This window comes from Podarcis bocagei (assembly GCF_964188305.1).
Source record: "Podarcis bocagei genome assembly, chromosome: 6".
Lineage (NCBI taxonomy): Eukaryota > Metazoa > Chordata > Lepidosauria > Squamata > Lacertidae > Podarcis > Podarcis bocagei.
The window spans coordinates 20,212,435-20,356,613 of NC_138130.1; the positions used below are offsets into that span (position 1 = coordinate 20,212,435).

Genomic DNA, 144,179 nt, shown 5'->3' on the forward strand with positions numbered 1-144,179 from the left:
GTTGAAAAGGCCCTGGCTCTGGTTGAAGCCAATCTAACTTCCTTAGGGCCTGGGACAACTAGGGTGTTGCTATTTATGAACCTTGAGGCTCTCCGTGGGACATACCGGGAGAGGTGGTCCCGTAGGTACGAGGGTCCTAGGCCGTCCATTATGCCCCATTATGTATCCAGACAGCCATTTGACCAGGGGTAGGCAATCTAAGGCCCGTGGGCTGGATGTGGCCCAATCGCCTTCTCCATCTGGCCTGCAGACGGTCCGGGAATCAGCATGTTTTTACATGAGTAGAATGTGTGCTTTTATTTAAAATGCATCTCTGGGTTATTTGTGGGGCATAGGAATTCGTTCATTTTTTTCTCCCAAAATATAGTCCAGCCCCCCACATGGTCTGAGGGACGGTGGACCGGCCCACAGCTGAAAAAGTTTGCTGACCCCTGCATTTGACCATAGATCCTATTACATATTTTACCATGTATATTGGAGAAATCTTCTCCCTTGATGGGATGCTAGAGACAATGAAGCTTCAAGGACATTGTTAGGAGGTGGGCCAGAGGATCCAAAACTCAGGTGTGTAGTGGATGGTCCCAGATTTCCTGCCCCTCCACCCCTTCTAAAACTTTCTTTAAAACAAAAACTTTGTCTACAGAGCATAGCTGTCAACTTACAGATTTGAAAATAAGGGACCTGCAGCCTCACCTGTTCCAGGCACTCCAGTCTTCCTGTCCTCCTGCAGTCTGGTCAAACTCATGCTGGTAGCTTCGAAAACACTGTTCAACCAACTTTGTAACCAGAGGTTCAACTGAATAGAATCTGAATCACATGCACCACAAGGCCTATGCAGCCTCAACTTAAGATGGCTCCCCGGCCTGGCTTTGCACTGCAAAGCTTGGAGCAGCACGTGCAACAAAATGGCGTCCAGCATTCAAAACCCCCCTCAGCTTGCATTAACTAGCCACACACAAGGCATGCAAGCTCCACCCCCCAGTCGTTCTTAGACTTCTTATTGGGTGAGCAACACAGCCAAGCAACACAGTTGGAGCCTCCCTCCTCCCTGGCCGGCAGGGAGGGAGGGAGAGGAGCTGCTTCCTTTGAAATTTAAGGGACATCATTTAAGGGACATCCATCAATAAGGGACAGCAGCGGGACATGGCGCTGGAATAAGGGACTGTCCCTTCAAATAAGGGACACTTGACAGCTATGCTACAGAGTTGCTAGGAGTACTGCAAAGTTCAGTACTGGTGAGTCCATCCATTATCTCAATTTCCCAGAATTATCATATGCAAATTTGTACCGTGGACCTATGCCCCAAGTCATCTAAGTACCTTGCAACATCCGTGCATAGCTGTCAACGTTTCCCTTTTTTTAAGGGAAATCCCCTTATTCCAAATAGGATTCCTTGCAAGAAAAGGGAAAAGTTGACAGCTATGCATCTGTGCTAAGATTATTTGGGGATGTAGCCTGACCATCTCTATATGGGCTCAATTTCTCAATGTTTTCTAGAAGCAATGCTTACAAGAGAAGGGGGGGTGAAACTTACGAGATACGTTTTTTAGGTGAGCATTAATGCTTCAAAGGCCTGTCTGGTATCGTCTCAAAGAGATTGTGTTTAACATTTATTTATTTTTTATCTAATGTAGTTACAAGAAGATGCAGTTGCTATGAACTTGTGTGCACATTCTGCATCTGTTTTGGAATCATGACATTCTGCGTCTGTTGCGAATATGAGTTTTATGCATTTTGTAATAGTCCTGTGTGAAAGAAAAAGTTCAGAAAATGGGAGGGCAAACCAGCAAATGTGAAGCATTTATTTTGGAAACCAACCCATGCCCAACAAAAGGCATTAAGATCAACAAACGGAACCTGATTACCGTAGTTTTGCCAATGGGTTGATGATTATCAGGTTGTAACACAGAGGCGGGCTTTTTCACCAGTAGCACCAGTCTTCCTGAATGCTCTCCCTGCGGAAATAGGTGAGGCTCCATTGGTACTGGTCTTCTGCTGGCTCTTCATGACACACTTGTTTAGACAAGTGTTCCCCTGCTCTTCCGACTCGCGCCTCCTGATCTAATTGTTTTAATTGCTGTTTTCACTGTTTTAATGGGCTTGTTTTATTGTATGTTTCAATTCTGGATGTTTTTAACGTTCTCTCTTTTAAAATGATGTGCCATTATATTTTTTACGATTGTCTTCACACTTGTCAAAAGCTTAGAAGTCATTTGGGCAAGTAAGCAGTATATAAATAAAAAAAATCAATCAAATAAGCAAATGTCTCCTTTATGTGCTCTACCAAATATGTGTTTCCCTTCTCTGTGCACCATTACTGCAACCTCTCCTGGTATGCCCCGCAAAGGACCTTAAGGTCCATGAATAATCATAGTTTAGAGGTCCCGGGCCCTAAGGAAGTCAGACTATCCTTCACCAGGGTCAGGGCCTTTTCAGTGATGGCTCCGATCTGGTGGAATGCTCTGTCCCATGAGACTAGGGCCCTTCAGGATTTAACCTCCTTCCGTCAGGCCTGTAAGACAGAGCTATTCCCGGCCTTTAATTTGAATTCAGCCTGATCTTTTATTTCCCTTCTCTTCCCTCTCCCTCCCCCTTTATGAAGATCACCCACTCTGAGACCCCACAGCTAATTCTCCCCTGGCCTCCTCGCTGGCCCAAGTAGGACCAATTGAGCCAGCTGGCCCTGGAGATTATCTAATGCTTATTTCCCCTAAATTGATTTTTGAATTTTATTGTTATTCATGTTTTTATACTGTATTTTATGCTGCTTTTATAATTAAGTGTCTTAAATTTGTTGTTAGCTGCCCTGAGCCCAGTTTTTGAACTGGGAAGGGCAGGGTATAAATAAAAATTTATTATTATTTATTAACCTATCCTTTCCTGCTGAATCAACTTTGGACTGACAGACATTTCTCAACTACAACTCCAATCAGTGCTATTTTTCTAGAAAAACAGAGGTGCCGGAATTCACCTGTTCTGTTAGAATGGCAATGGTGCCCACCTAGGAGGTGCCAGAATCCACCTGAGAGGTGATGGAACTGAGTTCCACCAAGATCTGGCTTTTAAAAAAGCCCTGACTACAATCATCCCTGGCCATTGGCCATGCTTGCCATCTTATAGCAACTTGCCTGGGAGTAAGCCCCCTTGAAACCAATAGAACTTGCTTCTCAGTAGATATGAACTGTATCACATGGGCAGTGTGGCAGTCAGAGGCTGGTGGTGAAATCCTGTTTCACTCAAAAACAAGCCTTACTGAAGTCAACATTACTTACTCCTGTGTAAGTAAATACAGAAATGCAGTCAGAATATAATTAGGAAAGGGCCATGGTTAGACCTCAAGCATTAAAAAAACCTAGTATTTTGATCTTGTCTGAGGGACATCAAACAGGTCCTTCTTTCTATGGTTCAGTACAGTCATATCAAATTTGTGTATCACATGGAAAATTAGTTTTGACCCTGTCAGCTTTAGCTCCAACCCTTTCAGATATGGATCATTAAATTCAATCCTTGATACTGCCGGCAAGAGGCTCTACAAAAGCAGTTGTCCATCTTTGCTCCTAGCATTATACAGCAGCCCCTTGCATTTCCAGAGAGAAATTTCTTGCATGTTTGGGGAACACATGATTATTAGCTCATTATTAGTTCATGCTCTAAGTTCTCAGAAAATGTGCAACTGCCACCTTCAGATTTGTGATCAACATTTTCCCTGAAACAATTAAATAGCTGTTACATATTTATCAATAAACAAGGACCTTTAAAGACCACCAAAAGCACCTGTAGCCTTGAGTAACCAAGTGACTTTAAAATTATTATTAACAGTTTATTTCAGTTCCCCCCTCCAAATCTTACAAAGACTCAACTGTGCAATTCCACCCAATTTTCCTTCTTTCCCATTCCACCCTCCCTCTTCTCCCACAACCCCCTTCATATTCCTGTGCACAGTAAATAAGGCATGCTTGCGTAAAACTAGGGGATGAAAAATAAATGATAAATGCAGGAGGGAAGAGAGGAGAAAGGGAGTAAGAGAAGAAAAAAGATGGGATAAAAGAAGAAAAGGAAGAACTTAGTTAGGCCTAGCCAGTTGTTTAATCTTTTCAAGATGAGCCAGCCATTATTCTGATGACTTTGTACTGTTTTTGAAATATACTCGGAGTCGAGTGTGGATTTCATGCTCTTTATTCAGCTCATAGTAGTGAGGAATGGAAGTTACCCCAAAATATCTGCTTTATATACATTATTTACACAATGGGTCGCACGTGATTGGCTAATTCTGGGATTCTCCTGTAGACCAATCAGGTTGCGGATTCACTTCCACCTGGAGCTGGATTGGGTGGCTCCTGCGGACCAATCATACTGCTGCATTGTTCTAGGACCAATCAGACTGCTGGATTCTGAAGCCTATTGTTCTAGGACCAATCAGACTGCTGCTTTTTGGATCCTATTCAACTCAGTACATAACAGTTTTTAATGGTATTTTATGCTTTATTGCATTTGTGTAGTTTCTTGAGCATCACATTGATATTTTATATGCATGGGCAGTCTTTAACTATTTTTAGAAATGCAATTAAATAAATACCTATGGACTGATTTAGAATGAAGCAGTGAATGAAACATGTTTTTCCTTGCCCATGTGACATAGCCAAAAGGGTTCTCTGGCTACTTTCCTCTTTAGTGATTAACTCATGTACATTCCACAGAACTATGATAGAAAACTATGTTTAAGCAACTTTAAGGACTGTTGTTCTCCTTTACTGTCATACAGCTATGTATGTTGGGGGACGGAGGTGGCATTGAGTTGAAATGCTCTGAAAATAATGGGTTTGTCTCCTCAGAAGATGTCTTGCAGTAGAAATTAATTGACACCAATTAAATATCTCCTCTCAACCCGTAACATTAATCTTCGACATTGTGAAGGTTTTAATAAGCTCATAAAGAGAGTTCGTTTATGACCATTTCCATTGCATTTATTGCCTTACTGGAGCCTCCTGCCCTGTGTATACATAGATCTTGTGTGAGAAAGTGGTGTAAAACGGTGTTTTCAGCTTACATGCCTTACATCAGTTTTCCACCCACATGTTACATGGCAAAAATTCAATCTGCCCATGCTACAGCACATTTTCCATTCATTTCAATGGAATTTGTATAACAACCTGGCTCAATTCCCTTTGAGTTGCAACAACAACCAAATACATGATCTACACTCCCTGAAAACATTCAGATCTAGGGGTGCATATACACAATTATTCCCATCCTGACCACTGATCTATCAGTGAAGGGAATCTTCCATCTTGCTGCCATTACGTGCCATGGAAGAAAGTAAACTTCTGCCTTCAGATTGGAGCAATACTAGGGTTGCCATATTTAAAACAGTGGAAATCCAGACAGAAAAGTTGTTGAGTTTTTCTTGGCAAAGTTTTTTGGGGGTAGCAAAGTTGTTGAGCTTTTTCAGGGGACCTTTCATAGTTCTGCCCAAAGTTGCGCTTTGGGGGCAAAATCTAAAAAAAAAACTATTTTGGTGGAAAATCTGATATTTTCCCGATTTTCACCCGGACACTTAAGGAAACAAGGGAAGTGGTTCAGCTCCAGAGGAGAAATGGGTGCATCCTCTTTCCTCAACTGGCTGGTACTATATTTAGAAAGACAAAGGCCAGAGAGGAGAGTTGAGTGATGTGAGCGAGACACTAGAAGCTAGAAATGGAAAGCAGCAGGCTGGGAAGTCAAAGAAAAAGCCATGCCCATTTTCTGCTTGCACCCAAGGCTGTGACTATGGGTGAAGCAAGACCTTTGGGGGTTGCTGATGCTGTGAACCCTCCATTGTAGGCTCAGATTGTATACAGTGGTACCTTGGTTCTCAAATGCCTTGGTACTCAAACAACTTGGAACCCAAACACTGCAAACCCGGAAGTAACTGTTCCGGTTTGTGAACTTTTTTCGGAAGCCGAACGTGCTCCGTTTTGAGTGTTTCGCTTCCATTTTGAATGCCACACTTCCAATTTGAGTGTCTGTTTCTGCTATATATTTTGTGTTTTTGTGGCTCCCTTGTTCTCTCACACAGTGATACCTTGGTTCTCAAATGCCTTGGTACTCAAACACTGCAAACCTGGAAGAAAGTGTTCCGGTTTGCGAACTTTTTTCAGAAGCCAAACGTGCACCATTTTGAGTCTTACGCTTCCGTTTTGAGTGTTACACTGCGGTCTGCCTGATTTTGCTATTTATTTTGCGTTTTTGTTTTTGCAGCTCTTTTTTGTTCTATTTTTGTGACTGTGTGGAACCCAGTTCAGCTACTGATTGATTGATTGATTGATTGGTTGTGTGACTGCAGTACATTGTTTATTGCTTTCATTTTATGGATTAATGGTCTCGTTAGATCGTAAAATTCATGTTAAATTGCTGTTTGGGGGGTTGTTTCTAAAAGTCTGGAATGGATTAATCCATTTTGCATTACTTTCTATGGGAAAGCTTGCCTTGGTTTTGGAACGCTTTGGTTTTGGAACGGACTTCCAGAATGGATTAAGTTTGAGAACCAAGGTACCACTCTATATCTTCCTCCTTCTCTTTGCAGCCAGCAAGGCACCCTTTTCCATGGGGAAGGGTTCAGACTCAGAGGCAGAGAGACTCTGCCTCCGTGTCCAAGCCCCCCACCCCAGAAAAAGGTGCCTTGCTCATTGGCTGCAGAGGGTGGAGATGAACTGCTTCTCTCTCAGAGACAGTGCTGCTGCCACCTGCCAGCTTTGCTCACTGATTTTGTAGGTGCCCAGTCCCCACTATTATGGTGAGTGACCAAGAACCCACAGCCCCCTAGAGTTGGCTCATATGATGAAATGTTAGTGTGACCTGGGGGGGTGCGGGGAAGAGAAAGGAGGAATTGACTTGCTCAGCTCCCTCGGTCCCCTTCCCTGCAGAATTTGTAGAATGATCAACTACCCATATTAAGTCAAGGGTAGTGTCACAGGAAAATAATTATCTTTAAAGAGAGCAACACCTCTTAACAAGTTTCAGCCTTGATTTCTGCTCCTCCCACTACAAGGGAGCCTTGAACTTTGTCATGTTTGACACCCATTTTTGCTCAGCGTATGGATTTGTGTGGTGTGTTGTTTATTTGCTTGCTTGCATCGCTGTTGTATTTTTTTATTTTTTATATTTTAAATGTAAATGTGAAATCAGCATGTGACCTTTGAAGGGACAAATGCTCGTCTCTCTTATACAGAAGAGCTGCTCTAGAGGCATGACTTTTCTTGTTGAAATACCTTTCTCCCTACACATGCACAAACATGAAATCAAAATTATTCAGGCACAAAGATTGTTGCCTGGCTGCCGCTGAAGACAGAGGGACACTGACAAACACGCAAGAGAGAGAGAAAGAGACAGAGGGAGGGAAAACATCATAGTGAAAGATGTACAGTATGGATACTCCATTGGGAATTGAATTGAGCCTACCTCAACGTATTTTGAATTACCCATTCAGTTAATAATCAGTTGTTCCAGAGTGGGTCACTGTCTAATGTCAGCTAGTAAATGGGTTTTTAAAAATAATAATAAAAAACCTCAGGCACTTTGTAGGCATTAGGTTTCGTTTGCATTCTACACAAGGTTGCCTTTGTTAGGAGGACTGAAAGTTACATGTATCCCTTCACATTTTGCTAATGGTCTCTTCTACATTACCGTTCCATTATCAGGCTATCCTGACACTTTAATAAAACCCCCACCGGGGTTGCAAAAGTTGCTAACATAGCTACTTTCGGGAGGGGCAGTGGAGGGGGGAAACAGACATCAAAGACTGCTTCAAGGAGAAGACAGAAAGAGAGATTTGTGATGTACACACACTATTACAAAACAAACAAGGTCACAACCCGGCGTGCAGAGAGAGCTGATTGCAGAAGAGAAATCCACTGCGTCTCTGTCCTCAGGTATCAGGCAGAGTGCATAGGAGAGCCCTGTTGGATCAAACCAGAGGCCTGCGTCAGGGGTGGGAAATCTATGGCCTATATTTGGCCCCCAAACAGTGCCAGATTTACGTATAAGCTAAACAAGCTATAGCTTAGGGCCCCACTCTCTTGGGGGCCCCCAAAAAAAATTAAAGAAAAAAAAACCTGGATGTGCATTTCCAAAATATAAGATGAAAAACAAATACAAACCTATGTACAGCAACAGTGGCAAATGGCTTTAGATACCTATTAGGTCCGGTGAGATCTGGACCATAAAGAAGGCTGATCGCCGAAGAATTGATGCTTTTGAATTATGGTGCTGGAGGAGACTCTTGAGAGTCCCATGGACTGCAAGAAGATCAAACCTATCCATTCTTAAGGAAATCAGCCCTGAGTGCTCACTGGAAGGACAGATCCTGAAGCTGAGGCTCCAATACTTTGGCCACCTCATGAGAAGAGAAGACTCCCTGGAAAAGACCCTGATGTTGGGAAAGATGGAGGGCACAAGGAGAAGGGGACGACAGAGGACGAGATGGTTGGACAGCGTTCTCGAAGCTACCAGCATGAGCAGGGACGCGGACTTATAAAAAATATTGGGGGGGCCCGGGAAAGCTCATGAATAATAAATAAGCTCATGAATATGCAAATAAAGTGGCTCCGGCCCTAAATAGGGCAAGCCACGCCCCCCAGCCAGCCGATTGGCTGGCTGGGAGGTGTGGCCAGTCGGGATTCCCCTGTTCTCGCGGGATTTCCGGCAGTGCCTTGGCAGTGGCGGTGGTGCTGCGAAGCAGCGAGGCAGGAGCCCCCGCCCCCGGGGATTCCCTAATCTCGCGGGGGACGGCCGGGGCTCTCCGATTAGGGCGCGCGGCTGGCTGGCTGGCTGGCGAAGGAGCAGGTGGGGAGGAAGCGGGGGACGACGGCGGCGCTCTGCTGGAAGGGCGCCCGAGATTATTGGGGGGGCTGAGCCCCCCAAAAAAAAATTTTGAGGGGGCTCGAGCCCCCTCAGGCCCCATGGAGTCGGCGCCTATGAGCATGAGTTTGACCAAACTGCGGGAGGCAGTGGAAGACAGGAGTGCCTGGCGTGCTCTGGTCCATGGGGTCACGAAGAGTCGGACACGACTAAACAACAACCTCAAAGCAGTTTACAAAAGATAAAGCAGTAAAACCAAGAAACAAACCACACCCACCTATCCAGGGGTGCCAACTTAAATAAAATATTAGGGGGGCAGGTAAGCCCCGCCCAGCACATGACGTGGCACACACAAACCATTTGAATAGCAATGTTCATCGACTTGGGGGAGGGGGCGAAGGAACCTCGGCCCCTAGGACTTAGCTCCTATGCATCTATCAATCGGCTGGTGTCATATGACATCAGGCATAGAGATCTATGATCTCTGACGTAAGCATGAAGTGCTAAGATCAGAGACGAGGGGTCTCTTATCTCCTGTCTTAGCACTAAGCACTGCAGCAATAAAGATGGAGATATGGCTTTGCTTGTTGTTTACCTGTAAACTGTCAGAGAGAACACCATCTCCAAATAGCGCTGGAGAGCAAAAAAAATAAATAATTGCAATTTTCCATTGTGTTTTTTTTCTTTTGTTATAACAGTTTAATTTCTGAGTTATTTATAGCGATTCACCCCCCCCCCCGGTGTGTAGATCCTCCCACCCTAGGTGTTAGGAGAGCTCCACTATCCTGACAAATTCAGTCAAATCTTGCTGTTTCCTTTGAACAAACTTTAGGTAAGCAACCCACCAGTGATTAGAGCACTTTTGAGCCTTTGAGATGGTGCCATATCAGGTTTTGGTGACCGCATAAGAAGCTTGATCTCCTGTTGTATTTCTAGCTTCTGCCACTTGTGAACACCAGGTGCATTGTGGGTATTCCATTTGCTATTGATTCACCAAAGTACTAGCCTGAGAATCTTCTGGAAGCACTGTACGACATACCTGGTTGGTCTGGACTTTTGGAGTTCAGAAGTAAGCCAGGGAAAGATGATGAATTTTCAATTACAGTGGTACCTCGGGTTACATACACTTCAGGTTACATACGCTTCAGGTTACAGACTCCGCTAACCCAGAAATAGTGCTTCAGGTTAAGAACTTTGCTTCAGGATGAGAACAGAAATTGTGTGGTGGCAGTGCGGTGGCAGCAGGAGGCCCCGTTAGCTAAAGTGGTGCTTCAGGTTAAGAACAGTTTCGGGTTAAGTATGGACCTCCGGAACGAATTAAGTACTCAACCCGAGGTACCACTGTAGTACTGTTTTGATGCAGGATCTTTCTTCTGTTGTCTACCTTAAGGCACACTATGTATCTAAATCAGGGCTTCCCTAAGTTGGGTCTCCAGTTGTTTTTGGATTACAATTCCCCTCATCCCTGACCATTAGTCCTGCTAGATGGTTCAAAAACAGCTGGCGATCCAAGTTTTTGGGAAACCCTGATCTAAATAAATAAAGGACATAATGAATTTTTAAAGCAATCTAAAATTCACCAAAATCAGTCAGTGGATTTCAAAAAGAAAAAGGAACATAAAACACCACCCCACCAGCTGGAAATAAATCGAGAACAATCGGTTTGTTGGATATTGAAAAACACTTCCCATTCACGATAAAAGAGCAGGCAGGCAGCCATAAGGTGTTAGGCAGACAAATGAAGTACATATTTGCAGGCATGCCTTGTGCCGAAAGCAATTGGGGGGGTCATGCATCTTATTTTAACGAGAAGGCGGGGAGATGAGAAAGCGGGGGAGAGAACCCAGAATGGATTTGGAATCACATTATGTTGCCTATAAAAAAAAATAAATGTTGAAACTTCTTGCCTTGTTAAAAAAAGAAAAAGGAATGGTGTACTTGCCCTGTGGGTAATGGAAGCTTTGTGGATTTGCAGACAATGGGGCAACAGACAGAGTCACCTGATCTACCTTTCAGACCTGGTGAGAACGAGAGAATAAAATAGGCTACAAAACACCTGAAACTGCTGGCATCGGGAACACTTCCTGTCGAATTTGGTCGGACAACAGACACAAAGCCTGCCCTGTAATTAAATCCCACCCTGATCTACATTTTGCAGTCATGTAATTAATACTTCCTCTCCGCAAAGCAGTGGAATAATTTAAAAAGCAGATTTCCCCCTCTCCCGAGGGTGGGGGTTCCTTTCCCCTTTCTTCCTCTCCCTTTCTCTCTAAACCGGAGCCTGTAAGAGAGTTTGGCATGTACCTTTTAGCTAGGGGGGGGGGGAGTGATTTGCCAGTTCCATTTGCTAACAGAAAGCTGCAATTAGATGCTCAGAGCTCTCTTTGTGCTGGGAGAAGCAAATGATACTTCCTTCCTGTTTAAAAGCTGTGAGTGGAGCAGGAGCCTGGGCTGGAGGAGGGGTGGAAAGGAGAAGGAGAGCTCTACCTATTCAGCAAGGTTTTATGGAATTTATAAATAGAGGGAGGACACAGAGTGTTGCCCCAGCAGAGTAAATATTGTCCTACAACTCAAAAGTCAAGGTGTATCCAATTATGGGAGCATGGCATGCTATTCTCTAGGGAGGTCTTTGTGTTGATTTCTCTCCTCAGCAGATGGAATTAGGATCAGAATAAACCTCAGTGTGCCCATCTTCTCTCACACCCCTCACTGATAGAAATCTTCAAAAAGAAGATTAGACAAATTCGTGGAGGATAAGGCTGTATCAGTGGCTGAGGTCCACAATAGTTAGTGAAAATATGTCATGGAGGATAAGTCTATCAATGGCTACCAGGCATGATGCCTTATGTTCCACCTCCACTGTCAGAGGAAGCATGCCATACCCTCCAACATTTCTCTGATGAAAATAGGGACATCCTATTCCAGAATAAATAATAATAATAATTTTATTATTTACACTCTGTCTATCTGACTGGATTGCCCCAGCCACTCTGGGAAGCTTCCAACATATAGTGGTACCTCGGGTTACATACACTGTAGGTTACATATGCTTCAGGTTACAGACTCCGCTAACCCAGAAATAGTACCTTGGGTTAAGAACTCTGCTTCAGGATGAGAAAAGAAATTGTGCTCCAGTGGTGCAGTGGCAGCATGAGGCTTCATTAGCAGGAGGCTTCATAACCTGAAGTGGTGCTTCAGGTTAAGAACAGTTTCAGGTTAAGAAAGGACCTCCGGAACGAATTAAGTACCTAACCCGAGGTACCACTGTATATAAAAATGTAATAAAACATTTTTTAAAAAAAACCCTTTCCTATACAGGGCTGCCTTCAGATGTCTTCTAAAGGTTGTATCGTTACTTATCTCCTTGGCTTGGGGGTCGCATAACTCCATACCCTCCAATATTTCTCAGATGAAAATAGGGACATTTCAGCATCAAATCCGAAACCAGGTTTGGCTTCTGTAAACCTAGAACTGTCCCTGGGAAAATAGGGAAACTTGGAAGGTCTGTATTCACTCTATAATGAAAGAAAGAAATGGCTGTTTTATTGATTAGCCAACACTGGATTCTGAGCCTGGGACCTAACTTATATACATTCATTCATGGTATATTTATTTTGCCTATGTGCTATTGCGCTTGTGCCATGGAAAAGCAGTTTGAGGAGGGCTTTCAATGAAGGAAGCAGAATGACATAGCACAAGCATTCTGCGGACTGCTATAAGTGCAAGAAGCAGCGGGGAAGAATGGGTGGAGAATCTTGAAGAACTAGGTGGCTTTTGAGCAACAGAGGGTGATGGAACCAGCATTATCAACTAAACACTTGGCATGTGGACCCTTTAAGCGAAAAAGCTATGAACCAGGATGCCAGCCCCACCGGAGACCTGACTCAAGTGTTGTGGCATGGTTAGAAGAATCAGCTGCTACTTTGTGCAGGCTTCATCAATAATAAAGTTTGATTTAGCACTAACTCGGCTTCTAGTTACAGAGCCAATGATCAAATTTGTATCTGCATCCAATTCCAATGAGCTTGGGACAGGATAAATGGGGTTTCTTCATGACAAAAGCTCCGTAAGGGAGGTTCATCACAACTGACCCAAAACCACCAGGTTAGGGGCAGATCTACACATGGTTTTTAATGTTGAGAAAGGGTTAAGGAAAGGTTTTGATAGATGGACACATGACGCCCTACTTTTTACGTTCATGGTGTATTTTTACATTGTCTTTTTTAGAGCTTATTTTTTAATTGTTTTATGCTGCTATATTTGTGAAGCTCTGCTCATATGGCCCTATGTAGCATTTTTACCCTTTTTCTTACGGCATTCAAACTCCAACCCCCCCCCCCAATGGTGCAGATAAGAAAAGGACACGGAAGGCAAGAGGAAGAATTAAAATGTGACACCAGAGGTTAGAGCAGAGCAACCAGCAATCAGCAGCAGGGGAAAAACAGAATTTTGGGGAATGGTGTGAGCGGGACATAGGTGCCGACTTCCTGGGGCCTTGGGTGCCAGAGCACCCACAAAAATCCCCATGAAGGGGCTGGGCATCCACAAATTTCAGTGCCAGGGTCATGCACGCTGCATGGCACCCATGGTTACAGGGCCAAGTTGGTACTCCTGAGCCAGGTATTACTTACATTTGATGGGGGGGGGGGACAAGGTAAAAAAAAAAAATGATGTAATTCACAAGTATGCCCTGTGATATTTTAGAATGGCATATGTAATCTCATTCTTATAGGGGGAAATGTTAAATAGGTTAGTGTAGATCCAGCCTAGGTTTTGCACTGCCTCATATTGGCTATCACTGCCAATATGAGAGGTGGGAAAAGCAACAGACAAGGCGACCGGAAAAAGCTGGTTTTGAGGCATAGCGATAGGGCATGAGAATTTGGCAAAGCAAGATAAAAATAAAAGAAGCCCCTCCCTCTCAAAGTGTTTCCTCTGTGTAGTGCAATCATAATAGGAAATAGAAGTTTATCCTAAGTGCTCTGTCAGTATTTTTCTCAGATCCTTTTCAGAATACACTCCTCCATCATGATTAATTCATTGAGAGGCAAGTGCACTGTTGTTTCATCAGCTCTGATATCTAGATTTTACAAGAGCTTGCCTTTAAGACAGTATTAATTAAGGCCAACATTCAGATTTCAGGGGCTCCCTGGACACGGGAGCGTCTGTGGGCTGCATTAACCATAAGGAACTCTAGTATAAGCACAAATGTATGCAACAGCAGCAGCCAGAACCTTGTATGCTCAGAACAGGAAAGAAGAGAAAACACCACTGAAAGAAGAATGGATTTAGGGATGGCCAACTCCCGAGGGACTGCGATCTACAGTGGACGCTCGGGTTGCGAACGTGATCCATGCAGGAGGCACGTTCGCAACCCACAGCGTTCACAACCCGCAGCGCTGCTTCTACGCACACGCGGGTTGTGATTCAGCGCTTCTGCGCATGTGCGACCGCCAAAATCTGGAAGCAACCCGTTCTGGTACTTCCAGGTTTTGGCCCATCTGTGACCCGAAAAACGCAACCTGAAGCGTCTGTAGCCCGAGGTATGACTGTACTTTCAGAATTAAAATCTGACAGTGATCTAGGGAGGGGAAATGCCCCGTTTTTTAGTGGTTCAGGTCAAAGTTGTTGAGCTTTTTCTTACTGGTGGGGATACCCCATTTTATGCCCATTTTGTTGGGGTTCCATTGGGGGGGACTTTTAAGGGGGAAGGGGATTAGTCGCTCACCAAAACAGCACTGTGAAAGCATTTTGCCTCACAGCAAAAACTCTGTCTTCCGTTACAGATATCAGGAGAAAATACAAGCAGGGGAGAGGGGCTCTTAGGCAAAAGCAAAGGAAAATGAGCCCGCGATCAACTGCAACCTCCTGGGGATCACCCAGTCGATCCCAGTCGACCTGTTGGACATCCCTGGTATGTGAAGCTGGTGAAACTAACAGCAAAAATGCAGAATGAACATGACGGACTCTTCACAGAATAGAAGCCCTTTTTGGAAAATCTAAAAATCTATATATATAATCAAACGAAATCGCGAGCAGGATTTGAAATATGAGCAAAGGTAGAAGATTGATGATATATGAAATAGAAAAAGATTTCTTGGGTGAAGTGTTTATTAGAATGCAGTATGTAAATGAATGGGATGGGGTTAAGAACAGCATGGAAGGAAAAGCGGGAAGTCAAAGTTTAAAGAGAAATGTAGATTTGTATTGTTAAAAATGAAAGTGGTCAAAGCATTGCAAGAGGTGTTGAAATTTGGGGGGGTTGGATAGTTACAAGGGAATGGTCTCGGTGGTGCGGTGCACAATTTTATTCTTATTTATTTATGATTATTACTTTGTCAAAAAAAATAAAGAAAAGAAAAATTGAAAAGAGAGAGAAGTGTAGTAAAAATTTGGAATCTGGAATATATATGTTAAGAATTTAAAGTTTAATAAAAATTTGACTACATTGGAAGTCCAAAAATAAATAAATAAATAAATAAATAAATAAATAAATAAATAAATAAATGCTCAGGTCCACTGTGCAAAGTAAAAGCAAAAGCTCTAACACATCCCTGAGCCAAACGTATTCCTTCACCTTTGGAGTAACTCTATTTACGGGGACAAATAACAGGAGAAAGGTTATCAAGGACTCATATACTTAATTGCTCAGTGCCAACTACTTTCAACAATATCCTGTTTATGTTTGCATAGGCCAAATGGAGTGTTCTCTATTAAAGTGTTCTCTATAGGCATAAGTCGGACATTAAAAACGCTGAGAAATTGGCAAAGGATTATTTCAGCTTCCTTGGATACTTTGATTGTGACCTCAGTGTCCTGCAAAACAAATCAAGGCATAATTAAGAGCTCATGCTACACCAGGCCATGGCCTTAGATGTTTAAGGCTCTCAGATCCAAGTTAATAGGGACTGTGGTGGGAAGGCAGGGACCTTCAATTCCCAAAACTGCCTCATTGGGGATAGACCTACCGGGAAGAGTTCCTGCGATCACTAGGCCTGAGCTGTTTTGGTTTCTTTGAATGAAGAGTTGACATCACTGATGCCAGGCTTTTTATTGCTGGCCTGACTCTGGCTCGTGACATAAAGCCACTGGAGTAGACCATCCCACAGCTGCAGCAGTAACCTCCCAACAGCAGAATCAGTGCCACTTACCAGAAGGGGAGAGACAAAGCAATGAGGTCCAGGCTACACAGGGACGCCAGCAGGATTGACTCTGCTAGCGTGTCCATGCAGCGCCTCGCCTCATCCTTCCCCATTCTGGTAAGTGGAAGGGACTATGCTGCAAGGAGGCTCTGCTCCACTACACAAGCTATTCCTGACATACTGCAAGTAATGACTTTGACTTTAAGATGTCAGTGTATTCTACCAGGATCGCTCATTAAAGATTTCCCCGACCCACTTCCGGTTACTGTAGGAGGATGAAATTGCACATGTATAATGATACATCTCTCCATAGGTAACATGGTAATTTGTACCTCTGAACTCGTAACAGTTTCTTTGCTATGGGTGCTAACATGGAGTAACATCTGATAATGGAACCAGTTGAAGCAGAGCAGTCATCAGGTTCCTGTACTTGAAAGGGTGCACACCACGGGAGATGTTCAATGAGATGAAAGGGACTTATGGGGAAGGTGCCCCACCATATGATGTAGGCAAGCACTAGCATCATCAGTTCAAGTGTGGTCGGACTTCGGTGGAATGGCTTCCATTCCTGGGCGACCACAGTCCATCATTGATGAAGACACCATCCAGCAGGTAGAGGCCACCATTTTGGAGGATTGCCACATAACCGTTTGCCAACTAGCTGCAGATGTCAAGATCAGTGTGGGCTCTGTAGAAAAAATCATCCATGACCATTTGCACATGGGAAAGGTGTCCGCATGGTGGGTTCCCCGGCTGCTGATGCCTTTCCAGAAGCAGGAACAAGTCACATGCTCACGGGCTCTTTTGGCCATGTGTTATGAAAACCATGATGACTTCTTTGCCAGACTAATTACTCAGGAGGAAACATGGGTCCATCATTATGACCCAGAGACTAAATCTCAGTCCAAACAATGGAAGCACTCTGCCTCACCACCTCCAAAGAAGGCACATGTCCAACCATCAGTGACCAAGGTCATGCTCATGGTCTTTTGGGACCAGTGTGGAGTAGTGATGATGGATTTCCTGGCAAAGGGTACCACAGTTACCAGGACATACTACACTTCACTGCTGTAGAAATTATGGAAGACCATCAAAATTGAGAGGCGTGGTATGCTGACCAAAGGTGCCTGCCTCCTGCAGGATAATGCCCCAATTTACAACTAACATGTTGCTCAGATGGAAGCACAGTCCTGTAGCTATGAAATCCTTCCTCACCCCCTTATTCTCCTGACCTCACACCATCTGACTTCCACCTCTTTCCAACCATGAAGTTATTTTTGAAGAGCAAGCTTTTTCCAGACAATAAAATGCTGATTTCTGAGGTCAAGTCGTGGCTTCTGACGCAACCTGCCAACTTCTACAGACGAGGTCTCCACAGCTGCATAAAGCGATGGGAGAAGTGTGTGACTCTTGCTGGTAGCTATGTAGAGATGGAATAATAACTGTGCCAAGTTTCATTTGTCTCAGTCCATGGGAAGTACATTAATGAATGCCCCTCGTACAGTATCAGAACATGGTGACATGGTGCTCTGTGTCAGCTTGCATTTCTTAGTGCAGAAAGTATTGATCTGATGTGTAGAGATCTTTCCTATTCCAGTGGCGTAGCGTGGGGGTGCAGGGGGGGGCCGGCCGCACCGGGCGCAACATCTGGGGGTTAGGGTTAGGGGGCACAGATCCACGGGTTAGGGGGCGCAAATTACTTGCCTTGCCCCGGGTGCTGACAACCCACGCTACGCCACTGTCCTATTCTAATTAATTCAAGAGGGTTCTGGAAGCTTCTCTGTGTGAAAGAAATAAGCAGAAGGTTCATGATGTTTGGGTTATTCCTTCAGAGAAGCTAAGTGCAGCTGGTTTAAACTGGTTCTCCTTTCTCTTTCTGTCAAGGTCACGCTGACTATAAAAGGAAGGCCAGAAGGAACCTGGGTTTCACTTTCTCCTTCTATCTCTCTTCCTTCTGGTGTGGTGTTCTGTATATAGTGTTAAGGTTTATACTTATTATAAGTTATTGCAAGTTGCAGTTGAGTCTGCTGCAACTGGATTTCTTATGGACAGTGCCAATCCTGAATGTATTGGATCTGTGACCATTATGCTCATTTGCTTTCAGTAGCAGTAAAGCTCTGGATGAAACATGAATTGTCTATTTTTTTGGGAAACAAGCAACATGTTTAAGTTTTTACTCTGCCAACTATATGGCGGAATCTGGTCTGGATCAATATTGAGTAGAATTCCATGACAGGAATTCCATGAAGGTGGTTTCATATGTTGCAGCTCACCTAAATATGAATGGAAGCTGGAGCTCCTAGTTAGGAGGGATCTGAGTAGTCCTCATGAACATAGCTTGCCTGCTTCTTAAATAAGAAGCTCACGTTGGTGTCAATCATTTCACAAGGCCTCATAGTGTGCTCCCTAATGCTTCTTCCGATTGTCCCTCAGCATGGGGACAAGAAAGAAACTCCTGACCCCATGCATCAAACATTTGCTGGACCTCCCAACCCACGAATTCCACATCTGTTGTGTATTCCAGAATGTTTTGGGGGGGGGGTTGCCCCTTTTTTGACACTTAAGAGCATTACAGTATCCAGTGATAAGTTAAAGATAGAATGTGAAAGTACCAGATGTCCCAATTTCCATGGGACTTTCCACCCAGAAATATAAAATTCCCATATCCTCTTGGCAGGAACAATTGACTGAAGACCTGCAGATGCAGCACCCTCCTAAGACGTGCCATGTGGGAGTGTCACACTCTCAGCTTCTGCACGGAGGGCGTCTCAGATTCCTGCAGCTGCATCGCATCTGATGAGGTCTCTGGGACAAGAGAGAGAAAGAAGCAACATATAAGTCAGAAACTAAACTGGGAATAGTGAAGACATCTGACTGGCTGAGGAAATCAAGATATATGAACAGCAAAGGACTTCTCCAGGAATGCTGAGGATATCTTAGGGTGTACAATAAGTGAGGGAGAAGGCAAAATGCAGCGGATTGCAAGACACATTAGAAGAGTGTTTTGTTTCCAGACTTGCTTCCAGATTTGTAATGCCAGCATTTACCTTTAGTTGGGTGAGTGTAAGGACGCAGGTGGCTCTGTGGTCTAAACCACTGAGCCTCTTGGGTTTGCCAGACAGAAGGTTGGCAGTTCAAATCCCTGCAATGGGGTGAGCTCCCATTGCTCTGTCTCAGGTCCTGCCAACCTAGGAGTTCGAAAGCATGCCAGTGCAAGTAGATAAATAGATACCACAGCAGCAGAAAGGTAAACAGTGTTTCCATATGCTCTGGTCTTCGTCACGGTGTTCCATTGTGCCAGAAGCAGTTTAGTCATGCTGGCCACATGACTCAGAAAGCTGTCTGTGGAGAAACGCCGGCTCTCTCGGCCTGAAAGCAAGATGAGCGCTGCAACCCCACAGTCGCCTTTCACTTCACTTAAACATCCAGGGGTCCTTTGCCTTACCTTTATCTTTAAATACATCCATTTTATTTAGCACCCTATTGTCAGGGAACTGCCATCGCAGTCAGGAGTGGAGGAAGGGCTCCCGAGCGATGCCGGAGAAGGTCCCAGCAGGAAAAGAGGGGACTCAGTGACCGGGGAAGGAAATCAGCGTTACACCAGGGAGAAAGGCGGGCGGAGGTGGGCTTCGGAGGGATGGCTCCAGGACTCTTCGCTGGAGACCAGCGGGGAGAGCATTAGTCCTCCACTGCCCACTCCCACCCTGCGCAGAAGACTTCCGCGCAGGGAGGCTAGGCGGAGACTATCCGTCCAGGAACTTTTATGTTGGAAGAAGTTCAGGAAACGCCCACTGACGGATTCTGCCAGTGACTGAGACAGACGTGGAATCAGGACTGTCCAGCCAGGGAAAGGTTTATCCAGGCAACCTCACCGAGAGTGGCGGCAACTTACGCACGAGCAACCCCCAATTCCCATTACACCTATGAAACCAGGTTGGCAAATATGTCTATGTTAGCAGCCGGCAATGTTTTTACGCAGATGAAGTTTGTAATTCCCTGGTTCAGAATGCAAAGTGGTCCGGCTTGTAATGCTCAGGTGCATTACAAGCTGTTCCCATCTGAAGTTCTCCTCTTCCATGGAATCAAAGAAGAGGAGCTGTGTGTGTTCGGTCAGTATTCAGGGTGACCAGACAACTGTATAGATACGCAAACCAACACTCCATAACATAGGCCTATCATTTTGCTGTGAATGTCACGAACAGATCAGCCCCTCTGGAAAAAAGAAAGAAAGATCAAACTTCTGTATGGGAAGTATCTTCTCTTTACCCAAGAGTAGCCCAGCTGGATTTGAACTAAGGCATTTCAACCACAACATCCTGTTTCCCACAGTGACCAATTAGATCCCTCAAGGAAACCCACAAACAGGAAATGAGGGCAACAGCCTTCTCCCACTGTGGCTACTACCTCTGATCTTGGTACACAGCCATCATCGCTAGGAGATAAACTAGGAGATAAACAATTTTATGACTTTCCGTAGACATCTGAAGGCAACCCTGTATCACGAAGTTTTTAATGTCTGGTGTTTTGCTGTGTTTTGTTATATGCTGTTGGAAGCCACCTAGAGCAGCAACCCAGTCAGATGGCCAAGGTACAAGTCATAAATTGTTGTTATTGTTAGCCATTGATGGCCTTTTTAACCCTGGATTTATTTACTACCCTTTTAAAGCTGTATAAGATCCCATCTACATTATACATTCAAAGCAGCATTATATCACTTTAAACAGTCGTGATGTCCCCCCAAAGACTCCTGGGAAATGTAGTTTGCTAAGGGTGCTGAGGGTTGCTCAGAGACCGTTATTTCACCCTCAGAGCTACCATTTCCGGGGTTCCCTGGAAACTGGGGTTGATGATTGAACCATTCTGGCAATGGGAACAAGGCAGAGGGCCTTCTCGGCAGCGGCGCCCTTCTTGTGAAACGCCCTCCCATCAAAGGTCAAGGAGATAAAGAAATACATAACTTTTAGAAGACATCTGAAGGCAGCCCTGTATCAGGAAGTTTTTTAATGTTTGATGTTTTATTGTGTTTTATACGTACTGGAAGCTGCCCAGAGCGGCTAGGGAAACCCAGCCAGATGGGCATGGTATAAATAATAAAATTGTTGTTGTCGTTTATTTGCAGAAGTTTTTTTTATGTGATAATCCTTACTTTGCAGAGGTGAGTAGCAAGCACCTGTCTTGAAATCTACATACAGTGGGGTTTGGTTTTCTACCTCTTTACATCCAAGCAACTTCTATGCACAAGCAAAGGCATCGCATGTCAACATCAAAATTTGGCAGCTGAATATATTTAAAAAGAGACGCGGGTGGCGATCAGAAGGTCGACTGTTTGAATCCCCGTGACAGGGAGAGCTCCTGTTGCTCGGTCCGTGCTCCTGCCAACCTAGCAGTTCAAAAGCACGTCAAAGTGCAAGCAGATAAATAGGTACCACTCCAGCGGGAAGGTAAACTGTGTTTCCGTGTGCTGCTCTGGTTTTGCCAGAAGCGGCTTAGTCATGCTGGCCACATGACCCAGAAGCTGTATGCCGGCTCCCTTGGCCAGTAAAGCGAGATGAGCGTCGCAACCCCAGAGTCGTCCATGACTGGACCTAATGGTCAGGGGTCCCTTTGCCTTTACCTATATTTCAAATACCTCCACTTCCTCTCAAAACACCGTGTTCTTTTATACACAGCCACAACTACAATTGGCCTCAAGAAGCAGAGTTGCATTGTAGCTGCAGAGAGAAGGCCCAGGGGCTTCCGAGAAAGATGAGCTTTCCAGCGGCACTTCACATTTCAGAAATGGCCATGAACTCCCAGAGCTGTCCCCACATTCAGGACAAACAGCTGCTCTTGGAACCGCTAAACAAGTCGTTTTCTTTCCAAACTATGTTGCGAGGGGAAACAGAGACAAGGAGCAAAGAAAGGGCAGCCAAAATCTTGTGGATAGGTACAGTAGATGCTCATAGGCCCAACAAACCACATTCAGGTCAGCGATGCTTAGTGTATAGCTCTTTGCTCATCCCATGGCAAGACCTGCCAATTTCCCAATATGTTATTGATCTTCCCTTTTATTTGTCATTCACAAACAATAATGCGGCCAGACCATGAGGCAGAGGCAAGGAACTCTTTTTCCAGACTGAGGCCAATCTCACGGACTCAAGAAACTTCCAGCTAACATTATCGGTGAGTAAGATATCAGTTCAGGAATCAAGGATTCTCTACAGCTGCTATAGTCCCTTCTAAAGCAGACATGCAAGAATTGTGACACATGGACAACCCCGCCAGAGAATAAGCATGTTTTTTTCTGGATCAAATACAAAAACAGACCTCATTTCCAGGACCGGTGCTTTTATTAGAGCAAGGCAGCTGATTATAGCGTACCTTGAAAGGGTAGTAAATTGTTAGGTGTTTAATTTAATTTATTATTACAGTGGTACCTCGGGTTAAGTACTTAATACATTCTGGAGGTCTGTTCTTAACCTGAAACTGTTCTTAACCTGAAGCACCACTTTAGCTAATGGGGCCTCCTGCTGCTGCCACACCGCCGGAGCACGATTTCTGTTCTCATCCTGAAGCAAAGTTCTTAACCCGAGGTACTGTTTCTGGGTTAGCGGAGTCTGTAACCTGAAGCATATGTAACCTGAAGTGTACGTAACCCGAGGTACCACTGTACTGTATTTTTTCTGCCAGGGAGGCTGAAGGTGCTTGAGAGGTTACCTGTCGCAGGTACCAAATAAATTGGCTGTGGTGCACCTTGCCTTGATGTATCTGATTGTTGCTGATACACCTCAGCCAGTGATTAGACCAGCAATTGCCCCCCAACTCTGCCACTGGGGGCCCCGTGTGGTTTGCATCATCATCATCATCATCATCATTAAATGTATATACCACTTATATGCCAAAATGGCTTCTAAGCCGTTTACGACAGTAAAATTTACACATAATCAAAATATGCAATAATAATTCCATTGGTACTAAAAAGAATCCTTAATTAAAATGTACAATGAAACAAGCAATTAAAAAGTATGCCACTTAAAAGAGTGGGAGGGGGGAGAGTTAAAACAATAAAATCAGAAGTTCAGTTCAGGGGAATGCGTGCCTAAACAGGTGTGTCTTCAGGAGTTGGCAGGATGTCAACACTGATGGAGCACCACATATTTCAGCAAGGAGAGAGTTCTAAACAATGGATAGCTCAGTTGGTTAGAGTATGGCACTGCTAACACCAAGGTTGCAGGTTCGATCCCCTTATGGGACAGCTGCATATTCCTGCCTTGCAGGGGGTTGGACTAAGTGATCCTTAGGGTCCCTTCCAACAATACAATTCTATGATCTTTGGTGCCACCAGAAAAAGCCCACCTCCACATTATCACAGCCTGCCTCATGGTTAGACACAGTACTGGATTGTTAACAATAAAGGTGTTACTGTGTAATTGTAGTAGGGGTGGAAATATATGAATTACAGTGGTACCTTGGGTTACCGACGCTTCAGGTTACAGATGCTTCAGGTTACAGACTCCGCTAACCCAGAAATAGTACCTCGGGTTTAGAACTTTGCTTCAGGATGAGAACAGAAATCGTGCTCCGGCGGAGTGCGGCGACAGCAGGAGGCCCCATTAGCTAAAGTGGTGCTTCAGGTTAAGAACAGTTTCGGGTTAAGAACAGACCTCCAGAATGAATTAAGTTCTTAACCTGAGGTACCACTGTATAATTATAGGAGGAAATGACAACAGGTGTGTTGTGTGATGCTTTGCTGCTTACGACAGCGAGTGTTTGTGCACACAAAAATCATTGCAATCCACAAAGCTGACTAGCTGATTGGCTGAGAAATAATAAAAAAAACTAAAATTGCTGGACGCAGACTCAAGTGGGCATGTGAAAAAGCCACACATATGAAAAAAGATACTCAGAGTTTAAGAACAGAGGGCAAACAATGGCTGAAAGAAATAATTTGAAACATATTAAATAAAACAGGGAGCTGATCTTAAAGCAAAATTATCCCAAGGGGAGAAGGGAGGGGAGACCCAGAATAATCTTTTTATTTACATGCTTGAAAAATATCCCGTTTGTTTCACGGTATCATTTTTTGAGGATTCACATCATATCATCATGATTATGTCACTATTTTGCTGATTCCCCTTGTCTTTCCATTTTCTTTTGACATTTTTGAATTTGAATTGCTGGGAGGGGGCTAAGCAGTCAAAACGTTCCCACTCTCCCTCACACAATTCTAAAAAGGTATGGATCTCAAATATCAAAATGTTCACACCTGAAGAGAGATCTTGCTATATCTAATCTGACAATGCTATCACTGTTACTAATAAGGAGAAGAGTTTAAAAAAAAACAAAACCAACCAACAGAAAATGATGCCTATGAGACAGTCATAGAGACTGCAGATGCAAACAAAAGCAAGCTGGCACAATAAAGGGTAAATTTGGGGTTGATCTTTTGGGAAATTCCCTTCACTCCCCTTTTCCTCCAGAAATGTTTGCTAGAGAACATTAATTTCAGCTCTAGATTCCATTTACCAAAATAATGCATTCAAAAAACAGCGGGGAACATCAAAGAATTACTTCATTTCCTTCGTATGTTTAGGGGTGGAGGGAAGTCTACCGTGTGAAGTCTATGTGTGAACTCATTGAAATCCATAAATATCCATAAGAGAGGCATAAAAATATTTATGACTAAACCAATAAACTGGGCGAGGGCTTTAAAGGGTGCTTATGGAATGTCGTATTTTGCAAGCAAAGGCTTGCACAGCCTTTTGGTGTCAAAACAAAGTCTGTGAAACATGATAAGATCTGTCACATTACAGCCAAATTAGGCAAATAAATGGAGAAAACAGGAATGTAATCTGAGGTGAATTCATATGAAGATGCATTACAGCTGGCTGCAAAAGGTGGTTTAAAAATTAATTTCTTTTTAAAAAAAGAATTACACTGAATCATGAAATAGGCAGATGTCTGAAAAAAAGGAAAAAATGTTTTATTTGCACAGTGGTCGATACATACAGAACAAAAGTCAAGAAGTGTTTGAAATTTCAGTTGGTTAGAATGATAGTTGCTGCCACAAACCTGGTCATTTTTACCCAGTTCTATGTAAATCGTGGTATATTAGCATATCCCACAAGAGTTTAAAATATTAACATACATGTTAAGACTGAAGACAAAAAGAATCAAGCCAACTCCTGCTTATTGAGGTGCCGTATTAAATTTTGTTTTTGGCATGTGATGATCACAGGAAGCCAGATTACACCTGGTCTAGTTTCCAAGACATTTTATTAGTTTTACAAATAAAAAGTACAAATAAACACACCTCAATAAAATCATACTGCATGTGGATATTCTCCGAATCTCGCGACTTCCCCCCATCCCATCCATGGAGTCTTATTTTAAACATCTACAACTGCATATTAGTCTATGCTCCAGTTTTAATACTGAACCATGTTATCCATAATGTTTCTTACACTACAAGTGAGTCAAAATCCTGCTCTTGTTTCCATCTGCTTACAGTGGCCTCCTACATAAGTTATAAACTTTTCCCATTCTTTTATAACAAAAAAAATTTGTCCTCTTTGTTTCTGAGTATTCCCGTCAGTTTGCAATCTCTGCATGCAGATTATACCAGGTCTAACCCATTTCTTTGGTTGTGGAATGTCAAGCAGATAGATATATGAGAGAGAGAGAGAGAGAGAGAGAGAGAGAGAGAGAGAGGGAGGGATATTTAGGGCAGTGTGGGTGTTCCCACCACATGGGGTACTGAGCTGAGGGGGTGCAAAATTGAGGAGGTTCATAATTGAGAAGATCCATTTGGGATGTACAAAGTTTTGGCCTTGCACTGGGCGCCATATTTTTATATTTCCCTCTCTCCAAGGAATTCTGGGAATTGTAGCTCTTAACCACTCCTGGCACCTTTTTCAAAAAGCCTACATCTCCCATGATTCTTTGGGCAAAGCCATAGTTGTTCAATACGATACTTCTTTAGTTTTATAGGGCAGATTGGGCACTAATACATAGATGCTTCAGTATCCTCCCACTGCAAGAGCTATCAAAGCAAAGGCCTTGCCTGATCTGAAACACATCAACTTTTCAAACCCTTTAAGGACTTTATTGAGGTAAACGTCTCCGCTCACTCTCAAAACGACCGCAAGGAGATGCAATATTTATTGCTTCTGAAATGGGTTTCCGAGTGTGGAGAGTTTATAGAAACCGGATGAGTTGTTCTTTTTACTAGGCTGTCTTTAAAAAAACACCACACACACACAGTTAAAATGTCCAAAGGCATTTTGAAATGCCAGTGAAGACAGTTTGCAAATTATTTAATTTGGTGTGCGTAGCGTTTGGGAACAGCTTGATTCTGTTTGGATACAAACTGGCTTAAGTATTGGTGGGGAGCTCAGTTAAAGTACCGTATTTTTTGCACCATAACACTCACTTTTTTCCTCCTAAAAAGTAAGGGGAAATGTCTGTGCGTGTTATGGAGGGAATGCCTACGGGTGGCATGCCTACAGATATTCCTCCTCTAAAAACTACGTGCGTGTTATGGTCGGGTGCGTGTTATAGAGCAAAAAATATGGTAAGTTCTCCACCCAGATCTGCATCCAAGGCACCCCAACCTTATCTGTTACCATGCCAATAAATACAAGAAGGCTGCTATAAATTGAATATGCAGATATTTTGCATCTCATCCCCTTCCCCACACACACTTCCCTCCAGCTTTACCTCAGAGCCATGTGAGAGAGAGAGTCACTGCATGAGAATTTATGTCCTCACAATTAAGGTTGAATACACCTTGTTGCGTAATAATCTGGGCTTCTGTAACACCAAACAATGAAAGCTAAAATATTTATGGATGAAGCCTGCTTGTTGTTGTCTTTTCTTTCAAATTCCCATCCTAATTTATTTGACGATAACATAGGCTCATGCTCCATCCCCTCTGGGCATTTTTAATTGCTTTGCCCTCTCACTTTTCTTACAGGATACAATTTCTTCCATTAATTGCATAAAAGGAGTAAACGTTATACCATCTTTGGGCTTTACTGCTTCCTGATATAAGCTGGTGATTTTTTTTTCTTAAAAAAAACCACAACACCCTTTTTTTCAAGAAAAAAAAACGGTGGATGGAAAAGAAGGCAAGGGTAAAAGAGGAAATTGCTTCCCTGGCTGGTGGCCATCCTTGAAGCTGAGAACGTCTTTTAGCAAAGAAAAAGCATCTCTGTGAATGCTTTGCTTTTTGAAAGGCTCAGAGACAGACAATCCTCACAGTCATTCAGTAGAGGCTGCTACTAAAGACTGAAATGGAAGAAACAGAGACAAACTTCCCATGTGTACTTCGGGCGGATTTCACATCTAAGCAGAGAGTGCTGCTTGCAGCCAATTAACATTCCGCCAATCAATATTTGTGATCTCTTAATTAAAAAGAAAAAAGAAAAAACTTATTAGGGAAGAAAAAACTCACCATGGGTTTGATATAGATATAGTTTCTGCATCTCTACCCTAAGTACCATTCATTTATATATATATGAATTTATGTCCATTTATCCTTTGGCGTGTATGCCATGAAATGCCAGCAGTGCCCTTCAGCTCTCTATATTGGACAAACAGGCCAAACCCTACGCCAAAGGATAAAAAGGTAAAGGTAAAGGGACCCCTGACCATTAGGTCCAGTCGTGACCGACTCTGGGGTTGCGGCGCTCATCTCGCTTTATTGGCCAAGGGAGCCAGCGTACAGCTTCCGGGTCATGTGGCCAGCATGACTAAGCCGCTTCTGGCGAACCAGAGCAATGCACGGAAATGCAATTTATCTTCCTGCCAGAGTGGTACCTATTTATCTACTTGCACTTTGACATGCTTTCGAACTGCTAGGTTGGCAGGAGCAGGGACCGAGCAACGGGAGCTCACCCCGTCACGGGGATTTGAACCGCCGACCTTCTGTTCGGCAAGTCCTAGGCTCTGTGGTTTAACCCACAGCGCCACCCGTGTCCCTACACCAAAGGATAAATGGACATAAATCTGACATCAGGAATCACAAAATGGAGAAGCCAGTAGGACAACACTTCAGTCTCCCAGGACATTCAATACAGGATCTCAAAGCAACTGTCTTATTACAAAAGAATTTCAGAAACAGACTTGAAAGAGAAGTTGCTGAATTACAACTTATCACTAAACTGAAAACTATGGAGAGACCTGGTCTTAATAGAGATATTGGATTCCTGTCTCATTACATATGCTAATCATCTGCATACTATCCCTTGCTTTTTCCTGTAGGACTAATTGCAGTCGTTAACAGTCGTCAACAGGTTTACCATACCCATTGAGTCAATCACCCATCTCCTACTACCCTCCTGAGAAAAACCCCACCCCACCCTCTTACTATATATAAGGGTCTGGTGACTTCTGTTGCAGTGTATCTGAAGAAGTGTGCATGCACACGAAAGCTTATACCAAGAACAAACTTAGTTGGTCTCTAAGGTGCTACTGGAATTTTTTAAAAAATTATTGTATATTTTGACTGTGTCAGACCAACACAGCTACCTAACTGAATCTGTAAGAAGGGATATTGTTATTCCTTTTTTATATTTGTTTAATTAAATAAAATATTGTAATATAATAAAAATGGAGTTAGGAAGCAATAACAGTGAAACTTTTTTTTTTAAGCCACACTTATAAATAGGGGAAAGGACTCTTTCTCTAATATCACATGCCTTTCAAAAATGCAGTTATTTTTAGCACAGAGGAGAAAAGGGCAAAGTAATTTCCTGTTTTTAAGCATCCCTGAGATCTATGGAAGAAGAAGAAGAAGAAGAAGAAGAAGAAGAAGAAGAAGAAGAAGAAGAAGAAGAAGAAGAAGAAGAAGAAGAAGAAGAAGAAGAAATTTGGCTGCTCTATACAGTCACACTTCATGTTTCGTCCACTTCAGGTTACGTATTTTCGTGTTACGTCCCGTGGCAACCCAGAAGTACCAGAACGGGTTACTTCCAGGTTTCGCCACATGTGTAGAAGTGCTAAATCGCGCCGTGCGCATGCGCAGATGCGGCGCTTTGGCTTACGTCAGTTCCGTGTTACGGACGGGCCTCTGGAATGGATCCCATCCACAACACGAGGTTCCACTGTACATCCTGATAGATGCATTAATACAGTGTGCCATCCTGATAGATACATTGCAGTGAAAATGTATTGGGGAAAACAGGCAACCTCTCATGCCTGAAGCCACTTAAAACCTGTTGCACAGGGATTGTAGCCATAGGAATAGGTGGTTATCTGTAACCTCTGGCCAAATATTACTACTGCTTTGAGATTGGTGGGAGGCAGGTCAGATACACATCTTCTGGCTTTGGGGCATGGGTGATGCAGAGATACGCCTCTCTGGGTAGATGACGCAGCAGCATTTTGGAATTAAGCTTCTGGTTTTATCTATAGATTAATTACACATAGTAGATGCGACATCTGCCGAGTCACTTGAAGTTGTGTCTGATTTGATTGTTAAAATATAACAGTCACAGGGGTGGCATTCACAAGAACTGTGGAGCATAGAGAATGGGGTTCAACCCTGTCCTTTCTGCCTACCACAGTCCCATGGAAATTCCTTCACCTTTGTGGCTGCTATGAACCCTGGGGAGGGGGAGATCTTATTAGAACTGAGGAGAGCTTCCCTCCTAGGGATAATATCAGATGCAAGGGAAAGGCATTTTCATTACAATTCATTTAGGAGACCACTGTAAGCAGATGAAAACATTAGCAGGATTTTGCTCCCACTTGCAATGTAACAAGTACTATGGACAATATGGATAGATACAAAATATAGACTATGAAATAATATGCAGTTGGAAAGGTTGACAACAGGACCCAAGAAGGGGATGGGGAAAGTCTCGAGACTCAGAGAAGTCTCATTTTACGGATATATATATTTGGTATTGTGACTAATTTACATTTGTAAAATCAAATAAAAATGATTTTTTATATATAAAAAAAAGATTATTTTTTTCATAGGGGAACAGTTAGGGCCAGAGACAACAGCTTGCAAGGACAATTGGGGGGATGTTGCACACGTGAGCATTGCACCTCCCTAAGTTGGGCAGAAGCTTCCCAGCCTTTGGAAAGGAGGCAGAGGGGAACATTTAGGGGACTAGCCTAGTCCCCCAGTCCTCTGACTGCATGCCACTGATTCCTTCCCTGTATGCTTATGAGCCTAATGAAAATAGCAGTGGCTATTGACTACTGTATTACAGTCCCATGGACTGCAAGATCAAACTTATCGATTCTTAAGGAAATCAGCCCTGAGTGCTCACTGGAAGGACAGATCCTGAAGCTGAGGCTCCAATACTTTGGCCACCTCATGAGAAGAGAAGACTCCCTGGAAAAGACCCTGATGTTGGGAAAGATGGAGGGCACAAGGAGAAGGGGACGACAGAGGACGAGATGGTTGGACAGTGTTCTGGAAGCTACCAGCATGAGTTTGACCAAACTGCGGGAGGCAGTGGAAGACAGGAGTGCCTGGCGTGCTCTGGTCCATGGGGTCACGAAGAGTCGGACATGACTAAACGACTCAACAACAACAAAATTACAGAATCAAAGATGCAACTTCTAGCAATGTTGTTTAGTATCATTTCTGGTTTCACTCTTGGTGACACTGTGACCCAACTGCACAGACAACTGAAAGCTGGATCAGTAATATTTTCAAGTATTGGCGAAGGAGCTTACCATCTCCAAGGGTTTCTTCACCTTACTACAGCATCTTCATGACTTCAAAAGGGATTTTGGCATGCTCTGCTTGGATAATGCAGTGAAATCTAATGGGGATGTGGCCAAACAGTTTGAACCTAGTCCTGACTCAAGAACATCGGAGCCAAAGTTCAAAAGGACACACGCACTTGAAATACAGCCGAAGCAACAGATAAGAGTCTTTCTCTGAGGGCTCCCTCTGTAACTTCAAACTCATAGCCATTCCAGATCTCAAGCGATTGCAAGGACAAACAGGAGCAGAATGGAAAACTATTCAGATGCTTGAAATACTGGAATATTGAGTTCATTTGCCAAATAGCTGGAACAAAACATTTTGACAGGCTTAGCCCCTTTGTCTGTACTTGGGATGGCAGTAAGATTTAGCAGCCTGGTAACGTAAGCAGAGAAACAGATTTATGCATAAGGGCCAAATGAGAGGTGATGTGATGTTGTTTATATGTATGTCACACTCTTGGGAACTTGGTAGCAATGGTGGGATCCTGAACAGTAAAATTTTGTGGAAGGGACAATAAATCCTTTCCCCTCTTGTGCTTTACATCTCAACATCTCAACCCCATGCAGTTCTATAGCGCTTAGGTGGTGGACTGCTGAGCAACAATTCCAGTGTTTTTCCCTTTATCCTGGAGCACGGAGGGGTGATAAATCTCTTTCTTGCTCTTCTGGAAAAAAACCAAAGAGTATCCGCAAGAAACTGTGTTGATCACCTATCTGTTGTTGTTTGGCACCATTCTTGAGTGAAATGTTGAAGTCTGCCCCCTATGGTCCCCTTAAGCAATTAAGTCCCATTAGCCATCTTAAGTCCCCCTTATGTCCCTTAAGTGGTCTAAGGTGACGTAAGGGGGCTAAAATGAATTTAAATGGGCTAATGTGGATGTAAGTAAGCTAAGTTTGCTAGGGGGACCTAAGTAGCCTAATGGGTCTTAAGTGGGCTAAAGGGACTTAAGTGGGCCAAGGGGACTTAAGTGGGCTAAGGGTTCGAAGCTCCAAGTTCGAATAGCTCCAAGTTTGAATTTTGAATGAGTTCAAAGTTCAAATTAGTTTGCAGCTCCAAGTTGAAATTAGTTCAAAGAAGTTCAAAGAAACCCTCCTCCTTTGGCTGGAATAGCTGATGTAGATGAAAGAGTGGCGATTGGAGAGTCCACAACCGGGGTGGTTTCTTCATCTTGCTTGAGAAAATGTGGCACTTGTTGGCCAGCTTGTGCGTTGTTTGGTGTCTGGCCGAGAGAATGAGAGAGAAGCAGGAGACAGAAATACATGTGTTCCACTAACTGTGAGTGAAGGGTTGGCACATGGCATATGCCGATATTTAGTTAAGGCTTTGAAATATCCTTAGCTTTCTGACTTGCTCTGTCACAAGCCTTTGGCTTCTACTTAATACACAATATCTAACTGTCATCTTCAAAGCTTCTTGGATATCAGAGTGTGGAAAGAACAAGGCAAATCAAAAGGCATCAATAGGGAGCCTATTCTGCTTTCTTTATTTCTAAACCTACAGATCCCTTACATAAATATGTCCACACCTCAATCTGTCCCATCTTGTTGATCTGTATATAAAATTCACACCCTGACATGTACAAATGTAAGTCAACCGTGAAACTAATTTGTTAATGAGTCATACAAGACTTACAAATGTTGATTTAATTCTGGAAATGTCCCATAGTACTTGGGCAATCTGAGGCTCATACATATCCCAACACCACACCAAATTTAGAATTTGTGGAATACTGTTTCAATAATAATAATATTAAAAAATCTTCTGTGGGGTATAATATTGTATGGGGTGGAGAAATAAGGCAATCTGTAGACTTCAGTTTAGGCTCAAACCTTGAATCAGGGAAGAGCAATTCAATCAATGAAGCAATTTTTAATTTTTAGCACTAGAATATATTTTGCGTATGTTTCAAGGTTATTTTGAATGTTACATAACTGTGATAAGGAATAAAAATGAAGAAAGACTTCCTTCCAAACAAATGACTGCTAATCTTTGTTTACTTTTATAAAGTCTCACGTGTACTTAATGAACTTATAAAAGCCCCTGGTTTAAGAATTAGGTAACACTCAAATATCTATAAATTTTGTATAGAGATTCACTGGCTGATTCATTAAGAGGCTGAAGATTGATCAATCTAAAAAACACTAAATCCGTCAACACTCCTAATCTCAAATAAATATTGAAAATCATTAAATTGCCTTCCATTGTGGTGATTACAAAGATGGCTCATAGCCATTCTAAACTCAAAATCTAAGAAGCACAGGAACACTGATCAGCCTATTTCATGTACAAACTTGCATTTACTATCTTCTGAATAGGAATTTCCCTTCCATCTTAAGTTGCCCATGCCTAGATAATATCATATCAGCCCTTCAAAGACCAAATTGTACCACAAATTTCAGGCCTTCTTTCCACCCATCAATATATTCATGGGTGGAAGAAAGGCCCACATTATGTAATGCATAACATATTCATTATGTAAAAAATTCTCTCTCTCTCTAATTTTTGACATAATGCATACACGTTGCTTACTCAAACTAAAAAACCTCTAAGTGGTTAACAAAAGACAACCTAAAAAAACCAGCAATAGTATCAATCAAAGCAAATGTAAAAAACAATAAAATTAACTTATGAAAAAGCAATTTTAAAACAAAGATGCCTGCTAAAATTGCACATTGAAATTTCACACTGAAATTATTTGCCTGCTAGCTGGAGCGCAACAGTTTTTAGCAGATGGCAAAAGTAGTATAACGAAGGTATCAGTCAAATATTAATGAGCAGGGCGTTCCAAAGGCTGGGTGCTGCCATGCTGAGGAATTGCTTTTTTTGCAAAAACAGGGCAGATATTATGTGGTACTTGTAGATGTCGACATATATGGTTTATGGGAAATCCAGTTATAGTACAACCGGCATGACCTGCCTGTTGGAGACCGTGGGCCTAGAATCATATGTTATGTGGCCACCTTGAACTATATGAGGAAAGGCAGGGTCTGAATATTTTATGTAATGCGTAATAGGCCAAATACTATTCCTGTTCAAAATCTGCACTTTGAGGATCATACCCTTCAAAATTCCTCCAATGAAACTAGGGACATCCTATTCAGTTGTTGTTGTTGTTGTTGTTGTTGTTGTTGTTGTTCCCCACCCATCTGATTGGATTGCCCCAGCCACTCTGGGCAGTTTTCAACATATCCAAAAACATCATAAAACAGTAAACATTTTGTTAAAACTTTCCTATACAGGGTTGCCTTCAGATGTCTCATAAAGGTTGTATAGTTACTCTTCTCCTTGGCTTGGAGTTTTCATAACTCCATACCCTCCAACATTTGTCTGATGAAAATAGGGACATCCTCCCATACCCCCAACATTTCTTCGATGAAAATAGGGATTCCTAAGGGAAATTGGGACATTCTAGGATCGAATCAGAAACCAAGACAGCTTCTGTAAATCTGTGACTGTCCCTGGAAAATAGGGACACTCAGAAGGTCTGGAGGATATATAGAATACATGTAACTGAGCCTGCCATCCTGCACACACTTACTTTGGAGGGAGCCCTATTGAACACAGGGAGCCTTAATGCTAGTTTGACATAGGGTTGCATTTGTGAATGTGTCACAATGGCTGTAGCACCTCTGATGTCAGTGACCCAGGCCTGCTCCTTGACTGATGTTTATCTGAGATTGTGAACCAAGTGCTGCTGCTCTCCTTGCCATGTTTATGAAGCCAATTTCAAGCATCCTTGTTTAAGCTAGGTCCATGTTCTTCAACCTTAGGTCTTCAAGTGTTGCTTGATTCCAACTCCCACCATCCCCAGCCAGCATGTGGTGAGGGGTGGTGGGAATCATAGTCCAGCAACTTCTGGGGATCCAAAATCAAAGACAGCAAAGCATCTGGGGTAGAGAACAAAGTAGCTTTGAAGACACGCCACACCAAGCATTCCTTTCTATTTATGAAATAGATTGCTTTGTGAGCATCAGTGCGAAGGACCTGAATCTGGCCAGATCAGCTCCCTTCCATGAAACTGATAAAGAAACCATTCTGGATGGAGGAGTACTCCCAGAACTAATTGTTGGACCAAGGCAAAAGTAGAGAAGACTCCAAATGCTCATTTTTGGAATACGTTCATGTCTAGCATCATACTAAATCACCATATGAACATTTGGGCTGTGGTTCCAGTTCTTGTTTCCCCTCATCAACTTCTCCCAAAGATGGATCTTTCCTTTTGGTTCCCAGTATTTCAACTCCCTGATAGGAAAAAGCCAAACACGCACTAATGATTTAAGTGTTGTCTTTGTGGTTCTTTTGAGAAAGCAACGATGAAAACAGAGACAAATGACTTGCCGTGAGTGGCCTTGTGTACTCAACTGCTTGGCACTTGAATGCGAAGCAATAAGTCTGGAATGTGAGAGAATTCTTAGAAACTTGGCCTCTTTAACCAAACATGGACAATGGAGAAAGTCTATTAGAGCAGTGTTTCCCAACCGGTGTTCCGCGGCACACGAGTGTGCCGTGAGACACCGGCTGGTGTGCCGCGAGATGCCTGGAGGGAGGCGGGCGAGTCGGGCGGCGAGAGGCGGGGCGGCGGCGGCGAGGAGAGGCCACGCCTCCTGCTGCTGCCTGGCGCTCCTCCTCGCAGCCGGCAGCGCTGCCTGGGCGCCTCCGCGCGACTCTGTCTCGCTGGGTTTGGTCTCCCAGCAGAGACGGGTCACACACGCCCCTCCCTCCCTCCCTCAGCCTGCGCGGAGGGAGAGCCAGAGAGAGGCATCGCTCCTGCGCTCCGAGGCGGATTGAGCGCAGCTGAGAGGAGCTGCCGAGGGAAAAAACGTTCACTTTTGTGCGTCCCTCCCGGCGTGACGCTGCGCGCTGACGTCACGGGGCGGGGCTTTAATGGTGGTGTGCCGCGAGATTTTTTTTTAGTACACAGGTGTGCCGTTGCCCAAAAACGTTTGGGAAACACTGTATTAGAGTACACTAACAATCTGTAAAAGGGGTGGGCTGAAACTTTTTTCTTTTCTTTTCTTTATAAAAAGATGCGAATCTAGACTTCTACAACTTCATGACTGGAAGAACGTTTGTACAGTCGTACCTCTACTTACGTATCCTTCTGGATATGGACTCTTCAGGTTATGGCCACAGCAAACCCAGAAGTGTATATTTCCGGGTTTCGCCACGCACGCATGTGCAGAAGCACTCAATCGTGCTGCACGCATGCGCAGAAGCGCTCAATCATGCCACACGTGTGTGCAGAGGTGCGCCTCTATTTACCTAATTTTCGGGGTGTGAACAGACCCCCGGAACGAATTAAGTTCATATCTGGAGGGTCCACTGTAATGTTATTCCCCCCCTATACTGTCTGCTATCAAATCAGCTCCCTGCCCCCATTTATGTATACAAATCCACTTTATGTCTACAGATAAAAGCCACTCACCTACATCCAGAAACAGTATAACAACCCAGACAGGTTCCCCACTTGGGTGAAAACTTGAAACCTGCTCTCTACCATTATCGCCACTGCACCACATAAAGGAAAACTGAATGGCTGCACAGTGTGGTCTGTGCTAATTCTTGTCTTCATAAAGACCAAATCTTCTGGTTAGCTAGTTGCAGTGTGGCTAAGTTCTACAATTTTTGAAACCTGTAACCTTGAGTGCACTGTTGAAAGGAAGTTCACCTGTACATGATAGCTTGTTGCCCGCTGTCTCTGATTCTCTAGAACCACTGAATGCAGAACTGGCAGTATGACTGTATTGCAATGTCTTTTGAGCCGTTCTGTCACACTCATTGGAGCCAAGTGCACCTCTTTGTTGCTTCCTGACACATCCTTCCTCTGTTTGTTTGATAACACACGAAAGTCTTCAAATGATTACTCTGGGAAAGAAGGGGTGTTTGAAAGAGCGGCCTTGCATTTGCAAGGAGCACAAACCTGGAAGGGGGGAGCAGGGTGAGAGAACCCTAGCTGAATAAAGCCATTTGTTTAAGTGCCCCATGCAGCTCTGATACCATGATCTGTTTTCTGCAATTTCACTCAGAGGACTTCGTGCCTACAGACAGCAGGCACATTGTTCTCGGGGCGTTTGCATCCAGTTACAGAGGAGACACACAGTCTGTACTCCCCTCATGGAAATTTGTTTTATTCTTTACCTTTGGGTTTAATGAAAAGCATACTGTCTATATTGTTGCCATTTCTGCAACATGCATGGCACTTAGCAACCTGAAAAGTCCTTCAGAGGACCACTGGATAAGTCCCTCTCGGACATTTTTTGGGGAAGGAAAGTGATACCACCCTATGTTTTCATCAGTAAAAAGGAAGGTCTCTCAGAAGTAACATTTCTGCTTCACTTTCCCCTCCAATGAGACTCAAAGCATCTTTATTTTCCTTATCTGAAGGTATTTCAATGAAGTTATAATTGAGTGTTATGCTTGTAAAGTGATGTTTAAAGAGGTCTAGAAGATCACTGACTTCAGAGGCTATAAAAAAATGGGATATAGGAAAATATCCCTTGACTTGGTTCTCTATCTTTGGTTTGTTTATTGCGCGCCAAGGCCCCTGACCCCTTCGCACCTGGTATAGTAAAATAACCAGATAGGATGAGTGTAAATGAAGAATGGGTCAAATAGGCCACAACTTTTTTGATTACAGCTGTGAAAGTTTCGGATTATAAAATTTTACCATTTTAGCTCTGTCTGCTGAGAGTGTATTCTAGGGTCAACCCAACCAGTGGGGGGAGGGTCTATGGCTTACATCAAATAGGGGTACCCCCGATGGGTCCCCGTTTGAGGAATGTGATGGCCCTAGGCCCCACCTGAACATCCAGACAGAAGCAGCTCCTCACGGACCCCTTTTCTGTGGAGGGGCAGGCAGAGGCTACAACCTCCCCTCCATCCAAGACTGGGTGAAGAGGCCTTCAATTGACTCCCTGAGCGTGGACCCAAGTGACGCCAGCTGGCACAGTTGGCCCCGTCCTTGAAGAGATCCTGCACAGCAGCCTGCCTGCAACTGGCCAATTTGCAGGCAGGCTATGATCCAGCCAGCCCCCAACACCCAGTGGATTGTGCAGGGGGCACAGTGCCATGCTGCAACACCGCCTGCCCAATAGTGGGCAAGCGTGTGGGAATGTTCAGGGAGGCAGAAGAGGATGTATTGTTTATTAATATCCTTCCTAACTTGCGCTAGCAAGTTCTATAACTTAGCAGAGTTTTACATTCCCCTTTTAAATGCACAGCTGATAGCTGGTTGCAGGCTTGTTTAAGCCTCTTATAATTAGATTCCTGGTAAGTTCCCTTTATATCCCTCTTAAAAGAATAAACACGCCACAATCTTGTGTAAAGTATATAAAATAAGTTTACTCACATCATCAGTTCACAGTTGGATCCCTGAAGGCAGACTTAGTTACAAAGTATAAACATTTGGATCTACCCCATATGGAGGGATAATCCCAGTGACTGCAGACAGGCAGTCACTGCAGTTCACACGACAAAAGGAAGATGGAGAGGAGTCGAAAAGAAGGTATAAAAGAAGGAAGTGTGCTGCGTGCCTTGCCCTTTTGTTACCTGGGCAGGTAAGGTTACGCCCACCTCTAGTCACATGCTAAAGGAAATATGTCTCAGCCTAGGAGGAAACAGGAAATTTCGACTGGCTGAACCAAACATTCCCCTGCATGTCCACTCTAGGAAAACAAGGAATGTTGTACTTGACTGCTACTTATGTTATCTCCCGCTTGGACTACTGCAATGCGCTCTACGTGGGGCTACCTTTGAAGGTGACCTGGAAACTACAGCTAATCCAGAATGCAGCAGCTAGACTGGTGACTGGGGGCGGCCGCCGAGACCACATAACACCGGTCTTGAAAGACCTACATTGGCTCCCAGTACGTTTCCGAGCACAATTCAAAGTGCTGGTGTTGACCTTTAAAACCCTAAATGGCCTCGGCCCAGTATACCCGAAGGAGCGTCTCCACCCCCATCGTTCTGCCCGGACGCTGAGGTCCAGCGCCGAGGGCCTCCTGGCGGTTCCCTCATTGCGAGAAGCAAAGCTACAGGGAACCAGGCAGAGGGCCTTTTCGGCAGTGGCGCCCGCCCTGTGGAACGCCCTCCCATCAGATGTCAAAACGATAAACAACTACTTGACATTCAGAAGACATCTTAAGGCAGCCCTGTTCAGGGAAGTTTTTAATGTATGATATTTTAGTGTTTTTTGGTTTCTATGGAAGCCGCCCAGAGTGGCTGGGGAAACCCAGCCAGATGGGCGGGGTACAAATAATAAAGTATTATTATTATTATTATTATTATTATTATTATTATTATTATTATTAATCACATCCCACAAAGCGGACTTAGAGAAGACATGTGGGTACTAGTGGGTTCAGTGCACAGCAACTGAGGAAGGGCCATAGCTAAGTGGCACAGTTCATGTTTTGCATGATGCAGAAAGTGCCACGTTCAACCGCCAGAGACGGCTGGGAAAGACTCTTGTCGAAACCTACTAGTCAATGTAGATCCTGCCTAGATGTGGCTGGGGGTTGGAATAAAAGTGTTCAGCCCTGCACAAGCCACTTGGACCTGATGTCATATGAGGAAGCATGAGGAGTGAAATTCCATTCCAGGGCTGCATGAACAGAGTTCTGCTTCTGCAACAGAATGTCTCCTTCCTTACCCCATGCATGCTCAAAATCTTCTCCAGAGGCCTCCCAACCTTCTGGAACAGATTTCAAGTGTGCTTGGGGGCTGCAGAGGAGAGGAAGGAGAAGTTCTATTGTTCAAGCAAAAGTCTGCTGAGCAAGCAAGACAGCATCATTGGAGATTGCATAGCATTCCTGGTTCTTTTGCAGCTGCATACCCTCCAACATTTCTCCAATGCAAATAGGGGTGTCCTAAGGGAAAGCGGGACATTCCGGGATCAAATCAGAAAACGGGATGGCTTCAGTAAAACTGGAACTGGTTGTGGAAAATGGTTCCTAGTGGGGACACTAGGAAGGACTGCAGCTGTATCCTGAATTTGGTGCTTTTGATTTCAAGCCACAGCCGCAGAGGAAATTTCCCCCCAGAGAGGAAATGAATGATGAGCATTGTTTTAGTCATAACTTGCGTTTAGCATATTGTCCGCAGATTTTTCATGTTCCAAGCTGGGGAAATGTCATTGGTTGTATTATTATTATTATTATTATTATTATTATTATTATTATTATTATTATTATTATTATTATTATTATTTGATACTTGAATTGCATTCAGGCCTGGCAGGGGCATGGAGATCTGGAAAAACCAAGCCTCAGCTGTTCACCAATTTAGACTGAGGACCAAGTTAAACACTACTGCCTGCCTGCAGTAGGGTTGCCATATTTCAAGAGGTAAAAATCCAGACACAAAAAGTTGTTTAGCTTTTCTAGGCCCCCTTCAGCATTTCTAAGCCAGATCCACCCACACCGGAACCAGAGCCAGAGCTAGAGCCCGGGTTACCTGCACACAAATTATTATTATTATTATTATTATTATTATTATTATTATTATTATTATTATTACCAAAATCCATTTGCTTTAAAATGTAAATTTTTCCCTGGATGGGCAGGTAGGACCCCCAGAAGAGGACATATCCAGGAATTCCCAGACGTATGGCAACCCTACCTCCCAAAGTCTCGTCCTCATGCCATGTGGCGTGGATTCACATTGAATTGCCCACACCACAAATACCTGTCTAAGCACATGGAGCATTCACATGCCAGCTTTGCACAGCCTGAGGCAGTTAGTTCTGGCATGAGAAATGCACTTGTTTAGGCCAGTGTGTGTGGTCACAGGATTGAAATGGGGATCCCAGGGAAGAGGTTTCAGCTTACAACATAGGTGGAGGGTATTATCTAAACTGGGCCTTGCCTTGTTTTATTACGCTGCCTCGTTTTATTATCTGGTTGAATGCTCAATAAATAGGTAATCTGGATGATCCCCTGATGTTGTTGACTACAACTCCCATCAGCCTTGACTACTGACCATTCTGACTAGCCTGATGAGAGCTTGAATCTAGCAATACCAGGAGGTTACAGGTTACCCATTCCTACTGAATACATGTAAGACAACTGTATTATGAGAGAAAGACGGTTCTGTACCCTGTGGACAGGGAGGATGCTATTATGAGTGGAAGTGCTTGTCCCGTGGCTAAAAAGTATGGGTCTAAGTGGCTTGTCCCTTCCCCCACTCCTTTCCTAGGGAAAACCTGCTATTTAGCTTTACATCAGAATATCTATGGAAAACCCAATTGCTGTTGGCTCTGACCAAGCACCAAAGAGAGGTTTTTTGGCACAACATGTGAACAAGCCTCAATATTTTATTCTTCTAACAAGGAAACATACACTATAAAAGGGTATCCCAGAGAATGCTCTGCTGCTTGGGGAACCAGGTCAAGACTACCAGGACTAGCCTCAGAAAGATGTTTGTTCCTCCTTCACTTGGGCTTTGTTCTATGATTTTCTCATGAGTTGAGGTAGACCGTGTGAAACCATCTGGTATTCTTTTCAGCTAATGAGACTCACACGTGTATTTCACAACCTTGGAAAGCCCTACAACACTCTAAACAACCATGGCATCAAGGCTGCCCCAGCCTGTTCTTGATATGAAACCAAACCCAACCATACCTCAATCTTACTACATATTAGTTTTTCTCAACACTGTTTTGCAACGGAGGATGTACATCAATACAAACAGAATAATTTGAAACTGATGACTGGCTGTTTAGGTAATTGCTGTTATGGGCCAAATCCAGAAGTCATACAACAAAGAATGAGAGCACACCCCTGTCTGGAAAAAATCAACAAAACCCACTCCTAATTCCTCCCCTCCCTGTCAGTGAGATGAAAGCCACTCTGAAAATACTGTGTCATAACACACCACGTAAGATAAACGAGGCATGTTTTCTTGGCACTTAAGACCAAACTACACATTACACTGGGAACTCATGAGTTTAGCTCCCAGAGGTGTTTCTCCTTAAGGAAAATAAGTGCAGGCACAGTGGCTGCCAATTTGATAGGGGAGGCAACCTCTTAATACCAATTGCTGAGAATCACTAATGAGAAGAGTGGTGTAGAACTCAGGTTCGGCTCGTGGACATCCCAATGGGCACTTGGTTCACCAGAATGAAGCTAGAGGGATGTGGGTGGCGCTGTGGTCTAAACCACTGAGCCTCTTGGGGTTCCTGAACAGAAGGTCAGTGGTTCGAATCCTCACAACAGGGTGAGCTCCTGTTGCTCTATCCCAGCTTCGGCCAACCTAGCACTTCGAAAGCACACCAGTGCAAGTAGGTAAATAGGTACCGCTGTTGTGGGAAGGTAAACAGCGTTTCCGTGCACTCTGGTTTCCATCACGGTATTCTGTTGTGCCAGAAGTGGTTTAGTCATGCTGGCCACATGACCCAGAAAGCTGTCTGTGGACAAACGCCGGCTCCCTCGGCCTGAAAGCAAAATGAGCACCACAACCCCCTTTGATTTTACTTTTTTATACCTTTTTACCTATGGTAGATGCTAGACTAGATGTTCAGATCCCCCAAGGCTCTTCTTATGTACAAGGGCTTCTAAAAACAATTAAGGCAACTCTCTGAAAGACACCAAAAAGCAGTCGCATACTCCCAAAGTGAGTATTTTAAGGTTGGCCAGGAACAGGACTTTCAGTCATCAAATGCCCAGCCAAATGGAATGCTTTTAAATATCTCCTAAAAGTTAATAATGAGAGAGACTGATACCCTTCACTGAGGAGGCTGTGTTATGAGTCATTTAGGGATTTGGATGCTGGTACCATAGGAGCCAACTCCTAAGGGCCATGAGGGCCCCCCCATAAAAGATTTGAGAGGGTCGGAGCCCCACAAAGTTGATGGGCATTCCCATTCAAATAGTGTGTTGCACTGCATCATGTGATCAATTATGTAGGGCGGAGCTTATCTGGGCCACCACAATATTTTATTCAAGTTGGCACCCTTGAGTGGTACTAATACCTTGAATTGGACCTTCTAGTTCACAGGCAGCCAATGCGATTCTCTAAGGACTAGTGACACATAGTTCCACCCGGCTGCAACACTGGGGAGTAGCTGATATTGTTCCATTTTTGTTTTTATTATGTATTTTGTGTTTTTATCTTTTATATTGTCCTTTTATGCTGTGTACCTCCCTGAGAGATTTGGATGAAGGGTGGTACAGAAATTTAAGAATTAATAATAGCAACAGCAACAACAGCCTAGCTACCACATTCTGCACTAACTGCAACCTCTGGACTTCTTCAAGGACAGCTCCAGGTAGAGCACATTTCAGGAGTCCAGGCATCCAAAGGGTTAATCCAGCTGTGAAATGAGACCTGGAAGACAGGGAACATGTGGGGAGAAACCACATAGTGCCTCTTGGTGGTCAGAATTTGGATAAACAGCACATCATGGCCTGCTGTGCTCAGTGAGTGAAGAATCATGGTATCTGGAGGAGCAGGAGGAATAATATATGTCTATGTACATTTGAGATATTTTTCTATATACAGTGGTACCTCGGGTTACAGACACTTCAGGTTACAGATGCTTCAGGTTACAGACTCCGCTAGCCCAGATAAAGTACCTCAGGTTAAGAACTTTGCTTCAGGATGAGAATAGAAATCGCGCAGAGGCGGTGCAGCCGCAGCAGGAGGCCCCATTAGCTAAAGTGGTACCTCGGGTTAAGAACAGTTTAAGGTTAAGAATGGACCTCCAGAACGAATTAAGTTCTTAACCCGAGGTACCACTGTATTGGCTTTTGATTGGAGTGTGTCTTTTAGCTGCATTTTATATCCAATTTCCTTTGTACACTGGAGAGAGCTTTTTTGGATAAGTGGTTTTCAACCACTGTGCCATGGCACCATAGCTGTCAACGTTTCCCTTTTTTAAAGGGAAGTTCCCTTATTTTGAATAGGATTCCTCGCAAGAAAAGGGAAAAGTTGACAGCTATGCATGGCACCCTGTGGTGCTTTGAATGATGGTCAGGGGTGCTGTGGGCAACACTGGTCTGTGTCCCTCTTTCCTTCCCTCCCTCATCTGACGTCCTCTTGCGTCTCAGCCTCCCGTGGGGCAGTGTGAGGAAGCACCTGTCTTTGGGGGCAGCTCAGAGACCAGGGGCAGCAGCAGTGGCTGCCCAGAGGGCTCTCAAGGAGAGAGGAGAGGAGGCTGAGGGAACACTCCACAAGGGAGGGTATTTGAGAAAGGGTGAGAGGCTGCCAGCTTGGCAAGCAAGGGGTGGCATAACTGAGCTCCTGAGCCCCACGGGGGGGGGGCACAGAAAGAATGTAGTTGGTCAAGGGAGCCGTGCAGGGACGCCGACTTATAAAAAATATTGGGGGAGCCCGCGAAAGGTCATGAATAATAAATAAGCTCATGAATATGCAGATAAAGTGGTGCCGCCTCCTCGTGAGCGAATAGGGGAGAGCGTGCTGCGCCTATTAATCAGCTCCGAAGGAAATTGGGTGGAGCTTTTGCTCGGGAGGGAGGGCAGGAGGCATGCAGCCCGCCCCTGTGCATTTTGGGCTGGGGGAGGGGCGGCGGTGGCGCTCTGCTGGAGGGGCGCCCGAGATTATTGGGGGGGCGGAGCCCCCCCAAACGAATTTTTGAGGGGGCTCGGGCCCCCTCAGGTCCCATGGAGTCGGCGCCTATGGAGCCGTGGACTCAAAAAGGTAGAAAACCTCTGATCTAAATGAATGAATGGATGATGAAGAGGAAGAAAAACAAGAAAGGCTGCAAACTGCAGTCTGCAATTTGAAAACATTCCAGTTCTCTTGCAATGGAAACTCTTAATCCGTGGGCCTGAAATCTTTGTTACGCGGGCTGGGGGGGGGGTTAAAGAAAACGCACTTTATAAATCCAGCTTTGCTAGAGGAGCCAAGAATACATAACTTCCATGTTAAGTGAAAACATTTCCTGAGACCCGCTGTAATTCTGCCGTGCTTAGTAGAGATAATAAGGGAAGGCTGTAATTTTAATTGGTCCTATAAAGCCAGCTCTTATTAAGGTAAATGAATGTCAAAGGTAGATCAAAGGCAGCCTGCACAACCAGCCTGTTGGCGGTATCATTGAAATGGAATTAGCAGCTTTGCCGCACAGTGGTTAATGTTGGAACAGAGCATTGCAGCGCATGCGGCGATCCTCACTCAGAGCTTTTCTCCCCACCACTCCCCACCTCATTTATATATTTTTAAAGAGCTTCGGAGGCAAAGGGTCACTGATATTTAATTCTGCTTGACGAAGAAGAAGCTAAGGACTGCTTCTGTTTATAAGTGGGACGGGGATCCAGGCAGTCGAAAGCCCATTTTTGTGGGTTCCCCCTTCATTGCAGCCTCCTGTCCTGCCTCTCATACTGTTGCAGAGACAGGGACTTTGCAGGGGGTGGCCTAGAATGGGTGGGGGGCCAAGCCCTGGGTCTTTTTCACTCTTGTCCCCTAGCCCCCCTTTTAACACTGCAATTTTTTTGTTTACAGTCATACCTCGGGTTGAATGTGCTTTGGGATTAGCACGTTCGAGTTGCGCTCTGCAGCAACCCGGAAGTAATGGGTTTCGCCGCTTGTGCATGTGCAGACACTCAAAATGACGTCACGCGCATGGGCAAAAGCGCCAAAAAGCGCCGCATGCGTGCACAGACATGCCATCGCTAGTTACGTTTGCTTCTAGATGCGAACGGGGCTCCGGAACGGATCCCATTTGCATCTAGAGGTACCACTGTACTTTGCTTACAGCAGTGGTTCCCAGTTAGGGGGCCGGGGACCCCTGGGGTCCACAGAACACATCCAGTGGGTCCGCAGCATCATCCCCTGCCAGGGAACTCACTTATCTTGGTAACTGCACAGTGAATTAAATTTGTCTCTCCCCCCCCCCCGCCAAAAAAATTCCTTTGCCTATTGGGGCCTGCCCCACATTTTCTTCAGAAGAATTGCTTTGCACAGGTAACTAGCATTTTCAAAAGTAGGGGGCCCATGGCTTGGCTTTTGAAAAATAGGGGGTCCTCAGTGTCAGGGCTGGCTCAGATGCAGGTCAGCACTCAAAGGCAGAGACGATTAGGAAGCTTAATTCTTCATTCAAGAAAACAGCAAACAACACAGAGTAACTTCAAGGCAGGACCAGCTTCCATAGCACAATTGCCAGGAGTGACAGTTCCTGCTTCCCTCTTCCCCCTAAGACCCCTCTAGAGGTTGCCCACATAGATGTAAACTATGTCGGGAGAGAACTCTTGCTCACATGCATAGCTCTCCATGTCCTTGGAGCTGAGGAGGGAGGGGACGCTAACCAGGGGTTCCAACTTGACTAAAATATTGGGGGGCGAGATAAATACTGCCCCACACAATCAATCACATTACGTGGTGCGCACACACCATTTGAATGGCAATACCTATCAACTTTGTGGGGCTTGGTCTCCTTGAATATTTCAGGGGGGGCTGAAGGGACCTTGACCCTTAGGAGTTGGCTCCTAAGAACCTAACAGGGAAGCTTCATGTTCTGAGTCTGAACTGCTTTCTGTCCTTCGCTCTTCCCTCTCACTCATGCCTGTTGCTTCTTCAGTGGCCCACCATTCCTACTCCCTCAGTGCCCCACCGCCATCCCCTGTGCTCTGAACCTTCTTCCTTAGAAGATTCTCTAGGGACTTCAGAGACTGGTGCCTCCCACCTCTCCTTGCCATCTGGCCAGTCCCTGACACCAGCCCCTTCTGGGCCTGTCCCCATCTTCCTCCTACTGAGCAAGTAGTTCTTATTTCTTTCTATCTGGTTGTGAGGTTGGGACCTGTGTCAGTGTGCCGAGCTGGAAAGGCTTGAGGTACTTTAGAAGTGGGGAATCTTCTTTAGTCAGGAGGTTGCATCCTCTTCTGGGCAACCAGTGGTAGGTGGAGCCGAAAACAGAGGTGGGTGGAGCAAAGAGGTGGGTGGAGCCAAGGTGGGTGGAGCCGTTCTTATTTTGAGGCTGTTCTCTCCTCCTTCCATTTCGGTGCAAAGAGAATCATAAATACCACTGAGCAGTGCTTTTTTATGGGGGGACACAGGGTTACACATACCCCTAAACATTTTGTGAATCTAATGGGAGAAGAAACTAAATTTTTTTAAAAAAATTGTTTCTTCTCTAGTGGTGAATCATCAGTTCCACTGCTACCCCTGATGTCCATTTACTGTATTTTTTCCCCCTGATTTGCACTATAAATTGGTGGTTTTCTTGAGTCAAAAAGAGAGTACCCCTAAACATTTTTGGGGGGTGGGGGAAGCAGTGCCATTGAGGCTTCTATCAGGATTTCACTGTCTAGTATCCCCAGCAGGAAGGATCCTGGCCTCTTGGGAAAAGTCAATTTTAATAAAAATCTTTTTTATTTTATTTTATTTTTTAAAATTTCTCTTTATTGATTTTTATTACACACAAATACACACAAAACAAATTCATCACAAATAAAAATAAAACACACAACAAAACTATCAAGAGAAAGGGGAAAAAAACAGAAGACCAAAACAACATATAACTAAATTCTTAATCTCATTATATTCATGTTCCAGAAGGCCTTTGCCTTCCTTCAAATCTGCCAATTCTGATAAAATGACCCCTCAAAGTCCAAAACTTGTTTGATATGTTTTGTACATTTGAGTTAGCTTCTTTTGGGTTAAATGCCATCTATGTATTATACAGTAAGGTAGTTTTAACACACACACACTCCCACCCCTCTCTGCCCCCCTTCAAGGCAACCAGGGGACATTGATTGAGTTCCAGGACACATTCCAGCCAGGTAACAACACTAAAGGAGGATATAAGGTAAAGGTGGGGAGGGGTGTGGCCTGGGGAGGATGGGTGTGGCCTAGGATGTATCCCAAAGACCAGTGAGAGAGACTAGGAGGGCTGCATTTATAGCCATGGTCATCCCTGAGGGTAATTTGTATTGTGGCATGGAGAACATCTGTCCAGCATTGATTTCTTCTTTGAATAATGTGTAGGCTCTCTATATAATCTAGCCCAAGGGTGAGGAGAATTGTACTACCCTTCTACATCTTGTAAAAAAAATCGGGGGGGGGCTGCAGAGGGATGTAACACTCTCCTTACCACTTGGCAAGATGATAAGGATTATCAGCTTACCAAGTGATTCCAGGCACGCTGCAGAAAGTTATCACTCAGTAAACAGTTGTCTACATTCAGCTACAGTTTCGTGCAATATTTCTGAAGAAAGTCTACATATATGGACTCCATTGGATGTGCTTACATTATTCCCATTTATTTTATTTTGCAGATGGCTAGGAAATGTTAATCTCTCAAGTTGAAAAGCTGATATTGCCCCTTTGCCAGCAAACCTGGTGAGCATAATGCTCGGCTAAAACATGTGTCTCTTGCAAAAGAAAGCTCACTTTGACACACCCATGAAAACAGAGAACAATAAAAGACTAGCAGAACTATCATGTGAAGGACTAATCAGGGCTTTTATAAAAATCAGATTGGGAAATAAACCCAATAAACCTCTGATAGTAATAATATTCTGCTTGGCAGGTTATGGTGAAACTTGACATGTTAACATTTGTCAGGTGGATCAGGATCAAGAAACCGAAAGATAGCTTGAGCTATGTGGATTCCCTTAGAAGATTTTGGTATGGATTGCACCTGACTGCTGTTAACAGGGTATGTAAACATCCAAAGGGAAATTCATAAGTACAGAGTTTGATTTTCACCAAGTGCAATGCTTTGCAGCTTTGATCTGATAAGTGAAACGGTGGCACCACCTTGATGCTTTGAAGAAGCAAATACAAAAAAAAAAAGCCCAAACAGCCACATGTACAAATCAAACCAAACAATTTTTTTATTTTACTTTCTGCAGAGGCAATGCCACATGGTTAGTGCAGGTGAATATATGCCGTGAATAAAAATAAAGTGTTGCCATGGGCTCCCAGAAGTTTCTATTAGGACTGCTTGCAAAATTCTCCCAATCTGAATTTTTCAGTCCCATCCAGAAGTAAGCTGTATTGACTTCAGTTGGGTTCCCTTCCAGCAGTGATGGCCAAACTTGGCACTCCAGCTGTTTTGGGACTACAATTCCCATCATCCCTGACCACTGGTCCTGTTTGGCCATCACTGCTTCCAGGTAATTGTGTATAGGCTTGCAGACTGAAGTATGGCCTGTTTTCAGAATGGGCGCTGATACAATCAATCTGCTACGCTTCATTTTTTGATTTCCAGACTTTATACAGATTGGAATACAACTTGTATGGACAGGGGAAGCATGTAATTAAATCAGAGGAAATTTGCAGAATGTAACTGTTCCTCTCTAAACATTTAAATTTTGCAGAAACACACCCAGCATGAAGTCAGATATGGCTTTCAACCATGTAGTTAACATAGGGGCATAAATATGGCATGAGCGGTGACAGGTGGAATTTCCAACCTTTGATTTGCAGCAGAGATAAGGAATATATTTATTCTGATTCACAGCTCACTGGATGCAAAGAAAGTCAATAAGTGAAGTGGGGAGGAATTGTGATCTGGGGATTGAGGACGCCTGAATTGGCGAGAACTGTTAACCAAAGAACTACTGTAGCACCCTGCTTGTGGTTAACGCTTAGCTGGAATGAAATATTCAACGCAGCAACAGAGAAATTAAAATAATAATTTATTTGTCAGACAAATAAATGAGAGGCACAGTGGTATATGGTTACCAAGCTCTGGCCTGGCTCCTGCCATTATGGCCAGCCCTTATATTCCCTTAATCCAGCCCCCTTTGCTCCTCCTGTGGCTGCCTCTGTCCAATCAGCCTAGTTGGATTTCCTATTGGCTGATTGCTATATCCAATCCTAAAAGATACACCCACATCCTCCTGTCCTTATATGGAACACAAACAGCTATATATTGTTACATCTATAAATGACAAATAAGTAGTAATATATCTTACATGTGTCTCAACAAGGAATCTTAATTACCAGCTCACCTCTTGCCCTCCCTGCCCTATTGCCTTTTAAAACAAATGGTTAATCTTAAATTTTTATCTTAAACATATGTCAAGGATCTTGAGTTTCACATCAACATTGAAAGATATCCTTCATTTGAAGGTTTCTAAACAAATGTCTGACAGCCATATATCAGGACAGCATTTGATGGCGTCTTCTTGTCTGGCAAGAGGCTGGGCTCAATGGCTGACTTAATTTCAAGATAAATACAACTCTTCTAGCATTTGTTAAATCCTTTGCATAATTACATTTAAGCCAACATATTTAATACACAACACAGATAGCCTCTTAAAAGGAATAAGGCCTTTTTAAAGTAGAGAGAGAAAGAAAAAAAAAAGAAGAACTCAGTTTAAAACAGTTTCAGAAGAAGGCTCTTCAGTTTACATCCCCCCCCTTCAGCAAGCTGCTTTTCCCATTATCTGTTTAAGGAAGAAACAGCTTTAAAAAGACTTCCTAGCTAGATGCTTTAAAAAGACTTCCCAAAAAGCCTCTCTTTCTGCCAGCTAGATGTTTTTTCTCCCATTTGCCTCTGGCCTTAGAAAATACAGCTCAAGGTTTTAAGAGAGGCCCATGGTATCATTTTACTATTTGCCCATTCCTAATTATATTTATCTCTGCCTTTGTTATCTTCTGTAACATGTAGGGTCAATGTCCTGCTCTTAGTCTGTATTTTCAGCTTTTACGACTTTGAGAATTGTTTTCTGCTATCATTCAAAAGGGGCCCCTTGTCTTAGGAGAATGGCCAAGGTTTTCTCTGCCTGGCATGAAACGTTTGAAAATTAAGCCCTCTTTAATATACAAGTCCTGATCAAACATTAATAAAATGCAGGCTTATGCCTGATGCCTCATTCCCCCCTTTCAAGCTCAAGGACCTTCGTCCCAAGTGTCCTTGATAGCTTGACCTTCATCATGTTCCTGAGGTAAAGCTCTGTATAGGGCCATGATATGAGGTAGAGTTTCATTTGAAACCATCTTGCTAATTGTACTTCTAAAACATGAAATGATACATGGCATCATACATAAAACCATTACCACTACTGTCAAGAAAAACAAGCAAGACAATAGTATCCCTTTGAGTCCTGTGACATTAGGTAACCAATTGGTGAGCCATCCCATATCCCATCCTTCCCATGTTTGTACTGGGACATGTGCTATATTCTCCATCTTTGTGGCCAACACACGGATTGCCTCACCATTATCTGAAATGTTAAAGCAACAGGCATTCCCTGTCAAGTTCAAGACTCCACATAGGCCTCCCTGCTTGGCAAGTACATAATCCATTCCCATTTTCAGCTGCAAAATGGCGGCTCTACTTTCATCCAACTGTTGTGCAATAAGTCTCAAACTCTTGGCCGTTGCATTGGTTACAAGTTCCACTACTGCTTGCAATCGAATTATTCTGTTTAGATTATAAATAGGATCCCGTGCCCCTTGTATGAGCTCACCAGGATTCCAGGAGGCAGGATCATAATAGGCTATAATGCGCTCTGGTGGCCAATCATCAGTACCGCTCCAACTTTGGGTACTTCCTCCTGCTATATGAGAAATATCAGCGTTTCTTCGTGTACGCTTGGGCAAATTAGTGGGCATAATCCACATTGGTGGCAATACCCATCCCAGGAAACAAGTCCCACTCCATTTGGAGGGGAGTTTCTTGTATGCCCATTCTCCACATATCCACCACAACCATCGTGTCTGAGGTCTTTGGTACGTGGAGTACAGAAGGCGGAATAGCAAAAGAGGTAGAGAGTTCACAGTGCAGTATGTTAGATTGCCTTTTTCTGTCACAGTTATGTTCCATACCACTTTCCATGCATGAATAAAAGGAGGTGCACAGGGCAAGGCATCCCGAGTTCGATAGGTAGTATCGTGTGCCCAGGTATTCTTAATATTATCCCATGTATAGTGACAATGAGAAGAGCCTATCATGGTAGAATCAGCTGCATCTGATGATCTATGTACACAGAATTCCCCTTGTACAGGTATAACTCGTAATGGTTTAGTTGAGTTCCATCCGGGGAAATTCTGTACTTCTGTTTGGTGTGGTATTTCGCTTACCATACCAATGGCATCTAATGGTATCGGTAATAAGGGCATACCTCCCTCTGAATCATCTGGCCCGAGAGAGCAAACAAGGCAATTGGTCCTATTTGCAACATTGGCTACCATTTCAGCTAAACCTACCCACATATTGTGGTCATGGTGGAATCCATATTTAGTCAATTTGGCCAGATTCAAGGACCCTTCCCCTTCCCAAGGGATCAGGATTAATAATAGAATCATGTTGATGTCTAGCATATGCATTCCTTCCACAAAAGATTACCTTATAGTGATAGCAAATAAATATTAGTCCCAATATAATTCCCCCAGTGACAGAAATGGGGAACCACCAAGACCAAAACATATATCCCGAGGATCCCCAATGAGTAATATCTCTGATAATTGTTCCACAAGGGGGGGGCAGTCAATCAATTGTGGGGCAGTCAATCAATTGTATAAGAGAATCTTTCCTTTCACAATCGCTGGTTCAGATGCTCCTCAAGCTTCAGGCGTGCGCAGGTCAGCCAGCTTCCAGGTTGTGGCTGCAGCAGGCCGGTCGTCAAATGTTGCCCGTGACCTAGCCCGTTCCCGGTAGGGCTAGATACAGGGGTTTTTGGAGAGAGTCAGTTTAAGAGGATTAGAGGGGTCACCTTTGCACGTCCAACTGCCTTCGGACTTCTTCAAACGGGAGTGATGAATCCAGGGGGTCACCTCAGCTACCTTCACCGCTGTTGGAGTAGAGAGCAAGACGGTGTAAGGTCCACGCCACTTAGGTGCAAGTGGATCACGTTTCCACTCTTTCACCCATACGCTATCGCCAGCCTGGAACTGATGAATCGGCTCGGCAATGCTGCACGGCGTGCGCTCGAGGGCCCACCTGTTAAGAGAAACAAAAACACGGGAGAGAGATTGCACTTGTCCCTGTGTCACATGGTCTCCTATTTGTTTAAGATCAGCTGAAATATCCTGAACAAAGGAGGGCGGTCTCCCATACAGGAGCTCAAAAGGTGACAACTTAAGTCTTTTTGTGGGTGTGCACCGAACACGAAACAGTGTGTTATGGGTAACACATCACTGCTGTGGCTAGCATCACCATCTTTTCCTTCTGCCACTTCTTCTTCTCTTGTTTCTCAGCCTCATCCCTATTCCGATAAACTCGGCGTGCAATGGCCATAATTTGGCTCATCAGCATCCCTTCCCATCCTTCGGATTTCTGAATTTTCTTACGAATGTCAGAAGCGCACTGGGCCACAAATGTAGCAGTAATCATTCTGCTGTTTTCAGGGGCTTCAGGGTCAAAAGGAGTCCATATACGATAGGCTTCTTGCAGCCTCTCTAAAAAGTCTCCTGGACTCTCATTTGGTTTCTGTTCTACTTCTGAGACTTTAGACATATTAGTGGGCTTCTGGCATGCCCTGCGGATACCTTGCACAAGCGTCTGGCGGTAGGTGGTAAGTCTGGCCAGGTGAATTACATTGTTTGGATCCCAATTAGGATCTTCCAAGGGAAAGTTGTCTTGGAGATGACGGTCAATATTATAAATATTTCCCACTCTGGCCTGCTCACGCAAATATATCTGTGCCTTTTCAATTATGTCTCTCCTTTCCTCAGTGGTGAACAGAGTATTCAGGAGCTGGCGGCAATCTGTCCAAGTAGGACTATGAGTATTTATTATTGAAGTCACCAAGTCCATCATAGCCTGAGGTTTTTCTGCAAAAGATGGGGTGTGTGTTTTCCAATTCATCAGATCCGTAGTTGTGAATGGAATGTACTGGAGGGTCGAAGTTCGAGGTGGCCGTGGTCCGAGTTGCCCGTTAACCAGCACAGGCTCCTCAAGTGCATCAAATACTCTTCTGAGAGGGGCTACTACGTGATCTTTCTCTTCGCCTTGCTCTAGGGGCCTCAAATCATAGGGGATGGTATTTGTCCCAAGGCGTTCTTTTAGCAGCTTTATACGCCTGGCTGTATTGCTTGCTGACCGATTAAGGTCTCCCTGTAACTTCTGTAATAATTCTCTAGGATTTGGATGTACAGGAGTTTGGGGTAGGCAATCAGTTGTTTCACTAAAAGAGACTGTAGATGGAGTTCTACTGGGACTCACAGATGGAATAACCACTTCTGCTTGGGCTTTATTATAGGCCTCCAATGCCTCCTGAAGATATTTATCATAATCTATCAAGGAATCAAGTTCTGTGACTCCAGCCCCATTATTCATTCCACTTTCTTGCCTTGGGGTTACAACTGGTGGAGGGTTTGGATTAGGCTCCCTTCGATGTGGAGCATAAGGTGGAGGTGGAAGCAGCTCTTCCTCTGGTCCCTCAAAAATGGGTTTGAGTTTATTTGGCAAGATTCCTTTCCTAGCTTCGGCTTTTACAGCCAATAATTTGCATCGTTGGACTTTGCATTCCCTTATCCATGGAGGATTTTTATTTAATGTGCTCAGCCAGGAATCTATATATGAAAATTGTTCTGGGCACCCTCCAATTTCTTTGGCGATGTTAGACCAAAGTTTGCTTACTAAATTTATATCAAAGGTTCCTTGAGATGGCCATTCAGTATTTTGCTTCGGCCACTCTAATTCACATAACGTTCTCAGGCGCTCTGGCGTCATTTTGACTCCATACGCCCCTGAGAAGGCTTTCTTAAAATTATTTAACATACATTCAAGAGGTGTATTTTCCCCTTTTGAACCCCCAACTCCCATTGTATGGCCCTGTGAAGTATCCACTCAGTCACTCACACACACGCTTCGTGGGTTTCCTTGCCCAGATGGAGTCGCCTCACTGGGAACCGAAGTACTGCCCACTCCACACTCAGGTCAGCTACAGATTGCTCTGTACTTTCTCACACATACAATGCGTTAGATACTTCACCACACACTACCTCCCATTCTTCCCTTTTCCCCCACCAGATCACCATCTGATGTATCCAACCACCTAGCGTACTCAGTTCCCACTTACTGAGACGCAGAAGTTTGATCAAGACTTCTCTTCCTCCCAATTAATTGGAGGGCCAAAAATCCCTTTGTGCACTTACCCCTGGTTGGTTCCCTGTTTATTTCTCTGGTCCCCCCCGGTCCGCCGCCGCCAGTGAGCAGGGTATCAGACAGACGAGACTGCTGCGTTCCCCTGGAAAAAATTTTTCCAGTGCGCGCTGGGTAGGCACAGTTGTCCTCTCTCTTGTACCCCGTCCAGTGAGGCGAAGGCGCTGCGTTCCAGCAGACCACTTATCCGAGTCGCAGGCACCATAAAATGTAGCACCCTGCTTGTGGTTAACGCTTAGCTGGAATGAAATATTCAACGCAGCAACAGAGAAATTAAAATAATAATTTATTTGTCAGACAAATAAATGAGAGGCACAGTGGTATATGGTTACCAAGCTCTGGCCTGGCTCCTGCCATTATGGCCAGCCCTTATATTCCCTTAATCCAGCCCCCTTTGCTCCTCCTGTGGCTGCCTCTGTCCAATCAGCCTAGTTGGATTTCCTATTGGCTGATTGCTATATCCAATCCTAAAAGATACACCCACATCCTCCTGTCCTTATATGGAACACAAACAGCTATATATTGTTACATCTATAAATGACAAATAAGTAGTAATATATCTTACATGTGTCTCAACAAGGAATCTTAATTACCAGCTCACCTCTTGCCCTCCCTGCCCTATTGCCTTTTAAAACAAATGGTTAATCTTAAATTTTTATCTTAAACATATGTCAAGGATCTTGAGTTTCACATCAACATTGAAAGATATCCTTCATTTGAAGGTTTCTAAACAAATGTCTGACAGCCATATATCAGGACAGCATTTGATGGCGTCTTCTTGTCTGGCAAGAGGCTGGGCTCAATGGCTGACTTAATTTCAAGATAAATACAACTCTTCTAGCATTTGTTAAATCCTTTGCATAATTACATTTAAGCCAACATATTTAATACACAACACAGATAGCCTCTTAAAAGGAATAAGGCCTTTTTAAAGTAGAGAGAGAAAGAAAAAAAAAAGAAGAACTCAGTTTAAAACAGTTTCAGAAGAAGGCTCTTCAGTTTACATCCCCCCCCTTCAGCAAGCTGCTTTTCCCATTATCTGTTTAAGGAAGAAACAGCTTTAAAAAGACTTCCTAGCTAGATGCTTTAAAAAGACTTCCCAAAAAGCCTCTCTTTCTGCCAGCTAGATGTTTTTTCTCCCATTTGCCTCTGGCCTTAGAAAATACAGCTCAAGGTTTTAAGAGAGGCCCATGGTATCATTTTACTATTTGCCCATTCCTAATTATATTTATCTCTGCCTTTGTTATCTTCTGTAACATGTAGGGTCAATGTCCTGCTCTTAGTCTGTATTTTCAGCTTTTACGACTTTGAGAATTGTTTTCTGCTATCATTCAAAAGGGGCCCCTTGTCTTAGGAGAATGGCCAAGGTTTTCTCTGCCTGGCATGAAACGTTTGAAAATTAAGCCCTCTTTAATATACAAGTCCTGATCAAACATTAATAAAATGCAGGCTTATGCCTGATGCCTCACTACCATGTATGTGAAATCATTTCTGGAGAAATGTGACAATCAGAATAAGATGCAGAACCTGGCAGGATATAAGTGCAGTGTGTGTGCAAGAGCTCTTGACATATATAATCAAGTTATCTCCCACTTGGACTACTGCAATGCGCTCTACATGGGGCTACCTTTGAAGGTGACTCGGAAACTGCAATTAATCCAGAATGCGGCAGCTAGACTGGAGATTAGGAGTGGCTGCCGAGACCACATAACACTGGTCCTGAAAGATCCTCATTGGCTCCCAGTATGTTTCCGAGCACAATTCAGAGTGTTGGTGCTGACCTTTAAAGCCCTAAACGGCCTCGGCCCAATATACCTGAAGAAGCGTCTCCACCCCCATCATCCAGCCCAGACACTGAGGTCCAGCATCAAGGGCCTTCTGGCAGTTCCCTCGCTGTGAGAAGTGAGTTTACAGGGAACCAGGCAGAGGGCCTTCTCAGTAGTGGCGCCCACCCTGTGGAATGCCCTCCCAACAGATGTCAAGGCAATAAACAACTATTTTACTTTTAAAAGACAACTGAAGGCGGTCCTGTTTAGGGAAGTTTTTAATGTCTGGTGCTGTATGGTTTTTAATATTTGGTTGGAAGGAGCCCTGAGTGGCTGGGGAAGCCCAGCCAGATGGGCAGGGTATAAATAATAAATTTATTATTATTATTATTATTATTATTATTATTATTATTATTATTATTATTATTATTATTATTAAGACAGCATCATAAAAAGCAGAGACATCACATTGCCAACAAAGGTCCATATAGTTAAAGCTATGGTTTTCCCAGTAGTGATGTATGGAAGTGAGAGCTGGACCATATAGAAGGCTGATCGCCGAAGAATTGATGCTTTTGAATTCTGGTGCTGGAGGAGACTCTTGAGAGTCCCATGGACTGCAAGATCAAACCTATCCATTCTTAAGGAAATCAGCCCTGAGTGCTCACTGGAAGGACAGATCCTGAAGCTGAGGCTCCAATACTTTGGCCACCTTATGAGAAGAGAAGACTCCCTGGAAAAGACCCTAATGTTGGGAAAGATGGAGGGCACAAGGAGAAGGGGACGACAGAGGACGAGATGGTTGGACAGTGTTCTCAAAGCTACCAGCATGAGTTTGACCAAACTGCGGGAGGCAGTGGAAGACGTGCTGTGGCGTGCTCTGGTCCATGGGGTCACGAAGAGTCGGACACGACTAAATGACTAAACAACAAATTGCTCAATTTACTCAGGGAGACAGAGAGTCATGCTTAGGAAATGAGAAAGCCGGCATCTTCATCTATACATATGAAGGACACTTAGGCTTTAGTCCTATGCACACGTACCCAAGAGTAAGCCCCACTGAATATCTTACTTCTGAGTATAATCATAGGATTATATTGTTAGACTGCAACTTTGTATCAGGGCTCTTTTGCCTACCCCCATGTAGGCCCGGGGCCCACCAATGTCTGAAAAGCATGGAGGACTTCTCCTCCTGTCTCAGGGGGAAAGGAGGGTCGAAGCAGCCATCCACTGGTGGTGGCAGCAAGAGGAGATGGAGGAAGAGCCATAAAGAAGGCTGACCGCCGAATAATTGATGCTTTTGAATTATGGTGCCAGAGCCCCGATGGCTAGCCAAAAAGGACGCAGGGCAAAGCACTGCTTCTGCGCATGCGCCCAGAGGTTTGTGCTTCTGCGCATGTGCGAGCAGCAAACCCAGAAGTAACCCATTCCAGTACTTCCGGGTTTACTGTGGATGTTCACCGGAATGGACGCAAGACAAGGCAGATGTTCGTGGAGGTATTACTGGATCCATTCTGGAGGCCCGTTCGTAACATGAAAAGCCCGCAACCTGAAGTGCCTTATCTGCGCAGGTGCGCAGCATGATTTGGTCTTGTGCGCATGTGCAAGGTGTGATTTAGCACTACTGCACATGCGCGAGCAGCGAAACCCGGAAGTAACCCTTTCCGGTACTTCCGGGTTGCCACAGGATGCGACCTGAAAAAACGTAACATGAAGCAAACGTAACATGAGGTATGACTGTATAGTGATATATCACGATGTCTGAAATAACACTGAAAAGGCTGAAAAAGTGGCTGGGCTGTGAAGGGAGGGAGGACTGGCCAGGAGGGAGAAAAGGAGGCTGCCCGCTTGCTTACACCAAGCAGCTCCTGCCCACTCCCTCCCTCCGCAGCCCAGCCCCAGTCTTGGTAGAAGGAGCCTGAGAAGGTGCCTTTTTCCTCCTGGTCGGTCAATTCTCCTGCAACCGACCAGGAGGAGAAAGGAAAAAGGCAACCCAACCCACTTGCTCAGGTGAAGGCAAACACACAGGCAGGCAGGCAGATGGGAGAGAAATGGACTATGGTGGTGGTGGCCAGAAGGTCCCAAAATCTCCAGATAGGGTTGGAAAACTCCTGCTTTAAACCCTGGAGAGCCTCTGTCAGTCAGTGTGGACAATACTGAGGTAGATGGACCAATGTCAGACTCAGTATAGAGCAGCTTCCTATGTTCCTATGTAGCATCTGTACATCTCTAGAACGTAGCATCTCTAGAACATTTTGCCTCTAATATTTCTAATATTAATGATTATGACTGGCTTCCTGGTTTCCCACAGGTATCTGGTTGGCCACTGTAAGAATAGGATTCTGGACTAGGTAAACCATTAGCCTGATCCAGTATACTCTTCTTATGTTCATATAATTGAAAAGGCTTAGTGAGCACACGTACTATCACAGAAACAGTAACACAAAGCATTGCACAGGTGGTGCGGGGAGGAACCTTTGCCCCTTAGAAGGTTAAATAGTTTTGCAAAAACTGGGCATCCACCACTTATGTACTCTGGAAAAAGATTGGGAACAATTTTATGGTAGCGTGAGGCCCTCATTTCCCTTCATTCTGAAAAATCATAGCCATGTGGACTTCTTATTCCAGTATCCTTAAAACAATATTTTCAGAATGATTCCATATAGAACATATTTGTTTACCTGAATTTCAGCCAGAAAGTCTACATTGATTTGCCAAAAAATGGGAAATTATCTTCACAGTCCACTTATGATGGAAACCATTTCTGACAGCGCATATAAATCCTAACTAAGGACTTCAGGTGATTCCACTTAGTACGAAGGGGCTGTTTTCCTGTTTGCTAAATTCATTTAAAGGAATATGCAAAGACACTTTTTCTGATCTAGGCATCTCTGTTTGTTCTGAGTCTCTGAACTTCCCAAATAGTAATACAATTTCTAGCCTCACACTTATCTTATCTTGTGACTTGTTTTCCTTGGAAAACAAAAAATGGACCATAATTACTTAGATGAGTTTGTTCCTTAGTTGGTTAAGATCCGTTACCTTACTGAGAACTCATCAGTCATGTGAAGACTATTTGGTGAATGGTGAAAACTCAACCACAAATGCTGTGGAAAGCTTTCACCAGGATGTACTCATCTGGACATGTGATCACACAAGCAGCTTTTAGGACTGTCCGTTCTCTGCTTGTTATCTGCTTTTAATTGTTGCTGCTTTTTTAACAGTTGCCTTTGTTTCCATCGTTGTTGCTGTTGCATTAGGTCTGAGATGGAAACAGGCACACGACTGGGGGTTGAGATGAGAGAGGAGATTGGTACCATGGTGTCAGGGAACTGCCATCAGTGCCGGAGGGAGAGAGCAAGCTCCCGAGGGATCCCAGAGAGCGTCCCGGGATTGGGAGAGACAGCCCATCTTCTGGGGAAGGGAATCAGCGTAGCTCCAGTGGAGATGGGGGAATCAGCGAGGCGGACACATGACTCCTTGCCGGGAACCAGCGGGGAGAGGATGGGTCCTCCGCTGCCTACGCCCTCCTTGCGCAGAAGGCTTCCGCGCAGGGAGAGTAGGGGGAGACTGGGCGTCAAAGAGCTTCTTTGCTGGAAGAAGTTTAAGAAACGCCCACTGATGGATTCTGCCAGCGATTGAGACAGCCATGGGTGAGTGGCTGTCCGGACAGGAAAGGTTCACTCAGGCAACCCAGCCAGGTGTTGGCACAGGCTTACGCACGAGCAACCCCTAGAACCATTACACATGGCTTCAGATGTACATCTTTGCCATGAATTTTCTTCGCTGGGAAAATGGCGCGTGGATTCTAAAATATAAATAGGGGGGGAAAGACTCCTTCCCCTTTAACAAAACCAGCTCTATACCTAAGTGTTGTCATGTGCTTCGATTTCAAGTGGCATTCGCGTTATTTTGCTTGGAGGCAACGAGAACGCCGAATCCTACCCCATACCTCACTGCACATCCAAAGTTATTTTCCTACACATCCGAACCAATCAGGAGATGTTTTCTCTAAATGCTGCAAAGATTTCCTCTTGTTGTTTCAGGATATTTCTAAAACGTGCCTCTGAGCTGAGGGCTTGGGTTTGATTAATGCGTCGTTTCCTCTTCCAAATTAGAAACAGGAATCATGAGTGATGGTTAATAATTTTTTGTTTGCTCGTCTGCGCTTTGCCAGGCAGCCTTAATTGCAGCCTCCTTCGCAGGCCTGATTAGGAAGATTGTACATCTGACTGCAGTTTAAGACAGTGCTTCAAGGCAGGAACTTAGACTCTTTATTTCCAGTAAATGGGAACAATCTGGGTATAGACTAGGAGAGATACTTACCTGCTCTTCCTTTTTCTTTTCGACTCATTAGAGAAATTGGACAGGAATAGACAATATTAGGAGCTAAGTATACATTACAAGCGTAAACACATATAACAAAGTCCTGATGCTGTTTTTTAAAAAAGAAAAGGAAAACCAAGTAAGAGGCTTTGGGAAGCGAAATAAAGACCAAAGAACTGAAGAGGATATTCTCCCTACCTACTCCTGTCTGCTATTTACCTCCGATGATAAAGGATTCCATCTGTAGTCCCCTCTGCGCATTTAAAGCAGTATCACACCACTGTCAACAGTCCTGGCTTTCGCCAAAGAATCCTCCAAACTGTAATTTGTTAAAGGCTCTGTGAGTTGTTCAGAGACCCCTATTCCCTTTACAGAGCCACAATTCCCAGAGTTCCCTGGGATGAGATATTGACAGTTGAACCACTCCAGGAATTGTAGCTCTGGCACTGTGGGTTAAACCACTGAGCCTAGGACTTGCCGATCAGAAGGTCGGCAGTTTTAATCCCCGTTACGGGGTGAGCTCCCGTTGCTCGGTCCCAGCTCCTGCCAACCTAGCTGTTTGAAAGCACATCAAAGTACAAGTAGATAAATAGGTACTGCTCCAGCAGGAAGGTAAACGGTGTTTCTGTGCGCTGCTCTGGTTCGCCAGAAGTGGCTTAGTCATGCTGGCCACATGACCCGGAAGCTGTACGCCAGCTCCCTTGGCCAATAAAGCGAGATGAGCGCCGCAACCCCAGAGTTGGCCACGACTGGACCTAATGGTCAGGGGTCCCTTTACTTTTTAAGCTTAGTTCCCAGGAATCCTTGGAATAAAACATGACAGTTTAAAGTGGTGTGATAGTGCTTTAAATGTATAGTGCATATGGGGCCAAATTCTGTATAAAGTACTAGCAAGTAACCTCCAAATAGGGCTCTATCATTAGAATCAGAGTCTGGCATCTTATTTCCTATGCCACTGGTACTACGTTCTGACTTGAAGCCTGGAAGATTGAGCTTTGGGATTAAACAATGAATGAATGTATCCATTTCAGTTTCTCTCTGTTTCTCAGTTTTCATCTCCTAAATTCAGTTTTCCAAATTTCCACATCAGTTTGCGATTTCTGGGGGAAAACAGGTTGTGGTGACAATCCAGCAGCATTTTAATGTGGGTTTTTGCACGCAATTTTGCCAGCGATTTTGCCTAATATACTTCCCTCACCAAACCATTTTAGTTTTCATAATGCATTTTTAAATCTTATTGTCACTCTTCGGTGCATTTTATGCATACTTTACCAAGCATGTGTGTTTCCGCTCCACATTACTTGGCTGAGAACTACGTTGCAAAATTCGAAGGACTGTGACTTTCAAAAGATGGCTGTGTTTCAGTTGGAACATTACTCCTAAAATTGAAGATTAGGTAGGTTCACTGACAAATGCGAACTGAATCAAATTTCTCCCTTATCTCAAGCCTCAATACCAGATCTCAAGGGCTCATCCCAGCATGTAAAATAAAAAAAGCGTGGATGACAACACTGGTTCCGCCATCTTAGTGGTTTATCTATACAGTGGTACCTCGGGTTAAGTACTTAATTTGTTCCAGAGGTCCGTTCTTAACCTGAAACTGTTCTTAACCTGAAGCACCACTTTAGCTAATGGGGCCTCCTGCTGCTGCCGTGCCGCCAGAGCACGATTTCTGTTCTTATCCTGAAACAAAGTTCTTAACCTGAAGCACTATTTCTGGGTTAACGGAGTCTGTAACCTGAAGCATATGTAACTTGAAGCGTATGTACCCTGAGGTACCACTGTACAGTGGTACCTCGGGTTACAAACACTTTGGGTTACAGACTCGGCTACCCAGAGGTAGTACCTCAGGTGAAGAACTTTGCCCCAGGATGAGAACAGAAATCGTGCGCTAGCCGCACACCAGCAGCGGGAGGCCCCATTAGCTAAAGTGGTACCTCAGGTTAAGAATGGTTTCGGGTTAAGAACGGACCTCCGGAACAAATTAAATTCATAACCAGAGGTACCACTGTACTGTCCAGACTCTGTCTAGCTTGCATTCCTTGCTTTTTCTTGTGTACACTTAGGCTCAAGCTACACAATATGTTAAGAATGCTTTTTTTTCAAAAAAGAAAAGAAACAATAATGTGTAGCACTGACTATTTTCTTTCCTGGGTGGGGAAAAGCAGTTCCGTGTAGCTCTGATCTCAGCTGAGACCATGGCACATGGAAGGGATTACTGTTTCCTCCCAGGGCAATTTTCTCAATGAAAATCACCCTCCGCCCCATTGCTGCTTGTAATAAAAAGCAACTTCTGTGGAAATGGTAGTAAAAAGGGGAGGTGTTTTCAACAAGAAAATTGCTTGGGGATAAAAGGGCAAACCTCTTTGGTCTGCACCATGGTCCTGATGTGGAGTTGGGCTGGGGGTTTTTCCTCAGCAAAGAAAACGGCCAACTTTAAACATGCCTCTTTTAAAAAAAATTGTGTGTGTGTTTGTTCACCCTTGGGTTCTCACCATAGCAGCACAATCCTACAAATGTCTACTCAGAAGTGTGTCCCATTGAGTTCTATAGTTCTTACTCCCAGGTTATTAAAGCAACAGCTTCAGTCAGGTACTCCTGGGTATAGGGCGGTATATAATAATAATAATAATAATAATAATAATAATAATAATAATAATAATACAGTGGTACCTCAGGTTACATACGCTTCTGGTTACATACGCTTCAGGTTACAGACCCCGCTAACCCAGAAATAGTGCTTCAGGTTAAGAACTTTGCTTCAGGATGAGAACAGAAATCGTGCTCTGGCGGCGCGGCAGCAGCAGGAGGCCCCCATTAGCTAAAGTGGTGCTTCAGGTTAAGCACAGTTTCAGGTTAAGTACGGACCTCCGGAACGAATTAAGTACTTAACCTGAGGTACCACTGTAATAATAATAATAATAATAATAATAGAATTCAAGCAGTTCTCAATTCAGTTCCACAAATGAGTTGTGGAATTGGCTATGGGGGGAAATGAAGATACAGGCAGTTGACATACCAATCTCTCGTGCATTAAATTGCAATGTACAATAGAGCAATTATTTAATTTTGTACATGCTTCCAAGCAAAGTCTCTAGGAGACGGGTGGCGGGAAACATACGTTTTCAGACTGCTCTTCCCCATACTCTGTTTTTAGCTGTTAAAGAAAGACTAGTTTACCCTGCCAAAGAGTCTTTATTTGGTAAAAGGGAAATAAATAAAATAAATCGGAATAAAGCAGATGGGAGCAGATGGGAGAGTTGGTGGTGATTCACTTCTTTCTCATCTTGGAACTGGGGGATGGCTGAAAAAGCTGTTGTTATCATTTTGGAAGACTCTGTGACACAGTAATAAATTGTGTTGTTGTCTACAGGACCCGTATTGGCTGTCTAATCATCTAAGCGGTTTTCAGACTTAAACAGTTTGAAGCACATTCATAGAAAATAAACTGTCTGGCTTTCTGATGACTTGAACACAAGATGCTTATTAACAGGGGTCGATACATCCTGTCGGGCATGGTTCCTTGTCTTTCTTCCTAGACAGTAGGAGTGTCTATCATGTCTCACGTTTGGGTATTTATTTTGGATTCTATTCCCAGATTCTCACAGCTGCTTCCCTGTTATCCAGATCCATGCTGCTCTAGGCATATCTGTTAGAAGTCAGGGTAGCAACTTCAATAAAGCCATGCATGCAATGCACAAGCTACTAAGCATTAGTCAAAGGTAAAGGGACCCCTGACCATTAGGTCCAGTCGTGGCCGACTCTGGGGTTGCAGCGCTCATCTCGCTTTATTGGCCGAGGGAGCCGGCATACAGCTTCCGGGTCATGTGGCCAGCATGACTAAGCCGCTTCTGGTGAACCAGAGCAGCGCACAGAAACGCCGTTTACCTTCCCGCCGGAGCGGTACCTATTTATCTACTTGCACTTTGACGTGCTTTCGAACTGCTAGGTTGGCAGGAGCAGGGACCGAGCAATGGGAGCTCACCCCATCGTGGTGAATCGAACCACTGATCTTCTGATCGACAAGTCCTAGGCTCTGTGGTTTAACCCACATTGCCCTCCTTTAAATCAGATAATCAGGAGTGGGGCTAAAAATCTATAAGGCATTGTATTTGGAATGTGGAAGTTTCTGACACAGGCTGCCTGAGCTGGTAGGCACAGAAAATGTAGATGCAGCATGTTCACAAACAGACTTAACTGATCGAGGAACAAAGCAGTCAGTATCTGTGAGGGAAGGGAAACTGACATTTTGGCTGCAATGGAAACCTTACAAGCATTTTAGAAAAGCATTTTAGAAAAGGGGTAAAGCCTAAGGAACACTGGGGCAAATGGTTTGTAGTGCTTTCAGAGTGACTTCGGTTGTTTCATTGTACGTAACAGAACTTCAGCATCATTCGCTTGAAACGGAACAAAACTTGTGTTTTCAGTGTTCCTAAATGTTTAGCATTGGAGCATACATAACAAATCCTCATCCCATGTACCTTCTGCAGAATAGGGCTGGCTGGGCAATATCTGGTTTTCAACATCGTGATATATTACCAGCTAAACATCTCAATATATATCACAATGTATGAAATAAGGATGGAGCTATGTAGAGGCATTGGCTGGCTTCACAGTTTTTGCCGCATCACGATTTTTGCATAGCACACACACATCACGATTCGCAATATATTGCCAGGTCAACAATTATGAAACTGGTATCACAATATGGACTTCAAACCGGTTTTGGACAATATATTGATATATCACCCAGCCCTACTCCAGAATGATTCTAGGAGCCAGTCTTCCATGGCTGACTCACCTCCTTTCACTCTAATTTGCTACAGTCAACACAAAGAGTCTAAAAAACTCTCCTTTCATGCTGATCAGGTGACTATAGAACAGGGGTCAGCAAACTTTTTCAGCAGGGCACTGGTCCACTGTCCCTCAGACCTTGTGGGGAGCCAGACTATATGGGGGGGGATGAACAAATTCCTCTGCTCCACAAATAACCCAGAGATGCATTTTAAATAAAAGGACACATTTTACTCATGTAAAAACACACTGATTCCCAGACTGTCCGCGGGCCGGATTGAGAAGGCAATTGGGCCGGATCCGGCCCCCAGACCTTAGTTTGCAAACCCATGCTATAGAATGCTGGGGACAGGGACCTCGTTAGGACCCTGTGGCAAGAATAGTAATGGGTATTTGACCTGCCTTCCCAACCCTGCACCTCTGAATATTGCAGTCTGAGAGTTGTTGTTTTTTTAAGTTAGCTTTCAGTTTAGAGAGACAGTATTTTCAAGCAGGGTTGAACTCCAGCTACATCTGGAGGGGAAAATGTTTCCCTGTCCTTTGTATAACAACAACAACAACAACAACAACAACAACAACAACAACAACAACAACAACAACAACAACAACAACAACAATTTATTATTATTATTATTATTATTATTATTATTATTATTATTATTATTATACAAAGGACAGGAAAACATTACCCCGCCCATCTGGCTGGGCTTCCCCAGCCACTCTGGGTGGCTTCCAACAAAATATTAAAATACCGTAATACATCAAACATTAAAAGCTTCCCTAAACAGGGCTGCCTTCAGATGTCTTCTAAAAGTCTGGTAGTTGTTTTACTCTTTGACATCTGGTGGGAGGGCGTTCCACAGGGCGGGCGCCACTACCGAGAAGACCCTCTGCCTGGTTCCCTGTAACTTGGCTTCTCGCAGCGAGGGAACCACCAGAAGGCCCTCGGCGCTGGACCTCAGTGTCCGGGTAGAACGATGGGGGTGGAGACGCTCCTTCAGATATACTGGACTGAGGCCGTTTAGGGCTTTAAAGGTCAGCACCAACACTTTGAATTGTGCTCGGAAACGTACTGGGAGCCAATGCAGGTCTTTCAAGACCGGTGTTATGTGGTCTCGGCGGCCGCTCCCAGTCACCAATCTAGCTGCCGCATTCTGGATTAGTTGTAGTTTCCCGGTCACCTTCAAAGGTAGCCCCACGTAGAGCGCATTGCAGTAGTCCAAGCGGGAGATAACCAGAGCATCCACTCTGGCAAGGCAGTATGTGGGCAGGTAGGGTCTCAGCCTGCATACCAGATGGAGTATAAAAGATGAGGGACATTGGTTCACTCATACATGAGATCCAGGTGAAGAACTCTTTAACCTCTCTTCCCTGTGTGAACAGTAACTGAGCTTTTGGCAGAGCTCAGCTGCTCATTCCTGTAAACAAGTAAGGAATGAGCACCTGGGGTTTGTTACGAATGGATAGCTCCTGTTGTCCAACCTACAGGGCTTTTGCTAAGTTATTTGCCTGTCTGTTTCTTTGACAGGAAAAGGCCTCTGAGGTGCATTGCAGGATGGGGCTTTCTCCTCCCACCCCCATGATCCAGATTCAGCCCCCAGACTACCATTTAGCTTTCCCTGATCTGTAAAATTTTTTGTCTTCCTTTTACAACATAGTTACGCGCTTGCTTTCAAACTTGCTGCAGGACTTATCTCCCTCGGGCCCAAGGAGAACGTAGGTGCCAAATTTCAGTCTAGAACGAACTTTTATAGCTAAGTTATAAATCCCAGAAAATGGGAGGATATCGTGGAAATGCTGACTGTGATATCATAAATAAACGTCTGCCTCAGAAGAATTTCCAAGATTCCCAGTTCATTAAAAGTTTAATATTTCAATTGAGACTTACATCAAACTTCAAACGAGCTCCACACAACAAATGATAGGGGAGGTTATATAATTTCTTCTTCTTTTTAAAAAGAAATTTGCTCATGTCATGAAGCATTTGTAATTTATGCATTATACCAGAGAATGAAAGCGTCCCACTGAGAAATGGGGGGATACCCCCATGCCTTGGTGCCTCCATGTCCTTCCAGAAGGATTTACTGCATTTGGAGCTCTATCAACCTGTTTCTCTTCATGGCAGGTATTTTCCATTATTAAAATAAATAATGCGATTTACGAGTGCATTGGTCTACAACTATGTAGACCAAGGATGGATATTCCCTGGCCCACAGACTAAATCAGAGACCCCAAACAGAGTTTTCTGCCCACCCCTTGCCCCCAGGACCCCACCAATTTTGACAGTCTCAGGGAAAGGAAAGGAAAATATTTAAACCTCTCTGATGGGGATGTACCTCATGCCCTACCTGGTCAACAGATATCATTCTATCAGGCGGTCCATTCCATGCAATGCCAGAATTGGGCCTTCAGTGTGGCAACACCTAACTTTTGGAGTATCAGGCAGGCGCCATCTCTCTTATCTTTCCAATGCTTGCTAAAGACATTCCTCTTTCAACAAACCTAAAATCTTTATCCTGGTTGGTATCTGTCGTGGATTTGAACTGATTTCATGCATGTGTTGTTTTTTCAAACTTTATAATTGTTTTTTAGACTGTATATGCAATTGTTTTAACACACACACCCCACATGGGAAATGATTCATAAATGGGATGATGATGATGATGATAGATGGATGGATGGATGGATGGATGGATGGATGGATGGTTTAATGAACATGGCAAGGGAACTGTCCCCTCTCCTTAGCTGATCTGCATAACTGAGTTGAGGAGGGGCTTGTGTGTGTCCTGTGTGGCACTGCTTTTGTGCAAGGGTGTTCACATTTGGATACACTTGGCAAGCAGACATATAAACACAGTGGGTTGGCCAAGGGTGAATGTGGCCCTCAGACCCAAAAAGGCTTATCCTTTGGTGCTGAGAACCATCCATGGTTTCTTCAGAGACCTGAAGGTAGTGTGATATTAGAATTGTGATTCTCTGATGGGGGTAGGGAACCTGCAACTCCTTAAATTCCGAAGTGGTAGCACTCCAACTATCATTGGAGAGCCAGTGTGCTGTAGTGGTTAAGAGCGGTAGACTCATAATCTGGTGAACCGGGTTCACGTCTCTGCTCCTCCACCTGCAGCTGCTGGGTGACCTTGGTCTAGTCACACTTCTTTGAAGTCTCTCAGCCCTACTCACCTCGCAGAGTGTTTGTTGTGGGGGAGGAAGGGAAAGGAGACTATTAGCCGCTTTGAGACTCCTTCGGGTAGTGATAAAGCAGGATATCAAATCCAAACTCTTCTTCTCTCCTTCTTCATTGCCCGGTCAATGGTCAAGGATGAAGGAAGTTGGAATCCAGAAACATCTGAAGAGCATATTTTTAAAGGTGAGGGGGAGGGAATATGGCACCATAGATTCCCCACTCGTTTTCCATGGTGTTTGGCTCTGGGTGCATTCAGATACAGGCAGTGGTTTTCAGCCAGTGTGCCGTGGTACCCTGGGGTGGCTTAAATGATGGTCAGGTGTGTTGTGGGCAATACTGGCTTCTGTCCCTCTTTCCTCCCCTCCCTCCTCTGATGCCCTCTTGCATCTCTGCCTCCCAAAGGCTTGCGCAGCTGTTTGTTGCAGCAGTCCTGGCTACAACTCCCCAGGTCAGTGGTGCCTCTGGGGCTAGCCAGGGGGTGCTGGTTGCCAGGAGCTGAGATGGCCTTGGAGTAAGCAAGCAAGCGGGTGAGGGAGCCCAGCCAGCCGGTCCACCAGCCCTTGCTGTTGGGAATGGACAAAGGTGTTCGGAAAAGGGTGAGACGCTGCCAGCTCTGCAAGCAAGAGGTGACATAATTGGGCTCCTGAGCACTACAGAACTGCTGCAGAAAGAATGGAGTTGGTCAAGGGAGCCGTTGAAAGGTTGAAAACCTCTGAGATACAGGGATTGTGGCATTAGTTTCACTGGTTACAATGCTGACACTTCTCTCCTGATTTCTAATGCCCCTTCTACAGTGCATTATATGTTGTGTTATGGAACGGTGGCTTTCTGATCAAGTTACCACCATGTTACGCTAAATTCTTTTCACACCAGTGGGCATGATGTGACACAACAGTGGGTGTCATTGGACATGTTGCCACCCTTTATGGGCATGAGTGCCCCTCTTTCTCCCATGCTTCGCCCATGAAACATGTAGAAAAGAACTGTATGCTGAAAGGTCGCTCCAAATTTCATCACATGGTGTGATCCATGAAGATGGCAGGAAAATTACAGAGCAAAAACTCTTGCAAATTTCTAAGCTAATTGAGTTACACTGGAGGTTGTTTTGGTTTTTTTTCATGGACGCAATTATAACAGAAATGAGTGCTAAGCTTTCGCTAAAATCCACTGTTTTTTTCCAGAAGCGTCTTTCACTTCATTTGAAAGATCACATAAAATATGGAAACTATCAGGTAAGGAAGCATAAGGAAAATGAAATAAAGTAATTTCCCAATGCAGCCTCTGATATATAGTTCATTTTTTCCCTTCAAAAACCTTAACAACATGTGAACAGAGACAACGCAGGGATGTCTACAAATCTTCAACTCTTTTCAAAGAACAATAATCTGTCTCAATGATTTGTTTAGCACTTTCTTCCCCTGGGATGTTGCCTGAAACTATCAATATATTCCTCGGGGGTAATTTAATCACTGTGAAAGTTGGTAGGAGGTATGGAGTCGTGAGTTTCCTGAGCTCTAACACTCTGTCATACTGGAATGTGACCAGGAAACATAAGCCAGGGAGACCCATTTGGAGACGGAGGAAGTCAATACTTTCCTAAAGAGCACCTTAAAAACAACAAGAGGTATTGTGGGGGAGCGGACACACCAGCAAAGGGTGTGACATCAAACCAGTGGCATAGTGTGAATGGGGCCACAGGGGCAGTTGTCCCAGGCACAAAATTGTTAAGGACACAAAATTTCAACACCCGGTGCTGCCTCAATACAGCTGTGCGCTTCCGTCACTGGGCTCCGTTGAAAACTGCTTCTCCATGCGAACCAGGAAGTGACCTCTCCAGACAACAGAACGACTCTTCTTTTCTTACCTCTGCAGCTGCAATCACGCGGGTGACACAGATGCCATTAGGCAGTTGAATACACATGCATATTCCATCTGTTTCCATATTTCCCACCTCTTCTGCACAGCCCCGGCCACTGGCAACCCATGCTGCACCACTGCATCAGACAAGAGTTGAGCTGCAAACAGTGCATGGTGGGATTTCAAGAGGTCCCCCTTTCACAGGGAGCATAGGGCAGCAGCTTTGGAACATAGGAAGTTGCCTTATACCGTTTCAGACCTGTTGGTCCATGTAGCTCAGCTTTGTCTACACAAATTGACAGAGGCTCTCCAGGGTTTCTGACAGGGGGAAATTCCCAGCCCTACCTGGAGATGCCAGGGTGGAACCAGAGATCTGCAAGCAAAGCAAATATTCTACCGCCGAGCTACTGTCCTGTCATCCTTCATAACATTTCTTAGAACTCGCCTTGTGGTCCCAGGTACGTGCTGCAGAATAAGTTCCCAATTTCAGGCAAGAGCAGCCAAAGCTGTGCAGCAGGGCAGAGGAAGTGGTAATTGTAATCATGCCAGGACATGCTGTAGCTTCTATTTCACATTATTGAGTAGAGAGGGGGGTGTCTACTTGTGGGCACCATCATATATGCCAAGTTACTGGGGCCCTGGGGGTCTGAGCACCCACAAAATTCCCCATGAAGGGGCCAGGCACCCAAAAATTTTGGTGCCAGGGCCATGCATGTTGCTTGCACCCATGGCCCCAGGCACCCTCAGTCGTGGGCCAACTTGGCCTGGGCGCCATTTTCCAGGTCTTCCATGTATTCTTTACAGCATATATGTGTGTGTATGTGTGTTCCAAATGTTTCCATGAACTCCGGACCATAATTTTAAAAATGTGAGGTGATCCTAGTAACATTTTTTTGCACCAAACAAAGAAATCAACAAAGATTAACTACGCCCCCCTAAACATTGCTAGAACAAATGACAAATACTTATTTGGCTGGCTTGCCACCTATGGCCATTCCTGGACAGGATTCCCCTTGCCGCACAATGATGCATACCATTGTAGCCTCCTAGATAGACTACTGTAATGCGGGGCTGCCCTTGAAGGTGGTCCAGTTTCTGCAACTTGTGTAAAATGCAGGCAGCCATTTACTGAGGGACCATGAGACACTGGTCCTGGAGGAGTTGCCCTGGCAGTCTGTTTCCTACCAGGCCAAATTCAAAGTGCTTCTGTTAGTTAGGGTTGCCGTATTTCAAAAAGTGAGAATCCAGACACAATTTTTCTCAGTTGTTGAGAAAAATTGCCCCCCCCCCAAAAAAATATATATATATATATCAAAATCAACACTTCCGATATGGGTTGCAATGAATCCTGCCTATGTCTGGGGAACTCCAGAAGTATGGCAGCCCTACTGCTTTTGTCTAAACCTCCAAACAACTTGGAAGTAAAATACTTACAAGAACCGCTGCTTCCCATAGCAACCTTCCTGTGAGCGAAGATGTTTGGTAGAGGCCCTCAAAGTTGTCCTCATGTTGCATGCAATCTACTTCATCACAACCCATAAGAGGGTATTCTTGATAGTGCCACCCCATTTTAGATAGCCCCTCTCCTCTATGGTATGGTTGGTGCTGACGTAGTTTTAGGACCAACAGCAGACATCTCTACTTGTGCAGGATTTTGCCAATGAGGCTTTCAAGTATTTGATTTGTTTGTTTGATTTACTTCTCTTAATTTGGTTTTTTTAAAAAAAAAAATATTCTGCTTAAATTTGTCAAAATGTTTTATCGCATTCTAGTGTACACTGCCCTGGCATCATTTATTCAATGAAGGGCAGGTCTGAAATAATTATAAATAAATTAATGATCAACCACATTGACTCTTACTATGTGATGAAAGCTAAATGTAGGGTTTAAAGAGTATTAGATAGTCCTGGGCTTTCTATTCTCCCTTCCTCCCTCCCTCCTTCTCTCCCTCTGTTCCCTGTGCCATTTATAGAGCAAGACTGGTTCAGCTTAGCTCTACTTAGAATTATTTACATTAAGGATATTCTTAGTTTTATTCTAAATTAGGGCATATGTTGGTGATAAAACAGAATGAGAGCTTTCCTCCATAAACTTAAACATAGAAAAGCAAAAGTTCATCCTCATAATGATCATAGATTTGTTTTTTCCCTTGGCTGGTCTTTTTCTGCTAAGCTGAGCTAATGTTTAGGTTTTGAGAACAGGACTTATTAGCAACCCTAATTTTTTTTAACACACACACACAGAAAGGCAGGATATTTTTCGACAACAGGCTCCCTTTTGCCAAACATCCCAACATTTGTCTCCAAGAGCTTTCAAAAGCAAGGAAAGAATGAAGAACGGAAACCATAAAGCATGCATTACTGCTATCATCTAATTACTGAATGAATAGAACAGTTGTTTTGTCTGACTGCACTAAGCCAGTTATCCACTGCTAGCTTCATTGGGGGAAAAAGGGAATCCGCACAAATTATAGGGAAATTCAAGCACCAAAGGAATGTTTTGGTTCAGGGGTTTGCAGTGACTATTGCCTTTGCTTCCTGGCCAAGTTTGCCTCTCTGCCATATGAACTCTGCTGCGTTGGGTCAGCCTGACGCTTTCCAAAAAAGCCTGAGAAGAGGACAGACTTCCATGACATCTGTGTCCCATAAATAAATTAAAGTGATGTTCTCCAGTGCGAATTTGTTTCTTGGCAAGCTAGCCTGCAATCAGAGAAAGAAAAGCCTTTCATTCGTGGACTCCAGCAAGAGGAAGAAAGCCTTTGTATGTGGATTCACCGGAGACCAAAATATTAAGAAGTGGAAGAGGAAAACCATATGCTGAAACTCCCCTTAGATATCCAGATCGGGCCCATCACGAGGGCACTTCTGGGTCTGGTAGAGTTTTATCCCTGTGATCTGGATTCTCTTTGGTCTCTTTTTGTTCAAAACAATGCTTGTAGTCCTCATGAAAGTAGAGAAGAACCTGTAAAATGGAAAAGCATCAAGCACCATGCAAACTTCCTCCAGATTCCTTTTGTTGTTGTTTAGTCGTTTAGTCATGTCCGACTCTTTGTGACCCCATGGACCAGAGCACACCAGGCACTCCTGTCTTCCACTGCCTCCCGCAGTTTCGTCAAACTCATGCTGGTAGCTTCGAAGACACTATCCAACCATCTCGTCCTCTGTCGTCCCCTTCTCCTTGTGCCCGCCATCTTTCCCAACATCAGAGTCTTTTCCAGGGAGTCTTCTCTTCTCATGAGGTGGCCAAAGTATTGGAGCCTCAGCTTCAGGATCTGTTCTTCCAGTGAGGACTCAGGGCTGATTTCCTTCAGAATGGATAGGTTTGATCTTCTTGCAGTCCATGGGACTCTCTAGAGTCTCCTCCAGCACCATAATTCAAAAGCATCAATTCTTCGGCGATCAGCCTTCTTTATGGTCCAGCTCTCACTTCCATACATCACTACTGGGAAACCCATAGCTTTAACTATACGAACCTTTGTTGGCAAGGTGATGTCTCTACTTTTAGGGTTCAGTTAATTTCTAAAATAGCATATACCTTGATGTGATTAACAAAACATGGGTTTTCTTTTTGCGGCAAAATGTTTAGGTTTCGGCCTTCGTTAGCTGCTCTTTTAAAAATAAAAGGGTCTCTTGCCTAAGTGGCAATTATAGAGCTTTAAGGACAGAATGTTTTGAAGAACTTTATTTACCTTTACCGAAGCTAAGTGATGCTGGTCCTATCCTCCAGGTAGAGTCCATGCAGTGTTAAATTCTCTCTCTTTGCTAACATAGCAGTGTCAGTTGCCATTATTGATATGTCTGACAGGCTGTGGTTCTCAGAATTAAAATGTTTAGCAGCTGGCTGCAGTTAGTAGCACTGCTGTGACAGCAGCGGTGTCTGACTCTGCCTAATGGTAAGGGGGTGGCAGAAAAAGATGGCAAGAGCTCCAATCATAGGACTCCCATATCACACCTAGTTTAGCTCTTACCAGTAGGCAGCATACACACCACACATTTAAAGCACATGATGTCTCCCCAAGAGCCCCAGGACCTGCAGTTTACCCCCTCATAGAGCTCCCATTCCCAGCACTCTTAAGCTACAGTTCCCAGAATCCTTTGGGTATGTATGCTAAGTAAAGGTAAAGGTACCCCTGACCGTTAGGTCCAGTCGCAGACGACTCTGGGGTTCTGCACTCATCTCGCTCATAGGCCAAGGGAGCTGGCGTTTGTCCACAGACAACTTCCAGGTCATGTGGCCAGTGTGTCTAAGCTGCTTCTGGCGAACCAGAGCAGCGCACGGAAACACCATTTACCTTCCCGCCAGAGTGGTACCTATTTATCTACTTCAACTTTGACGTGCTTTTGAACTGCTAGGTGGGCAGGATCTGGGACCAAGCAACAGGAGCTCACCCCATGGCGGGGATTCGAACTGCCAACCTTCCAATTGGCAAGCCCTAGGCTCTGTGGTTTAGACACTACGCCACCCGCGTCCCTGTGTGTATGCTAGGGCTGCCATATTTCAAGAGGTAACAATCTGGACACAAAAAGTTGGTGAGCTTTTTTAGGCCAATCGCCTGATAGCCCCTCCACTGCCACTGAGCCAGAGCTTCCCATACCAGAGTTTGGGTCACCTGCACCAGACCCTGATCCGGAGCTGTCCACACACAGAGAGAAATTTTTTTAACCCAAAACCCAGGACATTTGCCTTAAAATGTAAAATTCCCCCCGGATGGGCATGTTGGACCTCCAAAAGAGGACATGTCCGGGAATTTCTGGATGTCTGGCAACCCGAGGCAGCCTGATTCACTGGGCCAGCCCTACCTTTAGACAGGATGAAGCAGCCCAATCGAATGATAGCTGTTGAGATATTAAATGGTTTTAAAAATGGTTCATGATTTTGCCTCTTTTGGTAACACTTCAGGTACCGCAATGTCTTGAGCCCTCTCTGCTTACACAGCCTTGGGTAGTGTAAGAATGAAGCATATGCCTATTTTTAATTGGGGGGCGGGAAGAGAGCAGGGATTCAGGTGGGACCAAAGTTAGTGCACTTTTGTGGTGGACCTGTGAAAAAATCAACAGCTTCTGGAACATAGTATATGACCAGCTTAAAAAAATGTTTAAGTATAACTTTATGACAAACACAGAAGCTTTTCTACTAGGGATAACGGACACAGGTAGAGCAAAAGAAGATCAGAAAATATTCCTCTATGCCACAGGAGCCGCAAGGATCCTAATTGCTAAAGACTGGAAAAAAGAAACTGTGCCAACAAAAAAGGAATGGCAAGACAAACTGTTAGAGTATATTGAATTGGCTAGATAACAGGGGCAATTAGAGATCACACTAGACAAAAGTTTCAAAAAGCATGGGGGAAATGCAGAGAATACTTCACAAAACAGTGCCCTAAAACAGTGTTTCCCAACCTTTTTTGGGCAAAGGCACACTTGTTTGATGAAAAAAATCTCGAGGCACACCACCATTACAGCCCCGTGACGTCAGCGCGCAGCGTCACGCCGGGAGGGACGCACGAAAGTGTAAGTTTCAATTTTTTTCCCTCCCCCTTGCCGGGGAACCTCCAAGCTTTGGGGGTGGGGGGGAGGAGGCAGCAAAGCGAGGCAGGAAGGAGAGCGCGGCTTGGCTGGGTGAGCTTTGGCAGGGGCAGGGAATGAGAGCCGCGAGGCGGGCGCTGCGGACGGAGGCGCTGCCCGCCGAGCTCGCAAGCAGCCAGGCAGGCAGACGGCGAGAGCCCCGCCGCCGCCCTGCCTCTCGCCGCCCGACTCGCCCGCCTCCCTCCAGGCAACATCTCGCGGCACACCAGGCAACATCTCGCGGCACACTAGTGTGCCGCGGAACAGTGGTTGGGAAACACTGCCCTAAAAGACATACCTGGACTTAATGTCTGCAGGAGACTTTGTGGATATTTAAGTTATAATTAGAAAAATCTTAATAATTACTCATAAAGGAAACAGCTTATAAGAAGTAAATAAGGAGGCCAGATACAGGATAAAGGAAGTCTTTTATTTGGTTGTTTGTATTGTTGAATGTTATGTTTATTGTACGTTATGTTCACGTTTAATGAGGGTGGATTTTTGTATGGGGGGTTATGTTATGTTGTAAATAAAATATCCAACCAATAAAAATTTATAAATAATAAAAAAACAAAGTTAGTGCACCTTTGCATCTAAGTGCAGGTTTTTAAAAATGCAAATAGCATCAACTGTGGAGACATCTGACAGGCTAACAGCTGGAATGGAGAGAGAACTTACCCTTTTTCTCTCCCCTGCTGTGATCCTGAAGGAAAGTCTTCTCCTGAAATTGACCTGCTTTGCCTTTAAATCCTCCACTGGCACCAATGGAGAATTTCCTCCCAACAGAAATAGTAGCTTCAGAGGAGATATGTTTTCCAACTGCTTAGGACTGAATCAGGAGAGGAAGTGGTTAAATTCCTTCCCCATGCCAGCTCTGATCCCCTTATATAGCAAACCTTCCCCTTCAGATGATGCTGTTTGCATTACTTATAAATCTGCATGCTAAATGCAAATAAGGAATTAACACATCTAGGTTGGCCCTTACGTTTATATGTCCTAAGAGTGAACTTTTTTGTTTTGTTTTTTTAAACAATATTTATTACTTTTAAACCTCACAAAAAGGAGAAAAGAAAAGAAAAAAGAAGAAAAAGGAAGAAAAAGGAAAAGGAAAAACAACACAATACAATATATAAACAATACGCAACACAACATTAACACATTAAACAAAACGAAAGCAAAAACAATTCAAAAAACACACATCATACCATCTCAATATCCTCTCTTTCATTCCCTTGTTTCATCGACCTCCTCTCACCTCCCTTTTTGTATTCCATTTCTATTAATTATTTCAGCAAATCCTTTCCATCTTTATTTTCTGTCATATGATTATCTTAACATATTTTAACCTTATTTTCCATTAATACTATAATACTTATTTATGCTTAATTCCTTAAAACATTTCTACTAAAGCCGTATAATTCCCTTCCAACATTTTTCTAACACTCATTAATTTTACATTATTTCCATATATAGATTTTAAACTTTTTCCAATATTCTTCCACCGTCTCTTCTCCCTGGTCTCGGATTCTGCCAGTCATTTCCGTCAATTCCATATAGTCCATCAACCTGGTGATCTTCTGTCCGAGGCTCTTAACTCTTTTCCAAGTCCCTTCTGCAGGTCTTCTTCATATTTATACATGCACTTTACTTTTTCTTCTCCTGATCTTGTTCTTATTTTCCTTCCTTTGATGCTGAAAAGTAGATCTCGGGGAAATTCCCACCTAGCAATGTTTTTATTCCTTTTCGACAAGTCAGCCAAATCTCCATAGTTAAAACTAAAATTCAAAAGATATTTCCAGGCATATTTCAAAGTTCCTCCAAGTCTGGCGGGCCCCACAACTCCAGTCTCCTCCTGACCCAAGTCCAGGTCCCAAAGGTCAATAAATCCCTGCATGAAGGGATCTATCCAACTTTCCTTCTCCAGTCCAAGCGGGGCTCCAATCCTCAAAGTCTGACTTTCTCTAAATTCAGTCATAAAAGGCATCAACTTATAGTCATCAAATTGCATCTGTGAGGCTGGAGCTTGTGCTACTTTAGGTTCCACAACAACAACAACTTTCTCCCCCGCCTTCTCCTCAATTTGCCATGTCAAAGTAGATCCCTGTATCGATTCCTGAATAGTTTCTGTATTAATATTCACTTTTTGTCCCAAATTAGGCACTTTTTGTTCCAAATTATCAATTTTTATAATCATCACATCCATCTTCTTATGGAGCTGTTCCAGTGAGTCATTAATCTTACATAATGCAACCACTAAGGCTTCTTCTGTCAACATTCTTAACGGTCCAAGGTCAATCACAGATTTTCACAGTCTTATCTTGCAGCTGGAAATTCCCCCAGCTCAGCTCATGTAACAATTTCAAAGGCTTCCTCTAGGGGAAAACAATTTCTATTTGTATCAAAAGTTAGTTTCAATTTTCAATTACTTTTACTCCTTTTTAAATGCAGAAGGAGACAATGGAAACAATGTATTTCTCTTCTTTAACTTACTGTCCACAAACGATCTATTCACAGTCAATGAGCATATCCAAAACTTCAGTCTTACTAGCAGGCCGTTTCCAGGTTCAGAACGGTAGTAATTTGACTTTCTTTCACTCTCTCCTGCAGGCTTACGCGGTCTAAAATTTCCCCCCTCTTCTCCTGCTTCCAAGGGGGGGTTGATGATTTTAGCCGATGGAAGTTTAATCCTTTATGAAAAGCTTTCCAAGACTTTACCTTGCAGCCTCTTTGCTTCAGTCTATTTACAAAAGGGGAAAGCGGACTTCCTGTTTGAAACCTCCCCCATTTCGGTGCCAAATTAAGATGTTTAAAAATCCAATTTTCCCTTCTACTCACGGGTAGTTGTTTTAAGATCAAATTGTCCACAGGAAAAAGTCAGCGCTCTCCGGCAACAGCAATGCGGCTTCACTCCGTGAAAGAAGCAGTCAATTCGAAGCACCGCGCCACTCACCCCACGTCGCTCCGGATCCCCGAAATTGGGTTTCCCCGTGAGTAGGGGAGGCGCAAAAGGTGCCAGCCGAATTCCACGTTCACAGGCTTCTCCCACCTGTGATTTTTTGTGGTTCCCCGACTTCGCCGTGGCGGCCAGACCCTAATTTCCACGAAGCAAATTCCTCCCGATCAGAGGAATTCAGCCATTACCGGAGGCGCTAACCCGGAAGTCTGCCCTAGAGTGAAGCTTTTGGATGCAAAAGTGAAATTGTGCCTGGAATCTTAATTTGGGGGGGGGGGAGGAGCATGTCTCAGACTCAACCATCAGAAAGTTGGAGGAAGCACTGCCATAAAGTATACAAGAAAGAGGACCAGCTATAAAAGTGAGCAGTCAAGCAATGAATCAACACTATTATTCTATCGCCTCGTTTTAAAGGGGCTGCGACATGTAAATGCATTTAGTTAAAGGTGAAGAAAATTTAAGAGCTGGGCATTCAGTGAAGTAATCACAGCCAACCCTCCAAAAAAAATAAAATTAAGTCATTTTAGTAAATCCTGCACAGGGAAATTACTCAGGTCAGAGAGGTGCTCATGAGATACACAATCTTTCACCTCTAGATTACTATTAAAGGTCTAGATCAGCTGGGTTTGACATCACCTGCAGTTCGATAGACAACAGGTAATATTTACTGGGAGAGAATGACTTTTGCAGCTGTTGTTAAAGTTGCAAAAGAACGAAGCACAAGATGGAGGGACTGAGAAATTTCTGGAACAAAAATGGGATGTCAGCTCTGCCCAAGGCATGACAGATAACAGCAACAACCGGGGGAAAGAAAGACTTAACATCTTACAAGGACAGGAAGAAACACCACAGACAGAATAATTGCCACACACAGGAAGAACAAGGATATAGTTTGAATTCCTCACTTGTAGTTTTATCAATCATTTGATGTGTCAACACAAATAGAAGTTACTAATATTGCTGTTGTTGTATAAAGGAATACAGTGGTGCCTCAGGTTAAGTACTTAATTCGTTCCGGAGGTCCGTTCTTAACCTGAAACTGTTCTTAACCTGAAGCACCACTTTAGCTAATGGGGCTTCCTGCAGCTGTCACACCGCCGGAGCACTATTTCTGTTCTCATCCTGCAGCAAAGTTCTTAACCTGAGGTACTATTTCTGGGTTAGCGGAGTCTGTAACCTGAAGCATATGTAACCCGAGGTACCACTGTATGATTGAAACTAATAAGATTTTAGAACGCAGAAATAAAGAAAATCCTTAGTCAAATCTAGCACGCGGGGGGCCACTTTATCTAAATTACATAATTTGGTATTTGAACGATTGGTATTCATAATTGTATTATAAATTGGTCTTGTTATAATGAGGCTATTATTGGACTGTAATTGAAAACTAATAAAAAAAAATATTAAAAAAGAAAAAAGATGAGCTGGGTTTGAAGATCTTTCTTTCCACTTGACAGAGGCAAAACCAGGCTATCTTTCAACTCGGTCAGACTCAGGTCAACACACACATCCCACCTTTGTGCTTGCATACACATCATACACACACACACATACACACACAACCCCGCTCAACACATTTGTTCTTAAAGGGCATAAAAAAGTAGGCAGAGAGCAAAAGATTGTTTGAGGGATCCTAAGAAGTATTATGACTGACTGTATGACCAAAGGGAAAATGAGCATCCCTTCCAGTAAAAGGATGTTGTGTGTCAAAAGTAGAACTTCCCTGTGCAGCAATTCTCTATCTGAGGTCGAGGTTTGACTTGGATTTGTTTGGTTAAAGGATCATAAAAAGGTTGCATTTCCATAAGATCAGCCAAGTCTATCAGGTCTCAGGTTTCTTTTTGAGGCTTTTTTCTTCTTCTTCTTTTCAACCCATCTTCTTGTTTCTCTGCAAATCTTTTCAAGGAGTTTTGATAGGTAAATTGAAGCTTCCTTCAATGGGGTTCCATTCCATTCTATTTTTGTTTCAAGAAATGATACTTTTGTAGACATTTTAGGTTCCATGTGAGGGGGCAGGGGATGGACACAATTCTCACACTTGAATGGCAATACAGAAAAGCCACTGGGAGAACGTGCCCTGAAGATGGCCATCTTTGAGGAAAGGAACTTCAAAGGAAGGCTGCAAAATGAAACTGCCGAATTACAATGCATCAAGAAGTTCAGTGCTACAACTTGTGGATTGCAATGACACAACAGATTTTTATCACAGTGCATATGTTAATTGATTTATCAATGCCAGGATGCTTGTGTTATCAGCTACTTTTATTGTTTGCTTTTATGCGTAATTATCACGGCTCTACCTTACTGCATTTCATTTCCTTCTTACCTCACTGTTTACAATTTCCACCACCACCAGTCATGTACACCTGTATCTATTACTCAGAATAATCCATTATTATTATTATTATTATTATTATTATTATTATTATTATTATTATTATTATTATTACTTATCAACCATAATGTCTCAGGATAAGTTAACAACAATGCAAAAATAAAGAAGTCCAGGGTCCAGGGAGATCTTGAGATGGAGATGGAGATCGAGGAAGCATGAAAAACAGGAGACAATCTTTCTTCTTTGGCGATCACTCGTAGCCAAGTAAGATTGTCTTCCATAAAAATGGTCTTAACAGTGAGTCCATAAGTGACTCTCACATAGACTGGCTACCAGTTGTGGCAAACAGGTAAAATTTAAAATAAAAAAATTCCTTCCAGTAGCAGCTGCTGAATTCATAGAATCATAGAATCATAGAGTCAAGGAGAATGTTAGCCGCTTTGAGACTCCTTCGGGTAGTGATAAAGCGGGATATCAAATCCAAAGCTGCTGAATTGCAACTCATTACCAAACTTAAAACCATGGATAGACCTGGTCTGAACAGAGACATTGGATTCTTATCTCATTATACATGATTAAGCCATTTCTCACCTTCTCACCCCTTGCCTTTTCCTGTAAGACCTATTACAGTCGTTAAGAGTCGTCAACAGGCTCATCTCAGCTATCTGCCAATCTCCCATTCCCACCACCCTTCTGAGTAATACCCCTCCCCACCTTCTCACTATATAGAAGGATCTGGCAACTTCTGTTTCAGTGTATCTGAAGAAGTGTGCATGCACACGAAAGCTCATACCAAGAACTAACTTAGTTGGTCTTTAAGGTGCTACTGGAAGGAATTTTTTTATTTTGACTATGGCAGACCAACACGGCTACCTATCTGTAACTAGGTAAAATTTAAAGATATATGAAATGAACAGTTGGTGTTGGAACCAACCAGAGGGGTAGCAGTACTGGACTTAATCTTGAGTATGGCCCAGGACCCAGTGAGAGGTGCAAATGTGGTTAGGTGTAAATGGGCGAATGCCCCCCTCCCAATTCCAACATTTGATTTCCAAAGAGGAAACTTGCCCAAAATGAGGAGACTGGTAAAAAGGATGTTGAAAGGCACAGGGCCAAATCAATGTTGGGTTTCCACAGGCATTTGATTGGCCACTGTGTGAATAGGATGCTATATGAGCCATTGGCCAAATTCAGAGGCTTTTCTCATGCTCTTATGTTCTAAAAGAATAGGATCCTGGGAAAAATCTGGGGAAGTGATTCGCCAAAGGTCTATAATATATTTAGGGATGCGGGTGGCGCTGTGGTCTAAACCACTGAGCCTCTTGGGCTTGCCGATCAGAAGGTTGGCAGTTTGAATCCCTGCAATGGGGTGAGCTCCCGTTGCTCTGTCCCAGCTCCTGCCAACCTAGCAGTTTGAAAGCACACCAATGCAAGTAGATAAATAGGTACCGCTGTGGCAGGAAGGTAAACAGTGTTTCTATGTGCTTTGGCTTACGTCACGGTGTCCTGTTGTGCCAGAAGCGGTTTAGTCATGCTGGCCACATGACCAGGAAACCTGTCTGTGGACAAATGCTGGCTCCCTTGCCTGAAAGCCTTTGACTGGACTTAATCATCCAGGGGTCCTTTACCTTTTTATAATATATTTATTGGTCTTTGAAGTTCCATAATATTCTTTGCTGGTTTGCTGCAAATGGCAGCAAATGCTCTGGCAATGCTCACTTTTGTGTGAGTTTCCTGAAAGCACAGCTGATGATGATGATGTGACAGAAAGCAGGGAAAATTCTAGTCTCCCAGGGCTCCCAGCATTTTTTTACCAGTCCTCAAAGTCACAAAGTCACAAGCTACTGATCTATCCTATGATCAGCGTTAGAATGGCATTCTTATAACCCTAGTTGTATTCTCCATGCGAACATACCACACCACCGAAAGAAGGTTGTATAATCAAGGATTACTTCAGCAAGTGAGAAGCAACTGGACTGGAAAGTCAGCATGGAATCTCTTCAGAGATTTTGCCACTGCCAAACAAGGGTGAAGAAAGGAGTAGAGAGATACTGGAAATGAACCAGTAGATGATCTGATAGAAGAGACAGGAGGGTTTTGAATTCACAGATCAGTAGAACGCTTTCTGCAAGAAGAGCCAAGTATTTGGATTAGGCTGTCTCCACTTAAGCAGAGAGGTTGCCAACCTTTGAGGTTTGAGAACTGGGAAAGCCTGTTAGGCAGGGCTTTTAAAGCTGGGAGGAAGGGAAGTGGAGAACTTTCAATTACTTAAATAATCTGTTATGCTCTTCCAACACTTAAATTAAGACAGAAGCTAAAGTCGTTCGGAAGCCGACAGATGATGATGATTTTATTTTATTTTATTTTATTAAAAAGCAAAATCCATTGTATTCTACAACAAGTGGAAATAGCATTAAACAAATACATTTAGGATTATAAATAAAAGATTAAAAAAGTCCAGTATCCCTTAGAGACCAACTAAGTTTGTTCGGGGTACACAAATGCTTATACCCAGAAGAAACTTAGTCTCTAAGGTGCTACTGAACAATTTATTTATTTATTTTGACTGCGTCAGACCAACACGGCTACCTACATGAATTTAGGATTATAGCCACCATAAATAAAGTTCATTATTATATATAAAAGGGAAAGTGATGCTTAGTGGAATGACACTTAAAAGCAAAAAAATGAAATGAAATGAATGGCTTTATTCCAAATGAAAAGGAAATTTAGAAAGAAAACATTTTGGATGGTGGTGTTTATCCGAAACGTGGAAGAGAAAGCAATTTTTGGTGCGGAACAATCAGTTGCAGAAGATCTCATTTTATTCCAGATTAATTAATCTAGAATAGATACTCCTTATGTTATCTCAGCTCAGGGGATTGTGGAATAGGCAGATCTCCAAATACATCTGGGCTCAGCTGAGGCTATGGCAGCAGAAATCTCTCATCCTGTAATAGACATCAGATTATGCAACAGAAATTCCTGATCCTCTCTCTTGCAGCCTCCCATCACCACCCTCAAAAACTGCTCCAGATGGTTTGGGGAACATCTGCAGATGATTTGCAGGGCACACAGGAAGAGGAGAGGAAGAGGGTGTACTGTTGTGTAAGTGGAACAAAACTCCTGCAGGCATTGGATATAACCCAGTCTCATTATGTTTAGATAATGCCTGCATGTGGGGGGAAACCCAACTATTTATTTACACTTCCAAAGGAACCTTCTTATACATTTTAGAGAGTTTGTTAGGTGCTAAATACCATCTATACATCATTTCCATGGGTAAGTATAGTGATGTACCATGTGGAATTGGCAAAGCTCTCAGCAAAAATAAGAGAACCTAACCATGATTGTTTTGTGGACAAATTGAAGTCCTTTTCAGAATATTTAAAGAAATATTATAGTATGATGAATTCACAATCAGGATTTGAACTATGAGCAACAGGATGAATTAGAGATTATGGTATGGTGGTGATGATTTAAGAGAGGGAAGGCAGGGTGAAGCAAGGGGTAGAAATTAAAAACACCATGGAAAATGGAAGGGGAAGTTGATCAAACCAAAGAAAAAAATATTATGTTTTGATGTGTATATGTGGAATTTTTGAAAATTTTATAAAATATAAACTGGAAAAAAGGTAACTCCACGTGTGTCGCACAACAGAGAGCATCTTTTATGTGTGTAAGAGAAAAAACAAGGATTCTTCTAAGTGCCCTGCCATGAGACATTATGGGACATGGCAGAGAGCTCCAAGTGAGCAGCTTGCTTGCACTGAAAAAATAAACCATCTGGAGATGAACAGAAGGCTTATGAACCTTCAGTCCACCAAGAATGGAAATGGAGATGCTTAAAGGCCTAGTGATGAGGGCTCCTTCTCAGCTTCTCACTTGGTACACTGGATGTACCATTGGAAATGGCTTGGTAGCATGGAAGACACTTGGCCCCCTGAGCTCAGGGGAATCAGAGTTCATGGAGATCCTTGGCTCCAGTTCAGAAGAATCTGTTTCAATGGGCTCCAGCTCAGTGTCTTGAGACTGGTGCATCCCATCATCTGGCAGAACAGCAGGCTCCAGCTCAGCTGAGCCAGCTCATCCTCTGACTCTGAGCTGACAGGCTGGGCCACGACACTAAACTGCCGCTCACTATCCTTAACAGATTGGAGAACTGGGCGCAAGCTAACAAACTGAATTTCAATAGGGATAAATGTCAGGTTCTGCATTTAGGAAAGAGGAACCAGACGCATGAATATAAGATGGTGGACACCTGGCTTATTAGCAGCACATGTGAAAAGGATCTAGGGATCTTGGTGGACCACAATATGATCATGAGTCAATAGTGTGATGCAGCAGAGAAAAAAGCTAATGCTATTCTAGGCTGCATCAACAGAAGCCTAGTGCCCCAGTCAAGGGAAGTAATAGTACCACTCTATTCTGCCTTAGTCAGACAACACCTGGAATACTGTGTCCAATTCTGGGCACCCCAGTTTAAGAAGGATGTTGACAAGCTGGAATGTGTGCAGCCAAGGGCAACCAAGATCATCAGGGGTCTGGAAACTAAGCCTTGTGAGGAACAGTTGAAGGAGTCGGATGAATTTAGCCTGGAAAAGAGGGGACTGAGAGGAGATATGATAGCCATCTTCAAATATCTCAAGGGCTGTCACCATGTATGTAGCCAGGATTCATGTTTCGGGGGACAGGGGGGTGAAGCTTAGTTAGTTAAGTATTTTGTATTGATTTACTTGATTTAGGGGGGGCAGCTGCCACTCACTGCCCCCCTTTAGTTACGCCCATGGCTGTCACATGGAAGAGTTAAGAGGCTTGTTTTCTCCTGCTCTGGAGGGTAGGACTCGAACCAATGGTTTCAAGAAAGGAGATTCCACTAAACTTCAGGAAATACTTTCTGACAGTAAAAGCTGCTCAACAGCGGAATGGCCTCCCTCAGGAGGTTGTAGACTCTCCTTCCTTGGAGATTTTTAAGCGGAGGTTAGATGGCCATATAGTGCTTATATTAAAAAGAAAAAGGAAAGGAACATTTTAAAGAATCTGCTGCCTGTTTAATTGGGTGCCCTTCATTTTCTACACCCCACCCCAGAGATGCACACCACCAGCAAGAGTCTAGGGGCTGGGGACACCAAAAGACAGAATGTGCAGCCCAGATATTTGCAACTGTCGAAGTCAACATAATCAAAAGGGATTGTGAAAAGTAGCCTAGCAGCAAGTTCCCATAGACGCTTAACTTGAATAGTATAGACAGAAGGGATTTTCTTTTTTTCTTTTGTTCCTTTAAAAAAAAACCAAAAAACTGTGCGTCTTTACTAACAATTCAGCACTGGCAAGAAGATGAGCAAAAGGTACCCACAAGGCATTTCCACTAATCTCTATGATCAAAGAGACGTAATGGGAGACTATCCCTCTAATTGCTTTCAGGAGTTTCAGGCTGCAGAGGATGTTATGTAGATTTCAGCTGTCCATCAAAGGAGAGCATTTGGAAGAGGGTTTTTATAGTAGGAAGGAAGGAAGGAAAGGAGGACATTATTTAGGAAAGCCTTATCACCTTTTATGGCTCTGTGCTGAGAATACATTCATGGCAGAATGGCAGCTGCAAATAGCATAGATAGGGGGTGGGCAATCTTTGTCCTTCCAGATGTTTCTGGAACACCCCTCATCCTTCTCTGACCATTGGCCATGCTGACTACAGCTGATGGGAGACCAACAACATCATTGGGGGGGGGGGAACAGGTGACATAGATTAACTCTCCCTCTCTGACTTTAAGATGCTACAATGACTAAAGGTAAAGGGACCCCTGACCATTAGGTCCAGTTGTGGCTGACTCTGGGGTTGTGGTGCTCATCTCGCTTTATTGGCCAACGGAGCCGGTGTACAGCTTCCGGGTCATGTGTCCAGCATGACTAAGCCGCTTCTGGAGAACCTGCGCAGCGCACGGAAACACCGTTTACCTTCCCGCCAGAGCGGTACCTATTTATCTACTTGCACTTTGACGTGCTTTCGAACTGCTAGGTTGGCAGGAGCAGGGACCGAGCAACGGGAGCTCACCCCGTCGCGGGGACTCGAACCGTCGACCTTCTGATCGGCAAGTCCTAGGCTCTGTGGTTTAACCCACAGCGCCACCCGCGTCCCATTCCCCCCAAAAAACAAAATGACTGCTCCCAAAAAAACCAAAAGTCTTGCAGACTAACTTCAGCACTTTCATACTAGGGTTTTCCCCTGGAGTAGCCCATATTGTGTCCATTTGCTTTAGTTTTATGTCGGCATGACGCCATCATCCACAGGAAATCTGACATTTTAAAAGAGCAGGACAGCAGCTTCGATGTCCTTAGCATAGCAAGACACTTCCAAAATTTTCATGACTCTTCTTGGCCGTTTCCATCGCTGCTTCATAACTGCACATTTTGCCTGGCTTGCCCCTAGCTTTGTGCATCCATTTCAGAGGAAAGTGAGGATGGAATTTGCGTTACCGTGCTATTGCATGACTCTAGTCCTGTATAGGATATCTGTTGGCACAGATCATGCGCAAATCACTGAAGAACAAGGCTGCAATCCTGCCTCTGGGGCAGAGGTGCAGGTTTCCAAGATAAGTTCAACCTGGAAATGTTTCCTGCGCAACGGAGGGTGATTTGCATAGAGTGATTAAATCAGAAAATGTGTATTGGGGAATTTTATGATGCCCTTGAGAGCGATCTAATTTATCACGTTTGCTATACTAGCATTTGGTACACAAAGCTAAAAATGCTGAAACTGCTAAGCTTGCCCAAGACTGATTTTCCATGGACATTCTTTCATGGCTACGTAAGAAATGGATTTTTTTTTACTCCATATCACTGCTCTTGGTTCGCCAGAGGGTATACCACAAACAACTCCTATCTGCATAAGGTGGCGGCTGAATCTTCATTGCACCTCTATGGGGTTGTGGCTTTCATGCTAGATTAGAGCAGGGGTGGGAAGCTGATATCGGCCACATGGACTAGAAGCAGTTCTCCAGGGTTATCAGATGGGGGCATCTATCCCAGATTGAAGCTGGGTCAAAGCATCATCATTTTCACTTGCACTTCCAACTAGGATTGCCAACTCTCTCTTTTTTTAACAAGGTCCTATACCCTTGTGTGAGACGCAGGTGGTGCTGTGGGTTAAACCACAGAGCCTAGGACTTGCTGATTAGAAGGTCAGCGGTTCGAATCCCCACAACGGGGTGAGCTCCCGTTGCTTGGTCCCTGCTCCTGCCAACCTAGCAGTTCGAAAGCACATCAAAGTGCAAATAGATAAATAAGTACCGCTCTGGCAGGAAGGTAAACGGTGTTTCCGTGCGCTGCTCTGGTTCGCCAGAAGTGGCTTAGTTATGCTGGCCACATGACCTGGAAGCTGTATGCCGGCTCCCTCGGCCAATAAAGCGAGATGGGCGCCACAACCCCAGAGTCGGCCATGACTGGACCAAATGGTCATGGGTCCCTTTACCTTTTATACCCTTGTGCAAATTAATTGAAACAAAGCATGTTTTCTATCTTACTTGTAATCCTGTACTCAAAACAAACACGAAAAGTCAGAAGATCATTACGGTGTCGGAAGCCTGCAACCAATAGAAGGAATGGTGCGCTCGCCACAATATATTGAGGTTCTATGAAAGAGAGTTATTCCAGAGATGGAAAAGAGGTATCCTTATGGTACTGGGATATTGCAGCAGGACCTAGCCCCCTGTCACACATCAAATGTGGTGGAGAAATTCATGACAGAGCAGCAAATACAGGTACTTGATTGGCCAAGGAATTCACCAGAAGTAAATCCCATTGAGAATTTGTGGGCTATAAGTCGTCTCCCTGCTCTAGACCAGTGTTTCCCAAACTTTTTTGGGCAACGGCACACCTGTTTACTGAAAAAAAATCTCGCGGCACACCACCATTAAAGCCCCGCCCCGTGACGTCAGCGCGCAGCGTCACGCCGGGAGGGACGCACAAAAGTGAAAGTTTTTCCCCTCCCCCTTGCCGGGGAACCTCCAAGCTTTGGGGGTGGGAGGAGGCAGCAGAGCGAGGGCAGCTGAGGCGGCGGCGGCTGTTGTGGTGGTGGCGGCGATAGCGGGCGGAGGAGGGGGCGGCGGCGGGAGTTGCTGCTGCTGTTGTTGCTGCTGCTGCCCGGACATGCCGGCCTCCTCCTCCTCCGCTGTCTCGCGCTCCTTCCTTTTGCACGCGCTGCCCCGCCGCTCGGCACCACCACCGTGGAGCCGCCCCCGGCTCGACGCGGATCCTCGCCGCCGCCGCCTCTCACCGCCCGACTCGCCCGCCTCCCTCCCACGGCACACCAGCCGATGTCTCACGGCACACTAGTGTGCCGCGGAACACCGGTTGGGAAACACTGCTCTAGACTGTATGACTATGGAGAAGCTCATTCAGGTGCTGATTCAAGCATGATAGAGGGATCTGAAAATCAACAGTAACTGTTCAAAACTGGTAGACTCCATGCCAAACTGTGTTCAAATGCTGCTTAAAAATAGCGGAGGTCATATCTGTTACTAATGCATGTATATGTGAGTTTAGTACAGATATATGTGAGTTTTGTACAATAAACTACATTATTTGTTTCAATTAATTTGCACAAGAGTGTATTCCTGCTGCTTTGATGATAGCAAGCAGCCCAATAATAATAAATTAAGGAGTCAATTATTTTCCTGCCATGAAGAGAAAATGAGGAGGAATTTGTCACTTTCTGCATTTCAGCATGTCAGGTCACTTTTAAGGGCGCAGGAGCATGGCCAGTTAAAAAAGGTGGCAACCTGTCTTTTAACAAATTTCTCAAAGTCAAATAAACTAACAACCTTGTGGCTGGCACTTATTAAATCACTGTTTAAGGACTGCAGCCTGCAACCCAGTTAAAGAAATTGTCCTGTGGATTGTCCAGATGAGTCTTTATCAATGAAATCTGAATAAATTTGCATTGGGCTGAAACAATCCCTTTGAAAGGGGGGAGAGACTTTCTTTGTGCTTAGATGGTTTGTGTATATATCACAGGCACCAGTAGCAACTTAGAAGAGGCACTCCCTGGCCTGTTAAACTAGACAATGTACATTCTTTTGTAAACCAAGAAAATACTTTTTTAAAAAATTATATATAAGCGGGGAATACCTCTTCTGAGATTTTGCCTCCCATCTACAGTTTTTTTAAGTATTCATATATTTTATATTAAAAAATGTTTTGCCTGATTGCTCAGGTTTGGCTTTAAGGCAGTTGAAAGGAGGTCACATTGTTTAACTTAACCACTTAATTGATTAAAAGTTTCAATATTTAAAGGGACAGCCATTTCCTCTTTGGGATACAGTATCAATCCTACTGGGATACAAGGTTTCTCTGGCTAGCTGTTACCATCAAGCCAGCAGGGGGAGTACAGCACACTCATTTTTTGGTGGGTTCTCAAACTAAAGGAGATATTTCTCATTGGTGGCCTTTGTCCCCCTTCCAGACTGTAAGCTCAATGTCTGCATGAACCGTGGGCAAGAGAACTTCTTCCAGTCCCCATAAATCTAAATAGCAAAATTAGTTTTATGCAACTGCTAGCGCACTAAGATCCAACGACTTACACAAACAGCAGATTAACAGTATCCAGTGTTCACTGGCTTTTTCTGGTCCCTATATCTCCACTAACAATCATTCCTCCCAATGCAACAGAAAAGGAAGGCTAGAGATTCAGGCAATGCGAAGGGTACAGAGGAAGATTAGGAAGTCTTTCTCATCCCTGAAATCTTTGTGGCTGGGAACTATGTGCAATGCCTGCAACCTGTGCCATCACCTAGCACTGAATATATTGAATTATAGAATCATAAAACCTTTTGATGAGGGTGAGAGAGTGCAAAATATGATCTGAAGCTCAACATCAAAAAAACTAAGATCATGGCCACTGGTCCCATCATCTCCTGGCAAATAGAAGGGGAAGAAATTGAGGCAGTGAGAGATTTTACTTTCTTGGGCTCATGATCACAGCAGTCACGAAATTAAAAGATGTCTGCTTCTTGGGAGAAAAGCAATGACAAACCTAGACAGCATCTTAAAAAGCAGAGACATCACCTTGCCAACAAAGGTCCGTTTAGTTAAAGCTATGGTTTTCACAGTGCTGATATATAGGAGAGCTAGACCATAAAGAAGGCTGATCACTGAAGAATTGATACTTTTGAATTATGGTGCTGGAGGAGACTCTTGAGAGTTCCATGGACTGCAAGAAGATCAAACCTATCCATTCTGAAGGAAATCAGCCCTGAGTGCTCACTGGAAGGACAGATCATGAAGCTGAGGCTCCAATACTTTGGCCACCTCATGAGAAGAGAGGACTCCCTGGAAAAGACTCTGATGTTGGGAAAGATTGAGGGCACAAGGAGAAGGGGACGACAGAGCACGAGATGGTTGGACAATGTTCTCAAAGCTACCAGCATGAGTTTGACCAAACTGCGGGAGGCAGTGGAAGACAGGAGTGCCTGGCGTGCTCTGGCCCATGGGGTCACGGAGAGTTGGACACAACTAAATGACTCAACAACAAAGAGTTGGAAGGGACCCCAAGGGTCATCTAGTCCAACCCCCTGCAATGCATCCATATGACATAACTGATCATTCATTCTAATTCTTCTAATGAAGATGGTCTAGCATGGACAGTCCTGGGGTTTGACCAAGGAGATGGGGGTCTCAAATCTCCAAATCTAAGTCGTCTTCTTTCTTCTTCTTTGGCAATCACTTGTAGCTGAGTAAGATTGTCTTCCATAAACACGGTTTTAAAAGTGAGTCCGTAAGTGACTGTGGAGGCCAATTCTGGATCCACACGTCCTTACACAGTGGGGACATAGGGAGTTGATAACGGTGAGGGTTTGCCAAGCGTGCCTTCCTCCTAGCACATTTCTCCCTTGCGTCCTGAGTTCAAGTGTCTTCAAAGCCCATGCCACCTTTGGTAAAGGCTGTTCTCCAACTGGAGCGCTCGCAGGCCAGTGTTTCCCAGTTGTCAGTGTTTATACTACATTTTTTAAGATTTGCCTTGAGACAGTCTTTAAACCTCTTTTGTTGACCACCAACATTACGCTTTCCATTTTTAAGTTCAGAATAGAGTAGTTGCTTTGGAAAACAATCATCAGGCATCCGCACAACATGACCAGTCCAACAAAGTTGATGTTGAAGAATCATTGCTTCAACACTGATGATCTTTGCTTCTTCTGGTACACTGGTATTAGTTCGCCTGTCTTCCCAAGTGATGTGTAAAATCTAAGTAGCACTATCTCTCTGCCTAGCAGGGCTGTTGTGAGAGCAAAATGGAACAACTTCATTTGTGACTTCTGAACACTATTTCTTTTTCTGTCTTAAGAAGCGGGGGTCTGTCCTTTACTGGATGACAAATAAAATCTCTGATACTGTATCATGGGATGGAGAACCATAATTCCTCTGGGTGATACTGTCCTAAGGCCATCCAGTGAGCTACAGGGCTGAAACAGGATTTGAAGAACCCAGATCTCCTTGGTCATATGCCAACACTCTTTCCACTGTTCTGCCTTCTCTAGAAGAGGCCTTTGCCCCAAGCTTGATTCTGCTCAAGGTTTAGATTATTTACCTGACTTTGAGACCATGACAAATCATTGACCTTCTGACTGCTAGCACAGTTTGAGTCCTAAGTACCTGCCAACTTCCACACTTGAGGATTAAATTAGCTTTCACTTAACTTGGTAGGTAATGCTAATTTACAGTGCATTTCTTTCCCCTTTATTGAGAAACTGCCATATAGAACTATAAACAGCAAACAGTTCAACAGCAAAGTATCTTTGCATCATTTTTTAAAGTGCATTTTTAAATTTTTTAATGAAGAGTTTTTGACATTCCTTTGTTGCTGACAAATCATAATGCTTTTACTACAAGTACCGATCTATATATTAACCTCACCCTTCATTATTTCTATTTGTAACTAATAAAAGATTTGTATTATCAGCTGTCAGTCAGTCCTTCTGCATTCTGTCCCATATTGGCAATACAGTGGTACCTCCGTTAAGAACTTAATTCATTCCGGAGGTCCGTTCTTAACTTGAAACTGTTCTTAACCTGAAGCACCACTTTAGCTAATGGGACCTCCCGCTGCCGCTGTACCGCTGCCATGTGATTTCTGTTCTCATCCTGAAGCAAAGTTCTTAACCCGAGGTACTATTTCTGGGTTAGCGGAGTCTGTATCCTGAAGCGTCTGTAACCCGAGGTACCACTGTATTTATATGTGGCAAACACTTTCATGTTAAATGGACACTTGGAGGGTCCAGAACACACATGGCATGGGAGATCAGTAATCTAGTTTCGCAACTGCTTTTTTATTACAGTTTAAGCACGCCAGAAAGGATCCTGTTTGGATTGGAGCTGAAAAACTGGGGGAGAATGGTTAGACCTTTCTCCCCCACCCTCCGACCGTCAGTGTTATTTCCCTATGCTAAATCATCCTGCTCCCCAACCCCCTATTAGCCAAGTGATAGAGGAAGCAGATACTTTTGAATTCTGGTGCTGGAGGAGACTCTTGAGATTCCCATGGACTGCAAAAAGATCAAACCTATCCATTCTGAAGGAAATCAACCCTGAGTGCTCACTGGAACCACAGATCCTGAAGCTGAGGCTCCAATACTTTGGCCACCTCATGAGAAGAGAAGACTCCCTGGAAACGACCCTGATGTTAGGAAAGATTGAGGGCACAAGGAGAAGGGGACGACAGAGGACAAGATGGTTGGACAGTGTTCTTGAAGCTACCAGCATGAGTTTGACCAAACTGCGGGAGGCAGTGGAAGACAGGAGTGCCTGGCATGCTCTGGTCCATGGAGTCACGAAGAGTCGGACACGACTAAACGACTAAACAACAAGAAGAGGAAGCAGATACAAAATGTGTCTGTTATGTTCTGAACTGCATAATAACAATGTCATCCATGACATTTTTGCAGAGAAGTTGGTAAAATGTGGACTTGACAAGATTACTGTTAGGTGGATTTGTAGCTGGTTGACTGACCTGGGGGGAAAGCGATGTGAGTTGCTTTGGGGTTCTGTTCTGGGCCCATTGTTGTTCAACGTCTTCATAAATGTCATGGACTAAGGATTTGACGAGATGCTTACCAAATTTTCAGACGACGCCAAACTGGGATGGGTAGCCAATGCCGCTGAAGACAGAATTGGGATTCAAGGTGGCCTTAAGGAGCGTCTCCACCCCCATCATTCTACCCGGAAACTGAGGTCCAGCACCGAGGGCCTTCTGGCGGTTCCCTCACTGCGAGAAGCCAAGTTACACCCTCCCACCAGATGTCAAAGAGAACAACAACTACCAGGCTTTTAGAAGACATCTGAAGGCAGCCCTGTTTCGGGAAGCTTTTAATGTTTGATGTATTATAGTATTTTAATATTCTTTTGGAAGCCGCCCAGAGTGGCTGGGGAGGCCCAGCCAGATGGGCGGGGTATAAATAATAAATTATTATTATTATTATTATTATTATTATTAACAGATTGGAGAACAGGGACAAATAGGGAGAAATGTCAGGTTCTACACTTAGGCGGGAATAACCAGCTGCACAAATATAAGATGGGGCACACCTGGCTTGCCAGTAGTACATATGAAAAGGATTGAGAGGTCTTAGTAGACCACAAGCTTAACACAAGTCAACAGTATGATGCAGCAGCAAAAAAAGCTATTGCTATTCTAGACTGCATCAACAGAATTATAGTGTCCAGATCAAAGGAAGTAATAGCACTGCTCTGTTCTGTCTTGGTCAGACAACAGCTGGATTACTGTGTCCAGTTCTGGGCACCACAATTGAAGGAGGATATTGACAAGCTGGATGGTGTGTAGAGGACAACCAACATGCAGTTATTACAACAGCCAGTGTAGCATAATAATTTTTATTTTTATTTTTACCCCACCCTCCCCGGCCAGGGCTGGGCTCAGGGCGGCTAACACCAAATATAAATTACAGTAAAATGTAATAGAAAAAACAACAAAAAAGAAACAAACTGTTAATTAAAATACGGCTTAAAATACAGCTTAAAATGCAGCCTCATTTTAGAAGTAGCCCATAAATCAAGACCATAAAGGGAGGAAACATCAGATATTCACCCAAGCTAGCTATCCATGCTGGTCCTACATGGGCCAGCAAAAAGGCCAAGGGAAAATTTATATACCAAATCCCATATAAGGGGTCAGAGTGAGTCTAAGCCGAAGGCCAGGTGGAACAGCTCCATCTTGCAGGCCCTGCGGAAAGATGTCAAATCCCACAGGGCCCTAGTTTCTTGTGACAGAGCGTTCCACCAAGTTGGGGGCAGTACTGAAAAAGCCCTGGCCCTAGTTGAGACCAATGTAACCTCCTTGAGGCTCGGGACCTCCAAAGTGTTGTTATTTATGGACCTTAAGGTCCTCCGCGGGGCATACCAGGAGAGGCGGTCTCAGATTGCTGAACGGTGACTAAGGAGATCCAAGCTGAGTTCCTCACTCATCCATCAAGTGTTCTGGCTGACGCAGGGACCTAGGAAGCTACCTTATAGTGAGTCAGGCCATTGGGCTATCTCCAATCTATCAGAAGACATTTCCAGCCTTACCTGTAGATACCAAGGGTTGAATCCAGGACCTTCTGCATGCGAAGTAGCTGCTCTACCACTGAGCTATGTCCCTTCCCCAAATGATCTCAAGGAGAGCTAGAAAAGTCCTGAACCTGAGATCTTGGAGAGCCACTGCCAGTATTGGGCTAGATGTTCTGACACAGTACAACATGCTCCATAAAGTAGGTTTCAACAGCCCCTGGCAAGTGAACAGAAGGTTGGCAGGACCGTGTGGCAGCCTATTCCCCATAGGCAGACCCAGCAATTTCTGTTGGGTGGAGAGGTCTTTCACACCCGCCATGCTGGCCGATCTATCTACTGCATAATAGCCTGAACAATGCAAGCCTGCAGAACTCCACAAATGCCTCTTTTATGGGCTCTTAAATCAACGGACCAGACAAGTTCAACTCCTCTTTGGGGAATATGTGATCCCTCCAAAACAGGGAACTGTGGTCAATTTTCTTTGCAAACTACTCAGTGCACTTCCTGCGCTGTGTGGGAGACAGGAGATGAATTATGGACAACGCAGCGGCAGCAGCAAACGCAGACGTGAAGGAAGGCAGTAGATAAAAAGTCAGAGAAGGGGAAGCTGACCAGGACTAAAACATTTGAGAGAGAGCAAGAGGGAGAGAGATGTTCAGCGGCTAAATCACCCAAACTGTTTTGCCAAACTATGACATGCCTGGTTTCCTGTGCTTAATTTTTTTAAGACTTCTTAAAAAAAAATAGGGAGGGGGATAACCAGCTGTTCTTTGTATAGTCCAGGAAACAAGCTTGATTTATTGCTCGAAGGCTAGTTTCGAAGGGAGAGGGGGGCTTGCCTGTGGCAGCTACGGTACCAGAGAAGTCACTCGGGCCTGTCCACTTTGAAGGGCTCCAAACCGCTTCCTAAACAGCCTCCTTCTACACTCATCACCTCTGACAGCTATTATTGACAACGGTTTGACTGGGGCCTGGGAGTATTTTAAAGCAGCAGGGGTCCGGCCGGAACAATCTAGCTGTCAATTACCTTTTCCCCTGTTGTGAAAAGGAGGCCCAGGACAATGCCGGAAAGCTCAGCGGGTGGGTGTGCTGTTCGAAGTATGTGACCCACTCTGCATTCAAAATTGACTAAATGGCGGTGCCTGCCTTCTCTCCCCCCCCCGCCCCGCCCGCCACCCCCAAACTGCCTGCTCCGATGAGGATGGCTGGAGCAGAAGGTGGAGGTGTCGCTATGGAAAGGTTCAGAAGTTCTGCTCAGGCAGAACTGGCATGGCCTTTTATTAACAACTTGCTGCTGCTCCCTTCCTTTCTTATGTTAGAGAGGGTGGGGGTAGGGATTATTTCCTCCCGTCTCTCCTTGCTCAAGCAGCCCTGACCACAGAGAACGCCCAAGCCGCAGTACCTATATTGTGTGTCTTTTAAAAAAAAAACTTCCTGTGAACACTGATGACTTGCTGAGCGGCCTGTCCATCATACAGGCCCCTTTGTCCATCAGTCACTTCCCATTTGAATTTGACTGACTGAGGAACCCGGAGTTATTTGTAAAGAACAACAAGGCTTTTCATTCATAATTTCAGGAAGGGGGGTAGGGTGGGGAAACCGGGGTGCTAATGACCGGCCTTGAATAACCGGGGGAATGTGGTTTATTCAAGGCAGGAAGATGCCCAACTGGCAAACCAAATGGTTCAGAGGAGATGGGAGAGAGAAGCAAGAGCAAACAATGGAATCGGGTTCACATCCCTATAGGAATCATTTTTTTAAAAGTGTTTAAAGACGAGGTGGAAACAAGTGGAAGCAGGGCGAGGTGGCAAGCAGGGGGGATAATCTAACTTGTTATATTGAGTTGTGTTGAATTGTTTTCTTACATTTATGACCCTTCTTCCTCCCTAGAACTGATGGCAGGGTAAATGTAATTCCAAAGCAGTCATGCATCCAGGGCATTGACCAGACTCATACCTGCTTTTCTTTAGGTAGCGTAAAGTGGCCTCATGGTCTCAGTGTGTCTTTGGACATCAAGCTTCAGCAAAAGGATTGCCCTATATGAAGTCATAGAATCATGGAATCATAGAGTTGGAAGAGACCACAAGGGCCATTGAGTCCAACCCCCTGCCAAGCAGGAAACACCATCAGAGCACTCCTGACATATGGTTGTCAAGCCTCTGCTTAAAGACCTCCAAAGAAGGAGACTCCACCACACTCCTTGGCAGCAAATTCCACTGTCAAACAGCTCTTACTGTCAGGAAGTTCTTCCTAATGTTTAGGTGGAATCTTCTTTCTTGTAGTTTGGATCCATTGCTCTGTGTCCGCTTCTCTGGAGCAGCAGAAAACAACCTTTCTCCCTCCTCTATGTGACATCCTTTTATATATTTGAACATGGCTATCATATCACCCCTTAACCTCCTCTTCTCCAGGCTAAACATGCCCAGCTCCCTTAGCCGTTCCTCATAAGGCATCGTTTCCAGGCCTTTGACCATTTTGGTTGCCCTCCTCTGGACACGTTCCAGTTTGTCAGTGTCCTTCTTGAATTGTGGTGCCCAGAACTGGACACAGTACTCCAGGTGAGGTCTGACCAGAGCAGAATACAGTGGCACTATTACTTCCCTTGATCTAGATGCTATACTCCTATTGATGCAGCCCAGAAGGAAGGCAAGGAAGAGGAAAGAATTCCCCGTCTGCTGCTAGAAGAGAAAAGTACTTTTTAAGCTAGATTGCAGAAACTCAATGCATCTTTATTTCCTGCAAATTAGATGAAGAGCTTTATCTGAAGCCAGACCGGTTGAGATGAGAACTTCAGAATATTCCTGCTGGATCTGGCCACAAGACCCATTGAGTCCAGCATCCTCTTCTCAGAAGCCAACCTACGCCAAATCCACAAGGATGACACAAGTGCAACCGAGGGTGCCGATTTATCCCCACATTGCAGAGGCACATCACTTGACATGTCGTGAGATGTGTCCCGTCCCCCCCTAGTGTGCTCGCGTGGGGTGGGGAATGGGGAGCCAGAGCTGGACTCCCCGCTCGGCCTTCTCCTCCCATTGCAAGATCAGCAGGGAGGCAGAGCAGGCCACAGGATTTGGGGGGAGTCCAGCCCCCTCCTTTAAAAAAATGGGGGAGTTCTGAAGACCCCTCAGAGCCCACCACTTGGCACACCTGAGTGCAATAGCACTATTCCCGTCTGGGAGTCCCATGAAAGGCATTCTGCTTTCAACAGTGAAGGTAGAACATAGCCAATCTGACTAGTAACCATTGATTGCAGTGCCCATCAATGTCTCTTGTGGGAGAGAGTTCCATAGTTTAACCATGCAGCAGTGGCTTTTTCTTTTTCAAGGGGTACGCAAGGGTGCACAGTACCGGCACCTCTTTTTTGTTTTTATTAAAAAGTGTATTTTTATTAAATTTATTTATTAATAAATTTAACTGAGGTCCAGCGCTGAGGGCCTTCTGGTGGTTCCCTCGCTGCGAGAAGCCAAGTTACAGGGAACCAGGCAGAGGGCCTTCTCGGTAGTGGCGCCCACCCTGTGGAACCCCCTCCCACCAGTTGTCAAAGAGAAAAATAACTACCAAACTTTTAGAAGACATCTAAAGGCAGCCCTGTTTAGGGAAGCTTTTAATGTTTAATAGGTTATTGTATTTTAGTGTTTTGTTGGAAGCCGCCCAGAGTGGCTGGGGGGACCCAGCCAGATGGGCGGGATAGAAATAATAATGATAATAATAATGACAATATTATTATATTTATTAATTTATTAATTTTGTTTTTATTAAAAAGTGTGGCACTTACTGTAACAACTTCATGGTGAGTACTGGGACCTATTTTTCTAGAAAAAAAAGCACTGACATGCATTATGTGAAGAAGTGCTTTCCTTAGCCAATCCTGAATCTTCTAACATTTAGCTTCACCAGCTGGCCCCAGATTCTAATGTTGTGACAGAGGAAGAACAACTTATCCCTATCCACTTCTGCTGCATGTATATATAGCACTGTCATGTAATCCCATGCTCACCTTTTTTCAAAACTAGACAACTCCAGATGTTGTAACATTTCCTCATGGAGGAGATGGGGAGGGAAACACCCTAAAACCTATAAATTACGTAATAAATGATAGGTTTTTGATTATTTGGGATGTGAAGGGAGAAATGCATGCTGCAGAGGAATTCCTGGGCTAGCCTATGTTAAAATGACCTGGCCAAGCTAGGGCCATTAAGAAACAATACAGGGCCATTGAGAGCCATTGGCAATGCAAGAGGACTGTACTGCCCCTTTGCCCTGAGGTGTGAACACAGATTTGGAAGGTTGCCAGGGTAACTGGGTGTGAGGTGACAGGAAAAGAGAGTTTTTAGCAGGGTGCTCTGGGAAGAAGAAGGAAGAAAAAGTGGGAGCCATCTTGGGCAGGCTAGCTGCAGGCTGGCTGGGAGAGATGCTTTGGACTCCAGGGCTGCACTGCTATTGGGGACAAGCCCCTCTTGAAATGACCATACTGCAAGATCTGGATTCCTTCCATGCAAACTGAAGGTGTAAATAGGTGAATAAACCATGTTTCTTAAAGCTAGGACAGCCTTGGCCGTGTCTCATTTCTCCAAAGAATGACAGACACTGTGTGAGTGCCTGGGACCCCAAGGGCTCTTGGCACTGCTCAGCAGAGAGAGAGGGATGCACCCAACTTATGCCTTGATCAGTTTGATTGCCCTTTCCTGAACTTTTTTCAACTTTACAATATCTTTTTTTAAAAATATTTTTTTAAATTAAAGATTAGTTTACAAAAATACGTGCATTGTCTCTTTTTTCAAGTTGCATTTTCTACAGATTACAGTGGTACCTCGGGTTACAGACGCTTCATGTTACAGACTCTGCTAACTCAGAAATAGTACCTCGGGTTAAGAACTTTGCTTCAGGATGAGAACAGAAATGACGCAGCGGCGGCACAGTGGCCGCGGGAGGCCCCATTAGCTAAAGTGGTGCTTCAGGTTAAGAACAGTTTCAGGTTAAGAACAGACCTCCAGAACGAATTAAGTTCTTAACCTGAGGTACCACTGTAGTTTCATTTGTAGTGTTACATACAGTGTTAGGTTAGGAGGAAAAGAAGGGGAAAGAGGGGGACAGGGGAGTGGTATCAGCAAAAGGAAAAGAACTCACTCTGAAACTCACTTACAGATAGTACCTAACACCACGGAAACTAGTGCTAATACGCCCAGGAACCTCACCAAAAGGCTGGAGAGGATGCACCTCCACAGGCACGTACCTCCACATGTGGTGGGAATGTCCCCAAATCTAACTCTTCTGGACATCTATCACACAAGAAATATGCAAAATAACGAAGCAAGTGTTAGAAAACTGGCCCTACTAAACATCTTCCAAGATAATAATGCCCACTTGCATCATAAAGAGCTTGCAATATTCTTTTTGAGGCAAGGCAATTAGAACTGCTTGCAGTATTCCAACTGTGGCTCTTTTTCAGTTCCCATCCTAATGATCCCTGACCTGGAAGTGTTTAAAGCCAGGTTAGGTCAGGAAGATGCCTGGAGCATGGAATGAGTCATCCTTCCTCCTCTCTGTGGCCTCTAGTGGTTTGCTTCAAGTGACACCAGAACGCAGAACCTGTTTTGGAGCCCGGTTGATCCTGACAGTGTTCCAGATGGTGACAGACGAATCAAAGGCTACCTGGCTGCTCTTGAGACAACTGGGTGGATTTCTTGATCTCCCAAGGCCTCTCTCAAAGAGCAAGTTGCTGTCAGAGATAATTAAGCCCTTTTCCTTCCTTAGGCGCATTATTATCTTCCCTCCTTCCTTTGGCTTCATTACCGCTCCTTTCAAACGCTCAGACATGAAAAGAAGATGTCAATTAAAGGTTTATGTTTCTAAGGAAATACCAGGCATTAATGCTTGCCTCCCACTCACTAAACAACGTCCTGGATCAATATCTTTGCATTAAGCCATGAGACAATGTACAAAATGCTCAGGGGACGCAGCAGACAAGCTATGCAGCCATCCGCTTGCAGGGAATAAGTACTTTGAGGAAATGCACCCAGCAGAAAGATAGCTATCTATTTGGACTACTCAGCTCTTAACCAGAAATGAAACAGACAAATTATGCACCGCATTTCTTCCTCTCTCGCTCTTCCTCCTCAGCCCCCTCCTTATTTATAAAACATGTTTAAGAATTTATTTCTGATCTGCTCCTGTAGACATTCCTTGATTCACAGCCATGGGGGCCGCTTACAATTATGTCGTGAAATTGCTATAGGCCCTTGAATGGAGACATACCCAAAAGGGAGGATGTATGGCTCTGGAATGAATTAGATGCCACAGAGAAGATCCTGGTCAACAGCAGCAGCAACTCTCCTCTCCATCTGTTAGTGTGATGGCCTGGGAATCAGATTCAGAGGCTGAACGTGAGGAATCCCAGCCTGCACAGGATTCCCCGCCTCCAGAACCAGCTGAGCTGGGGCTTGAGCTTGAAGGGTCCTCACCTGTGCTGGATCCTCAGGTGCAGGCACCAGCTGAGTCTGCTCTGGCTCTTGAGGTGATGGAGGACCCAATGCCTGCAGGTGCTCCATCCTCAGCCCCATCAGGGGAAGCTGAGGTTGCCTCTGGGTCCGGTAACCCTCCAGCCTCTCCTGAGCTGCAGAGGCTCAGCGCAGAAAGGCGGAGGGAACTAAGTTCCCGCAGGAGGAGTGCTCGCCTCCAGGCCAGGAGAGGCAAGTCACCTGTGGACTGGGGCCGCCCTATGCCTCGGGGAATATAAAAGCCAGCCAGCCCCAGTCCCAAGTTGCGGGAGCAACATTGTTGGTAGCCTGTACCTGCCTGTACCCTGTCCTGCTTTTCTGCCGGAGCTCCTGACCTCACCCGACTCCCTGCCTTGGACCCAGCTTCAGCTTTGACGGGACTGCCTCCATACTGCACCCTCGACCTGGGCTCAGACCTCGCCTCTTGGTTAGCCCCCGGGACCAGCACAATTAGTCTCTCTCTCTCTCTCTGATTTTATGTCTGATAAAAATAAATTTATGACATAGAAACAGTATGTTCCAATTTCTTTGCCCCCGTGATGTCATAGCTGCTGCTGATGTCATGCTCGGGGTGTTATACCAGGAACAGGTGGTGCTACAGAGATATTTGAAGCACATGTCTTCTCCTGAAGAACCTTGGGAACTAGTTAAGGGTGCTGGGAATTTTCTGGGAATGTGCTCGCGTTCTGCTCCCTGGTTTCCCACTGGCTTCTGGTTGGCCTCTGTAAGAACAGGATACTGGACTAAATGGGGCATTGGCCTGATCCAGTAGACTATTATGTTCTTACAGTAATGTAGCTTTGCGAGCGGAAAACTACAGTTCCCAGGGTTCTTTGGAGGAAGCCATGTGTTTTAAACATATGGTAGGGGTATGACATAGTAATTTAAGTGGTTTCGCAGGAACATTTCTTACTCCATATGCAGGCTAAGGAAAAGCCCTTACTTGTGACAGTGGCGTAGCATGGGTTGTCAGCACCCGGGGCAAGGCAAGTAATTTGCGCCCCCTAACCCGTGGATTTGCGCCCCCTAACCCTAACCCCCATTGTTGTGCCCGGTGCGGCCGGCCCCCCCTGCACCCCCCACGCTACGCCACTGACTTGCGATAATCCTGCACACAGAAGGGGCAATCTTTAAAAGATCCTTGGCACATACAATCCTAGCTTTGGGGGCTTATAGCAGGCCACCTAGTCCAGTCTTCTGCTCTGTATGTAATAGATCACCAGCTAAGCTTTGAGATGGGACGCGGGTGGCGCTGTGGGTTAAACCACAGAGCCTAGAACTTGCCGATCAGAAGGTCAGCGGTTCGATTCCCCACAACAGGGTGAGCTCCCGTTGCTCGGTCCCTGCTCCTGCCAACCTAGCAGTTTGAAAGCACATCAAAGTGCAAGTAGATAAATAGGTACCGCTCCAGAGGGAAGGTAAACGGTGTTTCCATGCGCTGCTCTGGTTTGCCAGAAGCGGCTTAGTCATGCTGGCCACATGACCCGGAAGCTGCACGCCGGCTCCCTCGGCCAATAAAGCAACATGAGTGCCGTAACCCCAGAGTCAGCCACAACTGGACCTAATGGTCAGGGGTCCCTTTACCTTTACCTTAAGCTTTGAGATAGGGCAGTATTTTATGATGTCAGAAAGCAAGCGGGGAGGAAGAAGGGAGTTGCTGGCCACAGAGACAATTGGTGTCGCCTTGTACAGCTTCTGCCTTTTCCTGGTGAGGCCAGGCGCACGCCGCTGCCCTGGGCAGAGCACATCAGCTGGGGCACCACATGGCATGGAACTGCAAAGCCCCGGCCTCCCGGGAACCACCAGCCCCAGCTTGCCCCAATGATAGTTTCTCGATGCTCGCATGGCAGCTACCATGAACCACTGTTTGGATCAGCGCGAGTAGGAACCGAGGGCGAAGGCAGCCTGCCAGTGCTCTCAGGGCCAGAGAGGGGAACAAAGAGGCTGGCAGGCAAGTTCCCCTCCTGAGGCCAGCGGCTGGGCTGTGGAGGGAGGGAAAGGGTGAGCATCAGGCCTCCAGATGGAAGTTTGCGATGCTGGCTGTGAATGGGATTTTGCGACACAGAATCTGATTGGAAATTCTGAAATTGCTCTTGCGTTTTCCACTTCAAACCGATTTCAGGCAATGTATCAATACAGTGGTATCTGAGGTTACATACACTTCAGGTTACATACGCTTCAGGTTACAGATTCTGCTAACCCAGAAATAGTGCTTCAGGTTAAGAATTTTGATTCAGGATGAGAACAGAAATCGTGCTCCAGCGGCACAGCAGCAGCGAGAGGCCCCATTAGCTAAAGTGGTGCTTCAGGTTAAGAACAGTTTTAGGTTAAGTACGGACCTCCGGAATGAATTAAGTACTTAACCCGAGGTACCACTGTACATCGCCTAGGCTTAGTCACTATGGCCCTATTTACTCCCCAGCCATGGGTATAGCCAGGATTTTTTTTGGGGGGGGGAGGCAAAAAGTTGTTGAGCTCTTTTTGGCAGGTTGCCCCCCGCAAAAAAAAACTTGTTGAGCTTTTTGGAGGAGATCGCAGGTAAAAAAATTCCCCAAAATGAGGACATTACGGGGGCAGGCTTTTGTTGGAGGGGCAGGCTTCTGCGGGGGGGGGGGGGGAGAACCTCAGTTAACTGAGTACTTTTAATGCTTTTCAACAGCATTTGAGGATTTTGGGGGGCAGCTCCCCCCTCCACCCCCTTGGCTACACCCATGTCCCCAGCTACTAATCTAAAGGCAGACAACCTCTGAGCAAGTGCAAAGATAGCAAAGGACGCAGCTCACAATCCACTTGGTCCTGAACAGGTCCACTGCCTTTGACAGGATGAACCCAATGCCATGGCAGCCCTCTCTAGCACCCACCACCCCCAAGCTACAGAAAGGGGATGATTGTGTCAAAGGAGATCCTTGCTTGCAGCGGGTTCAAAACCAGCTTCGCACACCCTCTCTGAAAGTACGCCATGGGATTATTACATCGAAAAGCCCCTTGGGAGCCTCAATCATTGGGGAGGAGGCCCGCTTTGCCCTCTTTTCTCCCCATAGGACTATGTCCCCCTCCCTTGCCAACAACAAATACAACTGCTAGAGCACAAAAGGCAGAAAATGAGGTTACTGTTGCAGCAGATGCATGGCAGCTGGGTGGAACGCATCCCGGGCCAGTTAAATACGGTAGGCTGAGTGGAGGAGGTGCTCTTACCTGCTTGGCCTAGAATGGCCTGGCAAAATGCCCAAACTGCATTCACAAGTAGCTGCAAAACAGCTTCCAAGTAGCGTTACACAACAAGGAGAAGTCGTGCTTCCTTTGTCTCAGCTCCCACCCCATCCCTGCTCCTCCCTGCCCCCCCCCCCAGACTAGAAGCTTGGGTTCTGTTTCCAAGCCTTATCAATGGCCTCCCATTGCACTCCTGAACAGAGAAGGTGATGGGGAACTCTTTCAGCCAACTGTATCTTTCTATGCAGGGAGAGAAGCCTATCTTTTCTCCTGTTCTCCTGCTCCGAAGTATTTCTTTGCTAACAGCACACAAAGCGGCTCAATTCACTGCTCCCTCTAGCGGGCACAAAGCCATCAAACCCTTGCCATTCATAAAATTGCTGAATGAAAAGAGATTTGCCGTTGGGACAGTACACCTGGCTCTCTGGGCTGCTAACACTGCCATATGATTGGAAGATGTGATGTTTGTCACCTGCAGTGCTTTGGAGCTAGGTACCCCCTGTCCCATCCCCCAAAAGGGGCTGGAGCGTCCACAAAGGATTGCATCATCAGATATATTTACAAATGAACTGTCATTAAAATAAGGGATTTCTAGCAAGTGATTGAAGGAACCTGTATGGAAGTTGCTGGGGTTTTTTTTTTAAGTCAGGAATGTCTATAACTCTAGAAAAGAATGTTCCAATTAAATAACCATGAAAAATTTAGAAATTGTCATTAAAGAGATCCAAGTCGTACTCTGAGTAGACCCACTGAAATTAATGAACTTGAGTGCATTAATCAGGCTGCTCTATTACTCAGTGGTAGATCACCCCAAACTTCTAATGTAATGTGTGATAGATGCTTTATAGAAGTGAAATATCCTCTTTAATCTTATAGATTTTCATTAATTTGACCTATTCTAAGTTTTAAAAGGCTGTTCCGCACACAAACACACTATATTACTTGCTTTGCACTTGCAAATAATGGTTCACATACGCATACTGACACACCCAGCATTGGACTTTTGAAAGTCTTTTGAGTCTGAGGTTGCTGGGTGCTGAATCTGAAAATAGGAGACTTGCAAAATCTGCTTGCTACACAGTCCTCTGCATCAAAGCCTATAGGGTAAGGATCAGAACAATATGAATGAACTGGGCTGCACAAACACCTCCAGAAAGACTTTTTCATTATTTAGCCTACTAGCCCAGCTCTTATTTGCAAAGTACTTGACTCTAGCTCCAAATTTCTAGCAGCTGGGCTACTAATCGGTGCCGGCTCCCTGGGGCCCTGGGTGCTTGTGCACCCACAAAATTCCCCATGAAGAGGCCAGGCACCCACAAATTTCAGTGTCAGGGCCATGCACGCTGCATGGAACCTATGGGCACTGGCCCTCCTCCACATTTGTATATTATGTGAGTTTTATCACGCATATTTCATGCAGTCCATTCCTATATGTGTTACTCAGAAGTAGGTCCCACTGCATTAAATGGGGCTAGCTCCCAGCCAATAGAAACAGGACGACATCCAAAATAGGTGTTCTTGAGTGTTTACTCTTTGTCTTCTTTTTTAAAAAACCGTGAAAGAGTTGTTGGATATGGCATAGGTGTCCCTCTGCCTGGTCCTGTTGTCTTCTGCCCGAGGAGTGATGCCAATGTCACTCTGTCCATTCCACCTGCCAAATGGGCAGGTGAAAGTACAGCCAGCCAAATGCCCACAGCCTGCAAAAAAACACCCAGAAATTGTGAGAGGGCGAGGAGGAGCTGAGCTAGCCCAGGATCTGGTAGGTCACAAACTGGCTCCATTGTCACCGAATGTAATGGCAATGGGTCCAATTTTCTGTGCCAGCTCTGCTATTTGTCTTTCCTCCCACCTTCCACCTTGACAGGGCTGTGGGTGTGGCAGTAGCCCTGCCGCTCTGCAAAGCCTCCCCAGACAGCAGCTTGGGTTCAGGTTGCACGGTAATATTCTAACAGCCAATGACATGCATTATCTTTACCTAATAGGCTCCAATGGGGAAAGTCTGGTTGATTTCGAAAGCCTAGTATTAAATTACGCGTAGAAAGTGAGACTGGCTGGGAGCCTGTGCAGAGAGAGAGCCACATCAGATTATCATATCTTGGCTTATTGAGTCAAGATATGCTTGCATCTTTTATTTTTGCAATTGAACCAGGAAGTCTCTCATTCACCAGAGTTTCTTGTCTCATCTGATTTGAGCTGGCTGGGAAAATATGGTTGCCAACTTCAGAACAAGTCAAGATCTCAAATCAACTTCAAAGCGACATTTAAGATCCTGACTTTGTGTCCAAAGCTAACCACTGTTTCTTGGGCAGACAAAGTGAGAAACTATGGTTAATTACACACTTCCTGGTTTAATAACAGCTCACTGCAATGGGGTTACGTGTGCAGGCAGAACTTAATATATGAACTTAATATACTGAGATGATCAGCTGAATGTGGTCATACGTCTCACTATAGACCAGTGTGCCTAACCACTGCCTTCCAGTTGTTACTGGGATTGCAATTACCTCCAGGCCCAGCCGGCATGGCCAAGAGTCATGGAGGATGTGAGTTGCAGTTCAACATCTGGAGAAGGAAGTCTGGAGAGAAGGAAGTCAACCACTTTTGCTCCAGAAGTCTCCAAACACTTAACAGCGCAATCCGGGGCATGTTTACTTGGGACTTAATCCCTAGGAAATGTGGGTAGGATTGTAGCCAAATTAGGCCTTGGTGAATGAGTGTGAATTCCGTTGAGCAAAGTGGGACTTACTTCACCGTAAACAAGCCAAGGATGGGGGCTGCCGCTCCAAATTGGGCTCTTTCCAGGGAGCCCTGGTGAGATTTGTGGGAAGATAAAGTTTACTGCTGTCACCCACAAGCAACGCATTTGGAATTAAAGTGATTTCGTCACCTTTCCCAAGTGGATGACAATATGAACCAGGAAATATGTGAGCATTGTGGCTGCCTGTTGGTTTTTTTAAACAGCTGTAGCCCTCGCAGTCACTGAACTGTCTTGAACGTTAAAGAAACAAGCGTAATTGCTTTCTGAATAATGTTGCCAGTTTGTTCCTTTCCTTCTCCTACCCACGGCAGTGGTACAATCGATTGAACTACCCCAAGATAAATGCCACCAGTGGTCAAAGTTCCTGGCAGAATTTATCCAGAGGACCATCATCGTAGATGTCTTCGCATCATTTTTAAAAATAATGATAATTTTGAAAATAATGAATGGATCCCTGGTGACATTCAATGAAGCAATGGATTCCAGTTTCTCCAATGCCAATGGCACCATTCTAGTCCTACCACCCACCAGATTCTTTCACCCATATCAAGAATGAATCAGCTTGTATTTCATTTGCAGGCTGCACCCCTAAAATATTCCTGAAACTGGGGCAGATAAACCAATTCTAAGTACACTTACTCTGAAGTAAGTTTTCTCGATTGCACCCATGCAAGGAATTGTTCCTGAATGGGAGCCCCAATCCAGGACACTGTTCACACAACAGCAAGTCCCTTTGAGTTGAAAAGGGCTTTTTTTACTTGGTCTGCCGGGAAAGCTCAGTTGGGTATCCAACTGACGCTGATAATATCAAGGCTGCAAGTTCCATCCCCCTGCATTCCAGGGGGCTGGACTAGATGATTCACAGGGTCCCTTCCCACGCTATTATTCTGCTTCACCACAAGCACCAAAAGGGGCTATCTTCCGCGTGTAAACCAGGCTCAACAAGGTTTTGAAGGCCATTTCCCGTTTTCTCAGCGCTACATTCTTCCCCGCGCTCACTTTCTCTTTTCTTTCCTGGATCATGTGTAACTTTTTTAAGGCGTCCCATGAGCGTGCAAGGATTTCAGCCCAAATGGTTGCAAGCCGCCGTCTGAATGCTCCGGAAGGAGCATCTCGCTAATCCCATTTTTAACTGAAGGGGCGCGGGGGGAGGGAGGGAAGAGAGAAAGAGTTGGTAGAGAAAGCGATGCAAAGAACAGTGGGAGCCGGCCTGTTTCAGGCACGCCGTGTTCCGCTCCTCACGTACACTAACGTGGGGGAGGGCGACTCGGGCTGGGAGCTAACACTTGTACACAGCGTATCAATTGTGTTAATCCACCGAACAATGTGTCCTCCCCTTCTTACAAACACAGCGCCCTCTAAAATCTGCTAGGTGATTGGATTACCTTCTTTCTCAAAGGAGGGGATGGGTGGGAGCGGGGCAGGACGTCTAACATTAATGATGCAATTCTCAAACACGTGTTCTTTTGGGTCAGCCTTGTTGACTTTTGTCACGTCTACTTTGAGAGTAAGTTGGCCGAAGATTGCGAGCGACTCACTTTTCATTATTATTTAAGGAAAAGGAAGGCATTGAGGGTTGTGTTTGTTTTGGAGGGGGGTGTCTACTCGCGAGTAAACGCAGTATGAGAGGTGGCTGCCTTGGAGCTGCGATCCTAAATATTGTCATTTGCAATATCGATAAGATCCTAAGGGACAGCCAAGTGAATGGTTCCAGAGTCGCGCCGTCCGATCCTGTTCATGTTACATTAAGTAGTAAATCCCATCCAATTCAACGAGATTGATGCCCAGGTTACAGCGTGGAAAAGGACCGCAGCCTTCCTAGAATCTCCCTTTACAAATTTACAGGACTCCTACTACCCAGACCCACTCCCGAGTAAAACAACTCTTTTGCACTTTGGGATTTCAGCCTTGAAGAGACCTTCTGGAATTGCACTTCCCGGTAACATTTGCTCACGAGTAGTCCCCGGAGCAATCGACAGAAACACAGCCCGCAGAAAACCTGCTAAGCAAGAAAGATACATCTCGGAACAGCCAAGGAACTGTCTGAACCTTGGAGGGGGGAGGGAATAAGAAGAGCCTACTCTAGAGTAAACGGGTGTAAATTCCGACACGGGGGTGGGAAAGAAAACCGCCCACAAATCTGACACAAGCTTTCTTGGAAGAGGCCATCTCCCTAAAGCCCGTGGAACAAGCATTGGATCAGCGCGGAATGCGACTTACTTCCGAGTAAGCGTGCGTGGGAGGGAGGGAAGGAAGGAGTGCGGGGGGGGAGAGAGAGGGCGCTCGAATCCCCGTCGATCATTTCTCTTTGTCCAAAATGTCACCGGCGACGTTTAAAACGCTTTCGGGTCACAGTGCCCTCCCTCCTTCCAGCTTGCACCGAGAGCGGAAATTATTGTGGAAATAATACCCCGATCCCCTGCAGTTTTCGGTGTGTGTATGTGTGTGCCTAGACTTAGCCCCATCCGCGTATAACAAAAAACGGGGGGGGGGGAATCGAGGAGGGGAGAGAGAGAGAGAAAGGAAAAGGAACGAAAGAAAGAAAAAGGAAAGAAAGAAAGAAAAGCCGTTGGATCGGCGAATGGGCTCCTCTCCTCTCTCCGTCCCTCCCCAAGCTGGTGTTGCCCTTTTGAATACCTCCTGGCGCGCTCTGCTAAAGGCTAGCTCCCAAGCGCTGGCAGGCGGAGAGGTTGGGAGGGTAAGTGAATGTAAGCCCGGGCGAGCCAATGAGGTAGGACCGGATACGATATATCCTCTGGGACAACAACTGCTCTGTTCCTCCTCAGATCCACATGACGCCATTTACTGCTGCTTTTGCGGAGAGATCACCCTGCCTCCTCCGGAAAGAAGAAAAAGAGAGGGGGGAGAGAGAGAGGGAGGGGGGAAGGAGGGAGAAGGAGGTGGAGAAGAGAGGGCGGAAAAACGCTGGAGCGCTGCAAGGACGGATCTCCAACCTGCCTTCCTGCAAACGCGCCACAGGCAGCAGCAACTGCGGCTCTCGAGCCCCGCTGACTTTTCCCTCCCTCCCTCCCCCCAAAAAGAAAAAAGGGGGGAAAGAAGGGGGGAAGACCTTGCTCTCCTCCTCCTCCTGCCCCTCCTCCTCCTCCCAGTTTGCAACCAGCAAAAGCTGCCTTGGGAAGAAAACGCACGCGCTCACGTACAACACACATTTGCCCAGAAGAAGACGGGAAGAGAGCTCGCCAACCACTTAAAAGAAGCAACAAGCCCTTAGCGCGCACCCCCCCCCCCCAACACACAAAAATTTACAAAGCGAAATCAATACAGATTGCAACCGGTCGGGACGCCCAAGCTGGAAGAAGAGAGCGAAAACAACAACTCCTGGTCCGCGGCAACCTTGGGATTTTACTCTGTTTTCTCCTCGTTCTCGCCAGGAGCCACTTACTTTATGTCGCTCGCCTGGGCTCGCCCTCCCCCTGTGTATGATGTATTAAGCGAAAGTGACTTGGGATTGACGAATCGGCCTCTTGTTCATTGAGAAAAAAAGACAGAAGCAACAGCGACAAGGAAATCAGCGTGCGTGATTGCGAAGGAAAAGAGGGAAGAGAGAAAAAGAGAAACCCTCGCCCCGTCTGGAAAAAGGGACTTTTTAGGCACACACACGCACACATTTGTGGTTTGTTTTCTTTGCTATTTATTATCAGCCGTCCCTGCGGAGAAGACAGAAGGAGGCAGGGGGGAGAAAGCAACTTTGCCGTGGATTGTCTGCTTTTTCCTTTCTTTTTTGCTCGTTTCAATGATTCTCGCTCGCAACCTGGACTCGAAGTGAGTTTCTGGAACAGAAGAGCCGCTTCTGTTCTCCCCCTCCTTTTATTTTCGTTTGGCTTCGGGGTTGCGTTTTACTCGTCAACCTCAGGAAGAAGAAAACCCAGGGAGCGGGGTGGAGAGGAGAAGGGCTTGTGAGGAGGGGAGAGAGGAGGAGGAGGAAGAGGAGGGTTCATTGCAAAGCAAGCTTCTGCTTCTATATATATGTGTGCGTGTGCGTTTTAAAGTGACTTGTTTGCAAGGAGACAAATGCAAATTTCAGGCCGATTCCCTTGGTAGAAGTCCTGCGAGGGGTGTTTCTTTTCTCTTGTGCAAGGCAAAGAGACTGCAAAATGGTGTGTGTGTGTGTTCGAGGAGATTGCCTTGGAAAAGTGTGTCTGCGGGTGTTGTTTGGGGGTTGAGATTTCTCGGGTGGGAGCAGATCTCGGAGTTCCTTCGCGCTTTGAAGGATTCCTGGCGCGTCCTTGCGCCTCGCGGATGACTCTGCAAGAGAGGAAACCCCTCGCCTCGCGCCATTGGGGGCGAGCGTTGTTTTGAAAGGGCGGAAATCTCCCCTCAGGTTGTTGGAAGTGAAGCTATTTCTGCAGAGAAGTTCTGGCGGCAGCGCCTTCCCCTCGGTTTGTGTACGGCACGCCGTGGTGCCCAGCTTCGGAAACGTGCGTCCGAGTTCGGAACAGTTAAGCAGCTCCGTTGCTTGCAAAGAGAGCCTGTCAAAAAGGCTGGGTTGCAGGACAGGGTAAAAACGAAACAAACAAAAACTTGGGTATTTTTTTTTTCTTTTTCGCAACTCCTTCCTCCCCAACTCCAGTTGCTCTGCAGCTTCTTAGATCCAAGCTCACCTCGTACTTTAGCCGCCCTCTTTTCAAACTTGTGCACTTGGAATGTGCAATTCGGAAGTGAGCGAACGTCTTTAAGTGTAAATCTGGTTTTTTGTTGCCAGTGGGAGGGATGGGTAGAATCTCCCACTTAACCGGATTGTCTTCTGAAGTGCATTTTTTTCTTTTTTGACGTCTGCTCTACCTTCTTTCTCTTCCCCCTCCCCACCGCCCCGGGCCTTTTTTTGGAGGGGGGGGTGGAATATGCAGAAGATTGCTACTTTTGGAAATGGCTGGTCATGTTTCTTTTTTCTTTCTTAAGACTTAATTTGCCCCACCCCAATGCCTGCTACATAGACTCAGCCCTAAATAGGGGAGGGAGGCATTCATATGGGGGGGGGGTGCAAAGACGAAGAGGGTGTTCTAAACACCCCTGAGATAAAGCACCCTAAATATTATTTTTTAAAAAATAAAATGGGAAGCTTGTGGGTGCTAAACTATGAGAGACAGCAGCTTTTGCATGGAAGAAAAGGGTGGCTGTGCACTATATAAATTCTTCATCCTTTATTCAAAAGCCACCCCCACCAGCACCCCTGATTTACTTCGCATTTCTCCCTTTGCTAGTGAATGGACTTTGGCTTTTTAAAATCCGTGGGACAGTTGGCACATACGTACAACACCACAAATCCTGGCACAGAGGATTTTAAAATAAGACTTCAGCAATTGTTGCATTTGTTAGAAAGTAGGGTGTTTCGTGGCTAGGGGTGAGGGGACTTTGTTTGTTGATAGTGTAGCTGGATCTGTCGACCGGGGAATGCGTTTCCCTCCGGGCAATAAAATTCCAGAGGCTGTTTGTGATGGGGGGAGGAAGAGTTGAGAGTCCTGCTTTGTCATTCATGAGGTGGGGATTTGCTTGAAATTTACGCAAATCGGACAAATGCCCAGCAGGCGCTCCCTTGGGGGCAGACTTCCTGCCAGACCTGACTTCTTGGAAGCTGGAGCTGGTGGGATTTGATGGCATTTGGGTGGGGGGAGAGGGAGGGGAGGGGATTGCGTGAGCAGGTGCCTCGAAGGTGCTCAGGACGGAGCAGATATGTAAGTCACTTTACATAACTGAAGCAGGAAAGAGCCCTTCCCCATCTCCTGCTGGGAGGAGGAAGGAAAGATCCTGCCAGGCTCTCCTGATAAGGCAATCTTATTACAGTACAAGTCTCCGTCTCTCTTCACCCTCCTCTCCATCCCCCGCCCTGCTTGTCTCCTGTTGATCTCCAGGTTGTCTGCCTTTCAGGGAGGTTCCTTTGAACACAGTATCAGGGCAGCCTAGAGGAAAATGAGCAGGTTCCTGGGATCCCACCTGCTAGGCGGATTGTTTTATGTATGAAAGGAAGAAGCCTGTAATAAGGAAGGAAGGAGGTGATGCTCCCTGGCGGGCAGGGAGGCAGTGCGGGAGACAGATCTTTCCCTACGTGTGGATTGTGGACAGATTTTCAGCCGGCACTGCTTACTTGGAATTCAGTGGGAATTCCTTCCAGAGAGATAAGACTGCACGGGGTTGCAGTCTTCACGTAAAGTTTGTAGTATCTTGCACAGCCACCTAAATTTAGTAGTACTTTTGGGGTTTTTTAAGGGGGGGAAAGTTGCTATGAGGTCATTACAATAGAGAGGACTATACCTTGATTTTCACCCTGTAATTACTGCAGATTATTGGGTGGTTTTTATGTGCCGGCAAATCCAAGCCAGAATTTTAAGTACTCCTTAGAAGTAAGTCCCACGGAGTTTAATAGTGCTTACTTGCAAGTATATGCATAGGCTTTCACTGATCTGATGCATGTTTAGTCAGAAACGAGCCCTGTGGATTCCAGTTGTGTAAGCAGCCGGTTCCTATACTTCTCTTTAACTTAAAAGTAAGTTTCACACTGAATTCAGTGGAACTTATTTCCATGTATGCACCAGGTTGTAGTGTCACTGTAATGTGACCAAGAGAATTCACCTTTTGTTGAACAACTGCTCCTCAGACTTTTTTTTTTTTTTGCAAACTGGATCCTGTTCATTTGTGAGAGAGAGGTATTTAGCCCAGCTGTTTTCTAGTTGGCAGTCCTGTCACTCTCTGTCTATACTTTATCAAGATTCCATTGTAAGTAATGGTGGTTCAGGTAGTGCTGTTCAAGTCGAAGCAATATTGTCATAGGCTGTTCCTGGAACCATGTGGCTTGCAGATTGCACGCAGGATATTTGTGTATTGTAAGCCAAACCACTTTTTTTTCCCCTGGCAGTGCCCAGGAAGTGGATGGATTATCTCTGGGTGTTATGAATGCACAATGAAAACCCTTACAGTGCTCAGCATTGTAAGCTTCAGGTGCTGGGGCTTAGGAATGCAAAGTTGTAGACAAATATTAAAAGTTCTGCAAAGAGGTACTTTGTATATGCTTTTCGGCCTGCACTTAAGACCAGCCTCAGACACGTTGTTGCTACTTAATGCTTTTCGCAGTGTCGTTGCAGAAAAACACATTTTCCCTTCTTCCTTTTTGCAACATGTTTAAGCTCAGTGTGGAAAGAGGACGTATTTGCTAGGCTTGCACAGGATAGAAAAATTACCACTCTGTCATTGGAAAGTTCTGTTTTGCTTGTTTAAAGTCTGCTACATATAGTGCAGAGGAAGTCCCATCTCTTCCTATAGCTTAAGCCTGCAGTCCTGTATGTATTTATTGAGGAGCGGACCACAGTGAACTTGGGTGCACTGACTTCTGACACTCTGGTTTTTGACTGCAAAAGTGTGTTACAATCTGTGATCTGAGAGGATTTGTCAAGAGTTTCAGACACCTAAGGTGTCTAGATCCACAGAGAGAGATTCAGGCAGGGACATGTAAGGACTCATCGCAGGCTTCTCCCTTTTTTAGGTATACACCTAAATATGAAAACTGCAGTGTGGTTGCAAACATATGCAAAGAACGGGTACATTTGTCAGAGTTGCCAGAATTGACTCTTTGGCTCTTTCTGTCAAGTGTACAAGCTTGTACTATGTAGTGTGTGAATTTGTCCTATAATGAACGTCAAGAAGTGATTAAGATGCAGGTTTCCTTGGGTTTCCAGAAGAAGAGGTGTTTGCCGATCCTTAATTAAAAAGCAGAACCCTGTAAAATGTAGAAAACAACTACCTTTCTCTTTTTAAAAAATAAATAAGATCCAATTTTAAAACTGGATTTAAAAATGCTCTCTAGAGGTAGGTTGGTAGAATCTCTTCTGCAAAGAAGATCCATTCTCTTCAAGGGAGGACCATGCTGGAAAACAAAGCCTCTGATCACTTAAAAAAGGGATGAAGATACCCGTGGACTTCCAGGCATTGCTGAACTACAACTCTCATTATCCCTAACCATAGTCTCTGGGGCTGACAAGAGTTGGAAACCCAACAGTATCTGTAGGGCCACAGGTTCCTTGCCTTTGCCTTGAAATCATAAAAGAGATTGCTTATTTCCACTGAATTGGTTGTCCCCAAGTCTTCTTCCATCATGAAGGCTTGGTGCCTTTGCTTTCAGGGACTAGCTGCTGTGAAGTGTGTCATACTGAGGGATTTTGCAAATGCACCAATACACCACCAGGCAACATAGCAACAAAACCCTAATCCTCTCTTCCTTTGCCCGCAGGATTTCAGATGTGTTCTAAGCTTCCTGGAGTGATCACTCTTCAGGGTACTGATGGAGACGAGAGCTCAGAATGGCAGTGGGTCACAGCCTTTGCTACAGAGTCAGCAGGACAGCGGGAGGCAGTATGGAGAACCTGACCTAAGAGATGTCCTGGTGCAACAGGTTCACGTCTTGTCCTTGGACCAGATCAAGGCCATCCGAAATACAAACGAATACACTGAACCACCTACGGTGGCTCCACGGCCTGGGGTGAAGCCAGCGCCGCGTCTGCCTCTCCAGCACAAGAGCGAAAGGGCCAATGGATTGACTGATCACCTTAGCAGGGTCCAACATCCCCAGGTCCATGTATCTTCCCGGTTACCACTGTCCCGTTCCATTAGCATGGCCAGCACCGGCTCACGGGCCAGTACCCGGACCAGTACGAGTAGTAACTCATCAGAACAGAGACTTCTGGGGTCGTCTTTGGGGACCGTTGCGGACGGGATAGTCCGAGTGCAGCCCAAGTCCGAGCTGAAGTCCAGTGAACTCAAGCCCCCTAGCAAGGAAGATCTGCACCTTCATGCCTACAGGTGTGAGGACTGTGGGAAATGCAAGTGCAAGGAGTGTACTTACCCGCGAACTCTTCCCTCCTGTTGGATCTGTGACAAACAGTGTCTTTGCTCGGCCCAGAACGTGGTCGATTATGGGACTTGCGTCTGCTGCGTCAAGGGCCTTTTCTACCACTGCTCCAACGACGACGAAGACAACTGCGCCGATAACCCTTGTTCTTGTAGCCAGTCCCATTGCTGCGCTCGGTGGTCCACCATGGGCGTCGTGTCCCTCGTTCTGCCATGCCTGTGGTGTTACCTGCCAGCCAAGGGTTGCCTTAAGTTGTGCCAGGGCTGTTACGACCAGGTGAACAGGCCCGGCTGCCGCTGTAAGCACTCCAACACTGTTTGCTGCAAAGTGCCCAACGTCCCCCCCAGGAACTTTGAGAAGCTGACATAGCATCGCTCCTCGGGAGTACGGCGAAATAATACGGATTATTCCTTTTTAACATCATATGCAGCCAACTAAACGAGCTATAATTGTGGCACTGTGTCTTAGGAGGATGGGGAGGTGCGCCCTGAGGTTTGCAGTGACCTGCTCTTCCTCTTGTGTGTTTGCATGGGCCAACTTAACGGATACCTGCTTGTTCTAGTCCACCTAATGGAGAGATGAAGGGAGAGATGCTCCGCGGGACCCGACTATTGCATAAGCTAACGCAACTTGAGACACTCCTAGGCAATCTGTCGTGTTGTACATGTGTGGGTTCCCCCCCCAAAAAATGAATAGTACATTTGTAAATTAGGAAACTACTTCAACCTGCTCCCGATTATTTTCTGCCAGAGATGTGCTATATTTTTGTATATAGGATATTTTCAACTGTGAAAACACGAGTGTCATAGAAGACATGGCACAGGTCACAAAATATTATACTAATATGTTGTACATTCAAAAGAATGTGAATCAATCAGTATGTTTTAGATTGTATTTTGCCTTAAGGAAGCCCTTCATTTGCAAGACTCTGATCCCCCCCACCCACTTTTTTTGGATTTCATGTATATTGTACAGTTACAGTAAAATTCAGTCTTTATTTTCTAATTTTTTTTCAACATATTGTTTAGTGTAAAGAATATTTATTTGAAGTTTTATTATTTTATAAAAAAAGAAATATTTATTTTAAGAGGCATCTTACAAATTTCACCCCTTTTTATGAGGATGCCACAGTTGCTGCAAATAAGGGGTGAAAGATACATATGTTCCCTATAAAATAGAAAATATATTAACGTTTGAAATTAAACTGGGCTGCTTGTCGTTTTTCCCCCTTCCTCCGGTCCTTTGGAACTGAACCGTCTCTTATGAAAGGAAGGCATTTCTGAATGCAAAAATGAATAATGAAACTGTAAAATAAGTTGAGATCTCTTCTGAAGGCTGTTGTTTGATAAGACATGGAATCCTTATATGATTGTAGACGGAAATGCAGAGCTAGTGGAAGTAATGCAGGCATAGGCAAACTCGGCCCTCCAGATGTTTTGAGACTACAATTCCCATTATCCCTGACCACTGGTCCTGTTAGCTAGGGATGATGGGAGTTGTAGTCCCAAACCTCTGGAGTGCCGAGTTTGCTTATGCCTGAAGTAATGTATGCTGAGGAGAGAAAGGAGAGTGAGTTTGCAGAAAGTGATGGCCTGTTTTACAGAAGACCTTGGCTCAAACTTGTTGTTGCCATACTCCTCAGCTGGTAAAGCATGAGACACTTAATCTCAGGGCCATGTCTTTGAGCCCCACATGGGGCAAAATATCCCTGCATTGCAGGGGGCTGGACTAGACTATCCTCATGGCCCCTTCCAACTTCGATAATCCAGTGTTTGCCAATGACTCAATATCTTTTTTAAAAAAAAATATTTATTGAGATTACACACAAAATTACACATAAAGAAAAAACAAACAAAAACTAACAAACACAAGCTAACAAGAAAGTTGACAAAAAGGCAACTTAGAAAGAAGGGGGAAAAGGAAATAGGAAAAAGAAGGGGGAAAAGATATTTTTTAAAAACGATAAATCCATTTTTCAGCATCTTTGATCTCATTTGCTTATTTCCTTGACCTCCTCACACCTCCCCTTTTGTATTCCCATTTTCCAAGTCTTTTCAGCAAATCCTTACCCTCTTTCATTTGACTTTGCTCTATACTTAACCTATTATAACTATACATTTTCATCCGTATAACTATCTATATTTACCTATTCTTATTAACCTTATTACCAAAACCACTTCTTTTCAGTCCAACATCATTTTAACATTCATTAATTTTACAGTATTTCTGCAGATAGTCTTTAAATTTCTTCCAATCTTCCTCCACCATTTCTTCTCCCTGGTCTCGGATTTTGCCTGTTATTTCTGCCAATTCCATATAGTCCATCAGCTTCATCTGCCATTCTTCCAGAGTGGGCAAATCTTGTGTCTTCCAGTACTTTGCAATAAGTATTCTTGCTGCTGTTGTAGCATACATAAAGAAAGTTCTGTCCTTCTTTAACATCGATTGGCCGACTATGCCCAGGAGAAAGGCCTCTGATTTCTTCAGGAAGGTATGCCAATGACTCAATATCGTGCCCTCTAAAAGTTGCACTACAATTCCCATCAGGCCTTGCTGGCATGGTCAGGCATGATGGGAAATTTAGCCCAGCAACATCTCAAGGGCAGCCTGTTGGCTGTAGACAGCCCCTATCACAAAAGGCAGTTGTCTGCCTTGTTCACCCTCCCCTTAACTTGTTTCCTAACATGACTTTACTGTTCATTTCCTCACCACCTGCCAGTTAACCACCACTTAGGGAATTGCAAGACTTGACATGGGTTTGGTGCACTAGATCTCTAGGGGACAGAAGTGGGTAGCTCAATGTGTGGCCTTTGTTTCAGCATAAATTTATTAATGCATCACTCTGGCCTGTGTAAGTTGCTCAATAAATGCCTGGTTAGGGAAAAGTGTGGACCAAACCACCCTCAAAACCCTCAGAATGAAGAAGAGGCAGTCAAAGTCAATTAAAACTCTTAAACACCAAGAGTTTATGAGCAAAATAAATGTGCCATAGGGCATTAGAAATCCGATTGCAGTGAAGCTTACGCCAAGCAATTGTGAAACGAAAATGGCTTGGTTGATTTGTCACTGGTGACTGTTAACCTCCACTAAGGTCAGTTTCCTTCTGCTGCCAAGTTTCCCATCGGAAGTCTAAAAAATGATTTACCTGTCTATTAACTTACCTTTTTCTGTTGTTGTCCTTCAAGTATGAGTGCCGCTTACGTAGTTAAGAGAGAGGGCGTGAGCCAGCCACAAGTGTGTGTGTGCGCTCACTGCAGGAGAAAGGTCATTCTTGAGAAATCACAAAAGACTAGGCAGACAGGAGAAAGAGCTTTGGAGCGGCTCTGAATCCTCTCGAGCCTGAAGCAAAGTTAAATTAACAGCACACAACTGATTCCAACACAAGGCATACTCCAAATACACGCCTTGAAATTGATGGACATGAGTTGCTGAGGTTACTTTCAATGGGTCTGTAGTCTTGCTTGACTACGCTAGTGAACTCAACTTTATCCAAGCACTCTGGACAAAGCTATGGATTCCAAATAGGGCTGCCATACGTCCGGGTTTTCCCGGACATATCCGGGATTCATCCGTCGGAAATAGTGGAAATGTCTGGGTAAAAATGCCTGGGGAAACCCAGGGGAATAGCAACCCATGCTCAAAAAATAGTTTGTTGAGATTTTGCCCAAAAAAGCTGAACAGCTTTGCCTCCCCACCTCCCGGCCCCACAAAAAGCTCAGCAACCTTTGTGTCTGGATTTTCACTTTTGGAAATATGGCAATCCTAAAATAGTCTATAGAGTTCTGGTTCTGACAGTGGCCATCCTACTCTGCAAGCATCTGATGTGCAAAGAATCAGCTTTTGTTCCAAGAGGGTTTTGTTTTCTACAAGTTAAACATAAGTTATTGAATGTTTCTATTTTTCTTTTTTTTAATTGCTCCAATTCAATACCCTTGTGTTACTGACTTCTCGGAGGTAATGTTTGCTTTGGAAATTGTTGCTCGTATGTGTTGGTCTCCGCTTTTAGCCTTAGCAGGAATGTAGCATGGAGGGTGCCAGGGGCCCAGGGCCCTGGCTGCACAATTTTTGAGTTGTGACCCCACACAGATGACCCCAGCAAGGCCCTGCCTGGTGTTCCTCTGCCCACCAAGGGCTGCGTTAGCCAGCCAGGCTCCTGCCTGCATGAGCTGGCAGGTTGTTCAGTGCAGTCCCACTTAGCTCTGGTGGGGGTGGGATCGCTGTGACAGCATCAATGGTGAGGGCTGGGCTGATGCCTCCCAACACCCCCCCCCCAGTGCACATGATCCCCAGTGTCTGCGCCCACCTGGGTGCCGGCAACAGATGCTATGTCACTGAACGTTAGGACTGGTTTATATGTTCCTTGCATATAATGTGCTCTGTAGAGAAGCATGAAAATCAGGTGTGGATCGCATGTGATCTGCACACATGGCTATCTCTCACTGCACAGGCAAGCTCCCCACAAGGTTTATGGCATCTGTAATGCAATAGGTTTGTGTCTGTTCCTCACACATGGCGATCTTACAGGTGCCTTTTATGCTAATTTGTTCGATGAATACATTTGCCCCCCAAAGGAACTTATTCTGACTAATTTAGTACACAACCAGTGTTGGAAACTCAGATATATAAGATAGGCGCCAAGTGGCTTCTTAGACCAAGGTTGCAGACACCAAAATAGAATGTCTAGTTGCCGGGAGGGGGAGCAAGATGGATTTAAAAGTCTTGTTTTCCAAATGAGGGACTGACTGTGGTTGATTCTCAGTTAAACCTCTGGCTAGTTCAGATGACAAGTTTCAGCTAGGTTAATGACTTTGAGAACTTAAAGAAGGAAAGTCCCTTGATCCAGGGACGGTCCATATATCGATTGGCCTATTCCCACCTCTTTTTCTTAATGGTGACAGGGACCATTCATAAGGTAAGAATATTCACAACTGTGAGCAGGGCAGTGGGGTGGGGTAAGTGAAGACATACAACAATTAACCAAAACGTCTTCCACCGCTCCTGCTTAGGCTACGCAGAAGAAGCATGTTTGTTCTCGAAATGCTTTCTGATTGTGCAGATAAAATATAACTAATAGAATTCTACAGGGTGGGGTTCAGCAGTTCAAAAGCACACCAGTGCAAGTAGTTAAATAGGTACCACTGTGGCGGGAAGATAAATGGCGTTTCCGTGTTCTCTGGGTTCCGTCACTGTGTCCCGTTGCGTCAGAAGCAGTTTAGTCATGCTGGCCAGATGACCTGGAAACCTGTCTGTGGACAAACGCCGGCTCCCTTGGCCTGAAAGTGCAATGAGCGCCACAACCCCATAGCCACCTTTGACTGGACTTAACCGTCCAGGGGTCCTTTACCTTTACCTATACAGTAAGTTGAAGTTATGAGCCAAGTTGGCGGTTTTCAAAGATACGTTATGAGCCTGAACTCATAATGACAGAGTCCAATCAGGTCAACTCGCTTTTTCTTTCTGCAAATGTGTCCACGGAGTTCTTCCTGCCTTCTTGATATCGCTGCTTGCCTAAATATTTGTGCAAACTGCAGCGGAGAGAAAGGCTTTATTCAGAGGGCGAAAAGGTGGGACGACAAAGTTGCTGTATGCTTTGGCCCCATGCATGGGCCTGCCCCCAAAGCCAGAGAATTCCAAAATGAAATAAGGAGCAGAGAAGAGGGAGGCAGTGAATGTTCTCTTCTGTAACAAAGGGAAAGGCTTTGCCCCTCGTAGGCAGGCAGGCGGGTAGCGCAGCTTGGCCCCATGAACCCTCCATGCCTGGCAGCTGCCTGGCGGCATCAGCTGGGCTGGCTTGGTGGATTTTGTTGACCCTCCATGTCCTGCCCCCGGTCCCAGCTGGTGTGTGCTCATGCACGCGCATGAGCCCTGGGGCCCAGCAAAGGATGCTACACCACTGCTTTCATCCTCTATATATGTTGCTGGATGACAACCTCGATAGAACCCGGATGTCTGGGGCAGATTAAAGTTGGAGTCCACGAACAATCTGAACGGCCACAGGTTCCCCATCCCCGGTCCATTGCATAACGTATGTGATGTTTCTTTACCTTGTTGTTATTTTAAAAAAATGGGGGGGGGACTCCCCTGTCTTGCATTAGGTGGGAACACTCCCTGTTCATAATGTAACATGACCTCAGATACATTTTGGCAGTGCACTGCAAGAAATATTCTGCCAGCACTTGGACAAGAATTCATGGAACGGCACTGAGGTATTTTCTCCTTCTGCTCAGAGCTCTTTGGGTCCAAGCTTTCATATTTTTGAAACCCTTGTTTCTGTGTAGTCTCCACATTGCTATTTTCAGCTCAGCTGTAAGTTAGGTTCCATCTTCTTGATCTGCATCGTGTGGGCTCCCTGAACAGAGCAAGGCTGTTGGCAAAGGAAATGCTGTCGTGTAGAGTGGCACTTTATTACTCCATATTAAAATCTGGGTCAAAAGGAGGGTCAGCCGAATCTGTTCTCTTCATACATATGAACATAATACCTTAAGCCACTAGAGTCCTGGAACCTTGCGGTTGAAACAGTCTCAGGAATATACCAGGGGGTTTGGCCGTAAATTATGCAGCATGGTGAATGCAGAGTGTTGAAAAAGTAAAATACTATATGTCGTTTTATTATATCCCGGCTATTTTCCTAGTTGTCAAAGTTCTGTTGTCATGAAAAGTAACACTTGCAAAGAGTACTTTGTTTGTACAGGCCTTGCCAGAAATAGCGTTTTATATGAAGCCCCAGTATCAATGACATCACTCTGATCTCAAGTGCTATTTTAAATTAAGGGTAGATTTTAAAGCAACTTATTTCATTCACAGAATCTGTGTTTTAAATTAGACTGATGTGGAAAGGCAGTTTTAACAGTCACCCCATTCCCCAAACATGGAATGTGTGTGTGAGAAAGGGGGGGGGCTGTAGCTCATTTATCTTACTCCTGGTAAGTACTGTATTTTTCGCTCTATAAGATGCACCAGACCATAAGACGCACCTAGTTTTTGGAGGAGGAAAACAAGAAAAAAATATTCTGAATCTCAGAAGCCAGAACAGCAAGAGGGATTGCTGTGCAGCAAAAGCAGCGATCCCTCTTGCTGTTCTGGCTTCTGGGATAGCTGCGCAGCCTGCATTCGCTCCATAAGACGCTGTCAGGGGTTTAGGTGCAGAGGCACGGGCAAGGGAGGAAACAGAGAGCGAAGGGGAGGAGACAGAGGAAAGGATGAGTGATGACGACGACCCGAGATCTCCCAGTCTTTCCAGTGAATCAGAGGATTCACAGAAAGGAGCACCAGTGGCCAGGGCAAGGGGGGAGTCTAGGGAGGCACCCCAGGAAGATAGAGCCAGAGGAGACTCAGGGGGGAGCAGCTGGAGATCGGGACCAGCGTCACCGCCAGGAAGCAGGGAAGAGGAAAGGAGCCAGGAGGGAAGCGCTGGCAGCTCACCACAGGAGGGAGGGCAGGAGTCAGGAGTGGCCACACCTCCATCGGGGAGCGAGGAAACGGTTAAGAGGAAAGTGGAAGGTTGGGCGCGCGCGCCAAGTTCAAATGCAGAGGAAGGCGGCGCAGTGAGCAGCCCCGAAAGGGAACCGGGTCCTAAAGCCCGGCGCAAGGAGGCAGAAGGGTCCGGGTCAGCGTCAGAAGAATCCCGGAAGGAAGAAGCCCCGGGGGGTAGAGGGACCCAGAGGAGGACAGTCAGGAGGAAAAGGTGGAGCAAGGCTAGGATATTAAGTTGGTGCGCACGGGGCGGAGACTCAGACGGAGCCTCGCCGATCTAGCTAGTAGACGTAGAGTTGCAGACAGCAGCGTGAGAATGGAAACTGTAATTCAATAAAGACTTTTACTTAATGACCGCTGGCTAGCGTGATCCTCTGTGAGCTAGGATCTTGAAGCAGCTCTGACAGTAGGCTCCGTCTCCACATTGTGGGCATCTGCAGCCTCGAGGAGAGGAGAGAAACAGGCGCCCACTAGCGAGCTCACGAACGGCAGGAGACATGACGGCTGAGCAGCAGATAGAGGACCTCAGAAAAGCAGTGGCACAACTGAACGCCGAGGTTCTCGCATCCAGGAAGAGAGAGGACGAGGCAGCTGCCGCCTGCAGGGATCTCCAGGTCAGGTTAGACGTACTGGCAAAGCAACCACCCCGGCAGGAGGGAATTGGGTTGGCGAGACGGACAGGCGGGCTGCTCTCTCACTTCGATGGGAACCTGCAACAGTATCCCAACTTTAGAGCCGACGTACTGTGCGCACTGCAACTGTTGCATAAAGACTTTAGAGATGAACAGGAGAGAGTGGGGTTCATCATGTCCCATCTGCATGGGGAGGCGAAAGCATGGTTGCGCAATTTATGGAGAGATAACGATCCGGCGCTCCAGAATGCGGATGCCTTTATTAAAGCGATGGATGGGTGTTTCTTATCAAGTATTGACATTGATCTTGCACGGAAGGAGGTGCATGGGCTGAGACAAGGGAGGGCCAGCGTCAGACAGTATCATGCACGCTTTTTCGCCTTGGTCAGCGCCCTGGAATGGGACAGAGATTCGGCTCCTGTAAGAGACCTCTTTTGGGAGGGACTGCACAACTCGATTAAAGATGAGATAGCGAGGGGGGAGAGACCCCGAACCACCCAGGAGGTCGTTCAGAGGGCACTGGCCGTGGGGGTGAGGCTGGAAGGACGTCCGTGGAGCAAGGACGAAGGACGTGGAGGGCGCGAACCAGCCGGGGGCCCCTCCTTCTTTCCCAGAGAAGCAGCGCGAACGCAATCCACGCCTCCGCCAGGAGGAGGAGCCGAACCTATGGAGGTTGGAGGTGCAAGGGCTCAGTCAGCAACCAGAGCCCTAGCACCGGCAGCAGTGAAGGCGAAGCCTCCTAGAGGGACCAGGAAGTGTTACGTCTGTGAGCAGCCAGGGCATATGGCGAAAGAGTGTCCCCAGAGGCCCCACAAGCTTACTGCAGCCTCAGCAATGGTGACTGCAGCAACGCAGCAGGGAGGACCACAGCAGGGAAACGACAATGTCTGGCTGGAGGAAGAGGCACTGGGGCCCAGCCAGACGTGTTAGTGACGCAGTCCCCAGAAATTTTACAGCCAGTGAACCCCCTCCCGCCCAAACCAGTAGTGAGGCTCACAGCATCTCTCCAGCTGCCCAATGGAATCACCATGGACGTGCCAATCACCATCGACTCCGGCAGCAACGCGGACTTTATAGGGCAGGAATTTGTCGACAGGCACGCTGTGCAGTTGCTGCCGGCCACACTGCCCCTGCAGGTTGTCACGGTGGATGGCAGGGAGCTGCTAGGGGGGCAAGTGGTGAAGCAGACGCCACCAATGGTGATGCGACTTGGGAATCACAGGGAAGTCATCAGCTTCAACGTCACTCAACTGTCTGACACGCCCATTGTATTGGGTATGAGTTGGCTGGACAAGCACAGCCCAACGATGGCTTGGTTCCAGAGGCAGCTGGTCTTCGGCTCTTCCTTTTGTGCTGAACACTGCATCGTACCCAGGCAGGAAGGAGAGGAAGAGGAGTCACAGCTGCTGCTAGGCACGCTGCAAGCGATTCCCCACAAGTACGCAGAATTTCTGGAAGTTTTCTGCGAGAAGGAGGCGGACAGGCTACCCCCTCACAGACCATATGACTGCAAAATTGACCTGCTGCCGGGGGCGGCGCTGCCTAAAGGGAAGCTGTATTCCATGTCTGAGGACGAACTGCAGGAACTCAAAGACTTCATCGATCATAATTTGGAGCGCGGTTTCATCCGGGAGTCTAAGGCAGTGGGGGGCAGTCCTGTATTCTTTGTTAAGAAGCGAGACACGCCCCAAAAAAGACTCGTAGTGGATTACAGGATTTTGAACAGTGTGACCAAGCCGTCGGATTTCCCCATGCCCCGCATCGACGACCTCCTGGCGAAGGTACGGAAGGGAAAGGTGTTCACCAAGTTGGACCTGCGGGGGGCGTACAACCTCATTCGCATGCGGGAAGGTGATGAGTGGAAGACAGCCATGTTCACGCCACTGGGTACCTACGAATACAGAGTTATGCCTTTTGGACTGCAAAATGGCGCTCACGTTTTTCAAGCATTTATGCATCACGTGTTGGCGGGACTTCTCTACAAGACGTGCGTCTGTTTCTTGGATGACATCCTGATCTTTTCGGAGTCGCAGCAAGAACATGACAAGCACGTCAAGGAAGTGCTGGGCAGGCTAAAGCAACACAGGCTCTACGCCAAGCTGGAGAAGTGCCAATTTGACGTGCCGGAGGTGGATTTTCTGGGCTACAAGCTGTCTGCCAAGGGGCTCGCCATGGACAGCGCCAAGGTTCGAGCGGTGTTGGATTGGAAGAGCCCACGCAACCGGAAGGAGGTCCAACGGTTTGTCGGCTTTGCGAACTTCTATCGCAAGTTTATCAAGGGCTTCGCGATGCAGACGGCGGCCATCACTGACACCCTTAGCTCCAAGAAGAAGAAGTTCATCTGGACAGAGCAGGCGGAGCAGTCCTTTCAGGCCCTCAAGCGTCTCTTCGCGTCGGAAGAGCAGCTGCTTCATGTCAACCCCAGCATGCCGATGAGGGTGGAGACAGACGCTTCGGACAGAGCAGTGGGGGCGGTCCTGCTGCAGAAGGACCCGCAGGGCGTGTGGCGGCCGGGAGCGTTTTACTCCAGGAAGCTCAGCAAGTCCGAGCAGAACTACACCATATGGGACAGGGAGTTGCTGGCCATTCATGCAGCGTTCAAGGCGTGGAGGCACTTTCTGATCGGCGCCAAGCACACGGTGCAGGTTTGCACGGACCACAAGAATCTGGAACACTGGCGCACGGCACAGTTCCTGAACCAGAGGCAGATACGTTGGGCTGAGTTCTTTGCGGATTTCGACTTCCGAATAGAGTATGTCCCGGGGGACACCAACATCATGGCAGACGCTCTCTCCCGCAAGCCACAGTATCTGGAGGACGCAACACCAGCGGCCGCCATGCACATCTTTGCACCGACAGTGTGGGCGTGCGCCGCGGCGACCGTGGACCTAGAGGCGGTGCGGCGAGCGTTGCAGGGGGACTCCTTCGCACGAACGAAGATGGCAGAGGTGCGAGGGGGCAAGGCAGCGGCCGACGGTTTCCAGCTACGAGATGGCTTGCTCATCCGTAAAGGGGCCATCTACGTGCCGGGTGACGAACTTCGAGCCAAGGTGCTACAGCAGCTGCACGACGCACCCACGGCCGGGCACTTTGGCAAGGAGAAGACGGTGGGATTAGTAGCCAGGGATTTCTGGTGGCCTGGAATGAGAGGGGAGGTCGCAGACTACGTAGCGAGGTGTGACACCTGCCAGAGGGCAAAGCCGGTGCACAAACCGCCGGCTGGACTGTTGGAGCCGCTGCAAACTCCGGTCGAACCTTGGGAAAGGGTGGCTCTGGACTTTGTCACGGATCTGCCCAGCTCAAGGGGCAAGACGGCAGTGTTGGTGGTGGTGGACCTGTTCTCCAAGATGGCGCATTTCATTCCGTGTGCTAAGGTGGCCACGGCGGAGCAAACCGCCAAACTGTTCATAGACCACGTGTTCAAGGTTCACGGTCTGCCACGGTCTATTCTGTCCGACCGCGGGCGGCAGTTCATCTCGAACTTCTGGCAGAAACTGATGGGCTTCCTAAACGTCAAGATCAATCTGGCGTCGGCGAGACACCCGCAGACCAACGGGCAAGCGGAGCGAGCCAATGCCATCATGCAGCAGTACCTGAGATGTTATGCAAACCAACAGCCTGCGACGTGGGTAGATTACCTGCCGCTTGCAGAGTTTGCCTACAACAACACGAAGCACGTATCCACGGGCGTCACGCCGTTCTTCGCCAACAACGGGCGGCACCCTAGAACCTTTCCGGGACTGGAATGCAGGGGAGAAGGGGAGCCGCAGTCAGCAGATGCGTTCGCGTCGGAGCTGCAGGAAGTCCACGATCAGCTGCGGCGCCACCTGGAACTGGCTAAACACGCATACAAGGTACAAGCGGACAAACACAGAAGGGTTGGTGAAGAGCTCCACGTGGGAGACTGGGTCTGGTTAGCAGCCCACGCAGTGCCGGCCAGGTCGTTGGCCAAGAAGAAACTAGGGCATAAACAACTGGGGCCCTACCAAGTCGAAGAGCAGGTCAACCCGGTGGCTTTCAAGCTGGCGCTTCCGGAGGGTTCCAGAATGCATCCGGTGTTCCACAGATCGGTGCTCACTCCCTACAAGGCACCGCACAGGTTCCAGGAACCCGGAACGGCGCCGAGTCCGCTCAGAGAAGGAACGGGGCACGCGGGAGTGGCACAGGAGGAGCGCATCAACGAAGTCACGGAGATTTTGGACTCCAGATGGGGGGAAGAGGGAGTAGAATACTTTCTCGCCAGGGAGGGCACCCCGGCCAGTGCGAACAGCTGGGTGCCGGGCTACGCTTTAGACGAACCTCTGCTCAAAGACGAGTTTCATGCCTTCTTCCCACATAGACCTATGCCAGCAGACTTTTTCGACGACTGGCTTTTCACGCCCACGCTTTCGGACAGCACGTTCAGGGGGTTCGACTCGGACGAGGAACCAACACGAGACGTCCGTTCCCCGGAGGGGTCACCCTCGGGATCGGTCTCAGAACCCTCGTATTGGTGGGACGATAGGCCGGAGGAGCAGTTCCGCAGGAAGTGGCTGGACTGTTCCGGCAGAGCAACGCCGCCTGGAGGAAGTGCGGGAGAGACGGACATGGACATTTTCGGGGACGACCCTGGTTTCGAGCACGGCGGCACAGAGATGGAAGAGGAGGTGACTGTCGTCAACGAGAGCAGAGAGGAAGAACTGGAAGAGTTCCGCTGGAGGCCTGCCACGGGAAGCGACCGATATCCGACGTTCGTCCCTTTGCAACAGCAGCCCCCAGTTCCAGCACCGGAAGGAGGGGAGGGGGGACTGGGGGGCTTCGAGGGGGGGATGGATGTCAGGGGTTTAGGTGCAGAGGCACGGGCAAGGGAGGAAACAGAGAGCGAAGGGGAGGAGACAGAGGAAAGGATGAGTGATGACGACGACCCGAGATCTCCCAGTCTTTCCAGTGAATCAGAGGATTCACAGAAAGGAGCACCAGTGGCCAGGGCAAGGGGGGAGTCTAGGGAGGCACCCCAGGAAGATAGAGCCAGAGGAGACTCAGGGGGGAGCAGCTGGAGATCGGGACCAGCGTCACCGCCAGGAAGCAGGGAAGAGGAAAGGAGCCAGGAGGGAAGCGCTGGCAGCTCACCACAGGAGGGAGGGCAGGAGTCAGGAGTGGCCACACCTCCATCGGGGAGCGAGGAAACGGTTAAGAGGAAAGTGGAAGGTTGGGCGCGCGCGCCAAGTTCAAATGCAGAGGAAGGCGGCGCAGTGAGCAGCCCCGAAAGGGAACCGGGTCCTAAAGCCCGGCGCAAGGAGGCAGAAGGGTCCGGGTCAGCGTCAGAAGAATCCCGGAAGGAAGAAGCCCCGGGGGGTAGAGGGACCCAGAGGAGGACAGTCAGGAGGAAAAGGTGGAGCAAGGCTAGGATATTAAGTTGGTGCGCACGGGGCGGAGACTCAGACGGAGCCTCGCCGATCTAGCTAGTAGACGTAGAGTTGCAGACAGCAGCGTGAGAATGGAAACTGTAATTCAATAAAGACTTTTACTTAATGACCGCTGGCTAGCGTGATCCTCTGTGAGCTAGGATCTTGAAGCAGCTCTGACAGACGCGCACACATTTCCCCTTACTTTTTAGGAGGGGGAAAGTGAGTCTTATAGAGCAAAAAGTACGGTACTTAAGAATGTAAGAACGTAAGGAGAGTTTGCTGGATCATGCCAATGGCCCATCTAGTCTAGGAATCTGCCTTGTACTAAGTCACATCACAGATCTGATCCAGGTCAGCTTTGTTTACTGGAGCTGAGGGAATCTGTGATCCTTCAGGTGCTGTTGGGCTACAGTTCCCATCAGTTCCAGACAAAATAGCCCAAGGTCAGGGATGATGGAATGAGTAGTCCAGGAACATCTGAAGGGTCTCAGGCCCACCTACTCCTAGTCTACACTACATTGACTAGATGTGGCTCTGCAATAATTCAGACAGTAGCTGTTCCCATCCCAGCCTGGAGATGCCCAGGGATCTGGGTTTGAATCTGGAACTTTTCTCCTTGACCTATGACCTTCCATAACATCGCTTATTAGCAAGCCTGTATCTGCTTTATTGCACTTGTAGTTTTTGAATGACGCTTTATTGCACCATATAATTATTTCTGCTTTAATGCCTAAAATCCAGCTGAGAATTCATGAAGAAGCATACACAAAAAGTTGCTTCTCTAGAACAATCCTCCTTATCATGTAAGGCTGCATTTACAATAAAGGAATAAACATTCCATGCGTTTCCTAAGAAATCGCTGGCTGCTGAAGTGTTGCAATGAAAGAACTTAAGGCGGATTGGTGACCCTTTCCTTCAAAAGTATAGGAAGCACTTTGGATGCCAACGTTATCATTTCCTTCATTTGGCGCATGCACTCCCTGTTTCTGTAGCTAGTGCAAACAATGAGTCAGTTTTTATCTTCTCTCCCCACAGATCATAAGACGGAACATTTTTCCCATCACTATTTTCAACGGCCGTGTCCTCTTCTGCACAGCTTACAGCTGCATTTAACTGAAAAGCTGAATTGTTGTATCACACTGTGGGATCGCCCATGTAAACAGTTTCCTCATGTCCTAGTTTCTTTTGGCTTTCATAGTGCCCATGTCTTTGAGCCTCTCAAAGCTCAGCTAGAGAAGAAGATGCAAAACTCAGCTAGAGATGCAGAAACTGGTCCTGAACTGGCCCAGGGCGAAGTTCCCCAGGGGCTTCTTCCTCAATATGCCAAACAACACATTTTGGGGGAAATCCATGATATTTGCAGATGTTCATGCACTCTTGAATTATATCCCTGTGATGTGGGGCCTCACAGATGGACCACAAACATGGATCTTGTGAGCAAAAGTTGGAAATGCAAACACCTGCCATCCACTATTCCATCAATCTCACTTAGATACATTTGGACATATGGACTATGACCATTAATCTATACGTTTAAGTGAGGGTTCTTATTGTTAATGTCAGCTGGCAATGTCCCTCCCTTTCTTTCTCTTATATTTGCAAAACCAAACAAAATAAATTGAACACCAATGACAAATTGCTTATTACAACTGGTTCCTTTCTTTTAATTTTTACCCTCCTCTTTCCTCCTTGTTCCTTTTCTCTTTGTGTCATGGGTTGTTTGGTTTATTGATTTTTTTGGGTTTTAGATTGCAAGCCTGATTTCAACTTTTGAGGAGTGTACTGCTGCGATTTATGCTTCATTGCATTGGTGTCTTTTATTAACTGTGTTGCTTTTATTTACAATACTTTGGGCAATCTGTTCATCATCATCATTCCTTCCCAGGTTTCTAAGATATGTTATTGTTTTCTTGGGAGAAGGTTCTACCAAACATTTTCTTTTGGTAGAAATGATTTTTAACTAAGCTTTGCATAGTGCGGTCACTCCTGTTGTGAAATTTTGAAATTAGCACATTAATGTAACCCCCCACCTGCTGCTCTGCACACACAATTTTCCATTCTGTAAGCGCTGAGGGAATCCCTAGGAAAAAATATCACATTTCAAATGAATGTGCTCCACTTCTGATTTCAGATATGCTTTAGGCAAATGCTTTGCATTGTCTGATGGTCTGTTGAAGATGACAGGAATTTCCTCTGCTTAACTCTTTCATCACCTCATGGTGTACAGGATCTAGAAGACAAATCAAATCAAAAGCTTTGTTTTAAAACATCGTAAGCAATACCTCCACCCCAGCCAGGACAATGTGAGTCAATTTAAAGAAAGAGACAGAATGTCTAGGGAGTGAGAAGTACACAAGCCCATATGAGGGGAACCAATATTCTCAAAACATATCAGTTGTTGATGTTTTATAAATGATCATTCAAATGGTAATGCTTCGTAAAGGTAAAGGACCCCTGACAGTTAAGTCCAGTCGCAGACGACTCCGGGGCTGCAGTGCTCATCTCACTTTACAGGCTGAGGGAACCGGCGTTTGTCCACAGACAGTTTTTCTGGGTCATGTGGCCAGCATTACTAAGCCGCTTCTGGCACAACGGAACACCGAAACCAGGGAAGCGCACAGAAATGCCGTTTACCTTCCCGCCAGAGTGGTACCTATTTATCTACTTGCGCTTTTTGGCATGCTTTCGAACTGCTAGGTTGGCAGGAGCAGGGACCGAACAACGGGAGCTCACCCCGTCATGGGGATTTGAACCGCCGACCTTCTAATCGGCAAGCCCAAGAGGCTCAGTGGTTGAGACCACAGTGCCACCAGAGCCAAAAGTTTGGGGAGTATGATGGATTGGATGGGGGGGGTGGGCAGGTGCCAGGGACTGGGCAGAGGAGGAGGAATGGTGGAGACCACCTCACCATCCTGGCCCTTCCAGGGAGGAGGAAGAGGAAGACAGTATAGATTTACAACAGTGGTTTGCGGTAGGTCACAGCTCAGAGGCAGATGAGGGGAAAAGTTTGGAAATGATGGGAGAGGAGGAGCAGGCAGAGCCAGAGCAGCAGCTGGCTGACATGTCACTAGAAAGCATTCCAGACCCACCAACTCCTAGAACCTGGCGAGCCTTAAAAGTAGGAGAGCAAAGAGATCAAAGACAGAGGGCACTTAGTGGCACCCGTAGAGGAGATGATGATGAATGAGGAAGTGGGAGATACAGGGAGTGGAGTCTCACTCAGGACAACGCCATTATCCAAGAGGTTGGGTTCTATAGCCTCTCTCTGTAAGTTTCACAGAGTGCCACAGAGCATGCTATCATCACCACATGTGTATTTGTGTGAACACACTTCCAAGGCACTTCATATTACTGAATGCAATACTAACACCAGCTCTACAATTAAAAAAAAAAAACCATCAAAAGTTCCATTTGTCAACTCTGATGTTGCAGAAGTGTTTCAGAAACAGAATTCAATGTCTGCATTAGTAACAATAGCTGAAGCCAGGAATGTTAGTTACTCATCTACCCAAGGTATCACATTTTTTTCATATTTCCTTTTTTCAGTTTCATATTTTATTTCAGTGCTATGCAGAAAAATTTATTTCCCCGCCCCTTTTCATTAGATGTTGAAAGGAAAGAAAAATCTGCTATGATTCATATTGTGCTGTTTTAAATCATGATCCTTTGCTCCTGAAGCTTTAATCTGCAAACAGGAAGCCAAAAAGGAAAGTCCTCTTTGCCACCGCCACATCCTTGACAATACTAAGAAAGATAAAGCCCTCTGAATTGCTGTACTTCTGAGAAACCAAAGAGGTAGGCGTGTTTCTCTTCAGCTACAGTGACTATTCTGAAGAGCAGCTTCTGAAGAGCAGGGAAATTTGGGACAAATCTTAAAGCTTACTTTGAGTGATGATTGGGCATTGAGCACCTTTCAAGGGTTCATTCCTGAATTAATAGGGAGAAAGTAACCTTGAAATCAGCAGGAGTAACTTCATATGGCAGGGATAAGGAACTTGTGTGACCCTCTAGATTTTGTTGGACTATGACTTCCATCAGGCCCAGCCAGTGGGTCAATGGTCCAACTGCCAGCGTTTGAAATGGTCCTTAAGTCCAAAGGTCAATCATCCAAATGACCAATGATCACATACCCTCCAATCTTTCTCTTTGATGAAAATAGGGATGTCGTGTTCAACAACAACAATTTTATTGTTTATGCTGGTGGGGAAAATATGGACATTCCAGGATCAAATCAGAAGCTGAGATGGTTTTCATAATTCCAGGAATGTCCCTTGAAAATAGGGACACTTAGAGGGTATGTAATTACCTTTTGTGTATATCATCTTGAGACAGTTGTTTAGAAGGCAATTAATAAATCAGTGATAATATAATAATATTTGCATCAGTTGCTCCACCCACTTCCCCCTCGGACACCACCCAATAATGGAATCCGGTGATTGGAAAGTTCCCAGAAGAGAATATGACCCTTGAGCTGAAAAAAGATTTCCCACCCGTGATGTGTAGGATCGCATGTGTAGGTTATATGTTTATCAGGACTGAACCTCTGCATTTTTGAATGCCTTACAATAATAAAGGACTATGGTATGCAGGTGGCTGATAAGGAATCCATTAGGACTGCAAAGCTTGCAGCTACATGTCCTCTTTTGGGAAGAGCTCGGAGATCCCACCTCTCATGTTTAAATTTTGCCCTGGGAGAAAATATCCGCCCACGCCAAAACTTGGCTTCCCGTTCCAAACACATTATAGATATCTGCCAAACATCATTTGCAATTCTTTCTGTCGAAAGGGGAAAGCTACGTGGAAGCAGCGCCCTTGCAATAAACTCGTTCCAAACATTTCCTGATTAATTCCAGATCCTTTCCAATTATGCACTGCTCCCAAATAAGGCTCACGTTGCACGTCTCCGTGGGATTTGCATCATGGCTTGTTTGATAGGGCGTGAGCCTTCGAGCTTTTGGTAAACAGGGCTCTCAATCATTTAAAGGGGAGCAGAGTTTGACACACCAATTGCAGTGCCTGCTTCCTATATGCGGGCGAATGTTGGAGACTCTTTATGTCAGCTCCTGAGGAAAATCACTACCAGACATGGAGAGAAAACATTATCCTAGGCCAGTGTTTCCCAAACCTGGGTTTCTAGCTGTTTTTGGACTACAATTCCTATCATCCCTGACTACTGGTCCTGTTAGCTCAGACCCTCCAAGTATCCTTATTTTCCAGGGACGTCCCTAATTTAGAGAAGCTGTCCTGGTTTCTGATTTGATCCCGGAATGTTCCACTTTTCCCTATTTTCATCAGAGAAATGTTGGGGGGTATGGAATTATCCAACCTCCAAGCTGTCTGAAGGTAATCCTGTATAGGGAAGGGTTTTGTTTTTTTAATGTTAAAGCTTTATTATGTTTTTATATATGTTGGAAGTTGCCCAGAGTGGCTGGGGCAACTCAGTAAGATGTGTGGGGTATAACTAGTAAACTTATCAATATGGAATGGGGCGTCCCTATTATCATCAGAGAAATGTTGGAGGGTATGCTAGCTAGGGATGATGGGAGCTGTAGTCCAGAAACAGCTGGAGACCCAAGTTTGGAAAACACTGTTCTAGGCATTTGCCAAGGAGTTCCTCCAGAATCTATAGTCATAACAGGGAGATGGCAGGGCTGTTGGTGAACTAGCCAGATAGCATCAGCTGACTGGCTCTACCAGCTGTGTGGAAGAATCTTCAACTGCTCTTGGAGAAACAGTCATTTTTAAGACTAGTTTATACGTACAGGATTTCTCCATTAGGATGCAGAGGGAAGATGAAAGGAGGTGACCTGCAGCTAAACCAAATGTAGGCCACAAATTATGGAGGTGGCTGGTTAAAACATATGTGCAAGGCGTGTGTGGATTGGGGAAATTTAGAGATTACATCCCCTTCATGGATCACTGCCTTGCCGTGGCGAAGGGGCTTGAATAACTCAGAGAAGCTATGAACTATGCCGAGCAGGGCACCCAAGATGAACAGGTCATAGTGAAGAGTTTTGACCAAACGTGATCCACCTGGAGGAGGAACTGGCAAGCCACTCCAGTATCCCTGCCAAGGAAACTCCATGGACAAAGACAACATTGGTGCTGGAGGAGACTCTTGAGAGTCCCATGGACTGCAAGAAGATCAAACCTATCCATTCTGAAGGAAATCAGCCCTGAGTGCTCACTGGAAGGACAGTTCCTGAAGCTGAGACTCCAATACTTTGGCCACCTCATGAGAAGAGAAAACTCCCTGGAAAAGACCCTGATGTTGGGAAAGATGGAGGGCACAAGGAGAAGGGGACGGCAGTGGACGAGATGGTTGGACAGTGTTCTCGAAGCTACCAGCATGAGTTTGACCAAACTGCGGGAGGCAGTGGAAGACAGGAGTGCCTGGCGTGCTCTGGTCCATGGGGTCACGAAGAGTCGGACACGACTAAATGACTAAACAACAACAACAACAACAACAACAACAACAACAACAAGAGATTACATTCTTTGCAAAGGCACACACATGACTTACAGCATTTGATAACTGCTGTTCTAGATAAATGAGAGACCGGTACATTCTGAGAGCAGACCTATTTGCTGTGGAAAAGCCAAGAAGAAGAAAACATGGAAGGCTCCCAAAATCCTGGAGAACCACTACTAGTCTGTGTAGATAATACTGAGCTAATAGACCAATGGACCACAAGACAGCTTCTCTGTTCCTAGAAGGTGACATTTTGCATTGCAGAGAACATACTCTCCAGCATGTCTCCAATGAAAATAGGAATGTCCTATTCCATAATGTTATTGTTTGCCCCAACCACTCTGGGTGGTTTCCAACACACACACACACACACACACACACACACACACACACACACACACACACCATTAAAAAAACCCTTCCCTGTAAAGGGCTGCTTTCATATGTCTTCTAAAGGTGGTATAGTTACTTATCTTCTTGGCTTGGGCAACCAGTGTCTCAAATCCCCACCTAGCCATGTAGCTCAGTGGATGACCTTGGGCTAGTCACAGACCATATCCCTGGCATGATGACGAGAGAAGCAGAGAATAGGCATGGATTGTTTCAGTTCACATAGAAGCACAGAGGGCAGTGGCGTGTCTATGAAGCTTGGAGGGGCTTGGACTAGATGACCCCTCAGGGTGCCCTTCCAACTCTGAATCATTGTATGATTCAGTCCCCATCAGCTTTTCTGTTCAAAATGGCCACAAAGTTAATAACATACAGTAGAAGCACATTGATAATTTGGTCACGGAGATCGGTGGCTAATGCAATGGGATATGAATCAGCTCGATGGATATAGCTGCAGGAGATGTGATCATCCTAGAAACTTTTCTCCAGCTGCTTTGATGACATCATTCATTTTGCTATTTACAGAGGAGCCATTGTCATATTTTACAATGACGGCCTAAAGCCATCCTCTGTTCTTCCCAGCCTGATATTCTTATGATGAGCAGAAAGTTAACAAAATCATCTTGTTATCCTCATATTTATTTTCAGTGCTGCTCTGTTGAACTTGCCCTCATCTGTCTCTCACCCACTCCCAAAATACATTATTCTCTCTCTCTCTCTCTCTCTCTCTCTCTCTCTCTCTCTCTCTCTCTCTCTCTCGTACTTCACGTTTTAATTGAAATTCGTCATTATTTTTTTGTGCAGGACAAACCAGCAATGGCAAAGAGTTAAAGACGTCACTTTAAATGACAAAAGCAGAACACTTTACCCCACTTTCCGTCTCTCATCCATTCATCCTCTTCATTGTGAACTTGGCCGTTTCAGCTTTTTAAGCCTCCTTAGACTACCTGCCCCTAATTTGTATTCCTGGAAAGAGGCTTGGGCTTGGGTTCGTTTGCATTTATGTGGCAGTGGAGGAGGAGAAGAGCTGTCTTGCTTCGGACGGGGGTGGGAGCAAGAATGAAGAAGGGAAGAACCTACAAAATGGGGGTTGCCAGTTGGTTTCTGGACCCAATTCAAGGTGTTCACATCAGTGGCGTAGCGTGGGGGGTGCAGGGGGGGGCCGGCCGCACCGGGCGCAACATCTGGGGATTAGGGTTAGGGAGCGCAAATCCACGGGTTAGGAGGCGCAAATCCACTGGTTAGGGGGCGCAAATTACTTGCCTTGCCCCGGGTGCTGACAAACCCACGCTACGCCACTGGCTCACATTAGTGCTAAAGGCCTTAGATGACTTAGGCCCAGAATATCTGAAAGACTGACTCCCTTCCCTTGGGCTCTCTTGGGAAGGGCTGCCATACGTCCAGAATTTCCCAGACATATCCAGGATTTGTCCATTGAAAATAGCGCCCAGGCGGAGTTTCTGAAAATCAGTAAAGTGATTTTCTGGCAAATTTCCTTTAAAAATAGCTTAAAAACGTCAAAGCTCAACAACTTTGGCCAATCTCTCCTCCCCCTCAAAAAAACAACAACTCAACAACTTTGGCAGAAAAGCTCAGGAGAGGGCATTCTAGGTTGTGGAATAAAGGGTACACCACTTTACCTTTAACATCTGAGACACATTTTTTTTGAGGAGCCATTCTATTTCTGTGTCTGTAGTTTGTTTGAAAATGTTTTTAATATTACCTTGTTGTTGTTGTTGTTTTAAAGAATATTTATTGAAATTATACAAAAAATTACACACAAAGAAAAAACAAACAAAAACTAACAAACACAAGCTAACAAGAAAGTTGACAAAAAGGCAACCCAGAAAGAAGGAAAAGAAATAGGGGGGGGGGAGAAGGGGAAAAAAGATATTTTAAAAAAGAATAAATCCATTTTTCAGCATCTTTGATCTCATTTGCTTATTTCCTTGACCTCCTCACACCTCCCCTTTTGTATTCCCGTTTTCCAAGTCTTTTCAGCAAATCCTTACCCTCTTTCATTTAACTTTGCTCTATACTTAACCTATTATAACTATACATTTTCATCCATATAACTATCTATATTTACCTATTCTTATTAACCTTATTACCAAAACCACTTCTTTTCAGTCCAACATCATTTTAACATTCATTAATTTTACAGTATTTTAATATTACCTTGTTGTAACGCACCCTGGAACCTGAGGCGGAATCATGGAGTAGAGGTTCATAATGTATTTCGCCTCCCTATAACTAGCAAAATAAGAATAAATTATGCTGATCTGTTTAGAAAATGCTGCGCTTTCATAATACTTGCATAGTTTTCTTGGTGCCTCTTTTAATTTTAATTTTTAAAGCATGAAATGTAGTCATTTGTTTGTATGCCTGTCCAATATTTCTATGCAGCCTTTCTGGGCTGAAGCCCCCATAGTAGAATTATATACAAAGCTGAAACAGAAAATACAGATGAAGTATTATTTAAAATGAATTCATTGCAATCATTCAGGTTATAAAACCAAAGTGGCTACGTCAATATACTTACACCCACAACTTTGAGCCCATAGCAAAAGGGTGGATGAAAGAATAATCTAAATAAATAAATACAAATTATTAGATTAAATGGGGCAATGTTATTAATGTGTTTGCAAACATTAGGCATCTAAATGCTTGTTATGCTAACCATGCTTATTTATATCCAGGTCAATTTAACTACCCTGCAGATGATATGTTACTGATTATCGTCTTCCAAAGCAGCCACTCTATTCCAAACTTAAAAATGGAAAGCATCATGCTGGTGGTCAACAAAAGAGGTTTAAAGACTCTCATAAGGCAAATCTTTAAAAATGTAGTATAAACACCGACAACTGGGAAACACTGGCCTGCGAGCACTCCAATTGGAGAACAGCCTTGACCAAAGGTGTCATGGGCTTTGAAGACCCTCAAACACAGGACGAAAGGGAGAAACATGCTAAGAAGAGGAAGGCACACTTGGCAAATCCTCACCGTGATCAGCCTGGAAACCTATGTCCCCACTGTGGAAGGATGTGTGGATCCAGAATTGGCCTCCACAGTCATTTATGGACTCACTGTTAAAACTGTGTTTATGAAGACAATCTTACTCAGTTATGAGTTATTGCCAAAAGAAGAGAAGAGAAGAGAAGAGAAGAGAAGAGAAGAGAAGAGAAGAGAAGAGAAGAGAAGAGAAGAGAGACTCTATAGCCATGACCATGTGAATGCATCTTTGACTGGGTGGTCATACTGCTAAAAACAGAAACATCTATGAAATTTTTATGTAATGTTTGAAGGGCTAGATAACATATGATTACTGAACTCTATGAGAGAGTTACAGCCATATCAGTAAGGCTGGTGTCAATGAACTGACAGTCTTGTGATATTTTAAGCAAATCCCTTGCTTTGTTTTGATAAGTAAATGAAACTTCCTGTCTCAGATATCTCTCCTGCTCCTGACCCAGATCGAGACTGTCAAAGTGTCCCTATTTTTCATGGACAGTCCATGATTTAGAGAAGCCATCCCAGTTTCTGATTGGATCCCAGAATGTCCCACTTTTCTTTAAGAAATCTCTATTTTCCTTGGAGAAATGTTGGAGGGCATGGAGTTATGCGACCCCCGAGTCAAGGAGATAAGTAACTATAAAACCTTTAGAAGACATCTGAAGGCAGCCCTGTATAGTGAAGGTTTTTCAGTGTTTAATGTTTTATTATGTTTTTTATATACGTTGGAAGCTGCCCAGAATGGCTGGGGTAACCCATTCAGATGGTTGGTGTATAAGTAATAAACTTAGTAGTAGTAGTAGCAGTAGTAGTAGTAGTAGTAGTAGTAGTAGTAGTAGTAGTAGTAGTAGTAATAGGGTAGTACTAGTATTGAATAGGACATCCCTATTTTCATCGGAGAAATGTTGGAGGGTATTCAAATCATTAAACTCAAGAATAACTATGGGTTGTCTGCACTATTAGTCTTCCTCAGAGTCAGAGGTGCCGACTTGCGCCCAAGATTGAGGGGGGCCTATTGCATGTTGGGCATTTGTGACATCATGTGCACACACACGGCGTCACATTGTGGGGAGGAGGCCGAGTGTGAAGCCCACCACGGTGTGGCTCCAATGACTGGCGGCTCCTCCTCTCTCACAGTCGAGGAGTTGGCCACTGAAGCTATGCCTCGCCCTGCCTTCTCTGCCCCTTCAACATTGAAGGGGCCTGGCCCCTTTCCCACAGAGACTGAGGGGCTCAAAAACACCTTGGCCCATGGGGAGGCAACCTAAGGCCCATGGGCCGGATGTGGCCCAATCACCTTCTCAATCAGGCCTGCAAATGGTCCGGGAACCAGCGTGTTTTTACATGAGTAGAATGTGTCCTTTTATTTAAAATGCATCTCTGGGTTATTTATGGGGCATAGGAATTCGTTCATTTCCACCCCACCCCCCAAAATAGTCCAGCCCACCACATGCTCTGAGGGACGGTGGACTGGCCCACGGCTGAAAAATGTTCCTGACCCCTGCCTTGGCCCTATAGAGTTGGTGCCAATGCTCAGAGCAGACCCACTGAAATTTTAAAAATATGGCTAACATACTCAGATGCACCTCTCTAAAATAAGAGTGTCAGTGCAGCCCTAGACGCTTCAGTGGGACTTGCTCCCAAGTGAGTAAGTATGAAATCCTGTCCTGAGTCCATTCAGATCACCAAAATCTTGCTCTCTCTTGGTATTTTTCTCAAACTGCAGCAGGAACATCCTGCTAAGGGATGAGGAAGGAAGAAGACAGAATAAGGAGGAAGAAACTTCCAAGCCCAGGTTTTGGAATTAAGTCTGAAGCAAGACACTCTCTTGTTTGAAATAAGTTATAATTAAAAAACAAACACATCAACTCACCTGCTAGCATCAGGGATGGGAAACCCGTGGTCTTCCAGAAGTTGTTGAACTACAGCTCTGATAATCTCTAGTCTTCTGGCTAGGACTGATGAGATTTGGAGTCCAGCAACATTTAGAAGACCACACTTTCCCATCCCTACTAAAGATGTTGAAACACAACATCTACACGCAATCCTCCTTTAGCGTACTAAGGGTGTGATCCTGCCCATGTGAAGTATGTTTAATTCCTATTCATTTCAGTGGAAGAAATTTACAGCACAATCCTATGCTGCTTGATTTGAAAGTAAATCAGTCCTACTAGGTTTCTGTGGGGCTTATTCCATGCTAAGCTTTTGCTGGATTGCAGCCTAAGCCATCTATAACTCCCCGATGGAAATAAAAGAGGCTTAAAAAGTGCTGAATTTGGCTTTGGCCCTTAGACCCTCACTGCAACCTTGGTGACTTAATGCAGAGTGGACCCCCCTTTTAATACTAGATTTATTTCACTTTATCTGTCCAAAAGTAAGGAAAATACAGCCCTTTTTTAAAAAAAAGAAGCTTGTATCAGAAAGGAAATATCAGGTGTAGCTGTCCCGTTATACATGCATTCAAGTCTTTTCCTGTTTTGTGTTTTTAGTCTTCAAGAGTCCATATGCACCTGTACAAGAAATCCTGGGATCTGGGCCCTCAGCAACACATATTCAGGAGTTCCAGCTCAAACCATATTGGGTTGTATTTTCTTTGCCCCCCCCCCTTTTTTAAGGTAAATAACAATTATATAAGATCATACCGGACCAGTGTGCAAACTTATCTACTGCAACCCTAACCTCCTTTACTTAGGAGCAATACCTATTGCATTCAACAAGACTTCCTTCAGGTTAAGATTGCACTAACCAAAATAATAATATTTTTTTCCAAAAACAAATCCAGAATTGTGGGAGGTGGGCGAGGGGAGAAGCAGAGAAGCCAAGCATCAGACATCAAAAACAATAACCTGGATGTTTACTCTCTCTCTCTCTCTCTCTCTGTGTGTGTGTGTGTGTGTGTGTGTCTTTCTCCCTACCCTCCGGCTCTCCAGCAATGTCTGTGCGTTTGGCTGCTTTCCTCCCCCTGCCCGGATGATTCCACAGCTCAGTGGCTTGGCTTAGGTACAGTTGGAAATGCCCGAGAATGGCTCTTTGTTGGGTTTCGCCTGCGCTAGAGCCCAGTGTTGCTGTGAAGCGAAGGGCTATTCAATTTCTTCACTCAGGCAGAACACTCAACAGGAAGGAAGGAAACAGCCATTCTTTCTGGTCCTATTGTGTGACCACCAGGCTTAGGCAATCAAACAGCTCTGTGGCCTGAACCGCAATGCCTGCTGTCCTGCCTTGCTGGAGAGGGGAGGGATGTGCAGAGGTGGGGAGGCAGGAGGTGGGGAGGGAAACGGGTCCCTGCTTTGTCTTTGATACACTCCAACGACATCTTTTCATGGCTCGCAGCCTCAGGTAGCCTCCTCTCCCCCTAAAACACACACACACACAAAAGCCAGCCACCCCTCTTTGCATTCCCCCGCTCTCCATTGAAAAGACTTTGCCCAAAGAATCAAGGGGTGTGAGAGG

At 45.2% G+C, this 144,179-nt stretch overlaps 1 protein-coding gene and 3 long non-coding RNA genes across 6 annotated transcripts; 1 reads left to right on the forward strand and 3 right to left on the reverse strand.

Moving 5' to 3' along the window:
* Positions 1-5,426: 5,426 nt before the first annotated feature.
* On the reverse strand, positions 5,427-94,655 carry LOC308589492. Its single transcript, XR_014009319.1, has 3 exons — positions 94,587-94,655; positions 66,259-66,873; positions 5,427-5,966 (listed from the first exon to the last, which is right to left on the reverse strand). It is a non-coding gene; the product is annotated as an uncharacterized lncRNA (long non-coding RNA).
* On the reverse strand, positions 31,730-34,279 carry LOC308589841. The gene is made up of 2 exons (XR_014009503.1): positions 34,229-34,279; positions 31,730-31,909 (listed from the first exon to the last, which is right to left on the reverse strand). It is a non-coding gene; the product is annotated as an uncharacterized lncRNA (long non-coding RNA).
* An 11,956-nt stretch (positions 94,656-106,611) lies between the features above and the next one.
* Positions 106,612-111,364, reverse strand: LOC308589485. Its single transcript, XR_014009311.1, has 2 exons — positions 111,144-111,364; positions 106,612-107,445 (listed from the first exon to the last, which is right to left on the reverse strand). It is a non-coding gene; the product is annotated as an uncharacterized lncRNA (long non-coding RNA).
* A 274-nt stretch (positions 111,365-111,638) lies between these two features.
* SPRY2 (sprouty RTK signaling antagonist 2) lies at positions 111,639-118,567 on the forward strand. Of its 3 annotated transcripts, none has more exons than XM_081198606.1 (2): positions 111,639-112,289; positions 116,746-118,567. In XM_081198606.1, the coding sequence occupies exon 2, from the start codon at positions 116,797-116,799 to the stop codon at positions 117,730-117,732; it is 936 nt and encodes a 311-aa protein (XP_081054732.1). In that variant the 5' UTR covers positions 111,639-112,289; positions 116,746-116,796; the 3' UTR covers positions 117,733-118,567. The 3 variants fall into 3 exon arrangements, with proteins under 3 accessions (XP_081054732.1, XP_081054733.1, XP_081054734.1); XM_081198607.1 differs by lacking the exon at positions 111,639-112,289 and adding an exon at positions 112,464-112,624; XM_081198608.1 differs by lacking the exon at positions 111,639-112,289 and adding an exon at positions 114,172-114,517.
* The last annotated feature ends 25,612 nt before the right edge of the window (positions 118,568-144,179 follow it).

What these genes read in the sequence shown, in the direction of transcription:
- SPRY2 (XM_081198606.1), top strand. Translation starts at nt 116,797, where the DNA reads ATGGAGACGAGAGCTCAGAATGGCAGTGGGTCACAGCCTTTGCTACAG.